The sequence below is a fragment of the Corvus moneduloides genome, chromosome 2 (genome assembly GCF_009650955.1).
Source record: "Corvus moneduloides isolate bCorMon1 chromosome 2, bCorMon1.pri, whole genome shotgun sequence".
NCBI classification, from domain to species: domain Eukaryota; kingdom Metazoa; phylum Chordata; class Aves; order Passeriformes; family Corvidae; genus Corvus; species Corvus moneduloides.
This window is the reverse complement of record NC_045477.1, coordinates 117,211,439-117,355,617: the sequence shown is the minus strand read 5'-3', so window position 1 is coordinate 117,355,617 and position 144,179 is coordinate 117,211,439. Positions and strand designations below refer to the sequence as shown.

At 42.1% G+C, this 144,179-nt stretch overlaps 3 protein-coding genes across 4 annotated transcripts; all 3 read left to right on the top strand.

Moving 5' to 3' along the window:
• The first annotated feature begins 875 nt into the window (after positions 1-875).
• Positions 876-46,945, top strand: FUNDC1 (FUN14 domain containing 1). Of its 2 annotated transcripts, none has more exons than XM_032100984.1 (5): positions 876-1,010; positions 36,580-36,736; positions 38,580-38,655; positions 44,641-44,769; positions 46,299-46,945. In XM_032100984.1, exons 1-5 carry the CDS (start codon positions 962-964, stop codon positions 46,374-46,376), a joined length of 489 nt encoding a protein of 162 aa, XP_031956875.1. In that variant the 5' UTR covers positions 876-961; the 3' UTR covers positions 46,377-46,945. The 2 variants fall into 2 exon arrangements, with proteins under 2 accessions (XP_031956875.1, XP_031956876.1); XM_032100985.1 differs by lacking the exon at positions 876-1,010 and adding an exon at positions 34,793-34,881.
• A 22,918-nt stretch (positions 46,946-69,863) lies between these two features.
• On the top strand, positions 69,864-72,792 carry LOC116439875 (spidroin-1-like). Its single transcript, XM_032099916.1, has 3 exons — positions 69,864-71,075; positions 71,558-72,145; positions 72,250-72,792. The coding sequence occupies exons 1-3, from the start codon at positions 69,864-69,866 to the stop codon at positions 72,790-72,792; spliced, it is 2,343 nt and encodes a 780-aa protein (XP_031955807.1).
• EFHC2 (EF-hand domain containing 2) lies at positions 72,752-131,397 on the top strand. The gene is made up of 15 exons (XM_032100973.1): positions 72,752-72,843; positions 80,546-80,731; positions 85,007-85,157; positions 92,282-92,505; positions 95,563-95,817; positions 97,358-97,468; positions 97,789-97,927; positions 106,303-106,468; positions 107,500-107,642; positions 111,741-111,937; positions 116,230-116,363; positions 120,563-120,760; positions 121,348-121,440; positions 128,213-128,318; positions 129,948-131,397. The coding sequence occupies exons 1-15, from the start codon at positions 72,802-72,804 to the stop codon at positions 130,041-130,043; spliced, it is 2,241 nt and encodes a 746-aa protein (XP_031956864.1). The 5' UTR covers positions 72,752-72,801; the 3' UTR covers positions 130,044-131,397.
• The last annotated feature ends 12,782 nt before the right edge of the window (positions 131,398-144,179 follow it).

Below are 144,179 nucleotides of genomic sequence, written 5' to 3'. Positions count from 1 at the left end.
CGGCTCGGGGTGTGTTTTGCCGCCCGTACAAACTTCCCCGGAGCCGCTGCCCAAAGTTGTTGTAATTGTGTCACACCGCGGACCCCGCGCGCCGCCACCGCGACCCCCCCGTCCCGCCCCGCCCGCCCGCGTCCGTGCAGCCAATCAGCGCCGCCGCCGCGCCCCACGTGACCTTTGTTGACTTACGTCAGTCATTGCGCTCCGCCGCCGCTGCGCTCCGGTTTGGTTGGCCCTCGCTGCCCGCCTCCCCCGCCGGCCTCACGCCATTGGTCGGTAGGTGAGCAAGGGGGTGGGGTTTCGGAGAGCCACCGTTTGTGATAGGTCAAGGGGGCCGTCAGTCACACAAGCTTTTCGATTAGCGAGCACCAGCAGGCTGGAATGCGCCTTTAAAACGGGACGGGGGGGGGGGGGGGGGGGGGGGGGAGATGTCGGGAGTGGCGGGCGCTGGGGTGGGAGGAGGAGGAACGAAGGAGGGCTGCGCTCACGGGTGGAGTTGCGTAACGGGGGCTCCGGGCTGGAGGAGTGGACGCCGCTGAGGAAGGTGCCATGTCCCACCGGCGGGAGGCAGTAGGCACCCTCATACCCCCCCCCACCCCCTCGCCCTGCCTCGGGCGTGGCGCTCTTGGCGCAAGCGGAAAATAAAGGCTTCCCCGAGCGGGGACAGGGCAGAATGGGGCTGCGAGGGGGGATGCCTGGACGGCGGGTAACGCTCATGCGGAAGGGCGGGGGCTACCCCCGCCGTTGGTTTCGCCCACGCGCCCCCGCCTCCCCCGGGAGCCCGTGACAGGTGGAGCGGCCCCCGCCGGCGCGCGCGCCCCCGCGGCTGTCACGTGGCGCGGGCCGCCGCGCGCGCTTCGCGTGAGACGCACGGGAAGTCTCGCGATGCCTCGGGGGCCTCAGGGCGTGAGGGTGGGGAAGGCCCGGCCCGGCCCCGGCTGGAGCGGTGGGAAAATCGCGAAGGATGGAAATGGCAACACCTGGGAATTTGCGCTTCTGGAGACGCCTCGTGTGTGAGTAAAGCTCTGAATTTCTTCAGGCGCGGAAAGGAAAGGGGGTTTGCTGCTTGTTTCCCCCGCTTCATATGGCTTAGCGCTGCTCCAGCCCGACTTGCAGATGAAGCGTTACCTGAGCATCATACAATGCCTTTAGGGACCTAAAAGATCGTCTCATTCCAATCCCCTGCCGTGGACAGGGACACTTTCCCCTAGACCAGGTTGCTCAGAGTCCCATCCAACCTGGTACTGAACACTTCCAGGGATGGGACATCCGCGCCTGTTCCTGTGCCTCCACCCCATCCTTGGGTTCCTTGATTCCTCCACTCTTCCCAACTCAACCTGGAGCCCGGGACCACGTTTCGCTTTAGAGTACTACACAGCCAGGAGGCTTTAGGGTTTTTTATGGAAGATGTTTGCAAATCATTCGATCTTGGCTCTGCTGTGGTGTGTACGGGGAGGTGAGTCCTGCTTCAGGTGTGTGAGGGCACAGCTCATCCCCATTTTGCTGGGAAATGGATTAGAACAGCCTTCTGTAACAGCACTGCATCACTTTTCTGGTGCCTGGCTGAAGCTTCATGTCTGGGTTGGCTTTTCCCATTTGAATTTCTTGTTTGATGATTGCCAGGTGCTCTAAAGCAAAAGTAAAGCCATTAGCTGCCTTTGGGAATCAGGTCAACAAGGTAAAAGAGCCGCCTATGCAGGGGCTGCTGCCGCTTGCTGGTTCTCCTTTAATTGCTACTCTCCAATCGTGTGCTTATGACACTGAAGCATATTTCTGCCTCTCTAAGTGTTAAACTAACACGTGTCAGTGATGTTTTTCAGGTGGATCCTCACATGTTTTTTGATCCTGATGGTGCAGAGACCTTGCCAGGATTGGAGACCTGGTCAAGACAAAGTCTTAAAATAATGCAAATGAAGACTCATAGTAGTGTGTCCATGCTCCTCTTAAAAGCAGACTTGTAGTGTAGCTCTCCTTTCTGATGCAAATCCCGAAAGAACAGAAAAAAAACCACCTGAGTTTGATGATGTTGCATTTCTTCATAAAACAGCAGCCAGTTTAAGAGTATTGGTGTAAGAGACAGGCATTTGTGTTTAAAGGACTTACAAGTTTGGAGTCCAGATAAAGACCAAGTTATTTTTGGTTCTGGGAATGGGCAATGGTCTGCTAATAGTGGAAAAAGAGCTATGATCAAACATCTGTGTTCGTCTCTATTCTCCATGGCTTCTCTGTCATGGATTTGCTCAGCAGAGTTTCCTCAGGTGCCCAAATCAGTGCCAAGAGCCTGACTGGTTGGGAATGTGCCATAAATACAGGATTTCAATGTAGATTGTTTTTGAGGATCTTGACTCCCAGGTGTAAAGTTTTCATTTTGCAGTATCCTGAGTATAAATCAGCAGAAAGGAAAGTAGGCAAAACCATTTCTCAGTGGAAGGAAGCATTTCTCTTGCTAAACTACTGGGCAAATCAGGAAGCTGTAGAAGCAGAGTCCTTGTCCAGCTGAAACTTGTGTGTACCTGAAGTCACAACAACTGAGTTACTTCCCAAGTACTGTCAGTGCCACTCTTAGTCCCATATACCCTGCCTAAATTGATACGATTGAATTTCCAGGTGCCTTTATTCATTCGTTTGTTTGTTTATTTCTTTGCTGTCACTTCCAAGTCAGGTTGCAAATTGGAAGGAGCAGTAGATCAGTCCCTGTTGGATACGATTGAAATCTCATAGTCTTCTGTAATCCAGACATACTTTGTAGTCCCCTGCAGCAAGCTTCATCCCTGGTAAAACAATGGTGCTTGAAGCTGGGTATATCAATTCAAACTGGGTTTTTATTCCTGCTTTTTGAAGTTCCGGGCAGCTGCAAGCCTTGACCTGTTAAGCAAGTGAGGGCAGTGGTCATCTCCTTACCCAAGAAGCTCAGGAGCCACATGTGATCTCTACTGACACTGCTGTTTAACAAAGGATTTTGAGGTGTGGAGTCAACGTTATGCTCCCAATAGCTCAGGAGACCTCTGACTATGAGGCAAATCCTTTTGCAGTAGAGCAGGCAAAATGTGATGAGACAATCTTTGATTCATGTGACAAGGTGCACATAGTGAAAAGACAGCAAAGAGAAAAGCAGGCTGACCTACAGAACCCACAGGATGCTATTTTGTGTCCTACAAACATAAATCTAACACTTGCATTGTTGCCATCTAGCCAAATTTTAGTTGACCTGCCTGAAATACATGGCTATTTGGCATGTAAGGGAAAGCGGCATAAACTAGTAAAGCCTGGCAATAGTTAGTCAGGGAGAAAGCAGTTTCATTAACCTTTTTATTTTTCTGCATTTGTTTTCCCTACTGTTGTTTTCTTCATTTACTCTGAGGTAAAAGAAGAAAAGCTTAAATTACTAAACTGTTTTCTTGATATTTGGAACAAAAATTCCTGTGGTGCTTCATTTTTGTACTTTAGCAGTGGCTTCTCTACTGTCCAGAGGTTCATAGTAAAATGACCTGCAATTTTCATGTTCCCTGTACTACCCACATTAAAGTTCTGATGAGTGTTGTGTGATGTTTTATGTTTTGACAGCATATGGTGGTCAAGAAAGTGGGGAAGCTGATCTAAACTCCAAGGTTTTGGGATGTTTTGTTTGGGGTTTTTTCCCCCCCCCACAAAAAAAAAGGCAAATGCTTTTGCTAGCAATAAGGAAAATCAATACACGGGTAGGAGAATTATTGAAAATAGGAAAAAAGTCATCCTGATACTGTTTCACTATGTTGATGAAAAAATTGCTCTTTAATCTCAGAAATACTTTACTAACTTTTGGTAGTAAGGGGAGTAAAAGTGAACTGGTCTAGGAAATGCCTTGTTATAAAAAAAAAAAATACTTGTTTTTTATAATGAAAGTTTTAAAAACAAGGCTAAATGCTTTGGGTATTGACCTTAATTATTATTGTACTGTCTTGCTTGAATCATGTAGGCATTTTTGTCTATTGCCCTCTGTGTCCTTGGTTAGCACGACTTTAAAACCTGGGTTGTCTTTGAAAGGCTTAATGCTGGAATTCATTTGGGATTTAATTCATGGTCATAAGAAGTCCATGCAGTCACCAGGTAAGCAGTAATGTCCATTCCTGTGCAGCAACATGTCAGCAATTCATTCTACTACATGGAAAAGCACGAATTTGTATCATGACCTTAACTGTATCCTGAGCTGTTTTCATGAAATTCAGAAAGCAGCGGGTTTTTGGGTTTTCTGTAGATTTGCTGTGTAGGAGACCAGTTCTCTGCATGCCAGCATGAACAGTGACTGTTTGCTGAAGCTCTACCAGTAGAAGAAACGACTGCTAGAAGAGCTCTATCCTATTTTTGCAGTATATAGATCTATGTTATACTGACAGTTTCTGCTGACGTGGAGAAATAAATAATGTGAAAAATTATACTTGTCCAGGAAGTCATTCCTTTACAGTGCTTCTGTTGGTAGATTCTTGGATCTTCTTTTCAATTGTGCCTGTGCCTCCCACCTCCAGCACTTTTGGTTGTGTCTTTGGTGTGTTTTCCAAAAGTGGAAATGTTTTCATTTGTGGTTGTAGTTTCAGCAAGTAAGTAGGTGAATGTCTGCCCTCCCTGTAGGTAGGAACTGGATGTGGCAGCTTATGACTTGCCACCTTCCAGAGAAATCACGTGTTTGACAGGAAATTATCCTGAAGGATCTCTGGATCTCTGCTCTTCCAAAACAGTCTAGAGAAACTGAGATTTCTTGCATTTGTTTCTATGCAGGAATTTGATTGTGTCTGTTGAGAAGATGATAAAAGACTGTGCTTGTATTTGTCTTCAGATTGACGGTTGTAACTTAATAGAATTTGCCAAATGCTGTAGAGAAGAGGTGGTTTTATGTGTATTGACTTAACATTAGTTGCTGAGCTGATACCTTTGTAGCCTACTGGTTTTCTGGCTTGGAAGTAAAAAAACAAGTAAATCACATTTCTAAACCAGCTCTGAGCAAAATTATGCAGGTTTTTGTGTAAACATTTGAAAAGATCCAATCCTGATGCTCGGCAAACCAGGTGAATGGATAACTTTTGTGAATCCTGGGACAGAATCCATTATTATCCAAAACACTTTATTATCTGGTATTTTTGTTTTTCTCCTAGAGCAGAGGATGTCACATGCTCTTACTGGATTTAATTTAGTGTTTCATATTCAAATCTTTTTGAGAAAGTATCTGGGAATTACTTACTTTAACAGCCTCAGCTGTTTAAATGCTGCTTTTTTAATACTTTTGTGGATGTCTAAAAGGACAAAATCTTCAATTACTAATCTAAAACACTATTTTGGTTGTAGTCTCTCTTTTGTGTCCATTTCCTATATCAGCCACTTTTTAAATCAGGTATTTTGCACAGGTGATGGTGGATACTAAATCTTGCACTGGTGCACAGATGAGAGTTTTAAGGGTGCAAACAGCAGAAGCAGCTTTGGGACATTGGGTGTGGCAGAGTCAAAGCCTTGGCTCAAGAAGCTCCATCTTGCACTTACTAAACACAAACCATGACAATTCTCCATCCTTGTCTAAGCACAGTTCAGGATTCCCTTGCAGCAATGGGTGAGTCAGGGCATTTCAAATGAAATAAAACATCATGCTTAAATCTGAAGACTTAGTTGCTATAGGACAACTCTCTTATATTTTTGAATGTTCCCAAAATGAGGTGGCATCCTGTTAACTCAATGTATAGGACACAACTGAGGACGAAGCAGGGTTGTACTCAAAGCATGAAAATGTGTTCATTGTATGTAACTGGGAAACACCAAACTGAAATTTGCTTTTTTTTTTTTGCTTTCTGTTTTTTATTTTTTTAAGTTTGTTACTATCAAGAGGCAGATTATGTTTAGAATTTCTCTAGGGGTTTGTGCTCCGCTGTGTGTTCTGTATGTCACTAAGAGTTGGATCAGGCCTCTCACAGAGCTAGACCACCAGGATGGTGTGAGGAAGATGAGTAGTTTCTACAATCAGCTTGACATTCATAAAACCAAAAGCTAACCCTGCCTTTAAGTACATTTTTTGTTGCTTCCCCCTTCAGCTGCACTTCAGTGAGACAGGAACTCCCTAGGAATGGCTGGGAGAATTTCCCATCTTACAGTTTCTCAAGATACGGTTTGGTTTCTGTTTGGAAGTTTGCAGCTGTGTATTTGTACAAATACACTCAGTGCTACTGAAGTTAGTTTGTGGGTTCTTCTCTAACGGTGTTTTGGTTTGGCTTCTTGTCTGTAAATGAGTCCTGTGGTGGTTTACTCCTGTGAGGAAAGTTAAAACAGTGTTTTTCTCCATGGATATATAATCCCAAACTGAAAGCTGAGTGAGAAGAAGGAAATTGCCATTGGTCTCAATGGGACAAAAGTTTCTTGGGAAATGGGGCAGCAAAGGGAAGCTTCACTGAGAATCTGCAATGTTTTCCAAAGCCTTGATATCCTTAACTTGATTCTTTTTCTGCCACTAATGGATACACAAAATTTCACTGTAAATTGTGAATTCTATTCTTCATATAACAAAATAGTTGTCCAGTGGCTTCTTAGTATCAGTGAGAAGAAAGTTTCTCTGATATTCCTTCCTCTCAGTCAAAAATATCCACATCCTTTGATGAATTCAGATACTTACATGTAGTTAATCGAAGTTACTGGAGTCTGGACTAGAGACCATGAAAGTAATGATGCAATTGGCACTATTTTTAAGACATAAAAGTTTGAAAGTGCATGGATGCATTTCTTCCCAAGGGTAATCTATATAAAAAAGGACCAGGATATAATCTTAAGAAATTTACATTGCTCCTGTTCAGGTTATAGTTGTTTCTTATACAAAAAAGAGGACAAATGTGTGATTTTTAAATACTTTTGTTGTCGATCATGTAATTGGGGTTTTTTTAGTAAGTGATTGGTTTTGTTTTTATTACATATTCCTTCAGTGCAGGCACATTTCTAGTGAATAATCCCACCATCCCAAGGACCTGAACCTGCAGGTTCTGGAATACCTTCTGAAGAGACTTTCTGCTCAGTCAAGAAAAAGTCCCACATCTAATGGGTCACTCCAGATAAGATTACAAAATTCAAATGCTTATCAGAGTTCCTTTATTCAGGAAATTGGGCAAGACACAGGATTTCTTGCAAATTCAGTGTTGTTCCTGGTTTCTGTTACATCAACGCATGCTAAACAAGACACCCTGCACTATTCATGCTTCTGTCTCTCTGAAAACATAACGGAATACAATATATATGATTAGTGAAGAACAACACAGCTACTGTTAAGCCACTTTTATGAATCAACTGAATTTTTTCATATCTCTGCAGGGTTATTAATTTAGCAATGTAAGTGCTTCTTGTCAGTGGTCTGCAAAAAACACATGGGAAATAGGAGGATCGCAGTTTCTATCCTCCCAGGTGGAGTGGTTTGGTTCCAAACCCTGCCAGGGGTGGGTCATTTGGTGCTGTACAAGAAGGGGAGATCCCAGCAGCAGCTGCTTAGTGCCCAGCAATGGGACAGGAGGAATGGGCAGAAACTGAGGCCCAGGAAGTTCCACCTGGACATGAGGAAGAATTTCTTTCCTGTGCAGTGACCGAGCACTGAACAGATTGCCCAGAGAGGGTGTGGAGTCTCCCTCACTCTGGACACAATCCTGTGCCGTGTGCTCCGATGCAGGATGACCCTGCTTGACCAGGGAGGTGGGACCAGGTGACCCATGGTGGTCCCCTCCAGCCTGACCCATCCTGTGATTCTGTGAATGAAGAGGAGAGGAGAGAGGAAAGTGTATAAGGTTTGACCACTGGTTGAACAGAGACCTTTTCTTTAGCCGACTTCTTGACCAGTCACTTATTCCAGCTCTTCTCTCTGTCCTTGCAGTTTTCTACTAAATGTGTAGAACATGAATGTTCTGTTAAAATGACAGTGTCTGGCAAAAAGCAGAAATGATCACATGGTTTGGGGTTGGTTTGGTTTTTTCCCCCAGTCTTGGCCAAACAAATGACTGTGTCAGCACTTTGTCAAAAATGAAACAGCTGGGTAACCAAAATGATGGTGCCTCAGAAGGGGTCACATGGCATCGATTTGGGAAAGGCAACCCCTGCTTCTGACAGAGTCCCCTCCCAGCCACTGTTACCAACCCTGTGCCATCCCTCAGCAATACTGATTTAACTGCTTGCAAACCATGCTGGAAACTGGGGCAAAGTCATTGTAACAACCTCGATTAAAAAAAGTTAAACAAACCAGCCTCCACCCCCACCCCCCCCCCCCCCCAAAAAAAAAAAAAAAACCAAACCAACCAACCAAAAAACCTCACAACACATAAAACCCTAGAAATTTCCAGAGGGGAGGTGGAAGCCACTTCCAGACAACTTTTATCGTCATTATTCCTGTGCAATATTGTGTGACACACTGAAAAATATTTAAGAATAACATCAATTTAATGTGAAATTAAATGCCAGAACGGATGATACAGTGGTTGCATTATTGAGTAGCATACTGAATTCAATTAAATCTTGTCTTGTTAATAAATCTTGCATCATTGCTGACAGCTGCTGTGAAGAATCCTGAGATTGTTTTGTAAGGACATTCAGCCTGTTCCTAGCAGTGCCTGAGGAGCTGGTGGACGACTGCCCAGCACAGTAAAATGATTGCATCTTGTGAGGTTGACTGCAGATTGCTATCACAGTAATAAAAACCAAGTTAAAAATTAAAAAAACCTGGTACCCTAGAAGCTTATGAGCCATAGAAATGACCTACTACTAACTCCTTACTACCTCTGAGTAATTCTTTATTAGGTTGCCAGTTAGATTTTAAGTTGGAAGAATTGGACAAATTACTGTTGGTTGGTATCACAATCTCTCTTTTTGTGCTGTTCTTGTACTGATGGAGCAGCTGTTGCTGGGAATCAAAGCCCTGGTGCACAGAGGAGGAGGAATAACTCATTTTTTCAGATAATGCTGTGTTACCTGTGTATACGTTTCTTTCCCAATGGAGCATGGACAAAAAGGAGCAAGTTCTACACAGCTGGCAAGGCTAAAAAAGAAACATAATCTACAACTGATGAAACTGGTAGATTATATAGGAAAATAATTCACACTCTTATTTTATGCTAAAGAAAATTCTTACCAATTTTTTTTTCATCTGATTAGTGTCCTTACACTTTTTTTTCATGTCACTATTTACAGAAACTTTTAGGAAAGAATTTGTCTTTTATATTAATTCTTAGGTTTAGAAGTATAAAGACTATCTTCCTGAACTAACCACTCCCTCTTAAGCCCAGCTTTGAAGTGTTTCCATTATGCTTATTGAGAAGTTTAGGAATTACAGGTGTCCATTCAGAAAAGTGCTTAAAGTAACAGTAAATAATAAAGACCATGAGGGTTAAGATTAAAAATTAAGCTTTTAACTACTGTCTCCTTTCTTTGCAGCCTTAATACGTGCACTGTGATTCTTCCTCTACATTAACATTCAGGAAGTTTTTCCCCATGAACATGTAATTGTTTGTATTAGAAGCTTAACTGTTGTACTCAAAATTAGAATCATGCCTGTGGGTATTTAAAATGGAAGAATAATACCAGCTAATGACTTCAGAGTAACTAGTAAAATTACATCAGGGAGAGTACTTCAGATTTTGCAGATTGGCCAAATTTATATTGATGAGAAATACATAAGATTTAACTCAGTAAAATTTAATGAAACCAAGCATATAGTGGGGAAAGGGAAGCGTACAGGCTTATTTGCTGCAATGTGTGGGAACTGGTTAACTTTTTATTTCAGAGATAAATTAAGTTCTGCTTTATGGAAATGTCTGGTTATTTTTCTAAAACATTTTTAGTCCTTTTGATATAAACACTTATATGGTCTTGCAGATAGGTTTCTTTAATAAATTAAATTGATTGGCAGTTGTTTCTTCACAAACAAATGTATTTCTTCACCAAGAGTCCACAGAGGCATATTCCTGTGCAGAAAGAACTGAGTTGGTGTGAAATTTGAAGGAAACCAGAAGAGTTGCCATTCAGAGTTCCAGGTGTTTTCTAGAAAATACATCACTTTTCAGGCTGTATTCAACTTTGTAACATCTTTTTCTGTTCAAAGATAGCACACACCTCCTCTAAAGAATGCACAGCTCTTACCTTGAGCTGTGTCAGGGGCTCCAGCATTCAGGTCATTTACAGCCATCATCTGGCTTGCCATGTGAGCTATGATTTGTAGCACAGGTTCTGTTTTAATTCCTCTAAGAAGTACAACTGCTTCTATCTTCTACAACTACTTCTACTAAGAAGTACAACTACATTCTCCAGTTTCAGCAGAGTTTTCTTAATCCAAACTGCTGGGTGCTATAAAGAACGACTTGCTCTGGCAGGTGCAAGAGACAGCAGTTTGGATCTTGATATTGCAAAGAGCCAAGAGGTTCAAGATTAAATTAGGATCTGTATTGTGAACTTCCTAGTGAAGATACAGAATCTGGAAAGATTAGAATGGAATTAGTTAATTAATTAACTTATTTATTTATTTATAATTAGTTGGAGAACTTCTGGTAAAATACTAGACACTTCAATAAAAGTGTTATAAAAAGAGGGAAATGCAAATTCAAATACATCCATACTTTAATGAACCAGATAAATCTTTTAGGCAATCAGTGGATGCACGAGCACTAAAATAGAATTATATGAATCTCATTTTTAAAGTTTGGCATTTTATTTAGAGATTGGATCAAATTAAGAGCATGTGTGTGATGTTCTACTAGCATAGAAATGCTATAGTGAATGAACAAAAAGGTAAGCCTAATAATGTTATCCACAGAACATCTGAAAGGAAGCAGAACAGAACAACATGTTTTAACCAACAGCTCACAAAGCAGGCCTCTGATGTATCGAAGCCAATTAGGACAGAGTCCAACAATTACAAAAGATATTCAGTCATAAAGAGACACCCAGCAATGTTTTGTCTTATCTCTGAAGCAGGTCATTAAAGGCTTCCTGTCGTATTTCTTCATGACTTCGTTTCAGGAAAATCTATTCCCCTCTCCTCAGGAGGAGATTGGGACCTACCAGAGCACCTCACTTGGCCCACTTCCAGCCACCCCATGGGCTGCGATCCAGGCAGGGAACAGCAATCAACCTGCAACAGCAGAACTCTGATAGCTGCCGTTCCTAATTGTGCTCATCATGCTACAAAACGTTGGGTCAAAATTCTAATCCCATCCAGTCTGTGGCACATGTGCAGAGAAGCTTCTGGATGTACCAGGAAGTCATTGCAGCATGAAGCTGCGCCAGGAGTTCTGCCACAGCAGCAAGTCTGGGTGCTGCTGGCAGGGCACAGTCTCAGATTCCTCAGGAAAAGATAGGAATTACCTGTAATGGTTAATGTAGGGAGAAGCAGGGCAGGCACCACGTGAGAAGTTTCTCTTCCTGTCAACACCATCTTTTGCTTTCATATGATTTTGTATGTAATAGTCTGGGGCACAATCCTTGAACAAAACAATAACAACAACTCTTTTTCCTTTGAAGAAAGTCTGGATGGAATAGTCCTCCAGCAGGTTATTGGGGAGACTTTCATTCCTGTATATATGAGAAATGGAGAGGGGAAATAGAGGGAATGAGCCAGCCTGTATCCCTGACTGATGCCTAAAGGTTCCATTGTTTATTTTTACATGGATAGCAGTATTTTAAAAATAACTTTTCAGATTAATGTATTTACGTGCTCTCAGTTGGCTCTTGTTCTTTTTGCCCTTTCTTGGCTGTGCTCCACAGCCTTGTAATGGAAATCACTGCACAGTTCTTCTCCACTCAGCCTTTGGGTTTTTAACTCAAATGTATCACTCTTCTAGGGGGAAATGTGTGTGCCCCACAAATACGTTTTTCCAGGCTTCCTCCTTGTCACACTAAAATCGATGCAAAGCATGTCCTGCTGTGTTTCTAAGCAGGGAGAGAAATTGTGTCATGCTCCACCACAGACACTTCATTGCCACTTGACCTGTCTGCAGTGCACTGTTAAGTCCTATCCATAGGTAATCTGACTTTCTAATGGGAACTGTTTTGGTTCAGAAAGAGGCAGATAGTGGTTTTCATGCAGGTTTTTGACCTTGCTTATTTCAATTTATCCTTCGATAACAAAACAACTGAATATAATACATAAATATCAGTTTATTTTCTGAAATTAAGTGAACTTCATCCAAACTCAAAATCCTGACACTTTTAGCATTTGCAAGTACACACTGAATAAAAATATTTTGACATCTAGACTGTCAGATAATCTGTCAGTAACAGTTACATCTTTCAATGAGAGAACTGTTAATTTCCAGACTAATTTATTGGGAAAACAATGCATTTACTACAGTGAAATACACTACTGGATGCTAGAAAAGCTGTGTAACATTTTTGCAAGTGAAGTAGTTGGTTTTAGAATGTGGAATATTCTCTTGTGACAAAAACACAGGAAGAGATCCTTGCCAGAAAACATTAGTGAAGAGAATGTACGTGCAGAGAGAGGATGGTCACAGACCTTCAGGAAGCTTTAGGATCCTCATGCAGAAGGAGGTAATGCATGGGGCAAAGAGGAGTGCTCAGGGTCATACTCCTTACAAAACAGGCTCGTGGGGCACAAGGGATCATGCACCAAATACTTGGAGTGATTTTTGAAAGCTGGAGAAGTTCTCAGCACTGTGGTGCTGTGCCCAGAACAAGGTGCTGTCTCTGGGCAGAGGTGTTGGCTGCACAACGCAGTCACGGCTCTGCAGAGTTCCACAGTGGTTGCTTTTACATCCTCCAGTTCTGCTTCACTGACATTTCTCAGTTGCCTTTGTTCAAAAGTAGTCTTGCTGCTGTAGGGAAATGTCAGAGCATTATGTGTGATGGTGGTGGTGATCATTCCCAGAGTGCCCAGAGGACTGAATTCCAGGTTTTGTGTGGTGCTGTTGGATGGTGTCAGGTCTGAGGCTACAGAGTGTGTGTGCCTTTCATCTGGCATAATTTGTGTTTCATATTGACGTACACATAAAATTTAAGTTATAATTGTGGTTTCTTGGAAAGAAAGCAAGGGATTTTTCATGTATTTTATTGTGTAATTATCAACTACTAAATTGTTACCCTGCTTGTTGCTGTTGTTGGCAGTGACAATAAAAGTCAGGATTTTTCAGGAATAAGGAAGACCATGTTATGGAGGAAAATTGGCAACTTTAAAGATTCTTCAGCACCTAAAGAAAGGTGTTTGCAATATGGGCAATCTCAGCTTTCAAGTTCTTCTTAACTCTGCCCCTGTCTCATTAGTGCACCAAGTCTCACTGGAACTTTCCTTCATGGTTGGTGCCACTTGTGGTGCTCCAAGTGCTGCTTCTTCCAGAGACTTTTCTCCTGTGCTTTCCCTGATGCAGGAGATGTTCTCCCTTTTCAGAGAGACTAAGCCGCGAGATTTAGGGAATGAAATAAATTCTGAGCTTCATGTGTTCTGAGTCACTTTTAGAAATTACAAAATAAAGTGTCTAAGACACCCTTTTAGATTGTTACATCTTACATCATCTATATCAACCTTTTATTCCATTGTCACTTCTAGTCGAAAGACAACAAATTATTGTGGAACTTCCTTCTTTTATAATTATCATTTATCTTCAGTGAAACTAAAAAAATTATAAACTCTTTCCATATTCATCTTTATTTATCTTTCTTATTTGTTCTTCTGCATTATATTTTCTGAGGCAAAACAAAAGAGGGGGAAAGAGAAGGCTGAGGGTAAAAGGAGGAAAGGAAAGAGTAAAAGAAAATCAAAACCAAGGAGAAAAAAAAAGCTTTGATCTTTTTTCATAGCAACTTTTAACTTGAGAAAATATACTATTTAAAGGGTTTACAGTTATCCCATACAGAATAACAATAGTTTTGTCTTTTAAAGAAAATTCTCTACCATTTCTAATGTAAATTAGCACAGCTCCACCCAGGTCAGTCAAGGACAAGCTACACAAACTTCAGCCACTATATTAGCCCATACTTAATATGTTTTAAAATACTTCATCCAAGATGTGCATATGGTGTCTGAGTTAGGGATTGAACGGCTGTAGCCTTTAGCCTTCCCCTCTGTCTCCTCACTGTCATATTTTACTCACAGTCTTAACTGCCTCAGACTTGAATTATCAGCCCTCTTTTGTCAATAAAGCATCCAGCCTATTAGAGCCTTTTGTATAAATTATAATCATAAGGAATTTGAGCCCAATTCAACTTAAAAAATACAGTATTTTTGCAAAATCATAGCCAATTTTAAAAAGAAGCAGTTGAAGCTTTTTGAAGTGCATTCTGGATGTTGTTGTGATTTATGTGCTGTCAATTATTTTTGTATGTATTGAAAAAACCTGTCAAGTTTCCATCTCACATTTCATAAATCAGGTTCTTCTGTATACAAAGCACGTGTCAAAAATCAGAATCTAAACAAGACGCCAGTTGGCTTCTCCATGTGGCAGCTTGTAAACAGAAATATTTGGGGACTGTGCATTTGTGACATGCCATGTAATGTCATGTATAAACAGCAGTTATTGGGAAATGTTCTGTTCCTCTACATTGCTAATAAGATGATAAATCATGCTTGCACTGCTGTATCACAGTTCAGCAGGTAGAACTTTCCAAATTAAGGTGGTGATGGTGTTTTTTCCAAATAGGTGTACTGAGAGATTAAATATTTTACTAGTGACCTACCTGTGCATCAGAGTAATATGTCAAAACTGATGTGGTGTTTTGTACATTTGTCTTTAAGTTATTTGGAATTTTTTTTCCCTATATTAACTGTGTTTTGGTCAGAGACAAATTCTGGTTGTACTGAAATCAGTGAAGCACCTTCCACTAATGCCAAAGGGATCAGGAATCTGCTGTCAGAGGACAGGGGAAGGATACAGTTGTCTGCTCAGGGTGATCTAAAACCTGGCCCTTGCCAAAGGGGAAGTCCTGGTGCTGCTTCCACCCATGGCCATATGTCTGGTCGCATCTTTCATGCAGCTTTAGTGATCCAGCTCTGGGGCCTCCAGCACAAGAAAGACGTGGACCCGTTGGAATGGGTCCGGAGGAGGGTCATGAAGTCGGTCAGAGAGCTGGAGCACCTCTGCTATGGAAGGGGCTGAGAGGGTTCAGCCTGGAGAAGAGAAGGCTCCAGGGAGACCTTGGAACCCTTCCAGTGCCTAAAGGAAGCCTACAAGAGAGCTGGATACAAGGGCCTGGAGGGGGAAATGGCTTCAAACTGAAAAAGAGTAGATTTAGGAAGAAATTCTTTACTGTGAGGGTGGTGAGGCCCTGGCACAGGTTGCCCAGAGAAGCTGTGGCTGCCCCATCTCTGGAAGTGTTCAAGGCCAGGTTGGACAGGGCTTGGAGCAACCTGGGGTAGTGGAAGGTGTCCCTGACTATGGCAGGGGGGTGGAACTGGATGGTCTTTAAGGCCCCTTCCAACCCAAAACACTCTATGGTTCTATGATCACAGATCTGTGCAGAAAGCAAGAGCAGTTTGCTGATCCACCTGAAGTGTATCACAGGAAAGAAACAACTATTGTGATAATTACTAGGACAAACAGTGTCAGTTCACACAGTGCAGGTTCCGACGTGTTCATCAGCATCTGTGGGATTTAAATTCAATACGATGAGAACCCAAAAGGCACTACTGCTACGGTATTTTATTCCATGAAAACCAAAACAAACGGGATAAGTCTTATGGAGAAAATGTAAAGGCACATTATTACATCTTCCCAATAGAAATGCAGCTGGAAAAGGCTAGAGCAAATCAAGTTTAAAGCATAAAAGGTTGAGCAGGATTAGGAGGAAGACTAGGATGAACTCTAAGTAGTTGTTACCTGAGTGGCTGCTGTTTAAATGAGCATTGCAGCACAGAAGGTTTCAGGCAGGGCTGGGGATCATCAACAGGCCCCACATATCACTGCAGGACCTGGAAATACCCAAAACCCTCAAGCATTTTTATTGTTACTTAGTCAATGATGCGGATTCTTTTAACGTTTTGTCCATTTTTGATTGTTGTCAGGCCTGCAAATAAACATAGGATCCTCTATGAAATGATTTGTTGTTCCTTTGCTACTGTGTCTAGTAAAATAGTCTGGTGTTTCTGTTCACGTCTTGTTATTTTTTGTGCCACGTCCAAATTTGTGAAATCAAATACCAAACAGTAAAAAAACAATTAATGAACTGTGCAAAGGTAAGTAGCTTCCTACTATTGTGACCAGGGGGTGAAAATTATGGTTTTATCCCCATAAATCAAAGTAATCACGCAAATATATGAACCTTATGTCCTTAATTTGTTTTCATAGGTTTCAAAATCTCACTGTTACTTTCAGCCAAACATATATTAATAATGGTTCTAACTGCCTGTAGATTGTTTAATTAAAACAGAGTAAATTCATTCTTCATTCTCAGCTAAGTAATGCAAAACAGACTTTGTAGGGTGAAGGCCAGAATTTGGGTTCTGACTCTGAAATCTCAAAATTTTTTTAAAATTCCTTATTGTTTCTTTCCTTTTATATTAACACGCTCTGTGGTATTTTCTCTTTATAGTAGAAGTCTGTAATTCCAAATTATAATTCCATCCAAAGTTTGTGGAGGAGATTTGGCAGTTGAAATGTGCTTTTGCTGCTTTATTAAGTTTGACTGCCTGCCTGCAGACTTTCTGTGGACTTCTGTAGTTCAGACTTATTTGTTTACTTGATAAATAGTTTTGCACAGAATTTGTATTCCCTGCCATGCACCCTTTGCCCAGCTACTTCTGTAATTATTTCAAAAGGAGGAAACTGATCAGTCATTTAGGAAATAAGGAAGGAAGCTGATTATTATCATGAATTACCAGAATTAACATGAATTCTGACATGCAAACGCCAGAGGAATGCAGTAATGCAAAAGCAGACTGAAAGCAAGAAATTGGCAGCACTCTTGGCCAGGTGTGACTGGGTCCTGCTAAAGTGATGTGATTGAGGACAGAGCTGCTCCAGGGGAGGGACCAGCCTGGATGACAGAAATGCTAGATGAAACGTGGAAGCACCATCAGGCAAGTGTATCCAAAAAAACCCCCAAAACAATGCAGTTCTGAGCAGCAGAGATGACACAGGAGGCCAGCCTGTATTGCCTCGTTTTCACTTTTATGATCACATTTGAAATACCAATTTCAGTTTCATCTCATTAGCAGAAAAATAACTAGGGGATTTACAAAAGATCAGAAAACTGGCAGGGAGGTAAAAAGTCATGATTTAATCAGAAAGATGTCAAAAAAACCACCCAAACATGAAATTGTTACTGATTATCCTAATTAGCAATCTCTGGAGGAGTGAGATGGAGTTAGTAAGCTCCCTAAGGTTTGGATCCCAAGGTCTGACATTATGTGTTTACAGTTTCAGAGACTAAAATTATTAGCAAAAGAACGGAATATTGATCATGTTTATTGTGCTTCCTGGTTATCCCATTCCCAAAATTTGCCACATGCTTCTGTGTACTTCTAAAACAGGTTTAAATATTCCAGACTGATGTACAGTTGAAATATATAAGCTAAGGAAGCCCTACTGCATCAGGAAGGGATCTAGAGGGCAACTCATTAAATAAAATTAAAGGAAATAGATGAAATTTAAAAGTGGAAGATTCAGGCTAATTATTAGCAAACATTTAGTTTCTGATGTCTACATGGCAGCATAAATAATTCCTTTGAACATTTAAACTAGATAGGAAAAGACATGGAAAAATCTGTAATTCATTTTGTATTGGTTGGGTGTACTAGGATGACTAATAAAATGGGGTTTTAATATGTAAAATCTGTACTTCATCCTTCTGAAACTGCATATACAGGCATGCAAGGGATAGAGGAATTTGACCCTGTAATTGGTAAAATCCAATGACTTCAATTTGTCAAGACAACCCCAAAGCACTCTCTGCTGCATGAGAATGAAGACTATAAATAAGTAATGTATTTATTTTTAAATAAATGGGAATGAGTAAATTTTCCCGTATACCTAAATGCTCATAAATCATTGTGATTTACTGTGTCAGTCTTATTTTTCAGTTCTGCCATCTATTTCAGTTCACTTTAAAGGCTGTACATATTGGGAGATTGACTACAAGATTTTCAATCTCTGGAAATCCAAATCTGCCAGAAAAAAGAATGTCTGGAGGCTGAGCTTACCCCTTTACCTATGGGAGGAAGTGGCAGCACTTCTAATTAGTCACTGTTCCCAATCAGAGGTGCATTCTGTTTGTTACCCTGGGGCCTGTGGGATACAGCTCTGCCTTTGTATAAAGCTGTGTGTTGAGGATTTACTGGAAGGAAAGTGAACAACAGGGCTTGCAAGTGAACAACACTTGGTGGTTTTGATGCTGTGCAGGTGGTAGCTCAGTTGGAGGTGGTGTAAGAAGGGCCCCAGCAGGCCATCAGTCAGTGCTCCTGCTGACCAGAGAGCTGGGAGTAACCAGGGACACCAGAGCAGAACTTCTGCCCGCTGTGCCCAGGTGGCTAAGGAGGCCAATGGCACCTGGCCCGTATCAGCAATAGTGTGGCCAGCAGGACCAGGGCAGTGATTGCCCCCTGCACAGGGCACTGGTGAGGCCACACCTCAAATCCTGTGTCCAGTTCTGGGCCTCTCAATTCAGGAAGGACATTGAGGTACTGGAGCATGTCCAGAGAAGGGAGCTGGAGCTGGAAAAGGAGGAGCACAAGAAAAGGAGGCTCAGGGGGGACCTTATTCCTCTCTCCAACTCCCTGACAGGGGAGTAGGTGTAGCCAGGTGGGATTTGGTCTCTTCTTCCGGGCAAACAGCAACCGGACAAGAGGACACAGTCTAGGGGAGGTTTAGGCTGGACATTAGGAAGGATTTCTTCACAGAAAGGCTGATAAGATATTGGAAGGGGCTGCTGGGGAGGTGGTGGAGTCCCCGTCCCTGGAGGTGTTTAAGGAAAGACGGGACGTGGCGCTCAGTGCCGTGGTCTGGTTGACGAGGTGGTGATCGGTCACAGGTTGGACTCGGTGATCTCAGAGGTCTTTTCTAACCTAATTGATTCTGTGATTCTGATTCAGCTTTACAGAGTGTTTTCTATAAAAAGCTCCTTTTGATGTCTCAGTTTCATTCTGCTCATTTTTCATATCAAAGCCAAAACTTACTTTCTTGGCAATTCTTTCATTTCACATCAGTTTGAAGCACAGTGAATTAACTCTTCCAAACCAAGAGTCGATAACATTTTGCTTCAGGAGGTGCCTAATCACTGTGATGAATTATCCTAAAAAAATGAGAGACCTTTACAGATGACATTTTCATTTGCAGTGAGTTGAAGATGGATTTAGCAAACAGCTGCTTTCCACAACAGCTAGGATTTGTCATCTTACTATTACATCAAGCATAAAGTAGTTATTTTATATAGGGAATTATGAAAGAGCCAAATAATTCTGGATTATTGATCTATTCGTCTGCTGGGAGCTTATGAGTGAAAAATGTTCTGCTCTGTTGTTCTTAATTCAGATGTCATTAGTACAGAGCTTGCTCTAGGTTCACTATGAAATATGAAATTGATGTAATGCCCACAGTGCTGCAAAATATGTTTCTTTCCCAAATAAAAATAAATGGAAGTTAAAAAAAACCAAACAAAAAAACCCCCACCAAAACACCAACACAAAACCAAAACCACCACCACCAACAAAAAGTGTTTGGTAGCTTAGAAACCAGAATGTTTTACAGTAGCAAGATCAATCAAAAGCTGGCTTTAGACATTGAATAATTATACTTAAAACTTTACACATAAACAGCCTAACTACAGTGTAAATATTAATTATTACCCCTGCCTTCCAAAGGATCTATTTGCACTTATTTTATTTGAATATCACCATAAAAAAGCTCAATTTTATGTGTAGTATAAAGATACTTTTTCTGATTTCACAATAATTGCCTGTGGCCATTTAATATTTGGCTGTGATTGAGACCTTTCCTCATTTACACTTCCAAAGTCCTATTGACTCGATGGAACAGTAACGTGTTGTGTAACTGGGAAAATTAGCTCAGGGTGTGATGCTGTAAATAGCATTTGAACTAAAAAGTGGAACATGACTTGCTTTATTTATACCCAAGTAATCGAGAGTGCTTTGTAGTAATTTCTACTGTGTGTTTTTCTGTACTTAGAAAAACAGCTCGGTGTCTTTTATAATAATGAGTAAGAAACTGCAGAAACCCTCCAGCTCAGAGCAGGTGTTTGCAAGTTTTTGCCTCCCTGCTGATTTACACGGTGCCAGTGTGCACAGTGACCAAGTCCCCTTCCAGCCTACACCATCCTGAGGTGCCCAGCTGAAGCCCTTGGATGTTGCTGCCTCCCTGGATCACATCACGCTCCCCTTCCCTCCCCTTTCCTGCTCCTCTCCTGGACTTTGCTGCCTGGTTTAATTCCTTTCACAAGAGCAGAAACATTTTGGCTTTCTAATTTTACTACTTTCTTAAATAATTCCTTCTTTTCCTCTTTATGGTTGAGTTGTTCTAAACGTCCATTCGAACACAGGCCAGAAGATGTTTTGGCCTGGTCATAGGAATTGGATGTAGGGTCAAGTCCAGTGGAGCATTCCTATTCCTTCTTTCAGTATTGTTATTGCTTGAGCAACTTTAACCACAGCCAAGTGCTAGACACAGACACTGTCCAGGAATGTCAGTGTGAGTAAAGAATTTAAGGAAGTTTTATGAAATGTTATTCTGATTCTTCTGATATTCTTCAGCACAAATTACTATGCAGAAGTGAAAATGGTGATATTACATGTTAAACAGAGTTTGTACAAGGAGGCCCTTTAGTGAACACAGCTACTCAGAGCAGACTGTGGATGCTCTGTGTGTAAGGTAAGGCACCAGGGGACTTATTTGTGGACTTAACTGGAAAGAAATAAAAATCCATATATAATTATTTCTTTACTCAGTGGAAGATGTAATTTATTTTGTAAACAGAAAACAGCTTTTTGCAGCACTAGACATTGAACTAGGAACCCTGTTTGTTAACTAAGAGTGTTTAATAAATTCACAATATGAGTGCTAATGAATGAGTTGATTTTAATACATATCATATTTCACTGTAGAAAACTCCTTATGTTTTATCTACCCACAGTTTAATTTTATCCTCACTTGACATTCCCAGTAGGTAAGACCAAAAGCAAACTGAGCTATCCAGTAGTACTGATACAAATGCATTAAAAAAAGGAAAGAGAACCCTGGGATAAATCTGAACTAGCTGAAAGGACAGAGAGGTACCTGAACCCAAAGCAGGACTCCCTAGCATGTGAGGATGAAACACAGGATCCCCCACCCCACTCCAAAAGCGTGACGGAGTGACGATGGCAGGGACACACTGGAAACAAGCAGAGTGAATTTCAGGCTGAAAAAGGGAGATGGGAGAGTGAAAAACAAGAAGGGAGAATAAGGATCAGTTTTTCATCAGATTGTCTGGCCTCTTGCATTTGCCAGTCCTCGTCCTTGCCAAGACGGGAAGTCCCCTGTTCCCTGCTTCTTTGTGCTCATTCCCACCCTGGCTTTGTGTGGCGAGGCAGTGACGTTGTTCACTGAGAGACAAATTTGAATTCTTTGATCTTACTATGCTAACTTCACATTTTCTGGGTAATTAAAAACAGACCAACATGCGTGCACATGTTAAAATACAGCAATGTATTTGTAAGTATAATTGAGCTGTGATTAATTCCTCACATTTCATTACAAACCAATAAAATCCCATTACAGGGCAATGAATGAATCCTGCCAGGAGCAGGCCCGTATTCCTTCTTTTCTGCGTAATCTGTAGCCACACATAGTTTTGCAAAGCATGGGCAGACACTAACAGGACAATGTGGCAATATTTCATATTTGTGTTGCACATCTGAAAATGACGGTGCAAACTGTGAGGACATCGAGCATCACAACACCAGCAGACCTTTCAAATTGTGTGTGCACCCCTGCCTCCATGGAGGATAATGGCATTTCTTCCGTTCCTGAGACAAAGAGGAACTTGATTTTCTCTCCTTTCCTTTGTAACAGGCACTACAGGGACAGAGGGACATTATCTCCCTGCTAGTGGCACAAAGGCAGCATCTCAGATATGGATTAGCTCTGAATTATCCCTCTTGACAAATAGGTTGTGAAACCATCACTTGGTCTCTTGGCAGTCCCAGCCCTGCCTTCACCCAGGGAACCCATAGCAGCTGCTGCCTTCTCGCTGCCAGTGGCCACAGGGACACATTTCCCTTTATCACCCCATGCATTTGAGGGCTTTAATCCACCTGGGGCACGGACTGTACCTGCACGGAGCAGGCACAATCAGAGGGCTCTCTCTGCCACATGTTCAGTGAGCTCAGTTAAACTCAGGAGCACCTGTCAGCTTTTCCACCCCAGCCCCAAGCCATCTGCAAGGAGCTCTAGCTAAGAAGTTCTTCAGAAATACCCCTCCTGTGCTAAATATACTGATTCTCTGATGGCATCTTGCACCATTTGCTCCTGCCCCCAAATTCATGCAATAGTAGCATCCAGTTTTGCTCCTCTAACATTTGGGGAGGCAGGGAAAGGCACAAGGAAGGAAAAAAAAATGTAATTTGAGTTCCTTTTATTGCCTTTCAGCATGATCGCTTTCTGGTTTCAGCGGACATGTAACTGAAACCCAATGTGGTTTTGGAGTAAGGAAAATGTTAGATAAAAATTAGCATTTTAAATCAGGGAAATGATTTGTAAATTAAAATTCTTGCTTCTTGTGGCTTTGCAGAATCACCTTCCCTTTGCCTTCAGGGTAGCCAGAACAATTTTCGGGCCAAAGCAATATTTGAATTCCTGTTCTTCCCAAAGAAAACTGGTGGGTGGGTTTCTGTCTAGGAGCTAAACCAGAAGTTTGCCCTAGGGTTTGGCTGCAGTTCAGCTTTGGGGAAGCCACCATTTCATCCATCCTGTCGGCTTCCACCCAAAATCGGGATGTGGAGCCAGGCAGCAGACTTGGGTAGGGTTATACCAAAGTTGTTGCAATACTGCTTTCCCACTGGTCGTGGTACAAACACAGTCTACAGCAAGTAGAAAACAGTATTTGCCTTTAGGAAAACACTCCCATTTTCATAAAGAGTGATGCACTGCTTTAGATTAACAACACTCATCAGTATCCCCAGTTGGCTGATCTGGCTACTACAGTCCCAAAGGAAACACAAGGAATAGCCAACAAGAAAATATTCTGCAATGAGCTCAACTTTATGGGTTTTCTGCCTTTTTAAAGTTGCTTGTCTTTGTGCTATGACACAGCCAGCTAAGGGAGAGCTTTCTGCTCTTCGGTTTGTTTAACAAATATGAGTAACACCGTTAGAGCTGGCAGCTGGAGCTAGAAATGCCAGTGTACCATACCAAGCTGAGCAAGGAAGGGCTTTAAGATATGCCTGGTGAAAAAAAAAAAGAGAAAAACCTGCTTCTCAGTCCTCCCCTCAAGCACATTGCTCTGCCTGTCCCTGTTTTTGTAACCTACAGCCTCCATAAGGTAGGGAACAATGGCATTTGTTCCCATAAATTCAGGGTAAGGTTGAGAGAATCCATTATTCATTGAACTCTAAAAAAGGGAATTATTTTTAGCGTAATTTCCAAAGCAAAATAATAATTTGGGATGGTTTTGAATTGTGAACCAGGGAAAATATGTCGGAAGACTCCAGGCTGTGAGCATGTTGGTTGGCTGCAGCCCATGTGCAGAGGCAGTATTGGGCTGTCCTTGTTCATGCCACCGGCAGAGAGGCCTGAAAGATCCCAGTAACTGCAAGTCTAAGGCACAGGAATGGGGCTGTGTCTTTTCCTGATGTGTTTGCCTGCACTACACCTGGTTTGGGGGCAGAATGGCTTTTGGCTGGCAGAGTGGCAACGCAAGAGATGGCTCTGGCATGCGGAAAGGCCAGGAAGTTCCAGAGAAGTGTGGGAAGCAAGCGGCTGCTCCAGAGGTTCAGGCACCACACAGGGCAGGCACCTTTGCGAGGTTGAATCCCATCCCCCTGGCAGCACCCAGACCTGTGGCTCTGGTGCTCTGGAGACAGACATATCCCATCAGGTGTCTGCAGTGCCCTGTGTGGAGGCAGTGTGAGAATACCCCACCTGGCCTGACTCATTTTTTAAAGGCTACTGCACTTCACCACAATGAACCTGGATCAAAACCAAAGAAAAGCCAGGAACACAACCTCCTGTTCCTCAGTCAAGAGCTGTGACAGAGTTTTCATTCACATCACCTTCCAGACCCCCAGGATCTCCTGATCATGATATCCTAAAAGTCAATGATCAGCTTAAGATATTTCTGGAGGCCAGGAAACATGGAGCAGGAATTTCCAATAAATGAATCCTTCAGAAAAAAATTACCTATTACTATTTTCATAAAACTATAGATTGATCTGGGTCAAAAGGGACCTTAAAAACCATCTAGTTCTAACCCCCTGCCATTTAGTCCATCTAAGGTATCCAGCTAGCCCTGATCACTATGGATTTGAGTTTATAAATTATTTCTCCTCTAAAACCATTGGTCTCTAAGCAGGTAAGGCATAGAGACCCCACCTAACACAATATAGGAGGTCTGAGACAAAAGTACACCTGAACAGCTTTGACCACTGGGCCAACTTCCTCTGGAATTTTGCTGGATTATGGAGAAAAACAAACAGTTCATTTCATCAATAATCTAATAATACAGATTTCTACATTATATATATATGTACATACATACACACAGACAGATACACAAAACATACAAGTACATGCATATTTATCTCAGGTAATACTTATAATCTAATGGCATTTATGTAACACATGCATGGTTTATGTAACATTTAAATTTTATATACACAGCTATGTTTTCAAAGTGCATTAGTGCGTTAGTATGACACTTAGCATGGCATGTTGTCCTTCATTGCAGAGAAGTATTTTCTACTTTTCCCCCCGTTCATTTTTTATTGCAAACCACAAGAAATCAGCTTCATCAGTAACTGATTTTGGCTGCCGTGCACCTATAAATGTGTAGCATTTATTTGCCACATTGCTGCTCTCAAAACATGGCCACACAATTGTGCTCCTTTGTTTAAAGTTCTCCTCTAAAAGAACTCTCTGCAAGGGCTGTGTAGGAGGCTTTGCAGCAGGGAGGTTTGAAATTGTTTTTCTGAAAACTGTTTTGAAGAGTCTGTCATCTTCAAGGTCTTGGCCAGCTGCACAGCTATTTTCCTCTTTTCATTTTCTTTACTCCTGCAGCACTGAATAATAGTCGTTATTTAATATTTTAGGTATAAAATATCCAGGTGAATCTCTACCATATACAGCAGCCTATACTGGGCACTGAGGCACTTCCAGAGATTCTCCTTTTGCCAGGATAGTATTGAGTCCCTTACAGACCAGCCAATTTAGGGATCATTTTTACTGCAATTACACTCACGGTGCTTTCCTTGTACTTCCTGTAGTCCCCCAGGTGTCAGTGGGAATCTCATATTTACAGAGAAGATTGACACCACCCATGTCAGAACTTTGTCTCCTGCTCATCAGTGACACCAAACAGCCTCACAAGGTGTTTCCAGGAACACTGGCCAGCTGGCAACAGCACAAGCACCAGTCTCCCAGCAGAAAATTCCCTCCAGTTTTCATCACACCCATGAAAATGACAACCAAACCCCCAGCACTGGTTAGGCTGGGGCACAATAAATTTCACATCAAGACGGGCAGCCTTAAAGTTTTTGCATACACTGAGATGTACATGAAAAATTGGATACTTTCCCTTGCTCCAAGGGACTATGAACCAGAGAACTTCCAGAAATATAACTTTCTTAGTATGTGAAAAGTCCAGACTGTGGAAAGAAGACATTTCTGAGAAACAGATTTTAGTCTTTGAAATAATTAGACTGAGCTGAACAGATTTTTGGCATTATTTGTAAGCCAGTCATTGTTCAGCCTTTGTACTTAGAAGAGCAATTATGACTCCTTTGGAAACATCCTTAGTTGAACTCTTAAAATAATAAAAACACTCCTCCATAAGACCACATCAACATATGGTTTTTGTAATGACAGCACAAACAAATCACCCACTCATCAAACATTTAGGAAGAAGACAGGAACAAATAGAACAAACAAATTTTCTAAAGATTACTTACTGGTCCTGATCAATCAGAAGGGAAAAAAACCTGAACTGAATGCAGAAATTGCCTATGGGATATAGAATGCACATAAAATATGCAAAATATAAATAAGCAAAAACATAAACCAAACACTGCAAAGCAAAGTTTGTAGACAATGTGCTGTGAAGTTGTATTTCACAAATATTGAGCTGCTGATGCCCAGCTTTATGATCTCCTCACTAGTTTACTTTTTAACGTCAGTGACATGTCATGAGTAAGCAAGAAGGAGATAAAGTACATCTACACTAGTGGTCCTTATCAAAAGGTCCTTCCTGGTTTCACCACCTTCCTGGTAACTCTAGGGTGAGGTCCCTGTGGATCACAGAATCAGTTAGATTGGAAAAGACCTCTGAGATCATCGAGTCCAACCCTTAACTGATCACCACTTTGTCACCCAGCCCAGAGCACTGAGTGCCACATCCACTTGTTTCTTGCAAGGAAACAGGGATGGGGACTCCACCACCTCCCTGGGCAGCCCATTCTAACCCTTTCAGTGAAGAAATTCCTCCTGATCGCCTGATGTGCATACCTGCTGCAGTTCCCCACTGGAGGACGCTGTAAGTGATGACTACATGGGTGTGAACGATTTTGAGATTTACAGACCATTGTTCCCTTTTTTGTCACAGCTCTGTGATCACGCTGACAAGTTAGCACCACCTCAGAGAGGCAGAATCCCAAAGCACACCTGTCTAGGCCCCTGGAGCTTAACACTGACATAGAAAAGACCCTGACAACAAAAGCATCCATATTTTCCAGGAGCCTCGTCTTGGGACAGCCCTGAAGGTATCCATGTCTTTAGAAATGGTGAAGTAAATGGACATGGAAAGGTTTAAAACTATGCCAGTCCTGATCTTGGCTCACATAACATAGAAATGTACATGCACACACACACAGAAGGTCAATACCTCTTCATACCTTTGCTCTTCTCACCACTTTTGAGCACCTTTTAGGTACTGGTCAGGTTTTTATTGAGCTTGGAAGGACTTCCCTTCTCCTTTGGATGGGAATGTCTGTCTCTCTGCTTCCTGCATCTTTTTATGCAGATGCTGGAACCTGTGTCCAACAACTACTTCCCCATAACCTCCTCTTCTGCCAAGTGACCGGCCACAGGTCAGTCCTCCTGCATGACCTGTGCCTGTGCAGCTCATGTGTGGCTTCCTGTGGCTGAGCACTGGAAAATACCTTGGCTGTCAGCAGCTGCCAGTGTAGCCTCCACACAATTGCCTGGAAACCTTCAGCCAAACCTTGCTGTACAATAAAAAGGGTGCAAACAAGCTCCATGTTCAAAAAGGGGCTTGCCATAGAATCATTGAATGGTTTAGGTTGGAAGAGACCTTAAAGATCACCCAGTTCCAACCCCCTGCCATGAGCAAGGACACCTTCCTCTAGACCAGGCTGCTCAGAGCTCCATCTAACCTGGCCTTGAACACTTCAGGGATGAGGCATCCACAGCTTCTCTGGGTAACCTGTGCCAGTGCCTCATCAGCCTCACAGTAAAGAATTTCTTCTACGTATCTAACCTAAATTTCCTCTCTTTCAATTTGAACCCATTACTCCTTGTCCTATCACTCCAGTTCCTGATGTTCCATCTGACAAATACCAAGAAAGAGGCCTCAGTATGAAACTGAATTTAAAAAATGAACATGGGGAGATTCCTCTGAGAAATCATCCTAGCTGCACTTAGGTATGTTGGTTTTGCTTGCTCTCTTCTGAGTGAGTATGAGGTTTGTGACTACAAGAGCAGACTAAAGAACTCTACATGCTAGTTTGGATTCCAGTTGGACAAGCAAATATCCCACACTTCTCCTCCTCCTCTGCGAAATTCTGGATGAGACTTAATGAGAACAGCATTCAAACACCAATGGCTGGACTGGAGCCACTGCTACCTCTGTGTCACTGTTGCTGCAGCCTGTGGGACTCGGCAGATGGTGTCAGTGCCAGGAAATGTATGGCACAAAAGATTCTGTAGATACAGCCTGAATGTCTTGCTCATTGAATTAATGATGGGAAGAGAAACTAGATTTCCTCCTCTAATCCCTACCCACATCATTTGCAGGTTCAATCAGAATCAGTATTGCTGATGCTACAGATGTTTAGCTCACCGTCATGTCCCGAACAGCTTCAGTAAATGGCCCTGCCTCTGTCTTGCCAAGTGCTGAAAGCTCTGCAGTGTAGCACTTGGTCTTCTTTAGGGGAGTGCAGCTCTCACTCTGCAAAAATCATTATCAAGTCCTTGTAGAGACCATAAGTGCTGAAGGTGGTCAATGGGGATAAGTCACGGTGGCTACAATACTTCCACAGAAAAAATATTGGAGAAAACCAGGATGAAAAGGTGAACATTATCTATCCTTGAAAAGTTTTATCAGAGGCAATGGCTGCTTTCAATTTTTGTCAAACTGCATTAGTATTTTATGAGAAATCAAGATTTGAGTATTTAAAAGCTGGAAAAATTAACAGTGCTACTGGAAGCAATGCTGGGATATAGTTATTTCACTATTATTGAGCTTCGAAAGGTAACTGAATGAGAGTCTGATCCTTTGGGCAATCTTTCAAGACAAATTTTGCTATAAAGAAATTATTTAAATTTTATTTGGCATTGCCTTTGTAAAGTTAGGGAAGGTCTTGGTGATGAAGTACAATTACTGTGCACAAGTACAGTAAGGAATGCCTTCTAGCTTGTGAGGCTGTCTCCCCAGTTGCCAGGGGCCTCAATCTTTGCAGAAAAATTACCCTTGGAAAACAAATCCAGTTCCCCTGATCTCAGGGTCGCTAAAGCAAGCTAGTCCTTTGGGCAGAGAAATGTTATTTTGAGATCTCCATCTAGGAAGGGGATACAGCCATGGGGAATGGGGCAGTTGGAGGCAGCCCTGTACTCCAGGAGTCTCATGTTTGACTGTGTTGGCACATTTTCAGCCTTCTGGGGGAACTGTGTTTAGTTTTATTCCAGCCAAAACCAGGCAGCACGGAAGGAGAAGCGGTAGGAGAGCTCTTCATAAGCTTGAGGTGACCTGAGAGCAGCCAGGTGTTTCAGGGAATGCTACCTGTGACCGGCACAGCAGTCTCTGATCAAAGGTTTTCCTTGCCAGCAGTGATGACTCACATGAATTATCTTTTCTCTTTGTGTACTGTCTAGAGTTTACTCATTACAGTTCTGTATTGGCTTTTGTTTCTTGCTAGAAAATGAAAAACATTATTACTGTGTTTCCCTTCATTTTAGGATTTTTAACCTTTTCTTTGTGCAAGGCTTCACAAACAGAAAAATCTGAAATTCTTTGGGCTCTTAGATGGTATTTCTGGAGGGTCCTCAATTTTTTCACTGTGGATTTTTTCTAAATCTGCCCTGTCCAGTTATTATCCTGTTACCCTTAACTTTGTAAAAAGCCATGCAAATAAGTTTTATTTTTCTCTTCATTGTTTATGAGCACTAATGCTACAGAAAATAGGAACATCTGTTAGCTGTGGAAGTGGTGTGTATGATTGATTCATCGTCGCAGCTCCTCTAAAAAGTAATTCCTTACATTTGCTTGGCAAGACAGACTGCCAGACTGTCAGTCTGTTCTCACTCTCTCCATTGGTTTGTCCGAGTACTTGAGTGACAGTAGCAGGGAACTCCAGAATACCTACAGGATTTACCAAGGGAATTGGATATTTATCTCTGAAGGACAACTTAAAACCAAAATGTATCATTACATTCATGATCACAGCTAAATGCTGTTTAAAGAACTTCTCTAAAATAATGTAGTACTGGAGTCAGCATGCTTTTCTGAAATTCTATAATATGGACATACAGTAAACAAAAGGTTACCTCCAGATAATTAAAAATCTTTGAGTTTTTACTCACAAGAAAACAGCAAATTAGGAACACAAACTTGGCAGAACACTTTCATTTAAAAAAATTTGTATATGAGAAAAGTTTTAAACAAGAATTTAACAACAGAGAGACACCTATATCAAATTGAAGACAACCTTCCAGTGCCTTGCAAGACTTTCTGCTTTTCTAAGATTCAGTTCCCCTCGCTGCCCTTTATTTGCCTGGGCAATCACACAAAGCCTCAAATTTAGCTGAACACTCCAGTTTTTATTAAGCATTTTGACTGTGCAAGATGAACCTCCATGAGTCACTGCAGTGATCTCCTGCATTCTGCTCCCACCGCTTAAGCACTGGCTGCCTCCAGGGGAGATCCTAAAGGAATGATGAGCTCAGCTGTGCCAGATGAGCGCTCTGCCCCAAGCCTGGCTCCCCTGGCTCCCCTCTGGCCGCTATCCCGGCGTTTTTCACAGGCATGGCACACAGACCATCCCAGCGCAGGGATGGGGTTCATACAATAGTGGGAGGTCTCAGTGAGAGTTCCATGCTGCAGTCCAAGTCTGGTAATGCATCAGAGGGGAGATCAAAAGATTAATGGATAATCAGCTTGCATTATTTACAATATAGTTAACAAACTGAACACGAAACACCAATCTCCCCCTTAACTTTTTATTTCCTTACTTTTCCAGGCTAGGGTCGTGGGAATGTGTCCTGCTGCAGCCCAACCCAACACTAACCATCAGTTTTGTTTAATGCAGGTGCTGTAGATCCAGTGCATCTTACCTGGGTGATGTCTTTGGTTGTTACCTGTTTAAACACCTTTCACAGCACACTAAACTTGTTTTTTCTTTTTGTATCAGTTGAATTCTTCACCAAGAGACAATTTAAACTTCCGTTAGTTAATGAAGACAACAGACATCTCTTTCTCTGCCCCTTTTCCTCCACTCACACATGGATTGTGGTGGGAATTTATAACTGAAATTTCATTAGGATAAATGAATTAAGATTTATGGCTGGACTCAATCTTATTACAGGTCTTTTCCAATCAAAATTATTCTGCGATTCTAAGATAAAAGAGGCTGTTATTGAGTTGAGAGTAGTACAAAACTGAAAAGCAGAATTTAATGATGTTCACAAACAAGAAAAAAATTATCGTAATTAAATTTAGTTAAACCTTGTAACAAACATTTTACAAAGAAAAGTGACAAAGGAAGGCTGAAGACAAGCAATACAAGCAAGCCATCCAAAATCTCACGTAGAGATGTCATAAGACACAAGGATGTGTATCTGTTAACATCATAATTACAGGGAGGAGTTATCTTCATTTTAACATCACAGAATCATACAATATCCTGAGTTGGAAGGAACCCACAAGGATCATCAAAGTCCAACTCCTGGCCCATCCACAAGAATCCCACCATGTGCCTGAGAGCGTTGTCCAAATGCTCTTGAGCTCTGTCAGGCTTGGAGCCATGACCACTGCCCTGGGGAGCCTGTTCCACTGCCCAACCACACTCTGGTGGAAAAACCTTTTCTTGATATCCAACCTAAAGCTCCCCTGACACAACGTTAGGCCACTCCCTCGGGTCGGGTCCCTGGTCACCAGAGAGAAGAGATCAGTGTCTGCCCCTGTACTGCTCTTCATCAGGAAGTCATGGAACTTCCTACTGCATTAACAGTTCAGGTCATGGCCCCTCTCTGCCAGGCAAGCAAGAAAGAGCTGGAAAAAGTCCTAGTGCAAGCTTTCACTCCTCATCCAAAAACTACATAGAGGCTGTTGCAGAAAGGTCACAACCTCCAAGAGTCAGAGTCTGGTGCCTTCCCACAACAGCTGTTGCCCAGGATCCTGATTGACTTAAAATCTAAATCCATTCCCATATCTGAGAAGACATTTCTCTGCCATTTTCCAGCCAACTGAACATTGAATAACAGCATGTCCAGTCTGGTTTTGAAAAAGGAATCATCCATTCGGTCAAATACCTTTATTGCCAGGTTATTCTGACCGCATTTACTAGGCTAAACCCGCTGAGAACCTAAGTTTCACTCACAAGTAAGGCCTAGCGGAGATGGCCGGCAGCGTGTGTTGCCTTTAGGTTTTGTAATTAATCATGCAAGATGGTAAGAAATTCAAGGACGTGTGTCCCAGTTTGGAAATCTGGTCAGCAGCACAGAGAAGCTGCTAGATTAGTCACACAGGCATTTTAAGGTTGGGGGGCTCTCTTCTGCTTTTTAGGGTTTTTGGGTTGCTTATTGTGGAGGTTTTTAGTATTTGTAAGATACGTGTGTGCCATGTATGTTCCCTCGCAAGCTGTGATAGCGAACCTGCTTGTCACAGGTACAAGGACAGAGGGTGGCTGTACAGCCTGAACTTGTAGCCAGGGCTTATAGAGCAAAGAGTGCAATTTTTCTGTGCAGTCCTTCTGATGCTACGGGAAAACATTTTGTTCCTGAAGAGCCTTTAAGGGTGAAGCCAAAATGTGGCCTGAGTTTAAACTGTCTACCTTTCCTTGGAAAATCTGTCAGAATCTGCCATGAATAGCTTGAAGAAAGCACCAGTGTGCACGAGATTTGAATGGGCTTGGGGAATTTTATACATCACAATGGGGATGGTAAAAGCTCTCCCAGTTACTCTTGGTCTCTGGAGCCACAAGGTTTGCTGTCTCTGCACAGGTTATGGATTTTGCTGGAAGCAAGAACAATCCTGTTGGCATTTTCTGTGTGGGCATCGAGCCAATCCCCCAGGCAGTGCCCGCAGATCCTGGGCAGACATTTGGTTGATTCACAGCACCCAGGAGCAGGCTGGGCTGAGCACCATGGCTGGGAGCACCACTGCATCCTACACAGCTGGAACCCACGGGGAAATGTCTTGTGTTGGGCAAGGGGTGCATCCTGATCTTAGAACAGAGATACCACAAGCCCAAAACCTGCCAAAAGGGCTTTCCCTGGCTCTTTCCTAAACTCCTTCCTTGCCACTTGTCACACCACCCTGACTTGGCAAGAGGGTTGCAAAAGGGGGCAAACAGAAGTCGCATGTAGAACACAATGCAGCTTCTAATGTTAATCTTTTAAAAGTGCTAATTATATAAACCTCCCTGTTCTGAAAGAAAATTAATATAATTGTTTGTACAGACATGGGGAAAGTCATCTGAGAAGCGCTGCTATTTTTAACTGATCATAGTTAAAAATAGGGAAGCCAAATATTAAGAATTCGAGCAACAAAAGGTACAAAAATAGCCAGGCTCACACAACCTGAGCAAAACTTGCTGGTCACCTCCCTTACCTTACTGGCATCTGACTGGGAAAAGTCAACAAGCATTTTGTTACTGATGGGGAAGTGAATACCAAACCCACCAATTTTATGCTTAAACAAGGAAACTCTGAAGATGCGCAGTGTTTGTCAAAATAAATCGTGAGACAAATCTGTGTTCCATACAGAAACATATCTATTGAAAATCTTAAAGAAAGCAATATTCTACTAGTTCTGTCTGGCATGCTGTCACCTGCTTATCACAATGGCAAATCTTTGTAATAAAAATCATTTAATAAGCAAACGACCACTTTATACACTAACTTCAAGTTTTATCTGCTACCTTCAGTTTCAGAGCTGACTAAAGGACCTTAATATGTTTTTCCCCTTTTTTCCTATGTCTGTTAAGGCTGGCGTAATTAAGGGGTTTAATTAAAATCCTAAATGCTTACTCCATAAAAACAGCTTTATGACATGGGGAAAAGTGGATTTTTTTCCATTGTAATTGTCTGTCTTCTGTATTGGCAGGGTAAGAGTCCAAGTGAGCAGCTGTAAACACTTTTAAATAATGTGTTTTCAATTTTATTATTTATAAGTGATGTTCTTTGATGCTTTCTTGATTCATATTGCGACAACACTCCTGAAGCTGCACTTACTGTGTCAGCCACCTCCATGTTATGGCTGCACACAATAAAAAAAAAAGTAATAAAATACAATTATGTGGCTTTTAGCCCGTTGAAACCCCACCAACGCATTGAAGGAAGGAGCACACCAGGGGTCAAATTTAACTTTTTCAAATGTTTCACAGCTCACATTGGCTTTAACCTTTGTACTTTGAGGGGCCTTGTGTTTTGTTTTCTTTTCTGGTTATTAATTTTTATGGGGCTTATGGCATGTAGCTGCTGTCCAGCCATGCTTGCAGCCACTGCTCTGCTCCTCGCACACAGATGGAGATACTGGGAAGGTTTCAGGGTTCCTATCCCCATCACTGGGGTCAATGGGCCCCTCATGGCACAGGCTTGAATATTGTGTGCGGGCTTGGGCACCACAAGGTAAGAAACACATCGAACTACTGGAGAGCGCCCAAAGGAGGGCAACGAAGATGGTGAAGCGCCTTGAGGAGAAGCCGTGTGAGGAGCAGCTGAGGGCACTTGGTCTGTTCAGCCTGGAGGAGACTGAGGGGAGACCTCAGTGCAGTCACAAGTTCCTCATGAGGGGCAGAGGAGGGGCAGGCACTGATCTCTGCTCTGTGGTGACAGTGACAGGACCCAAGGGAATGGCCTGAGGTTGTGTCAGTGGAGGTTTAGGTTGGATATCAGGAAAAGGTTCTTCCCCCAGAGTGTGGTTGGGCACTGAACAGGCTCCCCAAGGCGGTAGTCACAGCACCAGCCTGACGGAGCTCAAAAAGCGTTTGGACAACGCTCTCAGGCACATGGCGGGATTCTTGCGGAGTCCTGCGCCGCGTAGGAAGCTGGACCCGATGACACTTGCGGGTCCTTCCCACTTCACGATATTCCACGTCTCCCAAAGCCCAATCCCCCGCCCCAGCCCCTCAGCTCTCCCCTCAGGGACACCCCCCGGGGGGGCGGGAGGCGCATGCGCGGAGCGGCCGCGAGGGGGCGGCACCGCGGCGGGGCGGGGCGCGAGCGGCCGCTGGGGGCGCAGCGCGGAGGCCGCGCGCCGCCTCAGCACCGGCCAACATGGCGGCGCGGCGGCCCCGCTCCGCTTCAGGTCAGTGCTGGCCCCTTCCTGACGGGAGCGGGGAGGAGGCGGCGCGGCGGGCGCTCTTCCTTCCTCTCGGGGGCGGTGGGCAGCCCCCTCCCGCTGCCCGCGCTGCGACCCGGAGGCGGGCAGGGATGGCCCGGGTTCTGCGGCCCCCCCAATCCGTGCGTGTCCCCCCTCCACCGCGCGGCCCGGCGCATCGGCGCCGGCACCCTCGGCATCACCCGGGATAAAGGTCCTTCCCGGGATTTAACCACTGAAACCCCTTCTAGCCAGGCGCGCAGACATAATGAGTGCTGGCCGAGCCCTCACGGACCACGGGGCCGCGCACCTGCAGGTGCCGGGGGGATGCGGGACGGGAACGAGGAGCCTCCAGTCCCCATGGCCGCCGCATCCTTCATGGTGCGGGGATTTAAGGGCATTGCTGTGGCCTCGTCGTGTGGCGCCTTTTGGCACTGGCACAGTTCGATGTGTTTGGGGAATGTCCAGAACATCATATGCCGCATGCAGGGAATATTTTTCATCAGTAGAAAATGCTCTGGCAGTGTTACTTGCCACAGAATGTGTTATACACTTGTGTACACGAGTTTTGGTTTAAATAATAATGATTTAAGGGCAGAATTAATATAACTGTTTATGACAGTGTTTTAATATTGTTCTCCATCTGAAGAACTTAAACAGATTGTCCTCAATACCTCAAAGAAAGACTATTCAATAGCAACTTTTTAGCATTATGGATCTTGCTATTTATTTTTTAGTACTCAAGAGCACTTAGGTGCTAATAAAGGGAAATAATCCACAACTCCATGTGTACTTCTTGCAGTCTTTGAAGTTTTTACCCATATTGGTAGTAAAAGTTAAAAAGCTGTCAAAATTCCTAATAAAATGTTTATATCTACAGTCTTACTTTATAATTCTAGGTAATAATTTAACTGCTCTTCTTTTCTGGAATGTCCCACCAGGATTGCTGATTTGAGATTTAACCTTAAATATATTTAGCCAAAGTGGGCTTCAGTTCATGTGTATATCCACAGAATGTGATACACTTCTAAAATATTTGTCTTTAAAAATCTAGACCCATCTCCTTCCTCTGTTGTTCAAGTAGACATGGTGGTGAGGATCTCTAATTTGAAGTTGTAGGATACTTGTTTTGAAAACACTGACAGAATTGCCCTGCAAGCATGGAGCTTAATTGAAGTCCCAGCATCATCTGTTTCACTTGTGGAAAAGGAACAGAAGTGGCTTCTTGGCTTAGTGGCATATGCTGATGTCTGGTCCTCTGAGGAGAGCAATGGGCCAGGAGTTTTTAATCTTTTGAAGTGTTGGTTTATCCCTTTGGGTTTTGTTTTTGTTGGGTTTTTTTTTTTTTTTTTTTTTTGTGTTGAATGAACTAACTGGTAGTTTCATCCGATGCCTCTTGGTTCCTGTGCTTGAACAGGTAGGGGATTCTTCACATTTGTAGTGCCAGTCATGGATTTTATAGGTTATACACCCCTATAGCCTTCTACATCTTACCTTGATGATTGCATATTAGCCCCAAAATCCTTTGTCCTGGAGCTGCTGGACCACAGGTAGCTTGTACGCTACAATTTAAACCATTGCATTACCCAGTTAATGCCCAAACTGGATCTGGGGTTTTTACAGACATTGTTAATGTACTGTATAACTGAGAAAATAACTTTAAAATTTTTTTTTTTTCTTTTTAAGACCACGACAGTGACGATGATTCCTACGAAGTGCTGGATTTAACAGAATATGCGCGGCGTCACCATTGGTGGAATCGTGTGTTTGGCCGCAATTCAGGACCAATTGTAGAAAAATACTCTGTAGCCACGCAGATTGTGATGGGAGGTGTGACTGGCTGGTGAGGGAGCTTCCCTTTCCATAACTGACCTAGACCTTTTACTCTGTTAGAAGATCCATTTTCCAAGGGTATTTGAAGCAGATAAATGTATCTTTAATGGGATTTCCTTTAGCATTGAACAAGATAATTCATGTGTGAACAATTTTAGCTTGTTACTCTGACTCATCATTATGAAGGTTTTTTTAATATTGGTGAAGCACCAGTTATCCAAGGGAACTCGTACTAGCTACTGTGGAAGGGATTTGGAAAAATGTCAGAGCTCTAAAATTAGAAGAATAATGGAAAATTACTGCATATAGCTTTTATTTGTATGGAAAAGTTGATTACCTTACTAGACTATAGACTTAGAAAGTTATATTATGGCTGAGGCATATTTTACAGGTAAAACACATGAAGGGAAAAAAAAAGATGGCAAAATATACTTTTACTTAAGAGCCCCATTTAATGGAGACTGTTTTTTCCTCTAAATGGAGCTGGAGCTATGTTGAGCAAATTCACAGTCTGCTCTGATGTTAACTGGAGAGAGATACCATAGCCTAGTTATACCAGAATAATTCATGGTGCAAGCTAGACAGTAAAGATGAGAACTTAAACTGGACGATGTGGCTACAGCCTGAACAGCAGTGTCAAGGTATTTGTTATTTGTCAGAGCTATTTGAATGGTATTTGTCTATTCCAGTACTCAGAAAAATGGTAAATTCAGTGGAAAACATCATTATGGCAGCACAGTGACTTTTAAAGAGGGATTATGCAAGAACTGGAAGATGAGATAGACTAAAAATGAAATTGTTGTACCCAGGCTCAGTACAGCTTTGAGGTAGTGGAGGTTTAGCTTTTAGTCCGAGTTTTTTATTTGCTTCTGTAGCCTTAAAATTATTTTTAAAACTTAGATGTGTACATGTAAACTCAGAAGTTTCTAGGGAATAGTTCATCTGGCATCCATAAAAACTGTCTTATTGAATGATCTGGAAAGTGCATATTTCAGTATCTGTAGATGCACATATCTGTGTGTGCCTACTGATGAATATAAATACGAATTCACTGTTCATATGCAGGGGGAAAAATTCCCCTCTGTGTGTGGGCCAGTGTTTAGACACATTGGAATTGCCCAGGGAAGTTGCGGAGCCATCAGCTCTGGAAATTCTTGTCTGAGTCAGGGTTCTTGGCAGCCTGACCAAGCTTCGGGATTGGATTGGGCTCTGCAGCAGTTTTGGGAAGGTGACTGGCCCAGGTGACCTTCAGAGGCCCCTTCCTGCCTTATCCCTACTCTGTAATATCAATATCTGTGCTGTTCTCCATTTAGTGTGGGAGGGTTTGGAGACTGAGAACAAGGTAATTTTCTGGTTGCCTTGATGCATTAAGAATAGACTAATGCCATGTCCCAGTAGAGTGGCCTTGCTGAGTTTAACTCTTGTGTAGGGATGTGCTTCTTTTTACTGAGATCTTTCATTTAGGAGTTGTGTAGTTAATATAAATTATGGTATAATGTATTTACCTTCCATTTGGGAGCAGTTATAGTAGCACTCTTATATAATTATGTTGTGCTTTATTAACGTGCTACATTTAATAACAGTAAGATCTGGAAATCTCAAGCTTACTTTAAAGGGGCCATCAGACAGCCAGGAACAGGCAACCATTACTCACATTGTCTTGTTTTAGACATCGTTAATTTAATATTGCTTGCATTAAATAGCCTTGATTTTTAAATTTGTAAATATGAAATTATACGTTTGCTTTTTTTTAAATGAGATAATGGTAATAGTTGCAGTCAGGAATTGTAGTGTGGCATTGTTCAGCAGAAAACTTCATTGGATTGGGTTTTTTTTTGTTTTGTTCCCCTAAGGTGTGCGGGATTTTTGTTCCAGAAAGTCGGAAAGCTTGCAGCAACTGCAGTAGGTGGTGGCTTTCTTCTGCTTCAAGTATGTAGCATTTCATGCTTTATAAGTTGGCAAATGTTATTTACTAAACAATAGGAATAACACAGCTGTTGGGTAACATTTAATTAGGAAGGCTTCTTACCTACTTCATCTTTTTAGTCTTATCAGTCAAAACCTTACATTTCAACTGGAGTATTGTGTACAAATGTATCGAAGAGACATTGCAAAAATCAGAGGTAAATCAGAATCTACTCTGTCCTGTAAAATAGTTTGTAGTAAGATGAGAACCTTCTGGGCAGAAGCTGAGGTACTGCATGTGATTCAGTGCTGCCAGATGAGAGGAATTGCCTGTAAACCTATGGTTAGGGAGAATTTAAAATGTGTTTATTTTAAATTGGTTTGAGAATTTTATCAGAGCTTTAGAAGAAGTAGGCTGCTTTGGCAGTTGCCTGGAAGGCTTGTTCTGGTCCCAGTATGACCCATGTTCTTCTCTTTTCTCCCCTTGCTATGTTATATTTGTTGAACCTCTAAAGCCTGCCTGAATCTTGACAGCTTCATTGCATTCCTCTCTTTGCTGGCTTTCGGGTTCGGAAGTTTTTAATTATGTTCCCTGGCATGATCATTTTTATTTTTCATCAGATACTGTGATTAGGGGAGGATATATTCCCAAAAAGCCTTTGAATTAGATGACAAACTTTAAGTGAAGGACAATTTCATGTGCTCTTCTTTAAGATGCCAGATTTTTTACTGGCGTTTTTCATGTCTTAATACCTGTGAGCTTCTCATTTTTCCTCAGGTTGTTCTAGGGGATATAGATTGATGCCTACTTAGGCTCAATGATACACAATTTCTTGAGAGGGGAGGTTAAAGATGTGTTTATTCTTTCCAGCATCACCCTGGATGGCTTCTGAAAGGCATATCCTGCATTTATTTCTTCTTTGATTATAATAGCTGGTGCAGTCAAGCATTGATCAGGAAGGGTGGGGTAGTAACTGCTGCTGTGTGATACATTGAAATGTCACTATTGTGTTGAGTACACACGCTTCCTTCATGATCATGGTCCCTACTGGTTTGGGGGCTAGTTTGGTTCTTTTCACATGTTTTGTATGCTACTGGTATTAATTATTTTAATAATAATTCTTTTTATCAATATGACTGAAGAGCTGCCAGGACAGAGGCACCTGGGGTGGAGGCAGCACATTGCTGCAGGTGCCTTCCTCAGTGCTCCTGACTACAGGAAGCTGAAAAGTTAAAGCTGAGACCTGTAAACAAAGGAGAATGGAAATTGAATAAAACATCCCCTCTGCAGGATTTTTGCTTGTTGAACTGTGAGGTTTGGGGAGCTTTCCTGTATATGCAATAGGTTTGCCCTGTGGTTGAGTGTCTGATTTCTTGGTTGATCTCATTTACACTGAATCCAGAAAGGAGTATTATCCAAGAGGAAATATGAGCTAAGTATTTTGATTGGATTGTCTATATCTTAAGTAAGATCAGATTCTCTTGGAAGGAAATGAAGTAAATGCCTTGGTCTCTCCTTTAATTCAAAACATTTTGCATTTTAAGGCTGAGTCATAAATTCTATGGTGTAATTACATTTTTGTAGTCTTTAATTTTTTCATTTAAAGATCACACATCCTGATTCTATGAATACATGTTCAGTGCTTCCCCTGAGTGGGCAGAGTGTTTCAGCACATTACTAGAAAGTTCCTTTTTATCTGTAAATTTCTCTGAAGTTGCAGATTTCATTTCAACTGCTGATTGCAACATTGACATTATAATTACATGCTAGAACAGGAATAATAACTACAGAAGGCAAGATTCTTGGCTGAAGCCCATTCAGTGAAACGTTTCAGTCTTAAAATTTAAAAAATACTTTTTTTTCTGCAGTGGGTGATGACTTCATCTTGAGAAATGTAATGGGAAACTGAAAGCAGTACATTTTTTGACTGTCAGTTTGTACAGGAAGCAAAAAAGATTTTTCGTATTTTTGTAAGTGATCTAGAACTTCAGTCTTCGTTTTGATTATATGAAAAGTAGTTGGAGGAAAAAGATAAAACTGACATTAAATTTGCACAGCTTTTCAAAATCAAGATCAGTTATCACATCTTTGCAGTGGATATTTCCACAGCTTAGTTTAATGAATTAACTATCTTTTTTATTTAGTGAAATAGATGTAGTTCTTCAAATATGCTGGTGTAAGATCAATATCCATGCACTATGTTAAGGAAAATGCAATGCATTTCTCATAACAAGTAAGGGATTTTTCTTGTAACTTCTCATTTATACAGCACAATTTAATGAAATCCTGAAGAGGATGAACTCGTGTACTCTTGGTTCTGCTATAATGAATTGGTTGAAAACAATTGTTCTTAATGAGCACCTAATATTTATTAATTTTTAAAATCCTATCTCCTCAATAGCAGTTTCATTGTTTTTTGCTCTGCAATGAGCATACAAATTACAGGTTTTTCTGAACTGTATTGTCTATTATTTAATAAGGAAATTGGATTTTTATTCAGTTATTTGTGCTTTCATTAATATACTGCTCCTCAGCCCATTAATACACCATTGATGAATTAAATTCAATTCTTCATTAAGTTATGTTCTAATTTAGGAAAAGTAAATACATGAAAACAACACAAGAAACAAAATAAACTCCGAGATATCCTTGGCTTTATCTTGTACAGGGATTTTTGATACTGCACCATGATGATGATCATGGAATCATAGCATGGATTGGGTTGGAAGGGACCTTAAGGACCATGTAGTTCCAGCCCAGTGTGGCATCCTAGTCACACTCCCAGAGTGGGACCAACTTGCTTCTGGAGCTGGGGACTTAGTGAGGAAGAGTTGGATTCAATTTTATGTTGAGTATCCCACTTGACAATGAATGTGTGCAGACTCAGAGGGAGTATTCAATGGAACAGCCAAAGCAAGTGGGAGTTGGAAGTTGGACTGATAAAGAAGTGCCAAGTTCCTGGCGGGTTCTGACATGAAGTAGAGGGACAGAGTGTCTACGCTTCTGTAACCTGCATTGCTGGCTGTGGGGATAGCAGAGCTGTGCCTGCAGATGGTGGCTGAGGGTACAACCTCTGCAGTTCAGCTCTTACAGAAAGTGGTGTGTCGCTTCTCAGTCCCTGCTTGTCTTTGTGCGTTGAGCTTAGAGATTTGTCAGATCTGTTCTGGAAATTGGCGGAGTGTGATGGGGGTTGTTTCCTTCCTAGATAGCAGAAAATACCTCAAAGTGCCCATGGCTTCTGTGCACTGCACAGGCAGCTGAGCACAGGGGAGCTCACCTCTGCCTTCTGGCCTTGCTTGGGCTCTTCTTGAGAGATTTTGCCTTGAGGAAATTAAAACTCTTTTGTCCCATCTTACTATATAAATTTTTGCTCATTACTCCTATCAGTGTTTCATAATAGCAAAGTTCCTGTGTGCCTCTCCAGTATCACCCCCAAAATGAGGTCTGCCCTTGAAAATTCTCAGTTTTCCTTGATTAATGTAAAGAAAGGTACACATATTCTTAGTGTTCCTGCACTGATGTATTTCTTCAATTTTTTGAAAAAATTCTGTTATTTTTTCAACACTTTTGGAAGGTCTTGAACAAATAATGAGCTATGAGATATATAGATAAGTATATAATATATTATTCCATTATCATATATAGAGAGATTCCTGTATAACCAGAAATCCACCCCCCATTGGCCTCTTTAGTAATATATGCAATTAAGATGTATAGACCTATATGACTACTTTATATATCCATGGATATGATAATGGGATACTGTTATTTTACTTTGTTATTGTATGGCCTGAGTTTAAAAATACTAGTAAATTTTGAGAATTCGCATTTATGTAAATTTACTGTTATAAGCAAGTAGTTTTTTTATGATGAATTAGAGTCTAAAAATTGAAGTATATTTTTCCAGCATTTGAGTTCAGGGGTATTATTTCTGCACGTATATATGAAATTATGTAATTAGTGGGGTTGCAGCCAAAGTAGATACGACACAGGCTCTATCACTGCCAAAGTACAGGGTCTTTTTCTTCTCAGTTAAAAATTGTATATTCAAACCGTTACCCTCTGTTGCTTATTTTATAGACTTGTATAAACACTCAAAAGTAGAATTTGGAATCTCTAATTTCAGGGCTACTAAGTTCAGGGAGAAAAGATGTCTGGTTTTGATGCAAGTGTAAGCTCTGCAGTAGTTACAAACAGAACTTAATTAAAAACTTCTACCTCATCTTTGTGCTGTCAGGGTAACTGAGCTAATTAAAGTTGTCTTAATGAAATGTTTCTTCTAAGATCCATTTGCATTTTACAAGCAAGCAAATACATTAGCATTTCTTACATTGTGTTGGACTGGGTAGATCAGTCACATTTAATTTTCAGTTGTATGGGTGAGAAGGCACCAATTCGATGCTTGGGCCTTCTTGAAATTCTTGTGGTTATGTTAAATTCATAAAATAACAATTGCCCCAATGTACAACTATTTTTCTTTTCTTGGTATGTCATCCAGTGACTGGATGTGCAACCAGTACAGCTTTCAAACTGGTTTCCTGCTTTCATACTGTACAGACAGCCCTTAATGAGCTGTCCCTGCCTGGCACTAGTGCCCCTGTGAATAAATGGTTTTACAATAGACAGGCAAAGTCAATTAATTTGTTACATTCTGTGGTATGAAGTAAAAGAGAGTTTAAAGTATAATAAGTTCATTTTGCATTTGTCCAGTGAATTGGTTTTTTGAATTACGCAAAGATGGAAACCGAAATTTACTTTCTTGCATAGGTGGTCTTTTAGAAGCTTTGTTTTAAATTCAAACAAAATCTGTCTGACACTTGTTTAATTTTAGGTTTTTTTTCTGGATTATGAAATCCTCAGTTTGTGGTGAAATAGGTTGCTTAGTTACTGTAGCAGTTGTAATGCAAGCTAGATGGTCTAATTTCAGTTATTTGTTGGAAAGAACCATGTGAAAGTCAAACTTCAGAGCCCGTAAGTGATGTGAAACATTTCTTTTTAGGCTAAACCGAATAAATTGTATATTTAAATACCTGTTCCACAAAAGTTCATTATCTGTGACTTACGTTTACCAGTTGAACAGTTTGCATGGCAGGCTGTTAGGTAAATTGAGTTGATTTCACACCCACATGTGACCTTAAGAAGGACCTGAGAAATGTCACTCTTTACAAAGAGTTTTTATATAACAATCATTTACATGTAAATTTAGTGGTTTATATCTGTTTGTCCTAACAGTTAAAATAAGCAGTAATCCTTAGTTTTGATATTTTTCACTTCTTTTTTTCCCCAAATAAGGAGTTGTTTAGCTGTTTTCTAGAACATGCAACAATCGAATCTTAGAAATAAGGCAAAGATTTGGGATGATGGTTAGACATGCTAAAAAAATTGGGAGTTTGTGTGTAAATTTGTCATGAACCAATCTCCTCAAACTTAGCCGTTTTTCTCATTTTACAGAACTTGTGCTGTTCTCAGGCTGTGTTATTTTTCTACTTATTGGTTTTATTTTGTAAAAAGTGTGAGAATTCTCTTGTAATGAGTATTTTTATTGTTGGACAGTTTAAATTGTGTAGGTTAAAATATGAGTTTTCAGTATTTCTAATGATGATTTTGATTAGCCCCAGATATTCTGTCACAAATCAGAATTCTACAATTCTGAAAGAGGCTGAAATTAAACAGTTTTTCATTGTTGTCCTATGAATGTGTTTTTCTTACAAGCTACAGTAAATGCTGAAGGAAAAACATTTCAAAGCTTTTATAACTAAAGAACAGAGAACTGGTAAAATTAACAAGAGTCTACTGAACTTTGCCATTGCTTGTTCTAATTTGAACTGCTGTCACTGAGGAAAGTATCAGTGTTTGAAGCAGAGAACCTGCTGAAATTGGAACAATGTCTTTTCCTGTATCTGTAATTAAAAAAAAAATAAGAAAAGTGACTTTGTAGGCACCAAGACAATGTATTTTGACTCATGAAATGTGAATTGCAGCTGTACTAACTGCCTTTATTTTCCTAGATTGCTAGTCATAGTGGATATGTACAAGTTGACTGGAAGAGAGTTGAAAAAGATGTAAACAAAGCAAAAAAACAGTTAAAAAAGCGGGCAAATAAGGCAGCTCCCGAAATCAACACTCTAATTGAAGAGGTGAGTCTAAGGTGATACACTGTTTTCTACCAGCCAGGTTTCCTTGCCTTCCACTGCAGGTGATGATGAGTTGAAAACGCAAGTGCTAAATTGGAGGGCATCAGAAATAGTCTGGCTTTAAAAGTTTTAAAAGTTACCAGATTGTGTTGTCTTTATTAATTCAGTTTTCTGGTTTGGTCACTGTTAAAGATGACACACAGACTTGTTCTTGTTGAGTGACAAAGCCAGTAAGGTCATGACATGGTAAAAAAGTTCAGGGTGGTGTGGTTAAAACATGGTAACTACAAAGACAAAAGCCAGATCTTCTCAGACTGCTGATAATAAAATTACTTGTCTGGACAATAATGACTTTACTGCAGAAAAGCTATAGCTACTTTGTAACAGTAGTTGTGATTTTATCTCATTTTTACACATTTTGGAGAATATCTGTCTGCAGAATCTGCCAGGTGCCTGCTATGTTGAGAAGAGGTAGTAGCTGTGATACTGATCAGTGTCACTGGGACTGTTGCACCCTGTCAGTTGAAGACTTCCATTTAATCAATTTTGTGGTTGTTTGGGTTTTTTTAAAGCCTGCTTCTACATTTTTGCACGTTCGGTGCATGCAATCTAAGTTTCATTCTGAATAACTGAGAATCCTGACAGGGAACGTGCTGTAGACAGTGAAACAGCAGCCACACTAGAGCTCTGTAATTAATGAGTTTAGACATCTCAGGTTTAACCTGTGTGGAGTTGCACATCGGTTAATCAAAATTACCTTAAATTTTAATTTGAATATGAACTGAAAATTCAAGAGTGAGGGTTTTCTTGCTTCTTCTGTACCTCAAATAGCTTAACCTCTTCTTCTCCACTGCCCTTAGAAATGGGTGGGACAGGATGGGGTTTTTGGTTTTCCTTTGGTTTTTTTTCCTCTCAGATTGTATGACTCTCTTGTAACTGTGTGTTAGTTGCCAGTCTGAAGTGTTTGAAGGAGAGGATTTATGAAATGGCACATTTGATAAAAGGTGCTATACTCTGTGCTGCTACTTCATGAAATACTCCGTACCCATGTCATCATACATAAGGTTTTTTTTCCAGGATTAAGTTGTTAAGAAACTGGCTCATAATGGAGTCAAGTGTATTTCTTTTCCAATGATCTTCTCTTCCAAAAACCAGTATTTTTTAAAACCTTTTATGATGTGATTGCAATTGAAGTCACGGTGGTGCTCATGGTTTTTTTTGTCAAGGTAGTTTGTAAAACATCTGTCTTGTTTTAATCAAAACTAGAGTGGTATTGGCATGAAATTGCTCTAACAATTCCTCTGTATTTTGACTTTTAAAAGGTTCACTGTATTTTAAATATATTGTTAAAGACATCTGAGAGTCAGTTTGCAGTCCATTGGTGCCACCTGTTTTTATATGGTTTTAGACACATTGCTTCCGCCTGCACCCTTCTCCACAATCTTAGTGTTCTTGTTCCCAGGAAATTGTGATAAGTATTAAATAATAAAGTCAGACACAATTAACTTTATGAATATTATTTTTCTTCTCAGTCAACAGAATTTATCAAACAGAACATCGTGGTGTCCAGTGGGTTTGTTGGAGGCTTTTTGTTGGGGCTGGCATCGTAAGGACCCGAATGTCTCTCTGCCTGATGGGATCCGTGTTGGTGAAGAACAGTTGTGGTGACACGCTGTCTGCAAGCAGTGTGGGTCACTGGGCCTGCTAGAGCAAGACAAGTGGACTAGCTAGAGAACTTGAGAGCTTTTACATTTCAGGCTTTTGCCTCTTGAAGCTTGGCAAAACTAGGATTTGCTGAAAAACTGTGCAGTGTGCTCATTATAGCATTTCTGGGCAAAACTGGTTCATCCTCATCATGACTCTTTTTATCTATGGCCTTTCAAGATCTAGCATTTTTTAAAATGTTATTCTTGGAATATAGCTATGTAACCATACTGTAAGGATGAAAGCTCCATTTCTATGTTTTCAGTTAAATATTGTTTATTTAAAAAGTATTTTTCTTCATGCTGTAGTTGGTAGTATCTATGACTACATACTGTATATGATACTGTAGTTTCAGCCTCCTGGCTGTCCATCTTCTTTAGAAGTCACTGCAATAATAATCAATCTGTAATACCTTTTTACAGAGTATTAAATAACAAAAAACCATGAGCTTATTAAAGGTGAAAATTAACTTTGACTCTTGCCTTTGTGTACATAGAAAATAAGAAAGTGTCTCAATTATAGCCTGCAGGGACCTGGTGCCAGTGTTTGCCCAGACAGGTTTTTAAGGTGGTTTTAGTGATTTGTTACTGTTATTCTAAAGAAGTTGAGAATCCAAACAAACACTCAGTGCATTTTTCTACATTTCAAACTTGTGCACCTTTCAGAAATTTCTACCCAAGGAGGAGTTTGCTCTGCCCTGATTCCTCTGGTTTTTACTGTAGCAGCAGATGAATGTGAACTGGAATCTCTCCCACCAGGGTTGTGTTGGGCTCCTGTTCCCTTGGCTGAACAGCAATAGTGGTTCATTGGCATCGGATGGATGGATGGGTGTGAGCTTGGGATGCACAGGACATGGGATGTTGGATGTATTAACCTTCTAAATATTTAGATTAGCGCGTCCCTTGGCTCCAGAGGTTTGTATTACATGTTGACCTCGTGTTTGTGGTGTGCTTGTGGCCAAGGTGAGTAAGGTATGAAGCATGTCCTGCATACCTCTCAGCTTTAAGGGTTTCATCAAGCCTGCTTAAGGCTTTGGAAAATAAATCTTAACACACACGCCTCACAAACTAAACCCAAGGTACATGAATGGCCATGAATCCTAAATATTTAGTTTTATAGTGAATATCTGAAGTTACATAAGCACAGTTGCAGTTTACTGGAAATGGGAAGCCTGTGGAGGAGTGTGCCTGCTGGGCTGAGATTTAGAGAAAAACAAAGAAAGATGAAAATGTTAAAATGTGAAAGCCTTTGCCGTAGTGTTCAGCCCAAAGAATAATGGGAAGGTAACCAACAGTCAGCTCTTTTTTGCTGATGAAGCTCATGGGGTTTTGGCATGTCCAAAGAGTACTGAAGCCAACTGCTGTGAGTCACCCTGACTGGAATGAACTGGGTGTCCTGAAGGGCTTTGGAGATGAAGTGACCAGTACCAAGAACCTGTAAATGTGCATTTTTGGTGTACTTTGTGAAAGGATTTAAAAGGAGCATATTTTAGTGAGCTTGCTAAAAAGGCAGCTCATGTGACTAAGGAATACACTTCATTGTTAGCATTTAAACCAAAAATACTTTGCAAGACTGATTTCTACAGAGGAAAGTTGTTCTGCTACTCTGTTGCCATCATCTGAGATTTTCAGTCAATGAATCAAGAATTTACTGAAATATGTTTGAGGGTTCTATAGTTTTATTTTTTGAATTAGATTTATTTGGTGATAGATTTTTTTAAGCCTTTGGAATGAGAGACATAATGTTGCACATGTAAAATTGAGGGACTAAGAAGGCAAGGAGAAATGGTGTTATTGAAAAGGTGAACACTGGTGGTTTGTACTGGGATTGGCTTCATGTCCTGGACTCATGACTGGAAAAGGAGAATGGCTACTGGAACAGCAGCACTTGCTGATGCAGTTCCTTGGGCTGGTGAGGCAGAGGGGATGCTGCCGGCAGCTCCAGGTACAGCTGGCAGGGTGAGGAGGTGATGGAGTGGCAGCTTTGGTAAAGGACCACGACATGTAAGTGCAGCTTTTCTTGCAGCTACCTGAGATTTTTTATGTGCCAGCTCAGATCGGTCTCACCTGTCACTGTGTGAGGGAATGCTCTGTAAAGGTACAGTCAAAAAATGGATGTTGATGGCGTTGGGAACAGAATGGAGTGTAACAGGAATATTTAGTTTCTGGGGGTAAAATCTTCTCTGGGATGATTTCAAAGTTACTGTTGCCCTGTCTGACAAAAAAATAATCCAGGCTAAGAAGATTCAGAGGAGAAAGTGTGGTGAGGCCCTGGCACAGGGTGCCCAGAGAAGCTGTGGTTGCCCCATCCCTGGAAGTGTCCAAGGTCAGGTTGGACGGGGCTTCAAGGCTTGGAGCAACCTGGGATAGTGGAAGGTGCCCCTGTCCATGGCAGGGGGGGTGGAACTGGATGATATTTAAAGTCTCTTCCAACCTAAACCATTCTGTGACTATATGATTGTAAAAAAAACATGGAATAAAATTTTTTGAAGAGCATTTGGGAGGGGGAAGAAAAATCAGTTTTAGAAAGATGATTAAGAAGAAAGGTGTTCGAAATACTTCAATTAATGAAAGGCTGACCCAGCATTTCTATGGGTTTTAATGTATAGCTGAAGAACTTACCTGAAAGGTGAAAAACATGGACCTAGCAGTGGGAAACAGCTTTCCATACTGCCCAATGGGTCCATGGAATTAATTTCCACTGTGTGCTACTGGGACCAAGGAAGAGCCTCCATTCAGGGAAAGATGGGGCAGCATTGCAAAAGTCTGTTATATCTAATGGTGGGAAAAAAACCACTTCAGGTTTCTCTGGCCATAGTTAATATTGTTTGGTGCAGTTCATAAGAAAATTATTCCAGTGGGCAGCTGATCCTATCTTTTCCCTCTGCAAGCTTGTGTAATTTTTTCCCCTCAAATAGTTGTTAGCAGCCACTTTTCAAAGTTGAAGGCTAAGATAACGATTGAGGAAGGCATGGCATATATCCCTCTAGTGAACAGCTTTTGAAAGCTTATTAAATAGTGCATTTGGGGAGAGATTGCTAATAAATCATCTATTTGTTTTCTATTATCTTAATGGGATAATCAATTTCCTAAAATTATTTCTTTTTAGTTAAAGCAGCATTAGGCAGTTTTAACTTAAAGTGAGATGCCAGTGTGATCTTATTACTGAATTTTAAGAGGCCAGAATTTGGCTGAAACTTTGAAGGCTGTTTCTGCTTCAGCAGCCAGACTGAAAATTAAAATCTTGTAGTTAAAAGATAGAGCTGCCTCCGAGATTCAAGTGCATTTTTCATGAGGGCTTAAGAAGGGAGGATACAAACAGAGTAAAATGCAGGAGTCAGGACTGTAATTCAGTACTTCTGCCTGTGCAGATTCCCTAAATTATAGTGCATAGAGTAATGTGAAAAAGAATCTGTAATACCTCCCCCTAACCTTTTGAAAATTGTTGGAAATCTCGAAGAATTACTCACCCTAGGACTGTGCATGGGGTGGGTGAGTGGTGGAGGAGAACAAGAGTCAAATCTACCAGGGGAAGGAGGTGCCATCCTCCCTTGCTGGACTGGGAAGCAGGTCTGATGCAGCGTGGTGATGTCCCAGTACTGGGACACATGGAAGAGCTGGTGTTTCTTATTTTGGGGCAGTTTGGGAAGTGAGTCAGCTGACATTCATCAGGACCTGTAAGACTGGAAACCAATTTTAATTAAGATAATTGTGGGGTGAGTGCGCACAAAACATCTGGTGCTGATACAGCACAGCCTGAACCCTTGATTGTGTTTGGTCCCACATTCAAGCTCAGAGGCATCTAAATCTTGGAGTGCTGCAGGACGTGGCACAGAGGTGCAATACAGGATTTTGTGCTCACAGCCTGGGCTGGACACAGCACAGCCAACTCCAGCACAACTGGTGCCAGGCTTGGACTAGGAAATTTTGCTGGACCCAGGCTGGCTCAAATTTATAGTTTGGGTTAACCAGTGCAGTGGTACAAATTTGCCTAGTTCATGGATTCCACACTCAGAGGTTTTCTGCCTCCCTTTTCCCAGTTCCTCAGAGCACTCCATGTTCCTTCCTCCCTGCTTTAGTTTTGCCTGCCTTGTGTTTTTTTTCACAGCTCCTGGAACAGAGCACCACAGCATACACTGAGCTGTGAAACAGAGGAAAGGCAGTGCTTCAAAATGAGGTGAAGTTGGGAATAAATATCACAAATCAGCTCAGCTGTGGGACTTCCTGACAGCTAATGCCTCTGGCTTAGCTCAGGCAAGCTGGAGACCACATTCCATTACCTTTTCCTGGGAAACCTCTCCTGCTTCCTAGACCAGTACCTTACCTTCCAAACCATAAGGTGTTTTGACATGAGATGTCCTTGGTCTCTGCTGCTGGCACATTTGGGTGTGGATGTTATCTCAGTGTTCATGGAGCATGGACAGGAACTTGGGTCTGATCACCTCAAAGTTTACCTGAAGTCACTGGTAAGCAATTGAATGTGCTGCTTGAGGTGGAAATGCTCCAGCAGGAGGGAAGGAAGACAGGTTACACCCAGGATATTTTGCTGCCCGTTTGATAGGATGTTTACCTGAGAACTGGAATATATTGTTATACATTCAGTCCTTGATAAGGGTTTTTCAGTTTCACCATCAAACCCCTCATATCCGTAAACTGTAAAAAACCCCATTTCTGCACATGTGGACTGTATATTTAAAAAAAAAAAACTTAATAGAAGATGTTAATCCACAAAGAGAATTGAGTATTGAGCTATATGATTCCCATTTAATATAGATCATTTGAACTTTGATCTCAACAAGAGGCTTTTAAACACTTGCCACACACACTTACGGGACCTGGAGAATTAAGGACCAATATCTACTATCATTTGTAATTGAACATCTTACTTTCTTTAAGTATTAATGGGGAAGTAAAGGTTATTTTGTTTTCTTGTGTGCTTAACAGACACCAAACTCACACTGCAGCCAAATTACAAATCTTTATTACAGATTTCAAATCCTCTCCAGTGAGATAATCAAAATGCCTTGATAGCCTACATGTTGCTGAGACAGAAATCTAAGCCAAAATACATCTGAATGAATCCCTAAATGTAAGAAAACCCTACAGATGTGTGAAAGGAATGTTTGAAAATCAAGTGTTGCCAAATATTTCAAAATCCACCTGGGCCAATAAAGAGGAGGAAGGAAAATTAACAGCAATCAGGGAGCCTATATTCTTAGTGCTCTTATAACAGTGTATGATAGTTAAAAAACATTGAGAAAATGCCTTTCTACAACATTAATAATATTTTTTCTATTTATGTGGAATATAAATATGTCATATGATGTATGATATCTAGTCTCCAAACTTTAAAGCTGAATTGCATGCTGGCTTCTTTAGGAGATTTGTTTTGAGGCTGCCTGTGCAAGTACAGCCAAGCACGTGCTTCAGCAACTCACCAGTTTGTATGTGAAAGCAAAGGTAGAAAAAACCGAGGAAGGGATGCACACATATTTCCTCCTTTTATGTTATTACAGGAGTCTCTGGTTAGGCTTTGAGACCCTCGGGTAGTCTGCACAGAATCAGGAAGCCAAGCACTGCTCACTCTGGGGGAGTTAGGGGTAAGGCACAAGAAGAGGAATTTGTCTGTCTGAACGTGGATGTCAAGCTGGGTGCCCTATATCCTGCTTATGTCAATGTTCTGCGGCAAATCTGCCTTACTGTAAATCAAAGACTCACTGAATGGTTTGGGGTTGCAGGGATCTTAAAGATCATCTCATTCCAAACCTCTGCCATGGTCAGGGACACGTGCCAGTATGCCAGGTTACTCAGGGCTGCATCCAGCCTGGCCTTGAACAGGTCCTGGGACAGGGCAGCCACAGTTTCTCTGGGCAACCTGTGCCAGGGCCTCACCATCCTCACAATAAAGAATCCTCCTAATATCTGATCTAAACCTGCTCTCTGACAGTTTGAAGCCATTCTCCCTTGTCCTGTCACTCCCTGCCCTTGTAAGCAGTCTCTCTCAAACTTTTTCATAGGCCTCCTTCAGGTGCTGGAAGGCCACAATTAGGTCAAAGCCTTCTCTTTTCAAAGCTGAACAATCCCAGTTTCCTTGGCCTTTTGAACCCCATAGGCAGAGATTGCAGGAGTAGCAGCTCTGCTGGGGAAGGTGTGGAGGTTGTGGTAAACCTCAAACTGAATTTGAAGGAACCCTGCAGTCACTGCACATGACAGAAAACACAGGCTGAGGTGCCTTAGGAGCAGCATGGTCAGCAATTATGGAAATTCATTATCTGCCTGTCTGTACTCAGCCCTGGTGGGACCTCACCTGGAATACCATGACTGCTTTTGAGCCCCCCAGTTCAAGAGGGGTGTCAAGAAATAAGAAAGGGTCCAGAGAAAAACACCTAAGATGATGAAGGGTCTAAAGCATCAGGGCTACAGGGGGAGCTGAGCTTGTTCAGCCTGGGGAAGCAAAGGCTCAGGGTGAATCTAAAACAGCTACAGCCACCTGAAGGGGAGTCACAAAGATGATGGAGCCAAACCCTTCTAAACAAGGGGCAGCAGCCACAAGTTGTGGCTTGGGAAGGTCACACGGGACATTAGGAAAAGATATTCCAGCAGGAGGGTGGTGCAGCAGTGGGACAGGTCGCCCAGGGTGGCTGTGGGTGCTCCCTCCTCAGGAATTTACAGGATTTAGCTGAACAAAGTTGACCTTACAGCGCTGGTTGATGCCCAACCATCCTGCTGTGAGCAGAAAACTCCAGTGCTCCCCTCCTGTGAACATCAGGTGTTATTATCCCACCCAGCTCCTCCATCCTTCTCCTGGATTTAGCCTTGTGCTCTTTCATGTCTGAATATGCAACAGAAATGCTCTCTGTGGCTGCTCTCTTCTTTCTGTTCACTCTGAGCAGGAAAAATAGATGCTGAGGGGGGGTGTGGCACTGCAATTAATACCAGGTTTTCACTTAAAAAAAAAAAAAGCTAATTTATTTATTATATCAGCATTGAAAAGGTTAGAGACCTGCCTTTTTTTTTTTTTTTTTTTTTTGGTGATATTAGATTTGCTTTTAGAAAATTAAGATCCTCTGGTAGCTGACACACAGGAATTTGTGTACGTGTGTGGTTTGCTTGGAGCTGTTGCAGCAAATTCTTAAATATGGAACAGCTGGAAAAATGCATTTCTGTCTTTTTTTTTCCAATAGGCACTCCTACACTAATTTAAAAATAGTAAACTGGGGCAAGGTAAGTATCACAGAGCTTGATGTAAAAAAAATACATCAATAGAAAATAAGGAATAGAATATGTGATGAAGATTGACACTGCAAGTAAAAAGGGAAGAGGAAAAAAAATAACACAGAATAACACAAGATGCAAAGTGATTAGGGAGCACCAAGAGAGATGGGAATGGAAAGTTGGTGACAGATGAGGCTGATAAGGCAAAGGGCCTAAAGGAATTCCTCGCCCCAGTAATCACAAAGGCAGCAGAAGGCAATATCCCAGGAACTGGGATTTGTTTTCCTCAGGGAAGGAAGGAAAATGTCAAAAGGTTTTACTCTCGCACTGGAGTGGATAATAAGGCAATTAGTACTATTAAAAAGTTCTCAGGGCACCCAGACTGGGGTAATAACTCACATCCTGGGATTGTAATGGGAGTGGGAGATGCTGGAAAGCTTTTGTGGGGGACAGTTGTGATAACTTACTGGAATGGGAATTACTGAGGACTGGTGAGTGTTTAGTGAAGTTTGGGCATTTACAGATCTCTAAGCTTGACTGCACTTGACCTCCGGAGAAACGAGACACTGGTGAGTCATGGCTGTGCAGATTTGTAAGTGGCAACATGGACATATCATTAAAAACACATAATTTTAACATACATACCACGGGAGAAGTATACAATACAAATGATTTGGAGTCTGCTGCACAAAAGATTTATGCAAATAATCTCTATTAATAGGATTTCTCAGTGCAAATCCTTTCTTGTCAGTAGGAGAAGAGCAATGGCATGCTTATGATTTACTTTTCCAAAGGGTTTCTTGATGTTTCTACAATTTCAAATGCTGTTTTTCCCTACATTAATATATATTAGAGAGGAAGCAACTGCTAACCTTTTGCAAAGCTCTGTAAATATGTGAACTATGCAGTTTCTCATCCACAGGTTGAATAAGAAAGGAAAGGAATACAAATCCTTCATATGCTGTACCTACATACACCTCCTCTTGGTCTCCACATCTTTGTATTGCTTGATGCATTTCAGAAAGAAATATGATTCCTTTATAATATAGTTTAACTGCTGCCAATAATATAAAAATGAAGTAAAAATAACAGGCAAACTTCTCTGCTTGGTATTGTGGGCTGGTTGAATCCTGTGCTGCCCAGAGGAGTGAGATCTTGTTACCCCCATCCAATGGGATTGGAGCTGTGGGGTCTGCCCATGGTAGGGGTGACAGGGTATGGACTGACAGCCCAGACTCATCCTACTCCTTCCTGGAGCAGCCTGAGATGAAAAAGGGCTGAAGGAATGAGACCAGGCAGAGGGAAGGTCACAAGCTGCAGAGGGTGTTTCATGTACCTTCTCCTACAGCTGCATTTAATTCCTTCCTTGGAGAGCACCACAGGGACCTCTGTTCAAAGGGAAAAAAAAGGAAATAAGGAAATGGGATGGAAAAATCTGAACCTTTTGATGGGAGCAGCCTCTGCAGAAAGCATTTGGGTAAACCAGTCCACCTCCAGCTGGCAGGAGGAATCAGCTGCCCGAAGATGCCAAAGAAAGGATGGAGAAGATGCTTCCCACAGTGCTTCCACAGTTCTCAGCACCAGCAGCACACCTCTGACTGGGCTGGCAGAAGGAAACCAGTGAGGCAGGAGCTGTGGGACCAACAGCCTGTGTGGAATAAACACCACTGGGAAAAGGAGAGGAGTGTTCAGGGGCACAAAGGGAAGGAAGTGGCCCCATCTACAGAGGCCACCCTGCCCAGGGCACTAACACAGCACCTGCCTGAGGGGCTTCTTCTCCAGGGCAGATGCAGGCCCAAATCCCAGACAGGTGTCAGTGGGACATGATCATCCCTGTGGGGTGGCCAACAGACCCTCACAGAGCCTGCAGTCCTCTTGTGGTTCCCAAGGCTGGGGGACCTGCTGGGACCAGAGAGCAGCTGCACTGCCACAGAGCAGCCACAGAGCTGCCAAGGGCAGCCCTGACAGGACTCCCAGAGCTGGGACCTTGGGCAGGCCCCTGTCCTGCTCCCATCTGAGGAGGAGCTCCCCTCCGACACCAGCTCGTCCTCCAACATGGCCTCTGCTCTGCTTGGCGCCTGCTGTGCCAGTTTGGATGTCCAAGCTCATCTTTGGTTGAATTTCAGCACTCAGGAAAAATAAAGCCATAGCGGAGTCCAGCTGGAATTATCCTGCAGAGAGCCAGAAAATCTGGTAGGGAGCCAGTGAGTGGCTGTGTGTGCCCATGTGTGTGCACAAGCAGGCACCATCCCCCAGGGTTTGTACACTGTGACCCCTTTGAGTCCTTGCTTCACCTCGAGGTGTCAAAGTTAATTCCTGCTTTTCCAGGAGAACATGGACAGGACACAGCCATACCTGTGTTTTGCAGCAGCTTCTCTCCATGTGTGGGACAGAACCCCTAAGGCTGGCAGGGACGTCAGGAGCTCAAAGCGATTTTACCGTAAGGGACAACAGGCATCCCAAAAAAGCTAATTATGCCTTTGCAGTGGGAGGTAACACCAAAACCACAACCTGATCATCCCTAAATTCTGACTGGTCCCCAAACATCCTCACCTTTTTTTTTGTTGTTGTTATTTTAAAGGATCCAATGTGTCTACCTGCAGGTGTTTTCTCTCTTGAATTCTTGAGCTCTACCCCAAGCCTGTCTCAGCTTTCCCACCTCTGGCTGTAATTTTACCTCTCTAATCCGTGCAGTGACTTTCTGGGGGTTTTCTCAGGGCCTGACTTGAGGTTACACAGCTGTGCTGTGCCACAGCTGTGCCTTGGGTCCTTGGCACAGAGGCACCTGAGCTCCCCAGGGAGGGAGGCTACAGAGACAGGGAGAAGAGCACTGCATTGCCTGTGTTATGGTGTGGGTGTTTTGGGAAAGACAACCAAACCTATAAAATCATGCTTTGCTCCTCAGGTCACACAGATGGGCATTGCTCCAATTCCTATTGACTTGGGGGTGACAAGGCAGTGCCTGCAGCCATCCCCCATCACTTTTGCTGCTCCTGAGGAGCTACAGGACCTGTAAAACTAGTGTGTGCTGAGTGAAATTTGAGCACAAGTATTTCTTCAAAGTGCTAAAAGGGATACAGTTCCTGTGCAACATGTATTATTCTCAGTTTTGGGGTGGGTTTCTTCCAACCTGCTCAGCACTGGGAGATGCACACATAGTCTTGTTTTCTCCTTGCTTCTTTCTTGAGCCCTTCAAGACAGTGGGCGGTGATGGACTTATCTCCCTAGACCTGTTATCTAAACTGGAATGGTGGTGTGAGGTATCCACAGGTATTGCATGGATTTTCAAAGGCTGTCAGCACTTCTCATGGATGAGTAGCAGTGCTGTCTGATCCTGGATTTCAGAGAGGGCTTCTGTTCCTTGAAAAACAGGCTCCATTTTTCACAGAAGGCAAATGGAGTTTTGTGCAATTTTCTTTCTGAAGACACACCCAGAGCAAACACACACAGCTGAAGGGGCAGCATCAGTCCTACCCCAATGAGTAAATGCTCCTGAGTGACTTCCAAAATCAGTGTATTTTGGTTTTGTTGATTATCTGCACCACTTTTCCTAATCTCCAGCATTGTTAGAAGTAGGAAGTGTTATTATGCAGATTACCTAATGTAGCTTTCCTTGGCTCAGCAATCAGTGATTTAGGCCACTGCAAGTTCAACAGGGGATTGGAGGCACCAGTCAGTTAAAGTCTCCAAACATTTTTGTTGGAACAAAATTGCAAACCTTTATCTCATTAAAAGAATTTACAGATTGCACACGACACTGATAAATAAGAGTATCAATTTAATGTCGGACAGGTCACCTCCCAAAGGAATAAAACCTGTGTTTGCAGAGGGATACAGATAGTTTTGAAATGGTCATTCCTGTCTCTTCCTTTTAAGAAAACTGCCTATTTTGTGGCCAAGTGGTACAAAAGCAAAATAATTTGGTAGAGTTATTTTAAAGCCAAAATCAGGTTCTCAGAAAATCTGTCTCCCAGTCTTCCAGTAGTTACAAGGTTGTTATAAAGAGGATTATCATCAACTGCTCATCATATCCATCAAAACAAGGACAAGAACAAATCAGCTTTGAAGCAAAGAAGATTTAGGACAGGAGATACAGAAAACTTCCTAATGATGGGAATCATGCAGCCCTGGAAGGCATAACCCAGGAATGCCCCTATATACCCACGACAAAAATCTGTATTGTTGCACAGAGGGATTTAACTCACAATGACATAAGAACCTTTAATCCTGGCATCTGCTATATTTGTAACTGGAATGTTTTATCAGTCCTTTTTTTTTTTTTTTCAGATCCTGTATTAATATTAATATGCCAATGAGTTGTATAAAATGACAAGTGGTGTTTGCAGTATCTCACTGTGATCTAGAAAACAGGTGGGGGAGCAACATTAGAAGGTGACACGAAGTTATCTAGGTTAGGCTGAACCACTGGAGAGAAAAGAATTCCCAGAAGTTTTGTCCAGTCTGAGCATGAAGGCAGTGGGACAATAAAGCTGTGTTGATTCTCATCTATGCAAAATTGTGTCCAGCAGATGGACAGACCTGAAGTCCTCTGCACAGTGCTTGGTCCTAAATCACAGTCAGCAAAGTCAGAGAAAGGCTGGGAAATTCACCTGGAAGCTCAGCATACACCAGTGGTCAAATCACAAACAGGATGTTGGGGGACATTTGGAGTGGAATGGAAAATAGGTTCAATATTGTGACATTTCAGTGCCATTAGTGATTCCCCTGGAATACTGGATCTGGTCCTGGTCAGCCTAATACTCTGCAGAGACCTGCTCAGAAGAGCTGATTTAGCTTAAGGAGCTTACTCAGATCTCTCTGCAGAGAGGAATGAGCTTTGGCTTTCTCCTAAGAGATATTTTAAGGATCTCATGGTAGGTGACTGTTCCCCAACATCCTTCAGAATAACCAGGTTTTCTCCCTTAAAAGAGAGGTGGCCCTTTCTCTATCAAGACACAGAAATGTAAGGCATGATTAATGAAAATTGTGAGAGAAGCTGGGAAAAAACCCAGATGAAAACGGAGGAACCTGATTTACCCAGGAAGCAATCAGAACTGTACAAGCTAAAGAATCCAAGAGCAGGTTGGCTGGGCACTCCTGACTTTTTAATAGTAAGACAGCAAAACCCCCAGTGACACTGAGAGGCAGGGTATGAGAAGAGAGGAAGGCTGTTCCACACAATGAGGGGATGAAGCTTCACTCCCTTACAGCCTTACAGGATTAAAGAAAATGTCATCCTCTCCTCAACTGATGGGACAACCAGCATCTGTGCTGGAAGGGCTGAAACATAAGCAGCCCCAGGGCTTGGGTTGCTGCACTTCAGATTATGACTTTACTTAATGTAGAAGCTGGATTCTCTTATTTACTCTTCTTTCACCAACAAGCAGTTTAATCACCAGGTACCCGCTCATATGGCTTCTGTATTTCTCCCTGACAGCTCTGGCCTAGCTACCTCCAGAGACAAAATGTCCCACCCTCTGGATCATTACCTGTGATATCCTTAGTCATTTCTGAGTGAGGATACAGTTGCCAGCTGTGCAGAAGGAAAAGGGACCTCAGGAACAAGCCTGAATATGCACCTTGGAGCAAAAGGTGAGACAGATTGCCATGAGTGAAATGCCACCTGTCCCTTCCCTTTTCCAGTGAGGTTCCAGCCAGGCCATTACTGCAGAGACACACCAAAATATCCTGGGTGAGAAACAGTGCATACACTCATTTACAGCATCCCACTGACCCTGGGGTGGATCAGCTGTACCTGGCAGAAATCTCCCTAACCTGTTGCTACAAGCACTGGAAGATGAGGCTGCTCAGGGCCATGATGCTCTTCTTCACCATCGGAGCATTTTTCTGGTGCAACTGGATCACTTTTTGTCATGTCTTATCCACCACAGCCATTAAACACAGATAAAGAATCAGTTTTAGGTACTACATGCAAGAAAGCCCAAGGTTTAAAGTATCTTCCCCCACACTTGCTACTCTCCTCAAAGCATTGGCCCAACCATCCAGGATGCAGAACCACATCAAAATGCTGTCAGTGCTGGGGAGGTTGTCTCCCTCTTAACTGTAAAGCTTCTGGAATCTTCTCCTTGGCCACACCTTTTCCTGTTATTTGGCTTAGAAACACAGGCTGCTCACAGCCACCCAAAAAAAACAACCCCACCAACCCTCATCTTCCTCTACCTACTGCATCCTCTTTTAAAAAGGCCACAATTAGTCCCAGCTGTGAGAGCACACACCACTCACCTCTCTTCCTCCCCAGCTCCCTTCAATTCAGGTGGTCCCTGTATTTTACAGCTATTCCAGACCCCACAGTCTCCAGCATAGGCACCTGCATAAGCACTGGCAACAGAACCAGAGAGGATCTCACATTTTGTCTGTTTGAAAGCTCCCTCCAAACGTACTTGTCTGCCCAGTCCTCCCTTGGCCCCCAGCACACACCCACACATATCCTTGTGTGCGGCCCACATTGCTTCTCTTGTACCTACAACATCTGTTTTTCCTTGTCATAAAAGGAAACTTGGTGGATTTGGAAAAAAGGCAAATCATATCAAGCCTCATCTAATTTTTAAACTGCATGTAATTATAAATCACCTGATTGGTTTAGTTTTTTTTATCAGGAATCACAGGGGTGGTGATTGTTTCTAATTCCCTGGCTCCACAATTCCCTGCCCCGGCTTTTAACAGAAGCACTATATTTGTCCCCTTCTAGTCTTCTTTAAAATAGGCACTAAGCTTTCTGAGCTTCTCAGCATCTGCCAATTTTCCTACCCATGGAGTAATTCTTCCCTTGTTTTCCCTTTTTGTTACTATAAAAAAATACCCTTAAAATGCCTTATTAGTATAAGCAAAGAATAGGAAAAGTATTTTATTTTGTGCTTTAGACTTTCTGATTTTGTCTCTGTATGCTCATGCTGAGATTTTTTTTTTTACATTCATTTTTAGATATTTGACCTAGTTTCTGTGTTCTGTGCTTCCCTTCTTGCACTTGAGATCATAGAAGAGCTTGTGATTTCACAGATATCTCCTACTGCATTTTCTATCCTTTCTACACACTAGGATATTTCATGATTCTGCTGCTACAGTCTTCTGTTTATTTATTTATTTTTATTTTTAATGAACCATCAACTCATTCTGGAACTCTTTTCTTCCATGGATTTGATTCCCAAAGGAATTTATCCTCTGTATTAAGTCTGCTGCCTTCAAGTCCTTTGCCTTGAGGTTGACGTTCTCTTCCCCGCATTCCCTGAGGCTTACAAATCCTGCAACTCTCTCACCAACATCGTCCTCCACTTGCACACTCCCGAGTTGTTCCTCTCCCGTGGTAGGAACTCCAGGACTCCAGGGTCCCCACCTGGGAAGCTGCTTTCTGTATTGCTGCCTGGCAAAATGCTGGTGACACTCACCAAGGGCTGTCCCCTACTTTTTCATGTCCCTCAGAACTTTGAGGGTGGTAAAAGACCCCCTCAAACCAATTAGCTCTTTGTTGAGTTATTTTTTTTAAATGACTCTGCTATCTGCTCAAAAGTGAGTCTCCTCTCTCTGAATTTCTTAGTTAGGGGAAGAGGCAGAATGTAACAGATGTGATTTTTTGCCGCATCATTTCCTGCTACCGTTCAGAGATCAGGTTTATCGCACTCCACACTCTTTGTCTGAGAAGGGATGTGTGTATCCACTTTTCCCTCGCCAGTTCCTATTTCTCCAGTTCAGTTCACTGCTTTCCATTTCTCCCTGCTGCCCACAGCCTCGCACAGACCCTGCAGAGCATCCTGGTGGGAGGGGAGGGCAGAGCCCTGGCAGTCCCTGAGCCTTCCCTGCTGTGAGACACCAGAGTTGCACAGAGCAGTAAGTGCCCTTTCACAGGCAAGACCTCTAAGGGAGATTACTTCACCCTTCCAAAAAATCACATAAATTTTGCAGTAAAATTTTGCCCAAACCAGCAGCCACGGCTTGACTATCAGGACCACTTTATTTCCCATTTCTTTAATAGGCAGCTTTTCTTCTTGATCATAAACCACTTAAAATTTGATGCTGAGATCACACTGGATCACTCAGTTCAGTCTGATTCGATCTTGTCATCTTCACTATGAACTGTCCCTACAATTTGAAACAGAAACATCACAGCTACATTAAATACCAATAAAATTATGTGCAAATACAAAGATTAACTCATTTTAACTTGATTTTTCACAGCATGATCCTATCCTCCTCATCCACATAAAAATCATTCAGCCGCAAAAGGCCCTTGAGCATAGCATGACATTTACAGCATCTCTGACTGTTTCTTGTTTGTTTCTCATAAATTTCCTTTGGTAATAACTTAGTCACTCAGCAACACTCTACAGCACACACATACATTACATGATTATTTCATATTTTATACAACACACGTTAAAGTAATTAATTTTCCCTGGCAAATGTCATACCAGTTAGTTCATCGTTAGGAGCCAAATATTTGTGCAACCATTTGTTACAAATATATGCACAACCACACAACACTTCAGCTCCCTGGTATTTATTAAGTGTAATTTAAAGGGACACTGTTGATGTTGTTACAGTCTCAACTTTCGTGGTAGTTTTTGTTCCAGTTGAAATTTCCTTAATTATTGAACATCAACTCATTTATTTAGTTATGAACTTACCTTGCGGCACCGTTTATCACACAAAAATAAATATGGTCTTGCTGTGGTGTGGAACATGCTAGTGACCAGCAAATGTCTGGCATGGCAGAAGGCTTTCTTCTCTCATTTCATCTTTATCCTTTCATTGACAAGATCTGGAGTTTGCCCCATCTTTAAGGTAGAAATACAGCAAAATAGGTACCTCGTTCATAGAAAGAACTGATTTTAATCACAAGCTCAAAATGAACTCCAGGTGAAGAGATTTCTTTCTATGCTATCACAGGTTGCCTCCAAACAAAGAGACAAAACCCCGCCAGGACAGCGGCTCAGATTTCAATGGATGGAAGGCAAGTTAGCCATGAAACATCAGGATCAGTTGCCTTGAAAAATACATTTTAAGGGCATGAAACCACCTCTGATAGACAGTGAAGTCTGCTTCTCCCATCCTGAAATTAGGTCTTACCCATACTCCTCACACACTGATACAAAAGCAAAGTCCTTCAAAGTGCATTTAGAGAGCCGAAGAACAGCAGTGGAGCCGTGCAGAGAGAAATTGTGCTCAGAGAGTCGGCAGGCTGAGCCAGACGTCTCCATTCAAGCTAACAGCCCAATAAATCCTATTCCCTGAAGATCACTTATTCTTCAGCATGTTCAATCAACAGGTTTGGAAAGGAGGACCCGACACTTTTCTCACTTATTTTGGCCTTCTATGACAAAAGCGGCAGTGAAGAAAAGGAGCAGAACAAGTGGGAATGAGAAGGGGCAGGAGGAAGCACAAACGAAAGAAAGCAGAAAGGCAGGGGAAAGAAATATTGAGAAGAAATATTGAGAAGACATAGAGGAAAGCAGAGATGAGAGTGACTGGAACAGTGCAGCACATTGGTGAGAGAGAGTTCTTTTAAGTTATTGTGCATTGCTACTTTTTATTGAAGGGAGACGCACTCAGACTGGAACAGAGAGAAAAGCAGAGCTGGGAGTTCAGGAGAAACATGAACTATCAGAAAGGCAGAGTGCCAAAAAGTCTGGTTCACTAAACTCGGCCAAAAGCTGAAGGGAGATGTGATTGCTATCTGCCATTATGTAAGGAGAAGACATTGGACAGCAAAAAAAAAAAATTACATTATTCAAAGGACAATGCCAAAACAAGGATCAAAAGGATCTGTTTCCCAAGAATGCCCTTAGGCTGGAAGTTAGAATAAAGTCCTAATCAGTAAAGGAATTAGGTTTGGGGTAAACCTCAATTCCTAACCTATTCATAACTGACCAATTTCAGCTGGTTTTGAGAAGCTGGTATTGACCAAGACTTTTGATCCATACAGATGACCCAGCTATCATTAAGACAGAGCTTGATTAAAAAAACAATTTCTGGTGTAGTGCCTGCAATTGCCAATGTCTTGGTCTCTGTGACAAAGAGGATTACAGTCACTCCTGTTCTGCTATTATCCTGGCAGGCTTCACCAGTTTTGAGACCACTGCTTGGAAACCCAAAGTGCACTTGCTGCTTTGATAACTTATACTACCTTAATTTTTTTCCTATGGACAATGAGCTATCATATTTGAAGCAGAATGGATGAATTCTCAAAGCAGCTTTGATCTGTCCTAGATCCTCAAAGCAGCCTGCAAGAATAGCTTGAAAGCTTTTTATTTAAAATAAGTGGCATTTCCTCCCCTCTCATTTCGAAATAGATGCTGAATGCAGGGCAAATTCTACTGTCAGCTTGATCATGAAAGCAAGTAGAATTCTAAACCGGCCTTGATCAATAGCAGTTTCTGGTAATTGACTGTAATCTATCTATCTAGTTATTGCCATGGGAATTTTAAATATTGTTGGTGGGTTTTTTTGTTGTTGTTGTTGCATCCATCAGCTGCAGAGATGAAGCTTGAAAATGGAGGATGGGAGAAGAGGGACGGATTGATCAGTCATGCAGCCTCAGCTGATGGCGTGTCCTCAAGGCAACTTGCAAGACTTGGGGAAACGCTGACAGAATTTTCCTGGGCAGAAGGGAGCAGACTGGTAGGTCTGGCTGAACAGAGCCCGGGCTGGGGTTTCTTAGCGGCTTGCAGTGCCTCATTGGCTGGATGAGAGAGCTTTGGTAGTGGGCATGGAGAGTCAGGCTACTGGCAAATTACACCCCTGGTGGAAAGCAGGAAAGGTGTATTGACACTTCTGCTGAGCCAAACCCCTGTTTTTTTGTCAGAAAGGCAGCATGAGAGGAAAGCCAGGAAATGTTTGTGACCTGCATGAGTTCAGTCCCATCGACATCCCAAAGAGGTCAGGAGTGAAGGAAGGAGAGTAAGTACAGTCAGGAGGGTAATAGCCACCTCCCTCTTTTATTGTGCCCACAGGTGCAGCTCCCCATTTGTTCTGCAGTGTCTGACAGAGGTTTGGGTGCTGCACTTGACTGACAGCAGCATTTCCCTGACTTTCATGGGACTGCCTGGGGGTGGTTGCCCTGTCGGGCTGTGAGAGTCACTGTGCCTCCCTGCCTCGGGGGCTTTGTGTTCCCAAGTGATTTATCTTCACCCTAAAAGCGATGTTATCTGGAGGGAGGAAGGCATGCTTGGCTCTTGCAGAGGTGACACACAACTGGGAGGCCTCAGCTGCACTTTGACGTGTGGTTACGTTACTGCCAAGCTCCATGTTCATACTTCGTTCCCATCGGTGTTAGGAGTGTTACTTAAAAGTTTTTCCAACTCTTCCCAGCAACTGCTGCATGCTGTATTAAATGCATGTCTATAGCTTAATTGAGAAAAAAAATCTGCATTCCTCTCTGAATTAAATTAGAGGCTTTTCTGTCGGGTTCATTTTACCAGTGTGCCTGCATCTAAATCAGCCCACATAAGGAGGGTGAAGAGGAGCTGAACAGCTACTCCCTGCTGCAGATCTCACTGAATATATGCAGCGGGGGCAGCTCAGAGGTATCTACCAGGCCCAGAATATTTCTCTTTTCATGTACTTTCAGAGGTGTGGGGGACAGAGGAAAGCAGCCCCTCATAGTCCCCCTGACTTCCATGACACGGAAGTCAGGCTGATTGCAAATATCCCCTGAGAAGCTCACACCTTATGTAAAAGAGCTGGGTATCAGATGAGCAGGAACTTCAAAACACTTCAAACAGGCACAGCAAAGTGAAACTTGCCCACCGAGCTTGTTCTGTGAGACAGAGCACTTCTTCTATCCAGTTTCCAGAGGCTGAGGAGGTTGTGAGATGGGATGGTGGGGTGGAGACACAAGGACAGGAAAACCAGCCTGTTGCAGGGCCCCTCACCCACAGGGAGTGTGCCAGGGAGGCAGCACCTGTGGGGATACTGTGCCTCCATCCCTCATCCCTGCCCAATACCTCTGTCCCCAAAGGGCATGGCCCATCTCACTGAGGGGGCTCATGGTGGAGCAGGCTCAATTGGAGCAGTTGGCCATGGAAAGGTCATTCCAGCTAAGGAAACCTCTCAGTGAGACCCAAATGGCTCTAACTGTTTTTCTGTTCTCCTCTCCCCTATGGCATCATCAGGAGGAAAAGGTTACAGGCCATGAGATGTGGAAATTCACACTTTGCCTTCCTGAGCCAGTAGGCAGCTGCAGGAATAATGCACCAAGTATCCATGTGGTACATGGCCAGCACAGATCTGTGGGCACAAAGCTGCCAGATTTTCCCCATGTGGGTTGTCTGGAGCACTCCACAGCTGCAGCCCAATGCTGTGGTCTCACCATTGTTTCCTGGCCACTGAAGAAGTATGTTCATGGGCTACGTGTTCATTGACTGGTGAAAACAAAATGAATGAGGTAATAAAAGACACGGGAAAACATAAGGAATCGATATTTCTAGGACTGTTCATTGATGGTAGCAGCTGACCCACAGAGTACCACAGTGCACAGCCACATTGGGGTTTGCCCTCCTTCCCCCACCGTGGGCTGGCCAGGCAGGGCTGTGTTTGATTCCCCTAATCCAATCCCCTATGTGACTTCTGCAATGCCTCCCACAGCATTCAGTGTTTTTCTAAGACAGGCCTAAGGAAGAGGATATTAATAGGTAGTAATTTTCTGTTCTTAATTTCTGGTACCTAATTAAGTGTATGCCACAGTTCAGCTCTGATTCAGGTTTCAGTGTGCGGTATGACGATCCACATAGGGTCATAATTCACTTTAAACTGGGAAGCCTGGGAACAATCTGATTTTGGGCAGCCCAGCCTTACCATGGCCTGTAAAACCAGTCCCAGGAAGAGGAAGAAGTCACAGATACGACAGAAGCAGAGATATGTCTTCACAGAGAAGCAACACTAAATTATGCTGATTTTAGTCAAACCTTCCTGGTCTCCTCTTCTTTCTAAATTTTCCTATTTTAAACTGACAAAACTTTATCAGACCTGGCCTTCCACTCAGACAAATGGTCTAAGCCTGGAGCCAGAAGCATTTGGTCAGAGTGAAAGCCAGTATTTTTTTTTAAATTAAGCCTCTTTGGAAAGTTTTGCCTGGCTCAGTTTACAATTTGTACTCCCCTACTCATTTAAATTTTGCCAGTAAAACTCAATCCCAACACAAAGAGAGTAGAATAGCTGTCTTTTTATCACAAAAGCAGAGTTTTCCATGTTTTCCCCAGCTTTAGCTTCCCTCCTGCTTTCTCCCTCCTTTGAACTGTACAACTAATGCAGTCCTGTGTACATCCACCACTATCATCTGCACAGTACTCAGAACACACAGTTAATTTTCTACTGCCAACTGCTTACTGTTGTTGTCATTAACAATCTTCATTTAATAAAAAGCTTTTATCAAAATTGGTTTTCCTGGAGTACTTTCATTTTTCCCAGAAAAAGCATTAAAATTAATTTGTTTTCACTCAGTCTGTGCTACTGAGTGAATACAGCAAGGAACAAAAAAGATAAACATGTGAGAGAAACCCCAAAGAGAAGGTAATGTTGAAAGAAGCAATTGTGTTCTAAAGTAGATTATACTCTTTTTTTTTTTTTTCATTTGAAAGAAAACAAAATTATTGAAGACTGGGAGAAAACATCAAATTGCAGTGGTGGTTTGGTGCACAAGGAGGTTGCTCCCCTTCTCTACAGTTCCCTGTGGCTTCTTCACTTGGGGAGGCAGAGGTGCAGAAAGATTTGACCTTAGGATTTAGGGACAATTCACAGGATTTTCTGCTGGAAATGCACTGGACTCTACTGATACTCTGCATTTCACTGACCTTCCTCCAGCAGGGCTGCTGTTTCCTTTGCATGTTTTTCACATGCAGCCTCTGCCCATACTGCCTGAAACCTTTGAGCAACAACAGTTTATTATTGATATCAGAGGGGATATTCAGACATTTCAACCACCCAGTTATGCAATGAGCCACAAAAACAAAACAGGAGATAATAATTCCTTCCTTCCTTCCTTCCTTCCTTCCTTCCTTCCTTCCTTCCTTCCTTCCTTCCTTCCTTCCTTCCTTCCTTCCGAATTCCTTCCTTCTGAATTCCTTCCTTCCGAATTCCTTCCGAATTCCTTCCTTCCTTCCGAATTCCTTCCTTCCGAATTCCTTCCTTCCTTCCTTCCGAATTCCTTCCGAATTCCTCCCGAATTCCTTCCGAATTCCTTCCGAATTCCTTCCTTCCGAATTCCTTCCTTCCGAATTCCTTCCTTCCTTCCGAATTCCTTCCTTCCGAATTCCTTCCTTCCTTCCTCCCTCCCTCCCTCCCTCCCTCCTGAATGTCTAGCAAAAAAACAAAACCAAAAACAACAAAACAACAAATCAACCCCAAAATAATTTTCCCTGAACTGACAGTTTCAGAAACTGGAACATTTTTGGCTAAATTCCAATTCAGAGAGCAAATTCTGCACAAGTGCTCCCAGGGGCCTGGACAGGGAGTCCCTCCCAGGCTCGCTCAGACTGAACACATCATCCATGCTGTTCCACGAGCCTCTGTTTGAGGGAGGAGGGATGACATGTTATGAGAATTTCATGGTCTGATGCATCATAGAGTATGAAATATGGCAGGGGAGATCCACTCCATCCATGAGAATAAGGACATTCAGCAGCTGAAGTAGAGCTCCTCTGAGACAGGGTGATGGCAGATCAGAATTGGAGTATTTCAGTTTAAGCAATTTCATCCATAAACTAATTTTTCTGTAAAAAGCCGTTCTAATTAAAAAAACCCATATTAATGAACAGCTTTACGTAAAATGGAGGAACATAACATAGCACACTTGCTGTTCTCTGGAATTGGCTTTGGAAGTGATCTGGAATGCATCTTCCCTTATTAACAAGGAAAATGTTACTTCCATTAAAGAAAGAAACAACCCTTCCCCCTGCCAGCCATCCGTGAGAAACTCTCACTGTATTTTGTGTTTGAAATTTAAATTTCTGCATAATACCACCCACTGTACAAAATGAATGTGATTAAAATGATGCTTCCTCTAATTTTCAATTAAAATATATTTTAAATATTTACCTTTCCACACTAAATGCAAATGCAGATGCATAGTACAGCTCTGGGAAACCAGAAGGTGGAAACCCACTGACCCAGTTTTGCCATCCCGGTGGACTAAAATGCAAAAAAACCAATAAAAAGCTGTAAAAGCATCCCACCTCCCCCTCCCCCAAGCCTGACAGGGCCCCAGAGTAAAATGTGCTGTGTAAAAGTCACAAAACGGAAAACATTAAAAATTAATTGGTGCAGAAAATGGCAAATGGGGTGAGATTTGCCCCATCTGTGACCCTGGTTCCAGAGGTATTGGGGGGCACCATGTCCAGTGAGGTCACTGCTCCTCACCAGGTGGGAGAGAGCAAGGGAACAAGGCAAAGATTTGGGCCTGAGGTAAATTTTCACAGAATCCTTTAGGATGGAAAAGACCTCTGAGATCATCGAGTCCAACCCATGAGCAATCACCACCGTGTCACCCAGACCACGGCTCTGAGTGCCACGTCCACTCTTTCCCTAAACACCTCCAGGGACGGTCATTCTGATGTCTTATCAGCCTTTGTGAAAAAATTCCTCCTAATGTCCGGCCTAAACCTCCCCTGGCACAGCTGTTGACTCTGTTCTCTCCTCCGGTCACTTGTTCCCTGGGAGAAGAGCCTGATCCCCACCTGCCTACAGCACCCTTTCAGGGAGCTGTAGGGAGCAGTAAGGTCACCCCAGAGCTCCCTTTTCTCCAACTATTGAGAGATGTGTGATGAAAAAGGCCACACATTTTGAAAAATTAAATAAATGGACATAGTATGTGCTAGTGTTGGATTTAATATGTATTTAGTATTCAGTAAATAATGATGTATAATAAATACTATATAAATATATGTTTCATAGACGTATTTTAGATTTCATATATTTATGTATTTTAATACATATTTATATATTGTAGTATCTTTATGTAATACATATAATATGTAATATATAATATTTAGATATATTTCTATATTTATACACATTAATTAAAGGAATCTATAAAAATAAAAATGAATTTATTTCTACTTCACTACCGCGGACTCCAGGCCCGCCCCCCTGCACCCCCCGCACTTGGTGGGGCCGGGGCTCCTGCGGAGAAAAGCCGGGACCTGCTTGCATCCCCCCGGGCCCTATCCCGGGATGGAACGGGTCGGGATGGAGCGGTTCGGGATGGAGCGGTCCGGGATGGAGAGGTCCGGGATGGAGCGGGTCGGGATGGAGCGGGTCGGGATGGAGAGGTCCGGGATGGAGCGGTCCGGGATGGAGAGGTCCGGGATGGAGCGGGTCGGGATGGAGCGGGTCGGGATGGAGCGGGTCGGGATGGAGCGGGTCGGGATGGAGCGGTCCGGGATGGAGCGGTCCGGGATGGAGCGGGTCGGGATGGAGCGGGTCGGGATGGAGCGGCCCGGGATGGCGCGGTCCGGGATGGAGCGGGTCGGGATGGAGCGGCCCGGGATGGAGCGGGTCGGGATGAAGCGGATCGGGATGGAGCGGGTCGGGATGGAGCGGTCCGGGATGGAGCGGGTCGGGATGGAGCGGATCGGGATGGAGCGGTTCGGGATGGAGCGGGTCCGGGATGGAGCGGGTCGGGATGGAGCGGCCCGGGATGGAGCGGGTCGGGATGGAGCGGCCCGGGATGGAGCGGTCCGGGATGGAGAGGGTCGGGATGGAGCGGGTCGGGATGGAGAGGTCCGGGATGGAGCGGTCCGGGATGGAGCGGCCCGGGATGGAGCGGTCCGGGATGGAGAGGGTCGGGATGGAGCGGGTCGGGATGGAGCGGGTCGGGATGGAGCGGGTCGGGATGGAGCGGGTCGGGATGGAGCGGTCCGGGATGGAGCGGGTCCGGGATGGAGCGGGTCGGGATGGAGCGGCCCGGGATGGAGCGGGTCGGGATGGAGCGGGTCGGGATGGAGCGATCCGGGATGGAGCGGGTCGGGGTGGAGCGATCCGGGATGGAGCGGGTCGGGATGGAGCGGGCCGGGATGGAGCGGGTCGGGATGGAGCGATCCGGGATGGAGCGGTCCGGGATGGAGCGGGTCCGGGATGGAGCGGGTCGGGATGGAGCGGCCCGGGATGGAGCGGGTCGGGATGGAGCGGGTCGGGATGGAGCGATCCGGGATGGAGCGGGTCGGGGTGGAGCGATCCGGGATGGAGCGGGTCGGGATGGAGCGGGCCGGGATGGAGCGGGTCGGGATGGAGCGGGTCCGGGATGGAGAGGTCCAGGATGGAGCTGTCCGGGATGGAGCGGGTCGGGATGGAGCGATTTGGGATGGAGAGGTCCGGGATGGAGCGGTCCGGGATGGAGCGGTCCGGGATGGAGCGGTCCGGGATGGAGCGGGTCGGGATGGAGCGGTCCGGGATGGAGCGGGTCGGGATGGAGCGGGTCGGGATGGAGCGGGTCGGGATGGAGCGGGGCGGGATGGAGCGGTCCGGGATGGAGCGGTCCGGGATGGAGCGGGTTGGGATGGAGCGGGTCCGGGATGGAGCGGGTCGGGATGGAGCGGTTTGGGATGGAGCGGTCCGGGATGGAGCGGGTCCGGGATGGAGCGGGTCGGGATGGAGCGGGTCGGGATGGAGCGGTCCGGGATGGAGCGGTCCGGGATGGAGCGGGTTGGGATGGAGCGGGTCCGGGATGGAGCGGGTCGGGATGGAGCGGTTTGGGATGGAGCGGTCCGGGATGGAGCGGGTCCGGGATGGAGCGGGTCGGGATGGAGCGGGTCGGGATGGAGCGGTCCGGGATGGAGCGGGCCGGGATGGAGCGGGCCGGGATGGAGCGGGTCGGGATGGAGCGGGTCGGGATGGAGCGGGTCGGGATGGAGCGGGCCGGGATGGAGCGGGCCGGGATGGAGCGGGTCGGGATGGAGCGGGTCGGGATGGAGCGGGTCGGGATGGAGCGGCCCGGGATGGAGCGGGCCGGGATGGAGCGGGTCGGGATGGAGCGGGTCGGGATGGAGCGATCCGGGATGGAGCGGGTCGGGATGGAGCGGTCCGGGATGGAGCGGGTCGGGATGGAGCGGCCCGGGATGGAGCGGGCCGGGATGGAGCGGGCCGGGATGGAGCGGGCCGGGATGGAGCGGGTCGGGATGGAGCGGGTCGGGATGGAGCGATCCGGGATGGAGCGTGTCGGGATGGAACGATCCGGGATGGAGCGGCCCGGGATGGAGCGGCCCGGGATGGAGCGGCCCGGGATGGAGCGGGTCGGGATGGAGCGGGTCGGGATGGAGCGGCCCGGGATGGAGCGGCCCGGGATGGAGCGGCCCGGGATGGAGCGGCCCGGGATGGAGCGCGCCGGGATGGAGCGGTTCGGGATGGAGCGGTCCGGGATGGAGCGGGTCCGGGATGGAGCGGTCCGGGATGGAGCGGGTCGGGATGGAGCGGTCCGGGATGGAGAGGTCCGGGATGGAGCGGTCCGGGATGGAGCGGTTTGGGATGGAGCGGGCCGGGATGGAGCGGGTCGGGATGGAGCGGGTCGGGATGGAGCGGGTCCGGGATGGAGCGGTCCGGGATGGAGCGGTCCGGGATGGAGCGGGTCGGGATGGAGCGGGTCGGGATGGAGCGGGTCGGGATGGAGCGGCCCGGGATGGAGCGGCCCGGGATGGAGCGGGTCGGGATGGAGCGGGCCGAGATGGAGCGGGCCGGGATGGAGCGGGCCGGGATGGAGCGGTCCGGGATGGAGCGGGTCGGGATGGAGCGGGTCGGGATGGAGCGGGCCGGGATGGAGCGGGCCGAGATGGAGCGGGCCGGGATGGAGCGGTCCGGGATGGAGCGGGTCGGGATGGAGCGGTCCGGGATGGAGCGGGTCGGGATGGAGCGGTTTGGGATGGAGAGGGCCGGGATGGAGCGGTCCGGGATGGAGCGGGTCGGGATGGAGCGGGCCGGGATGGAGCGGGCCGGGATGGAGCGGGCCGGGATGGAGCGATCCGGGATGGAGCGGGCCGGGATGGAGCGGGCCGGGATGGAGCGGGCCGAGATGAGCGCCCGCGCCCGCCCGCGCGTCTCCCGCCCCGTGACGTCACGGCCGCATGACGTCAGCGGCGCGCGGTCTCCGGGCGGCGGCGGCGGCGGTTGAGGGGCGGCCATGGCGCTGCCGCTGCTGCCCGGCTTCTCCCGCCGCCGCAACGTGAGTGACCGCCCGGGCAGCCTCCTGCCCGCCCTCCTGCCCGCCCTCCTGCCCTGCCCCGGAGCCGCGGGGGCTGTGGGGGCCGTGCCGAGGCGTTTCCCGGGGGTGGCGGGGCCGTTCCTGCCGCCCCCGGCCCCCGTGGGTGCGCTGAGCTCCCCCGGCCTTAGCGGCGGGGTGAGGGTGCTGTGCGGCCGGACGGGAGGAGCTGCGGCTAAAGCTGCGCCGGGGGAGGTTTAGGCAGGACATCAGGAGGAGTTTCTTCACCGAAAGGCTGATTAGACATCGGAATGGGCTGCCCAGGGAGGCGGTGGAGTCACTGTTCAGGGAAAGCCTGGACGTGGCACTCAGAGCCATGGCCTGGGTGACACGGTGGTGGTTGGTCATGGGTTGGACTCGATGATCTCAGAGGTCTTTTCCAACCTCATTGACTCTGTGATTCTGGATCTGACAGCTGCTGTGGGGCAATTTGAGCTCTTGTTGCAGCTCTAACAGAGCAAAACAAGGAGAGACAGATACCCTCTACATAAACCAAAAAAGGCCTTGCAGAGGGGGCAGTGCCAGGGATGCTCATGTGCTGTTTCAGGGCTGCCAATACCATTAATGCAGGCTAAATAGACATGATGCTATTTTTATCTTAGCAAAAACAAGAGAAGGCTGCCATCACTTCTTTAAAGTTTTTTGTCAGGGATAGGTAGGAATTCACTGAACACACTATTGTAAAGCGGAGCAGGTGGTAAGGCAGGATTTGTGCACAGCACTCTAGCTGGTGCCTTCAGGAGGCAAACAAAACAGTGTATTTTAACATTTTTGATAATGTTGAAATATCTGGAAGAGAATCTGCCATTTTCACACTATAAACATGTTGTGGCCAAGGTTGCCCAGAGAAGCTGTTGATGCCCCATCCCTGGATGTGTTCAGGCCAGGTTGGGTGGAACTCTGAGCAGCCTGGTCTAGGTGGAAGGTGTCCCTACCCATGAAAGGGTGTTGGGACTGAATGATCTTTAAGGTCCCTTCCAACCTAGGCCATTCTATGATTCTGTGATACATATGTAGACACAACCAAAGCTGCCCAGGTACAGGGAGCATGAAATTGTGTAGAAATACGTGGACTCCCAGCCTCACTCTGTGTGTCAGCACTGCACAGGTGTGTGCAAACACAGGACCTCTTGCAAGAGCAGCTCAGCCAAGAAACTAAGGATCTTTCAGGCAGCTTCTCCCCTGGAAACAGCTGGATGCTGTTGTTTTGGAAGGGGTTAAAAAAAAGGTCTGGTGATGAATACTCAGTCTCTTGCTGAATTGAGATTTGTGTTGTTAAGGGTTGGTTGTGTGTATAACACTTGAGGTGGCTGCTGAGTGGGCGTATCAGCAACGCTGGAATTGGTGTGTGCCATTGGTACCTGCTGGGTGGAAGCAGAATAGCTCAACTCAGGGATATCTGTGGCTTTATTGTTCTCCAAACTTCAATTTACCTGAATTGATTTAATTTAACTTCATACGCTTGGGAAGAGTTACTAACAGAGAGTGTTGAGCACCCCATGCTGAAGTGCATACAGTGAGTATGCTATGAGAACTAAAGGTGTGAAAGCTGTCACAAATTGCCATGAGACAGCATTGTAAACCCATGGTTAGACCCTTGTTTGGGCTCCAGATTGCTCTTTTTGTTAATCCTTGAGACAGTGGAGTTAATAATGCTAACTCACCTCCACAAATGAGAGCCTGAGAACAACATATTTAAAGAAAAAAAATGTCATTGCGATAGATAAAATGAAAAGGAAGAAAGGGTTTCCACCTGTTAGGACACTGAGCTTCACCATCAGCGCCTCTTATTGCGTGGAAACAACAGTGGCAGAGCATTCCCTGAGGAAGGATGCACAGCGGACAGGGAATTGCTCTTCCAGTCAGCCCTTGGTTTGTAATTATGGGTATTAATTCCACTCATCACTGTTCAGGCTCCTAGTGAAATCATCTTGTCTCTGCCCCTAATGCTTCCACCTGCCTCATCTGTAGGCCCACAAAAGGCAGTGGAGGAGGAGTACATATGTGTTTTGTCTCCCTTGGGTGTGTTTGATAAGGTGGCTGGGCTGCCTCCAGAAAATCAGAGCTTTAAGATAGTGTTCAAAATCAAAATTACAGTAGTTTGTGTACACGGAAGTCCATCCATCAAATAAACCCGCTTCACCTCTTTCAAAACAGAAATCCAAAGATCTGCTGCTCATCAGCAGTGCCTGTGTTTTTTTGTTTGTGGGTAATGAGGAGATCTAACAATACAGGTATTTTGAGCATGTGGTGGAAACACAGCATATAATAGGTTTGCTCCATTACTGCAAGAAGAAGTTTGTGCATTTGGAGCCTGGACTGTGTTAGGGATGGCACTGGTTACAAGTACTCATTTTATTAGTGTCCCTGGTCTGCCTCCCATTCTCAAAAGCAGCTGCTCCTTCTGATACTGGATTGATGTCCTTGCCTATGTCAACAGCTGAGGAGTAGGGTGAGAAACACATACTCACGTGGGTCAGATTTGCCAAGTGCTGGCTGACCAGTGTTTTTTCTTGCCTGAGGTAATGTGCCGGGATGACCGTTTGAAATCCCTCTCAGAGAGAAAATTCCGTGCAACAATTCTGCATGGCATTTCTTAGAGAAACGAACAATAAGTTTATAGATCTCAGGAGGAAAACACATCCTTGAAAAACTGCAAAAAATTCTGTTGAAAACTTTAGTGGCACAGCAGAAATTCCACATCTTCCTTGTTTATTGCAGAAGCTTGGAATAGCCCAACTGTGCTACTGTGGCTGTCTCTATGTTTCCTGCCCAAAATATTTTCTGCTGCTCTGTAACCCACAAAATAGGACATTAGTTTTTCTTGACCAAGAACATTTGCCAATCTCTTTATAAGTAACTGTGCCTGCTGTCCTTTCGTCTTTCCCTGGCCATCTTTCTTGAACCCTTCCACTACCCCTCAGCCCTGATCCTCCAGATTTCTGTCTCTGTTCACTACCCCCAAACCCAAATTTTCGTGTAGCTGCCCCTCATGGCTGCATTTTTATGCCTTTCCTTTATCCATCTGTTGTCTTCTCCCGGGCAGTAAGAGCAGGCCAGAATCACAGAATGGTTTGGGCTGGAAGAGACCTTTCAAGGTCATCCAGGCCAATGCCCAGAGCAGAATACCTTCTACTAGATCAGGTTACTTAGGGCAACCTGACTGTGAGTGTTTCCAGGAATGGGGCATCCACCACCTCTCTGGGCAACCTGTCCCAGTGTTTCACCACTCATTGTAAAAAATTTCTTCCTTATACCTAGCCCGCATCAGCTCTCTTCTAATTTAAAACTATAACCCCTTGTCCTACTGCAAGGCTCTGCTAAAAAGTCTGTCCCCATTATTCTTAAAGTCCCTCTTTAAGTACAGAAAGGCCACAATAAGGTCTCCCTGGAGTCTTCTCTTCTCTGGGCTGAACAACCCTAACTCTCTCTATTGTAGGAGAGGTGCTCCAGCCCTCTGCTAATTTTTGTGGCCCTCCTCTGGACCTGCTCCAATAGATTCATGCCTTTCCTGTGCTGATCCAGGCTATTGGTGTTGATGCACCTTGTTTTGTGATGTTTTTAGAGGGGCACCAGAGTTGCTGGGAACAATGTCTTAGGGTGTTCCTCCTTTGCCAGAACCACTTAACTCCTGAGCAATCCTGAGACCTCTGCAGCAAACTAGGGATGATAGAAGAGTTGAAAATCAGTCACATGAATTTGACTGGCGCTGTAGTGTGTGTACACTGTAATGTGACTGGAACAGTCAAAGTGTGTAGCATTTGCATTTATTTCCATCACTTAGTTGAAACAGCCAGGAGACTGTATCAGCAGCCTAGAATAGTTCAGAAATGCCACAGTTCATCCTGATAAAGGATTTGAGCAGGACATCCACAGTGCAGCTGCTGTTCTCAAGTTGGGAATTACAGATGGACACTGGGTACAGAGCTGGGCTGCCACTGCTGCCATAGCTCCCTCTGGGACTGAGTTAAAAATGTGGCTTCTGGGAGCCCACTGGGGGCTCTCCCATCACTCCAGCAGCTGTGCTGGGAGATTTCCAGCTGTGTTTAGTTCAGCTGGAATGTGCATCTCCCTGGGGAGTTTGCTGTGACTCTGTATTACAGAGCAAGATGGAGAGAGCACAATGCAGCTTCCCCCAAGGACTGTAGGGGCTGAGTTTGCAAAGCCAAGGGCTGCAGTCAGAGAACCCTGACCTTTGTGTTAGTCACTACTGAGTGGATCCTCAATATTTTTCAGGCGCATCGCACAGAAAATGTCCAGCTTTGTTCAGCAGATCCACAGCCTGCTCAGCTGAGCTGCATTAGCACAGCAGACACATTCAAGCTCTTTCTCTGCTCTCTAAAAGATTTCTTTTGGAAGTCATTTAATATCACTGTGGAGGTGGCATGATGTTCTGTCACTATGTTAGGCTGGATTTGGTCTGAGTTCATTAGCTGAATTTTCCCAAATGTAATTTTTCCCTTTTGTGATCCTCAATTATAACTAATCTTTTTGTTAAACTTTCTATTTTTGTTGTTGTTTTTGGGTTTTTTTTAAGAAATAACTGTACAGACTTTTAGAAGAGATTACTTTGTCTATGGATCTAGGTACTTTTTGGAAGAAGGGGATAAGTAATTCTGTGATTAGGAATCTAAAAGAATCTTTTTGTCAAACCCTAAAAAGTTACAAGAATGACCCAAAAGATTCTTAAGAGAATTGGAGCTGTTTCATTACATATTTTTCATATAAAACTTTAAGGATGTTGTGATTTTAGCCCTAAATTCTGGAAATTCCAGCAGGGTCAGACCTAGATTTCTTTGATGAACACCTTGCCATACCGTTGCTGCTAAAACCCAAAAACATATGAACAGCAAATGCTTCTAGAAGAAGCTTTGAGGACATGAAAAGCTTTCCTTTGCTCAGGAAAACTGCCACTCTCACTGTGCTGTGCTAACTGTGCCTTTCTCCCTAACTCATGCTTTGGTAATAGAGGGAAAATAATTAAATACTTGCTGTGCCAGAAAGTGGATCTGTTCTGTAGCACCTTCAGTATAAATCAGATGTTTCTGCCTAGAAAACCTCCTTTTAAAATTCAGCTTGGCTATAGTTATTGTACATTTGAACTGATAAATGCAGAAAGCTGCCTTCATTTCTGACTTCTCCCCAGCTCTTTCTCAGCTTACAGAGGAACAAAATTATTAAAAAAAGAAAGAGAAGAAGAAAGGGTAGTTCAGTAGCACCCGCAGGAGAGGGGAGAAACCATCCCAAGTGCAGATGTGTTACAAAGCAGGTGCCAGCCCCTATCAGTGCCTGGCTGTTCGAGATTCCAGGAGAGAGCCTGTGCTCGCTTCTTGTGGGAGAGGTGGGATGACCACATGAAGCCCTGCTCCTGATGCCAAAATGTCAGTGCTCACACTGAGGCATGACATTTTATATCACAGCTCACAAAGCTGTGCTGATGTGAAATATTTAATTTTGGGCATTATTCCTGCAAATGTGTCTGGTTTGAGCAACGCTCTGTGGTAGGGGGATCCATGAGCTACTAGTCTGCATACAAACATTTGCTTTTACTGATTTTCTCTTTTATTCAGTAACTCTTGTTCTTGAGTTATATCTTGAGGAGTTCTTTTCTGTGTCCTTTGTATTATTCTCTAAATTTTGGTACTTTCTGCATGCTCTTTTCTCTACCTTTGTTCAAAACACTGCTTACCTTTTAAGTATCTCCTTTGGGGATGTACTTCCATAGCTCTGTTGTTTCTGTCCCCACTATGTGAATCTTACCTCCTTTGCAGTGACTGTTTCAAAGGCTGCTGGCTAGCTCAGCTTTTTTTAACCTAAGCAAGGGTATAGCCATTGATTATCATGGTATTAAAAGGAATGATTTGTAAAAATAGTAAGTATTCCTTTTCATACTGCTGTCCTTGCAAAAGTGGTGTGCAAAAGGATTTTAAGCAAGGTTAAGCTAAAGCAGTGATTGAGCTGTTTGTGTCAGCAGCTCTCTGTCCTGTGCCATTGGATTTGGAGCACCTGGAGGCAGGTGAGCAGTTCAGAGGGTGACCCTCATTGTGCAGGAGTTCCTACAGACCAGTGTTGATTGTTCTGTGCCATGAGGCTGGTTCCCTGCCTTTCAGGCTCCTGACTCTTTCATACTGGCAGAATGAAATAACTGCTGGAGTACTTGTGGGTTTTGCAGCTTCACAGCTTGCACTTGTTCCCAGAACTGCTCTGCTGGATGTGTGTTACGTTATCTTGGAGCACTTGAATGTTGCCATCATGAAAAAGGATTATTTGTACCATTTTTTGTCTTATGGTATTAGCTTAGAACTGTCTACACCTTTTGGGGGAGTAGTGGTTTACACATATGCATGTGATAATCAGTGATGCCCAGTGTTCCAAATGGAGTGGGGAGGCAATTTTGTCCTCTGCTACTTTACTGACATCCTGCTCTGGTGCTGCTGTGAAAATTTTGCTGTCCAGCAAAAAATTTTTTTCCTCTACCCAGGACATTTACTGTGCTCACCCATTACATCAGTTCCTCCCACTTCAACCTCATCTTCCCTCATGTTCCCCCAGTCCCAGGCTGAGGGAGGGCACAGCTCTGATGGCCTCTCTCTCCCCTTAATGGGTGTGCCAGGGATGCAGTGGCCCCTCTCTGCTTTCCCAGATAAAGTATTTTGAGGATTTGAGAGGGCAAGAAAGGGAAGAATAGCAAAGTGAGAGGAGCTAACAAGTCAGGATTGCTGCTTACAGAAGGAAGTTGAGTTTTCCACTGGCTTTTCCTATTTCCCTGTCCTCTCCTATGAGACTGATATGTGGGGTTGTTAGGGGATTGCTCCCCAAGCCAAGCTCACACCAGCTAACTCTCTTGGAGAGAGCTGGCCAGAAAAGCAGGTGGCTCATTAGGAGGGACATTCCCAGAGACAGGAGTGATATTTATGTGAGCCCAGAAGCTTTTCTGTGTCACTTGAAGACTGGCTCCAGCCCCAGCCAAGAAATTCGAGTGGGAAAGATGGTTTTTTTTGCAGTTGGTTGTTCCTATATTTTTAAGCATTCCATCCTTAATTGCCTGAAAAATTAGTAATAGTATAGAGGAATCACCACAGAGACCTTCTTTTGATATACTCCCAGATGGAATTAATGTCTGTCTTTTGATTCAGGTCCAACCTCCCAAAATTCAAGTGTATTCACTAGTACTAGAGGAATTTATTTTGCACTTGGGGATGCAAGTGTAAATAAGATCTTTGACATGAATAACAAGAGCAGGCTGTTCTCAGTGCTGCTGAACTGTTGCCATTTGTCCTCTGGAGAGCTGTAGGAAAGGCCTTTCCCCTCTACCTTTTACAACAGTTCTTGGGAGTGACTTGATTCTTTCTGTACCATCTACCTCAATCCTTGTGGCAGGGAAGGAGTGTGGGGGGTAAACGTCTGGTACCATCCAGTGTCTCAGCCTAGGTAAATTACTGGAATATTATTCCATTTTTGTCTATAAGACTGGCAAATTGACCACTGAAAAATGTCACTTCACTTGCAGCATTCCAGTTGTTACAGCTTTTTAGAGTCTGTATTAAAAGTAAATACAGAGAAACTTTTGCATGATTAATCCTCCTTGCCTAGATGGTTAGCTATTATAGATTTAAAAACAAACACACAGACAATTTTGTCTCCTTTTCTTCTGAACTTTTGACAGATTGGGGGAGAAAAGTTCCACAGGTCACAGCACTGTGGTTACAGCAATAATGTTCCTGTGCTGTTTGAGGATAAACGTGGAATAGGAGGTGAACTGTTACCTGGTCAGACCCTGAAACCTACAAACAGTGTGTTTCCTGAAGCAACAGGAAGTGATGCTCCTGCTTGGATAGCATTTGATAAGCAGGTATGTAGAAATCCATATATATCTGTTTTTTTAATGAATAGCTACAATATGACAGAGTATAACAATGAAAATCCGTTAGTCAGATATTTCAGAAGATTATTTTGTGCATGGAGAAAAAGCTTCTAGATAGACAAAAAGAGTGGTAGCGGGTTTTTTTCATTATAATAATATGTTGGACAATTAATATAAACATGTATCATGCCATAAAGAAAGATATAAAACTATTTCTGTATTGGGATACATCTCCTACAGGATGTAATAAAAACAAGGGAGTGGGCAACATATTCCTTTTTTGGGAAAATGATGACAGTAAGGGAATTATTTGGTAACCTGGTAAGGATGAACATAAGGTAAACCCCAGTCCAGGAGAAAGTGTGCATGGGCAGTTGGGAATCAGTAAACTCAGTGGAGTGCTATATGCTTGGGATTCACTCATGCCATCATGCTTGCTCACACATCTGTGTGATTTGTTCATGTGTAATAGAGTATGTCTCATATTGACACAGGAATTTAAAATTAGGTTTTGGTTTTTTTCCTTTTTTTGCAAGAATGTAGTGACACCTTTAGAGAGTTACCAAATAACTACAACCTGTGATGACAGGAATTTTATAGCACATTGTTGTTGCTTTCCATGTTTAAGTTTCCATTAAATTCTACTTAGAGATGTTTTATTTCTAAAACAAAAAGCCTACAATCAGGGAAGGAAAATGATCCAGAAAAAGGAATCACTCAGCAGAGCGCAGAAATGTTGCATGACTAAATGATTACAGTATTTAAATATTGGGAAGAAAGGCAAATCTCATAATTTTTGCTTTAAAAGAGAAGCCATGCAGGTAATTGCAGTACAATTACACATTCATCTTTGGCAGACCAGAACTACAACAAGAAAATGTAAGCCTTGAACAGATCAAGTGCCTTTGGTTGGCTTCGCCTCTGAGATCCCTGGTATTGCTTGCACAGCAATGTGCTCGAGTATGAACTGGTCCAGTGTGCCCAGGTGTTAAGGCTTCAGCCAGACCTGGACTTGTTTTTCCTATTCCCTTCTTGGAACAAGGAGGGGTGTATTTGCTTCTCAGGGCCCTGTGTAAATTAGCAGGACTTGGATCCACGTTTATGGATTCAAGGGGTTCAGTAGGAGGCAGGGGGACCTTCCACTGAGCATCAGCCTTGGCTGGTGAGAGGAGCTTGCTGGCCTTTGGCCATTCCTGATCTAATCAATGTGTGCCTCTACAGGGCAGTCCAGGACAGGCGTTTGCAGAATTGGCCTCTGGAGGGCTCATGTGTTTGTATTAATGGCAGATTGTTACAGGGTACTTACTATCCAACTAATTTAGCTTCCCCAGTTAAGAGCCTGGAATGCAGCTCTGTCCTCCAGTGCTGCAGTTTGGAACTCAACAGAATGGACTTAATGAAAAATGGTTTGAGTAGGTATTTGTCTTTTGAAATGTAAGCTGCTTTCTTACCACTTTGGCTTCTAACTTCCAACAGTACCGTAAGTAATTGGAAGAAGGACAGGCATAAAACTTCATTTTTAAGTAGGCTGAGAAGTAGTTTTTGCCATTTTATTTGCCTAATAGGAAGCAGGTGTAAATTCAATTTCTTCTACTATTAAGTACACACACAAGGCCTCCTGGGCTTGAAATGATGTTTGTGATTTGACCACCACAGGTGCCAGGGAAACTTTGCAGCACTTTGCAAAGTGCCACTGAGTTTACTCAATACTTGTTAGTTTTGGTTTTCATAGGTAATATTTAATTTTTTAAGGAGTGGGGATACAAACTTTGTAGTTCTGTACTGCAGATGAGACTCAGGTTAGGAAGTGTCACATTTTGAGTATTTTTAAGACTAACTTTGCTTCAAAATGAAAAGTAATTAATGTGCATTTCTGTTCCTTCCCCTCCTCGTGCTTCCTGAATCATCTGCTTTGGTCTGCAAAATTGCAGTTGGTTGCTGCAAATATTTCAGTCACGCACTAACATGTTGATAAAGGTATAAAGAGAATAAAATGTGAGTGCAAAAGAACCCACACAAACTCCTCAAATGGAATAAACCAGGGCATAGGTGGATGCTCAGAGAAAGAAATAAATCCAGTGTATTAAGGATGTGATTGTGCTTGGAGTTCTGTGCAAACAGACTGCTTTGCCAGGCTGGTGTCTCATGAGATGACTGTTCTCAGAAGAGATCATTGACAAAATTAAGAACAATTAGTAATGAAACAGAGCTCTTGAACAGTATGTTCATCAAATGTCCCTATTTTAGTGGGACTGGCAGAGTAGGGACAAGAGGGCACAGAAGTTTCCATGTTTCCAGTGATTTCATGTCTCAGCAGCAGCTGGGTGAGGAATGAAATTCTGATCCTTGTCAGTTGAAGCCCAGGATGTTCAGACTGGGATACAGTGGTTCCACCATAGTACCTTTTGAGTCCCCTGGAGTGTTCAAGAGATTTATAAAGGGTTCCTGGTCATTCCAGAACAGTAGCTGGAGGCCAGGATTTGGTCACCAAAAATGGCACTCTACACCAGTGTTTAGACAAATGGAAAGAGGAAGAGATGTTGAAGGTCGATAGAGTTTGTGTTGCCTCTGTTGTGTGTCAGATGTTTTGTCCAGTGTTTTTGTGTTTGATGCATGAAACAGTGAAATCCACAGTTAAAACATATGGACAAGTATTAATTTTTAAATTTATTTTCAAGTCTGTACATTGTTCAGAAACTTGCATGTTGTACTAATTAAACAAACCATAACTGAGTTTTCTAGATTCCTTTGTGTGAAAATCTAATGCACCAGGTTTAACAGGTAATGGTTGTGTCATTTGATTCTGTAATTTAAATTTTATTTCTCTAGTGGCAGAGGATCACAGTGCAGGAGAGTTGATGCCAAAAATGTGTCTGTCATGCTGTTCAATGGTTGCTGAAAATCCGTGGGGTCTGAGCCTTTGAAATAATTTCTGGAAACAGAATTATTCTCATCTTGCGCTTAACCTGCCTGAGAGAAGGGAATGTGGCTGAGAAGTGTGAGCAGGACACAGGGTGGCTGTTTGTGTGTGCTCCTGGGCAAGCTGCTACTTCTCTCTCCCCAGATGTAGAAAAGGAAGTTGTTCTTGTCTATGAGGTGTTATAAAATCTCTGTCATCGGTACTCACGGAAGCACTTTGAGGTTCCCGAAGGCACGTGCAAAAGGAGTGCAGACTATTAACCAGTGTGTTCTGTCATGTAGGGAACTCAGCCAGCTTACTAGATTTCAAACATTTCCAACTCATGGTCTGTTAGATGATTGTTGAAACATAGGGAACAGCTAAATTGCCTTTTTTTCAATGCTTCATGTTGTCTGATGAATCAAGAGTGAAGGTAATTGAATTTATTAAATATAACCAGTGTGGAAAATAAAGTATAAATTAACACTGATTTGACCCAACTGAGTTAGGGGGGACAGGATAGAAACCTGTTTTAACTAATGCCTTCCTGCACATCCTTACCACAGCGAGCATCCTGCTAGATAATGCACGAGGAAGTAGATACATCTTTCATATTCCCTTAACATTGGTGTTGGTGGTTAAAAAATGATACCAAGAGGTGCAAAATTTGTGTAATGGTGCCTGAATTTGAGCTGGGATCTCCAGGTATGAGGGCCACTGAGCACCTCCCCTGTGAATGTGGAATTTTTTGCATTACTGCTATTACAAGAGACACTGAAGAGCAGTTGCTACGCTCTCTGAGATTTCCCTGCTCACTGAATTGCAGAACCAGGTATGTTTTGAAATGCCAATATTGCACAGTTGTAAATGCCTCCTGAAAAATGTCATTTCTATCTGATAGTCTTCAGTACCATTCATTTGAACGTTTGCAGGTTCTGCTTAAAAAGAACTCCTTCCACTTACCTTGATGGTAAAGCCACTGCTGTCATCATGCATTGTATTTTCTAGTAATTCATGGAATAGCAGTCTAAAATTTGCTTCAGTACCTAGGCAGCTCATTGTGTTATCAGAAATGCTTTGTTTGGAAGATTTTCCAAGCAACCTGCTGATAGTTTTGTATTTGATTTATTTCTTTGCTTTAGAGTTCCATCTCTGCTTAGATGTTGTGATAATAAAAATGCCAAGCAAAGAATTCTAAATTTATGTGCTTTAATGTGGATTTCTGTTCTTACATTTCTGAGAAATAAATCTACCTCCTGAAATCCATACATTTAGTTACTTACAACCTATACAAGTTTATTTGACGTATTTTGCAAAAGTGTTGGAGATTTTGCTGGTTTATATTTGTTTATTGTTTTTAATAGGCGTTGAATTTTGATGCCTATTTTGAAGAAGAAGTGACTGAAAAAAATCAAGAGCTGTATAGAATCAGACACTGTAAAATATATTTCTACCTTGAAGATGATACAATTCAAGTGACTGAGCCTGTAGTGAAAAATAGTGGCATAAATCAAGGTATCTGCTTTTATTGGCACCCTTTTTTCTCCCCTTTATACTTTCCTTCAGTACAGTCTTGGTCCCTTCCAAAGGATACGTAATGTGAATTCTTATTGCTAAAATAGGATGTAAATGCACAGCTGTAATTGTCTTTTCTTGTTACAGATCATGATGTGAACTTTTTTATTGTCTTAGTTTCTCAAGATACAGGTTTTGTAAGGCTGAATCCTCTCCCTCACTCAAACATACAATTTTTTCTCTAATACAGGAGTTTGAAATCATATGGTGGTAAGGACTTTGTCAGTGTTGTGTCAGTCCTGCAAAAGCAATTTGTGTTCTAGATCTCCATTCCTGAGCCTGGCTCCTCCCATCTTGGCACTGACAGGGAGTTCTGTAGCAGCAGCTCTGTAATTCTTCATGAGCTACTGCAGTGTCTCTGCCATTATTGAAGACAAGAGTCTTTTGTGCCTCTGGCTGTTGGTTCTTTTATGATTAAAGTGCCCATGGCACCGTGATTCTTCCTCCATGCCTTTTAAGTTAGGAAGCTGCCTTGCCTCAGTGTCACATCCATGCACTGGGAGCAGCCTGAGGACTTCAGGGGGAGGGTTTACTGAGCTGATTTACTGGGGTATTATTGGACTTGGTTTATGTTAAGAAAATGTGATCTAGCGGTCAACATCCTGTTGCAGAGGGGGAACACAGCTGCTGCTTCGTGGTGTTTATGGGTCGCTGCCAGAATTAAAAGTTTTCAAGGGATATAATCCAGAGAAGCAGGATGTCTTGGGATGACTACACCTCCCAGTCCCCAAAGACGTTTTGTACATTTTATACATTCTTAGCACAGCGATTTGCAAAAATAAGTTAACCATTTAACTACCCTATTTTTTTCCCAGATCAGCAGATGCTATCAATTTCTCCGTCTACAGAATAAGATAATATTTAAAGGTGTTACGTGCATCATAATTGTTAGGACTGGGATAAAATTGCTTGTGAATCTCTTCTTAAACCCGTACTTCAGCTGCTGCTGTCCTGGTGTTGAGTAGTTCTTGCCAGATTTTTTGTAGGTTCATCAGCAGGGACTGATTTTGAATGCAATGAACCCTTGTCCTACTCCTACCCGGGAAAGTGCTTTTTCATGTAAAAAAAGGCATGTTGGAGCTCTTTCCCTTACCCCCTCCCTGAACCCATATGTAAGAGGTGGGAGACATCATCAGGTTTAGGTTTCCCTTTGTGTCCCTCAAGAGTGGAAGCAGCTACTTCAGGGGTTTGTGTCTTAGAGCAAATGTCCACTGACAAAGGAAGTACAGAGTCAGAGGTGATGCCTTTGAGAGAGAAGGTGGAGGCCAGATTCTTTAGAGCAGGATAAAGCAAATTCAAAGCTGATTCCTTTGAAGAAGTTATTTTCATTATCTTTGTACTATGGGTTGTACAGGCTGCATCTTCAGCCCTGATGTTCCTGGCAGTTCTAGACCTGTTCCTTTGGTGACAGGAAGGCTACAATTTCCCCGTTTCCTTGGTTGCATCTTGTGTTAGTGATTGTTGGAATCACCTTTGATACTGGACCTAAAATCAACTGAATGGTATTAAAGAGAAACAAGAATTTTCTCAGTCTTCCATGCAAGGATGTTTTGAAAGCCTCTATGAGATTGTCTGAGTACTTCATATGGGATAAATTTATGTATGCAACATATTTAACTAATGGATTAAAAATAAATGTTCCAGGATCTCCAAAGTGCACTTAAATTATTTGTCTCTGGTGCTTGGGCTGGTAAGGAAGCTCTATGTATTGGTTGTGTTTAGGAAGAAAGAAAAACTGTAGATTGAAAGGTCCAAGGACTATTTGGAATGTGTTTGGGCTTCACAGTTGATGCATAGATATGGGGCCTATGCTTTATTGTAAACATCTATATAAATATTCTTGTGGTCCTAAAGGTTAGTATGATGTAGAGTGAAAGAGGTGATGGAGATGCCTATCAGAGGATTTTCTACTCACATGCACTTGGGGATTGGCTTCATGCTCCATAACTGAAGACCAATGACAAAGTTATTATGTTGAAGGCTCTAAATATTTGTTGCTGAATACATGCAAAAGAATGTTTCTTAAAGAAAATATATTAAATCATTGACTACTATATCTTCCCATTTTCAATAAAGAATTGTCCTATTTCCTCTTTTATTGTAATTCTATCTATCTGTCTATCTATCTTACATTGTTCAAATTTTTTATCCTGACTGGGAGTTTTTAAGCCCAAGAGCAACTGTCTGCATTGTGAAGCTGATAAACTGAAGCACAAAGGAACGAAAATCTTACCCATGATCATAGAGAAAAGGTCATAACAGGGTGAGGAGCTGAACTGAACCGAAGTTCAGGATCTTGACTGTTATGCTGCTCTCTGCATGTCTGCTGAAGTACAACTTTACAGTTAATTAAAATTCCAGAGAATTGTAGAGGAGAGGTCAGCTGTAGGAGAGCTTGGGGTGATAAAAGGCAAACTGCACTGAACAAAGAGCACAGGTGTGGGGATGTGCGTGAAGAAAAAGGTGTGGGGACATCAGGAGCAGGATGGGCTTGGTCTGTGTGAAGAATTGGAGAGTTGCAGTGGCAGGAAAGGGGTTGTGTAAAGGAGGAACAGCAAAATCCAGTGATGGATAAAGTAGAATTGAACTGTTGAAGGCAGAAGGTGGTGGTGACTTTAACTTGGATGTTTGCCCTGTCAAAAAAGATGTAAACCAGACAGCTGGGATGGCTATTTTCAGGAGGCTTCTTGGAGAGAAGGTAGAGCTGTGACAGGGTAGATCAAAGATAGATCTTGTCTTGGCTGGTTAATGCCTTGAGGCCATGGGTTTGCCAGTGCTTGTGCCATAACCCACAAATGAGACTTTGATGGTCTGAATGGGTGTCCCTGGGAGTGGTGGGATTGGAGAAATGCAGTAGTTTCCCATTGTACTCTTGTAGTGCTTTTGGCTTTGCAGAAAGAAATTTGGAGATGCTTACAGACTGCAAGAAGATCTGGTGAAGAACAGTGGTCAAAGAAGTTAAAGGAATTTCTAAGTTCAATTATGATTTTACAAAACTAATTGTCTTCAGAGAAAAAAAGCCAGAAAATGTGCTTTTACCATTGATCAAAATCTCAGAGCAACAAAATAAATGATCTGTGGGAAATGTTTCAGTGATTTTAAAAACTGCTTTATGAAATTGGCTGCTGTACTGGACATGAATTTGGTCTTACAAGGTTGCTACTAAATAATTGAAATTTAAACTTCATTTAATTCTGGATACTGCCTTGCTATTTGGAAAATATTAGAAACATTAGAAGAAATCTATACTGAGGAGGGAATGCAGAGACCTTGAACTTGAGAAACCAGAATCGGAGCAAGAAACAGCAGGACAATCACAGTGCACAAGGCCCAAGGAAAGATAAGGAGAGAAGGACGGTAAACTTAACCACATAAAAAACTGCAAATGCTTCTTCCCCAGCCAGAATGATAATTATTCTTTCAGTAAAAAAAAAAATTCTCCCATGGAGAGCCAGGCTAGATATGGCACTTGCGAGTGTTTTGTACATCTAATTCCCAGTTAACAGGACTGTGGCTGGCTGATACTGTCTTATCAAAAGGTCATTTCTGTTCCCATGGGGTTGACTGTAGCTTCCAGTGCAATCCAGACCCTGCAAGCCAGAGCAGAGTGGAGCAGCTGGCTGGTTTCCCCAAGGTCAGCCAGCTGAAAAAGAGAGTGGAGCTGCCTCCTGGCTGGGTTCCCAAGGCCGGCTGGCAGAAGAGGAAAGTACAAGTGGGAAAGTGAAGTTGCATCAGCTCCTCCAATACAACAGATTATCTAAGAGTTTAAGCCTCCCCCGAGGCCTTGAAATAATTGCGATTTTGCCATATTTGACGGTGGCCAAATCATGACCTTGCTATGTTCTGAGAAGGGTGAATAAGTGAACGTAAGAAGCCTCCTTGTTTATTGGGATGAACTGCAGGAATAATAGTGGTGGCTTCTCCTCCTTCCTGTGCAAACAAAGTGTGTACAAGCTCCAGGTATTACTCATTCCTCTCCTCTGTCTAATGCACTCTTGGGCTGTGCAGAGTCAGAGAGCTGTGCTGAGGAAACTCTGGATACCATTTAAGTTCTTCTGCAGAGCAGAGAAGCAGCAGAGACCAAATCATTTGCTGCCCAGCTTCATTGTCAAAAGGCCTTCACAGCTAGTGAGATCTCCTCAAGCATCTTCTGGGGTTGCCATATAATCTGAAGCCCCAAGAGAAAACAAGGAATGCTACAAATTATGGTGTGGGAACTCAGTGCCACCACCACTGTCAGAGAAAAGCAGTACCTCAACTCCCTTTCCAAGAGCAGGGTAGAGCAGAGCTTTAGTCTGACCAGATGCAAATATTTAAATCAATGCTTGGTGGTGCAGTAGAATGTCCTGCTCAATAAACTGACAATCAAAGAACCATTAGGAGTAGTAATCCATCCTGAGCAACCTGAAAACTGCATGTCCAGATGCTCCTTTAACAGTTTGCAACAAATTTCTAGATGAAATTTATTATTTTCCAGAAGGAAGAACAATTTAAAAAATGATGAGACCTAACCTCAGCTGATCAGGTTTTATTAAATTTAAAATTCAACATTATGAAATGTACCCTCTACAGGTGTACATCAAGCACAGTGATACCTAATAAAAGAGAAGGATTGCTAGAGATATTATCTTTACAAGACATTTTCCATTAGGAAAGAAATCTTTCTCCCTCAGAACAAAATGGGTATGTGTGTTTCACCCTTAAAAGTGATATGAAAAACAAACTGAGGCTTATTCACCAAATCTGAGGTCAATATACCCTCCAAAACCACCTCATATTAGAAAATTATCAACCGTTATATTTTAGTTGAAGTGATGATTCAACAGGATTTGCATACTCTGACTTAACCCATTATCTGTTGATTGACCTAAGGATTATCCAAAATCAGGTAAAATATTTTAAAGTATGTGGTTTTGTTAAAGCTAATGCAATGCAGTTTTGCATCATTTAAAATGTGCTACTTCCCACATTTTCTAACATCTTTAATGAGGATACATCCTAAATAGGTGTATAATATGCTTAAGCAGATAGAGGTTAATGTTTATTTTACAATGAAAGGTCAGTAACCAGAATGTTGGATTTGGTACATATGAAACATCAGGATGATGAATGGGTCTTAAATAATTATTTTAATGGGAACATAAAGTAAATCTGCTTTGTTGCTTTATTCCTCTGAAAAATTAAGGATATGTTTTCATTGTAAGAATTAGAATTTAACAAACAACTCTGATAATGTAGTAAAGAAAGGTATTTCATACAAATTATTCCATAATATTGAACAATGAAGAACAATAAAGAATTTCCATGGACTAACCTAGGAATAAGGCCCTTCAAACACCAAACAAAACATACAGTGGTATCCTTCTCCCTTCTGCTCTGCCTCTCTTTATCCCCTCTCTTCCCAGGCTCCCCTCCACTCTCACCTACTTCCAAAACAAGGTAGCAGTGCTGGAAAATCATCAAATGGGATTTAATGAGAAACCACAGCAGATACACAGCTGAGTGCACTGGAAAGAGATCCAGTGAGCAATAATGAGATAGACCTTTCAGCTAATTGTGCCTAATAATCTATTAGTGTAGGAGTAGGTTGGTGCTGGAACTATTTTTAGTTTGGGAATTTTTGCATCTTTACTGTATTTGTTTTTAAGTTGCAACACTTTTTATAATTCCTGTAATTTCAAAGTCATGGGGAACCTATGGTAGCAAGTAATTATTGTAATATTATGGGTTGGTGGTTCCTATCTGGTCTTAGCCAGCAGGCATACACATTGTAAAGCTGGTGTACAGAGGTGTCTGGTTTGGTAAACAGAGCAAAGAGCCTGAGGTGGAACACTGGACCATCTTTTTATTTTCTGCAGGGTATTTTTACACAACTATATTGAAGTATGCATGTGGCAAAAGTATTGTCCTTCTTGTTCTCTCAAAATGTTGGAAGAAAGATTTTAGTCCCATCTGTACTGATCTGCTATTCTTTGAAAACCCAGAACAAATCAGAGCTGGTCGTACATGAGCTGCATACCTGTCTTTAATGTATGTATTACAAATTTGGGTAACCTACTAGGGCTGCAGCTTTTAAGTTGATTCTAAAATTCTTGTAAGTTATTTCTAAAATATTTTTGGTATCCCTAAATCACTGAAGTTGGAAGGGATACCTCAAGATTCTCTAGTCCACGCCCCTGCCCCAAGCAGAATCAGCTGGAGCCAGATGCCCAGGGCCATGTCCTGTTGGGTTTCAAGTATCTCTGAGAATGGAGACTTTGCAACCCTTTTGGAGAGCCTGTTCCAGTGTTTGATCACCCTCACAGTAAAAAAGTGGGTTTGTGTGCTCAGGTGGAAATTTGTATCTTTTAATTTGCTCTCATCCTGTCAATGGGCACCATGGAGAAGAGCCTGGCTCCATCTTTTTCATTCCCTCCCATCAGGTATTTATGAACTTTGATAGATTTTCCCCACCTCGAGTCATCTCTGTTCCAGACTGAACAGTTCCAGCTCTCTCAACCTTTCCTCGTATGAAAGACTGAAAGATGTTCCAGTCTCTTGCTCACAGCTAATGAGTACTTTTGAAGCATCACCCAATTCATCAATGTAGTTGAGAGTTTTCAGCTGATTGGCCAATAGAAATTTATTTGTCTTTTAATGTCTTTTAATCTTTAAAATGTTATCAAATTCAATGCTGTCAGGATAACAGTTCTTTCATTTAAAGACAATAAGAAAATTTAAGTGTGTGATTACTTTATCAAAGTTAAAATATCTCTCTTTTTCTCCTCTCTTCTCTCTTTTTCTTTTGGACAATGTTCTTGTTAGACTGTGGGTTGCAAGGTCCTGGCTCTGTATTTTTGAGATGGAGTCTTTGCTTCAGACCAGCAATCAGCCCAGCTCACCTCTCATCTCTACTTTCCATGTGCTCCTTAAGGAAGCTCAGTTCAATGTCCCTGCCTCCGTGCTTGACAAGTCACACTTTCTTTCCTTGCTAGGGCAGTTTATTTTCTCTAAACTTAGTTCTATAAGGATCCTTAGAGCAAAAATATTATTTCCTCCATTAATTTATTCTAACTGTTTTACAGGAACTATTGTCCGACGGCATCAGATTCCACTTCCACCTCCTCATGAGGACCAGTCCTATACTATACATCATTTCAATATCAACACAGAAGTAACCTTTTATGGCCGAAAATATAAGATTATAGATTGTGATCTGTACACAAAAAACTTCCTGAGGAAGATAGGAATCCGAGTAAATCCTCCTGCAAGCCGTCCGGATGACCCATACACCACAGAGCGGCAAAAGGTCAGGGGAGGCAGCAGCAGCGAAAACTTGATTTGAATAAAACTTGATTTAAATGCATATTAGTAATATGCATCACATAAATTATTTCTTTAATATCAAATAGAAAGTAGCTATTTTAACATAGTAAATCCCAAGAGAAAACTTGGATTTAAAAATTTTGGTATGTGGCTCATTGTACTATATAAATAATTTTCTCCTGATGTGTTCACACTCCTTTTAAAACAGAACAAAATTAATTAGGAAAAATAATAGAAACCTTTCAGTATCACCCTGAAAAGAAAAAAAAAAAAAAAGAGTACCTCTTACATGTTTTACTGGAATTTACATATGCTACTTGATTTTGTTTGAGCTAATCTAATGATAATATACACTTTTAAAGTGTTTAAAAGAAGATCTAATTGGAATTGTGGTTGCAGCACACCCATGGCTTTCTGCAGACTCCTTTCTCCTGTTCATATGTTATCTTTCACCTCTACCCCTACATGTTTTTAACAGCTCTTTGCACATGTAAAGCAAATTGTTTTGCCATTCAGAACCCAATGCTCTGCAGTTTTAAGACTTGTGAGGTTTTATTTGGTTCCCTCTTTTGTAAGTGTATGGGAATGCATATACACAAACATACACACCTCCAAGACTCTCACTCAGGACTCCTACATTCTATGTGCATTCCCCTTTACAGGATTTGTTTGTTTGTTTGTTTGTTTTTTCTCTGGGAGTAGTAATGGGAGTGATGTTTTCTGTCGGGAATAATGACAGTTTCTTTCAGTTCTGTTTTTCTTGATTAATATGAGCACAGATGGTACTTGACCTGACTCTTAGGACTCTTGGCCCATGATGTGCAGCCTGTTTTGACAGATCCAACCTGGTCCTGTGAAAGCAGCAAATACTCCCTGTGTCTGCGGCATCCTTAGTGCTCCCAGTGAGAAAACTGCTGTAGGTTTCAGCAGCAGTAATGGAAGGTGACTGTGACTGAGATGTGTAGGACAATTTCCATGTCTCTGAGGCACTCTCAGGCCAACACTTTGGTTTCTCTTCGTTCATGCTGCCAGGCTTGTGCAGTCCCCCAGTGAAAAGCAGCATTTGTAATACATCTGGTTCTGTGTTGTGGTGACTCAGTCTGGCCATGGGTTTCTTACTCAGCCCCTGTAGGTAACAGCTGTGTATATAAACACATACTGAGTTGTCTTGATACCGTCAGACTGTGTCAACATTATGTGTGGTACTGCATAACCCACTTAGATTTTATTTTTTTTTTAAACAACATGCAAAACATTCAAGTATTGGGCATATTTGTGCCTAAAGAGAATGGAGAGGGGGAAAGTGTTTGAGAAATAAGAGCATCAGAAGTTAAAAAATGGCTAAAATCTATGTCTTCATGTTGTTGGGGAATTATTGAAAAGTTATTTAGCAGGTTCTGGCTGCCTTATGCTTTCACTTTTCTGTGCCTAATTTGTAGAAAGTAATTTTTTTTTTTGATTGCTCTGGACTACTTTGAGCAAAATTAAATTGGTTTTTACTGGACTCCTAATACATGGCCAGAAAACGAAGGTATGAAGGAAGGTAAGGAATGGGATGGGATAGAAAATGAGGCCAGTGAAAAGTGCAGCAAACCATTTAGACTCATATTTCACAGAATTACAGAATCATTTAGGTTAGAAAAGACCTCTGAGGTCATCAAGTCCAACCTGTGAATCCCCACCTTGTTAAGCAGACCAGAGCACTGAGTGCCACATCCCGGTGTTTCTTGAACACCTCCAGGGATGGTGACTCCACCACCTCCCTGGGCAGCCCCTTCCAATGCTTAACAATCCTTTCCATGCAGAAATTCCTCCTGTATTGTTGGAGATGGTATTCCATGGACGACAATAGTGTTACCTGGTTCAGTGTTCGTTTGCTTATTGCATCTTCAAGGGTCAGGAAGGAGGAAAGAGAGCTCTGGGAAGGTAAACAACTGAGTTGTAGCATATATGCCTGCAACAGAATGAGTGCTGCAAATCAGCAGGGACACTGGCAGGCAAAACTTGGTTCTTCTTTCCTTATTTTAAGATTTGATGCTCTGAAAGAATGGGACTTTTCCCTCTCAGATTTTTAAGGCCAGAAGATCTGTTAGTGGATTAAGAGAAATTTAGACAGTTATATGTACTGTCTATAGTCAACGTTTTTTTTTGTGTTCAGACAGTTCAGGTTACATTTTCTCATCAATGTCTGTCACCATTCATCTTTGGAAGCAATTTTGTAGATGAGAAGGATTATCTTGTCCCTTTTAATGCACTTTGGACATGTGGATTTTGACTTAGGAAAAACACTCTGTTCAGGTCACCATTTATATATGTGAGCTAACATTATGTAAATGCAGTGCTTGGATTGGACCATCATCCTGGGATCCAGTTCAACACACTGCCACTGGTTTTGCAGCAACCACGACTGCAGGAAGTGCCTTGTCCTAGGTCATGTCAGCTGGAAAGTATCTTTAGCTGAAGATCTGCTGTTCCTTGTCAGACCTATGGGTGTGTTTTGAGAGGAGAACAAACACATCCAGTACCTGCCAACTGTATAACATGAATCAAAAGTTAAAAATCTATGTTTTAAAGTCTTTAAAGAAAGATTGTCTTTAAAGAAAGACAGAAAATACCAAAGGGAAAAGAACAAATTAGTTCTTTACACCATATTATCTATAAGAAATAATTTTCAAGGAAGTTAATCGGAAGAGTGATGCTATTTGGCATTTTAGTCATCTGATTACCACGGGCAGTTTCTTGAAAATATGAGCTGTACTGTAAATAATTTAACAATTCTCTGATCTAGAGGACCTTGTTGCAAGAAAAACAAGGACTAAAACCAATCCAAAATTGTTTTCGTATTTTTTCTGAGGGCACAGCAACCCTGTAAATACTTCTTTGATAATGACATAAATAGTGTTTCATGTATTGTAATGGTGTGGTGTCATTTGAAAATCCTCAACCCATGTTCTAAGGTTAGACAGTACCATGCTGTCATGATCCTGTTTGTAAGAGCAAATAATTAAAAATATGTTTCTCTTAATTTCTCCTTTACCAGAGACATTTGGCGAGCACGAATCCTTTGCATCCTTATGAGCGCTTTGACACTTTGAAACAATTTCTGGAGTTTGATGGACAAGTTTTAGGGTTTTCCTGTGTGTGGCATGACCCAGAATCCCGGCTTTCTGGCCCACGGGAACTTGTTCTTCGTTATTATTTGGCTGATGATACCATTGATATAAGAGAAATTTTGCCAGTAAACTCAGGCCGGGATACAGTTCCATATTTCCTCAGAAGAGATAAGCTTCCAAAGGTGAGGAAAGAAAATTTCAAATTCTTCTACTAATTAAGAACTATTGAATGTTTTGTTTTGAAAATCCTGTATTAGGATTGTAATGATATTTAGAAAGTGTTTTCTGAGTATTAATGATAATTGCATGATTTAGGATTTGCACACATTCATATAGTAGCTTAATAAGTGATGGAAAAATATCTTTAGGCTTGTCATGCTTAAACTAAAAGGAGCATTTAGGCAGAGAGATGTCCTATGATTTTCTTTCTCCTGTATTAATGTATTAAGGTAACTGTATTAATAAAGCTCTGCCATAATGGGGACTAGAAAATGAATTAATATTGATAAGCTTATGTTAAACTGAGGTGAATTCAGATTTGATCAATGACTTACATTTGCAGCCATTGGAAAAGTCAGTTTTGTATTCTATAACATTACCTCTTTGTAGCAAATCTAGTGTGATTTCCTGAAACTGAGTTTCTGGGTTTGGGACCTTAAGCAAAATCAGTTAAAATCAATAGAATCCATCAATAAGCTTTGTTGGGCATTAATCATGAGAAAGGCTCCACTCAGAGAAATCTTCAAAGGGTTTGCGTCCTCCATAACCTGTTATGATTATAAAATTACTGATCTGGATACACTTCTGTATCACCCCAGACAGATCCTGATGATAGAATAACATCAGCCAACAGGTGGAATAAAATACTGGGAATCTCTTCCTCCTTTTCTTCTGACACTGATAATCTATTTGTGATGCCATAGATGTATGTGAGATTTTATAGTAAAAACCTACCAGCAAAATATTACATTTTTCTCACCCTGTGAGTCCTGTGTTCTGAGATGCTGATTTAGCAGTGGCTCTGTGATACCAGACCCCTTCTACAGCTGAGGTGCATGTTGCAATTTTAAGGACTGGTTTCTTGCTCTGGAAATTTTGAGAATGGCAGCAGAGGAATCAGTAGTTGTGGTGTCAGGGGAGGTGGTAAGACAAAATAACTCATTTTGATTACCCTGAATCAGGAGTTAGTTCATAATTTTAAAAAAAGTAACATAAATGTGTATTAAGCTTCATATTACTGGGATAAATTACTACTGTAATTTTAAAACTCACTATAGAAACAAAAATACATCTTTGCCAACAGAATCACGCTAACTTAAATCTGCTGTGTTTGTGCAGTGGATAGGGCCAGCCTTGGATGGTTCTCTGCATGTTTTTATAATTATTACCAATCAAAATAATAGCCTTTAGAGCAGATGTTGACAACGATGTGATACTTTGGGTGTGCTGACCTTTGCTTTCTGTTTGCTTCCAAGAGAAAGGAGATTTTATCCTTGGATAGAGATTAAGATTCTGAATGCTGCTTCTGGCATAAGTACTGGCATTGGGAATAAACACTGGCTTTTAGGTTTGGTGGTAGAATCTTAGAATTTACTAAAAATTCTCCCAGGAAAATACTACAGTAACAGTCCGTGTATAACAAACCTGCTGGTTCTAAGGTAACAGAATTCTCTTTCTTCACTGTCACCTGTATTTCTGAAGGGTTGGTCTCTTTCCTTGCAGAGTGCTCCCGCTCCTCTGTATCATCCAGGCACCATCACCAATCACACTCTGCTCAATGTGTTGGGAAGGTCAGAAAGAAACAAAGGCTGGTACCTGCGGGACATTCTGCAGGTCAGATATTGTTGAACGCTTCCAGCTGTTGAATATAGTAGTTTTTGTAATTTCTGTGGTTGTTATCCTCTGCAACAAAGAGAGTCATTTATAGAATTGTGCTGCCACTGGAAAATAGCTCAAATGAGAACTACTGAGATTCACTCTGTTAAATCCCACATTTGTAAAAGTGAAGGAGCTTAACGGGGTGAAATATACTTGCCAATAGACTTTTAAGGTTATGTGTTAAATCACACGCAATAAATGACCTGGGTTTTAAGAAAGGTTGTGTGATTCTGAGATTTATGGAACTGCTGTATAAATGTTCCTTCTTTTATTAGACAGGAGCAGTGCATCGGGAATTTTACAAAGACAATGACTTGAAAATAGGGGCAGTAATTAATGTTTGGGGAAGGCAGATATTAATCTGTGATTGTGATGAATTTACTAAAGAACATTACAGGAGAAAGTATGGAATTGGTAAGTAGTGATAATTATCCTTTCCTTATGAGCATTTTTATAGTTCTGAGTTTAACAGACCTGTCTTCAAATTTCCTTACTGACAAAACATGTTCATTAAAACCTTTAGCAATAACAATCTATTGTAGGCTGTTAGCAGCAAAGCAGTAATTTTGCAGGTAATCCAGAAGAGCTTTCTTATACATTGCTCCATTGAAAACTAACACATAACGTACGTGTTCTGCTCCTAATGCCTCTATTTGAAAACTACAGTGACAAAATAGTCATATGGATAGACTGCCATTTATTCTTCTCTCCTTCCCCCTCCCCTTCCAATAGCTGTGTGTGCAGTCAGAAAATAATAAAGAACATGTAGTAAGTGGGTAAGTAGAATGAGCTCAATTATTCCCCCTTATACTATGTTTCATTTTATATGAATGTCAAAATCCTCACATAATAAGATTTTCTGACATGACAGTTTTAGTATATGACTATTGGTTTTTACAATGCAGTTTTGAGTATTCTGGACCATTAGAGTGTATCCTGTGAAGTTTCAGCATTAAATTCTGGAAACATTTAGCAACTATGTCCATTATGGAAAAGCATTTCGGAGATGAATAACAATAGGGGCTTTCATTTATCTGTCTTTGAATGTCCCCAGTCAGACTTGCTAATGGTTCCATCATGGACATCTTCCTGCAAAAATGACTTAGTTATTTTCTGGCCGTTTATCCATTCAATAAATATAGCTGAGCATCTGACTATTCAGAGATGGTTGGAAGAATGCTACTATGGCCTTTCCCTGCCACTGTGAAATAAAACACCTGAGCAGACTATTTCTGTTACCTTGTGATCAGATAGAGTGTGTGTGTGCATCAGAGCTTGTCTGCTGCATTGGGGGAATTAAATGGTGTAGCATTGCCATTCAAACACTAAATTTCTTAATTGGCAAAATATTTCTCATTAGGAATTTTTCAATAATACCTTGGCATGTCTGTACCAAACTGAACCTGTTCTTGCCAGTGTGCGAGGAAGCTGTGTCCAATAACCATGGTATTATCTGTAATAGCAGCAAATTTAACTCTAGAGATGGAAAATAGGGGGTTCTGCTCTGAGAATTTCTTCAGCCAAGACCACTGCTGCTTTTTGGCAGCAATATCCTCTGTCTGAACAAATTATCCTGAACAGAGAAAGGGGTCTTCTTACTCAGGGCAGGCAATAAATGAAATGCAGCTGACCATCCTGGATCAAACAAGTAGTGCAACCAAGTAATACACAAATGCAAAGACCCTTCCCTTCCTCTAATGCTGGCTCGGTAATTACTGTTTATGTCTCTGGATGTTAAAGTTAGGTGGTTAGCGAGTTAGGGGAATTCAGAAGTTGCTGATGTGCAGAATTCTAGAAAACTGGGACTGTAGGTGGTCTAGTCTGCTCCTGTTCTGAAGTAAAGGAGATTTCTTTGCCTCCTGAGGTATCTTGTCCTAACCTCATAGTTAAAAATGCTGCTTAAAAGCTGCTCTGAAGCTGGTTTGTGTAAACTGAGAGAGTAAATTTTTTCTCTTATCTCTGTTGGACTTGGAAGAACAACTGCTCAGTATCCTCTTTTTATAATAACCTCTTACATATCTGAACACTATTCCAATACAAAACCTTATTCCCCTGCTCCCTTCCCAGGCCACTTACTGCTATGGGAAAACCTTTCAGTCTTTCTCCATAGTCCATTCTTTTCTATCTGTGATAATTTTTCTCAGTGCTCTCTCCAGTTTCTCTGCCTCCTTGACACCAAACACACAAAGATGTGTTCTAGCTGAGACCTTTGGGCCACTGGGAAGTGTCTTACACATACCTTTAAGGATATATGATGGCAGAGACTCTGACTAACATGGAAAACCATCCATCTTGATGCAACCTGTCTTGTTCACAGAAAATACTTTCTTAGAGCTAAGGGACTCACACTTTGCTGTAAAGTTCTTTTTTTGCTTTCCCCACAAGGATTAAAAAAACGTAGATATGGCTTTTTAACTGGAAGGGACCAGGAGTAGAATCAGGGTAGGTTTTGTCTTAGAAGCAGGTTTTTAGAGAGAACTAGTGAGTGTTCACCTTTTACTCTTAGTGATTTACACATTTTGTGTATGTCTGTGGATGTACAAGGTATTCTCAGTGGGCTCTGTCCCACAAAGCACTCGGAATTCCACTCCGATCCAATTAAACACTGGAACGGACTTAATTGCAATTCCAGTCCAGGGAGACCATTTACTTGAGCAAGAGTAAGCAAGTAGATAAATTAGTTCTTACATCAAGGCACAGTACTCAGCACCTCATGGCATCAATCCAGCTGTTTTGTTACTGTGTTTTTACATTACTCCCCTTCAATTTATACTTTTCTGCCAAAGCCATTAAAGAGGCTGACATTTATTTTTGAGTCTGCAGTTTCAGCACAAATTGCTTGCCCACAGAATTTGCCTTTCAGGAGAATGAAAAGTTTAGATTTCTCTTGAAGAACATGATGTATTTCTAATGTGGGGTTTGCCTGTTTTAATATGTTCGTTAAAAGCAGAGTTTTTCCATGCATAAACATGGCTAATGCTCTTCAGTAGGAAGCTGATGGCATTACTGTCACCCAGAAGTACTATGAATGCAAGAGAAAATGTATTTATGTGTGATATTACCTGTCCAGACTTGCTAGTGCAGGCTCAGAGGAGGAGAAAAAGACTCTGTAGCCGTAGAGGTGTTGTGGACACCCTGCTGAAATGGGAAATAGGCTGATGTACAGTGGGGGGAAGCTGGTGCTCGTCCACCTCACTTAATACAGAATCTTAGCACAGACTATTAAGTATTCGTTCTTAAATAACAGATTACTCAAGATGGAAAAAAAACAGTAAAATCTGGTTTCCTACTGCTTTTTTTTTCTCTGTCCCGGCACCTCCCAAGCCTGGCTGTTGAGCCTTTTCACAGCACCCTGCAATCCCTCTCCTGTCCTGGCTCTCCACCCCTCCCACCCCCTCATTTCTCAGGCTCTGTCCCTGACCCGCTGCCGGGGCAGAGCTGTGTGCTCTTGGCCAGGCAGCTGCTCCTGGATAACAGGGATAACAGCTGACTCCTTGCTTTCCCCTCAGCGAGGCATTAAAGCCTGCTGCCAATTTTCACAAAGCTCTTCAGAGGTCAGTGTCTCTGGTGTTTAACCTCTCCACTACACGTGGTAGAGACCAAGCAGCAGCTTCTAAATATACTTGGGCATATACAGATGCTTTTTTTACTCAGGTAACTGTAATAATCATGAAGTAAGACTGTAAATGGAGATTTTCTTTGAATCAGGATAAATGCTGTCATGTTTCAGCTGCATGGACAGTTCTGTGAGCACTAGGTTTTCTTTAATCCTGCATGTAGAAGTTGTGGACATGTATTTTTTGCCTTCTTATTTTAATTCTTACCTCAGTTGTGAAGCAGATGCTCACTAGAAGCAGTCTCAGCTGTACATCTCCTCTGACGTACAGAGAATACCATGCTAACTGCCATCTCCCCAGGTTATCACCACCTCTTTATATTGTCCAAGTCTAGTGGGATTTCTCTTTCCTGCTCCTGGCTTTAAAGTTCAGAGGTGCCTGTCTTCTTCCTCTGAAAGCAGAATTTCTTTCCTGCTTCTGTACACTGATGTTCAGTGTAGTTATCATTCTAATCCAAAATATATAGCACTTGGCTCTTCCTTGAAATATGGTCTTATCTAACACACTAGGGTTTTCCTGCAGTTCTTTGAAGAGGGCAGAAGGTAATCTCACACTATATACCAAAATCTCAGAATGTATATTGAAACTGAAAGCTGAGAAGTCCATTCAAACTGGTTTAATGCTGCCTTTCTGGCAACAAATTCTTCTTGAGGACTTTAGTTTTTCTTACTAAGAAGACTTTGGTATCTTCAGATTGTTTATATGCTAAAGATGTGGCTGGAGCTGTTTTGTTTCTTGCTGTTCCCAGCGCTTATTCCAATCTCACTCAGGTTTTGATGTCGTGAGAAAGCTAGAAGTATGTGGTCCATGTTTGCTAAACGAGGTGGAATAACCCCCCAAGTTACTGCAGTAACAAGGGATGAAACTATGGATGGCAAAAATACCTATGCTGCTCTTTCTGGAAGTAGCAATTTGTAATCTCGGTCTTTCGCTTTACTCTCTACCTACTCTAAATTCACACTGAAAATGTTACAGCCTGGAAGAAGTGAGAATTGATTCCTTTCCAGACTGGACAGAGGTAATTTTCTTAAACACCAGTGATCACCTTGAGAAGAGTGCGTTTTGTGTGTAAGTGCCAGCTGTCTGATTCTGCCGTAATACTGTGAGCAGAGCAAAGATGAAACGAGTTTTGAGCTCTGGTAGCTGGCTCTTCATAAGTAGCAGAAATGAGTTTTTGACTAGTTTTGTAGCCTGTATTTCTCCATGGCAATTTCCTTCTGAATTTCTTCATTCACAGGAGAGAATATGAATATATAATCCTTTAAAATCCTGGAAAATATAGGTGACACAAGGCTGGATGTTTGTAATTTTCTCTTTAGTGAGCCTAGTCAGGTGGGGGTCAGTCTCTTCTCCCAGGTAACAAGTGACAGGACAAGATGAAACAGCCTCAAGTTGCACCAGGGGACGTTTACATTGGATATTAGGAAAAATTTCTTGACTGAAAGGGTTGTCAAACTAGAACAGGCTGTCCAGGGAAGTAGTGGAGTCACTGTCTCTGGAAGCATTCAAAAAACGTGTTGATATAGTGCTTAGGGACATGCTTTAGTGGTGGACCTGACAGTGGTGGGTTAATGGCTGGACTTGGTGATCTCAGAGGTCTTTTCTAAAATAAGTGATTCTATGAGTCTATGAATAACACAAGATCATTTTACTTCAGGGATGAGATGGGAACCAAAGGGCTGAGCCTCCCTTTGGATTTCACTTACTCCAAGCTTCACTTGTGAGGGATTCAACACATCCCCCAGGGATAAAACATTATTCCTCTTAATATGTGGTATCCTTCTAGTTTATAAATCTAATTTCCATTCACATGTGCTCAAGTTTACAAAAGGGAAAATGCTTTAGTGTCTTTTAATGAAAGCCTTATGCGTGGGTGTGAATGTGCACACTGTGACCAGCGTGTAAACACAGGAGCTTCTTGTCCTCTGCGTCCAGGGGTCCCGCACAGGTGCCCTGATGCCCCGAGCGCTTTTGGCAGGATCTGTGACACCTGAGCAAAGAGGAGGGGCTTGTGTCTGCCAAAGTACGCTGTTCCATATTGCATAACTACAAAATCAGCGCTCGGGCCGATGAGCAGCACCAGCCCCCGCCGCCTCCGCCGCGCCGCCACCGGGTGGCGCTGTAGGAGCGCGGAGCCGCCGTTCCTGGTGCCGCTGCCGGCGCGGGAATGGGGAATCCAGCGGAGAATCCAGCCGGGAATCTCGCGGGAGGGACCCCGTGTGCTACCTGCGGTGCTCAGCATCTGAGGGCTTCGGGCTTTGCTTTCCGCCTCCGTCTATGCCGATTTATAGGCTCCGTGTTTTTATGGTATCAGGAATTGCCTGTATCAGGCAATTCACAGCTGCGGAGCTGTGAAAATGTGGTGTTTTGGTCGCAGTGTCTAGAAAATAGGGGTCTCATAAAGTTTGGTGGGAATCTCACGAGGTTTAATGAGAACAAGTGCAAGGTGCTGCACCTGGGCTGGGGCAACCCCCGGTATCAATCCAGGCTGTGGGATGAGCAGATCCAGAGCATCCAGGCTGAGAAGGACTTGGGGTTGCCGGTGGATGAGGGGCTGGACATACCCCGGCCATGTGCCCTCGCAGCCCAGAGGTCAAGGGTGTGCCGGGCTGTATCCAGAGCACCGTGAGCAGCAGGTGAGGGGGAGATTCTGCCTCTCCGCTCTGCTCTTCCGAGACCCCACCTGCAGTTCTGCATCCAGCCCTGGGGTGCCAGGACACGGACCCATTGGAGAGAGTCTAGAGAAGGCACCAAGATGATTAGAGGGAAGGAACACCTCTCCTACCCGGAATGCCCAAGAGAATTGGGGCTCTTCAGCCTGGAGAAGAGAAGGCTTTGGGGTGAACTAATTGTGGCCTTCCAGAACCTGAAGGGAACTGACAGAGAGAGACTTTACAAGGGCCTGGAGTGATAGGACAAGGGGGAATGGCTTCAAATTGAGATTAGATAGCAACCTATTAGAGATTAGATGATTAGATGTTAGGAGGAAGTTCTGTGCTGTGAGGTTGGTAAGGCACTGGAACAGATTGTCCAGAGAAGTTGCAGATGCCCTGTCCAGAGCAGGTCCAGAGAAGGGCAATGGAGCTGGGGAGAGGTCTGGACCCCAAGTACTGTGAGGAATGACTGAGGGAGCTGGAGGTGTTCAGCCTGGAGAAAAAGAGGCTCGGGGTGACCTTGTTACTCTCTGCTACTCCTTGAAAGGAGGTTGGAACCAGGTGGAGCTTGGGCTCTTCTCCCAAGAAACCAGCAACAGGACAAGAGGAAATAGTCTCAAGCTGCATCAGGAGAGGTTTGGGCTGGAAATTAGGAAGAAATTCATCACAGAAAGAGTGATTAGACTTCGGAATGGGCTGCTCAGGGAAGTGGTGGGGTCACCTGCAGGTGTTTAAGGAAGGACTGGACATTGCACTCAGTGCCATGGTCTGGTTGGACTCGATGACCTCAGATGGTCAAATTGATTCTGTGATCCCTGGAAGAGTTCAAAACCAGGCTGTATGGGGCTCTGAGCAACCTGGTCTAGCAGAAGCCGTCCCTGCTCATGACAGGGGGGGTTGGAACAAAATGATCTTTAAGGTACCTTCCAGCCCAAACCATTCTATGAGTCTCTGATTTTGGTGCATGTTTACACACACACTTACTCTTTCATGGTGCAAATGGCTTTGAAAATTTCTGAATGATCTTTCTTTGGGCTTAGCCTTTTTGCTTCTGAATCACAGAAAGGGCACATGTAGTTTTTATGGAGAAGAATGTTGGTGTGGTTTTGCAAAACTGCTTTTTGACTGATTCAGGTGAAAGTATCAGCTTTTTGAGGCAGACCCTATTCTTCTAAGAAGTAAGGGCTAAAGGAGAACTTGTGTTTTCAGGCTAAAGAAAAACTCTGACATCTGAATGCTTGCTTTATTTTTAAACTCACACTGCTGTTAGGCAAGTCAGATTTTAGGAGTGCTGTGCTTTGATCTTCTGATATAGCCGTGTTTAAAACATTTTAATCACAAACCAGTTCAGTATTCCAGGTGACAGTACTTTTGTCATCCTCCTCTATTTGCACTGAAACCCATGCAACAAGTTTAGGTTACCCATCTCTCTTCAGTTCTGGGTAGAAAAGTTAAGATTTTTTTTAAAAAAGCCTTTGTTTCATGTGATCCACTTTTATACACTGGTCTCATATAGCTCTTATATCCCTCTGACCTGAAGCTGACCCTGTGCTGAGCAGGAGACCTCCCAAGGTCCTGTCCAGCCTAAGTTATCCTGTGTTCCTATGGCTGATGTCTTCATGTCCCTCAGGTCTGCCCATTTGCTTTCTCCCATATGCAAGTTCTTTCCTCTCACCTTTTCAATTTTCCATTAACCTCATTTAAGCAGCAGACTGAGCTCCTCTGTTAAGTTTTATGTGAACGCACTGGAAGCTGTCCTGCAGCAGAAGGGCAGTGCAGGGGTGCAACAAGGGGCCAAATGGGACAAGATTTTCACCAAGAGAGGAGTAACGAGGGTCAGGGAAGCAGCATTTTGGGAGCTACCTCTGTGGGAGCTGAGTGCAGGTCCCTGACCAGATGTGCCTCTGCTGAGTCAGGACAGCTCCTGCTTTGTTCCTGGGATGGTCAGGACCACTGATCACTGTGAGACAAGACTTGAGTCTGGGGAAAATAAGGAAAAAAAAAACTTCTAAAACTCTGGATATAGTGTGGAGTTGTGGACTGAAGTTATTTGCTTTAGTGTACCAAAGACTTTTTATATATAGGTATGTTTTAAATAATGAATACAATTTTATTTATTTATGTATTTATTTTCCTCTGCCCAAAAGCACATGGCAGGAAACTCATAAACCAGTTATTTACTTAATCATGTTGTCTCAAAGGATAAAACTGAAAAATTAATTTAGAATTTTTAATTTACTATTTTATCCCATTTTGAAACTGTATTTGTCTTTCATTTTGCCTGTGTATCTTAATGATATTTTTCAAACATTTTAAGATTATAGATGAAATCCTGAAACCCTTGAAGAAATAATTTTGCTGTTGGCTCCATGGAGCCTTTTTCTACCAACAGTAGGAGGGATGCTGGTTTGACTTTGATCAGTGGTCTGTTACAGAAATAGGCTAATAAGTATTCATATTGGAAGTTTAAATCCTTCATAACAGCAGTAACAAATAAGTCTTGCTCTCTTTGCTGCAGTGGATTTCACCCCAGTTCAGTATAAGACTCCACCACCTCCAGAACCAGAAAGAACTCTTCCTCCTTACAATGGATTTGGTTCTGAAGAAGATTCTTTGAGCTCCTGTAGGGGTTTGGTTATCAAGCCTGCCCATAAGGATTACAGGAAATTCCTGGTGAAAGACAGGTATTTTCTGTGAAAAATAATTTCAATTTTTTAAATTATGTAATTTTGTGAAGGAGATACATGTTATGTAGGGATGTGATTTTTTTTCAGCAAAATAGACAGCTCATCAGACTTGTAAGGCACAGGTGCATGAGACCTGGGTTAGTGACATGGTACTCCAATTTTCTGCAAACTCTGCAAAATTTCTCTTTGGAGAAGGCAAATATTATGACCCTTCCATCCTCTACCTCCTTCCCTCTGCCGTCTTCAGTGGGAGTTTGACGGAAATCTTAGTCCAGGCATTAGTCAGGAATTTTGTATGATCCAGCAGACCAACACAGATTTGTTTTTCTGTTTGACTTTCTAATGCTTGTTTTTTTTTTCTGTCTGCTGGATTTCTTGCATTTTACTGTAGCACTACTAAAGTTTTAACCCTTTACTTCCCATTATGAAATGCTTTGTCAGGCAGCAGTTGTTGAAGCCAAAGCAAAAAAGCAGTCTCCTGCTAAAGATTCACCTGCAGAACCTCTGTAAAGGAGGAAAGCTGTTAGAAAAGGCTCAGGAATGTATTGATAGTTCACACATAGACACTGCCAATTATTTAAAACACAATCATTTAATAAATATCCAACTAAGAAGATCATCTGGTGGACCTCAATTTGTGGGAGATAATCCTAGTATTAATTGCTATTCAGAATTTAGTTTGAAAATATGCACACCTAAATGTGTTTTTCCTTTATAAATTTTCTGGAAAGAAACTTGGGGCTTGATCTGTAACTCAGCTTGAATAAAAATTAATTGCAGACCTGTGGCAGAGAAGCAATTTTCCCCTGAAAAGTATTCCTTTCTATCTGGCTGACTCTATCTGGTTCTGTTAATTTAAGCTGAAAATGGTTTTTGACGAAGTGGTGAATCTTATGCCATTTTCCTTCTTGGTGCAGTAATAACACAGTGAATGTATGTTACAAAACTCAGGAGAAGGCATCTCATAGGGGTGAGAACTTTTCTCGTACTCTGTTTTTGAGTTCTTACCTGTTCCTTTGGTTTTTCAGATATGGCATGGATAGTAACATACTGCGCTATGGGGCGAAACTCATCACGGACAGTCCTATTGACAAGGATCGGAAATTTATTATTTCCTACTTCCTGAGGGATGACAGCATTTTAGTATTTGAATATGCAGAGAGAAACTCAGGTAAGATGTAGCAATGTATCTAATCAGTCCCAGTTCCCCTGATCATTTGGTTGGACTTTACTGTAAACATTGTGGCCAGACTCAGCAGTAGCAGAAGCAGGGATGTGGATTTTTAAATGCAATGGGAATTACATCAGCAGGCCTGCTGCATTATCTTGCATAGCTGGATGTCATAGTAATTCATGATCTTCCTCACTCAGAATTACATTGTTCATTGCATGACAGCACTTCACAATATCCTTTGGGAACTGCAAGTGTAATGCACTAGAACTTTTATTGCATTTTAATTTGAAAATCTGACCCTTAAACATTTGTTTTTGTTGTGGATAACATACAGGAACAGTATTGTAACTGATGATAAATAGGGACAGGAAATATAAGACATCAAGAAAGAAAGACTAAATCCTTTGTTTTGCAAAACTGTGTTATGAAACCTATACAGCATCCATTGTATAGAAGCAGCTCATGAAAGCTACACAGCTATGACGCATTCTAACATACTTTACCATTAATCATGGAGTGCTGAGCATTTAAATAGGGAAGATTGCCCTGTGCTAGAGTCTGGATTTGTGTTTGTGTACAATACTGAACTGTATTCCAAGAGCCAGACTGTGTTTAAGTGACAAATAAATGCTTTGTTACTTCTCAGTTTCTTGAGCCCATTTATCCTATTGCTGGAGCATGGTCATCAAATGTTGTCATGTTTAAATTCTTTTTGGCCACTGTTGCTCATTTTAGGCTGCCTCCAGTTGAGGATATGAAAGGTTTTGTGATTTTCAAGCATCTTTTCATTTTTCTGAAGTGTCTTGTGCACAGATGGAAGGACAGAGCAGTGGGAAGGGTGTCAGAAGTCATTCTGTAATTCAGAGAGATGGGGGAGCTTTGGCTAAGCATGACCCTGTTGGAGAGATTAGTGTCTTTCTGTGAAGCCCACAAAACATCTTCAGCAGCAGTTTCAGAGCAGTTAACATCCAGAAGTGCCTTTTCAATCCAAAGAACCTCTGATGGCATCTCTGCTTGTATCCAACTATATTATGAGTGCATAAATAGGCACCTTACCCCCAAATAAAATACAATAAATTCTCTGAGAAGTGTTTGGAAGAGGTGTAGAGTACCTTCTTAGGACTTCAGTGAGCATTCCCAGTTAGTCCTGCTCCACTACAACATCAAGATTCGGCACTTTTATGGCAGCAGTGTCTTGTTATCAATATTTTAGTCACTTCCTGGCATCCAGTGGCCTGTAATTTATGGAACTTCTTCTGTTGCAGCTAACTACACACACACAGTTATGTATGTATTTAATATGTAATGCTGCTGTGAGGCTCAAGAGCAGCTCAGTTCTCCACCAGTGAATGACACATTTGATTGGCATTTTTTATGTCTGGAGACATAAAGGGTGCTAAAGGTACAGCTGCACTGTTAAATTGAAGAAGTCTAGGGAACAGTTTGAATTTTGGACTCCAAGCATGTGTACTGCCTGTTCAGTCACTTCTAGTTCTCCTTTGCACTATTTCAACTAGACAAGGCCCCAAAGTGCCTTGAATACACAGTAATAATAGCTGTAACCTGAGACCCCAGATTTATCCCACAGAGAAGAGTCAAAGCCACACACTGCAGTGCAGATGTGGTCAGCTGGTCAAGCCATCAGCAGCATGGGTGCAAGGCCAGAGATTGCTGCCTGCCTTCCTTTCAGTTTGGAATGAGAATTTGTGCTGGGATTTCATCTGGGAGCCCATTGAACACTGCTGGTCAAATAAAATGTGAAACAATAAATGGACAAATTTTCTCACTAATAGTAATAAATGCTTCAAGGCACACATGAAAGGCATGTGTCTGTAAGTGGACTTCTAACTTCCCTGGGCTGTTAAAATGGATGGAGTAGCTGATTTTTAGAGGTCATAGAAAGGTGAAATGGAAGGATGTGGCTAAGAACTGGCCATTGGAGAGTTTAGGGAGAACTGCATTGAAGAGGCAGGATGAAGAGTAGGGATGTGGTGGAGGAGGTAGAGCAGCAGTTGGAAAGAGGCCTGGGGCTGCAGAAGTTTCTTTGTTCTCACCTTCCTTTTCTTTCTACTTCTTTTCTCTAACTATCCCTCCCTCATTTTAGTCATGTCTGAAGGAAAAGTGTATAATTTTCTTCAATGTTAAGAATGAGAAGGCTTTGCAGAGGTCAGGTAAGAGTGGCTAAGGAGAAAGAGTAAAGCATCCAAAATAACAACCTGGCCATCGCTTTTGTGCACAGGTTCAGAGGGCTATTTTTGCCTTTTTATTTATATGAGCTGGTACAAAGTAATACTTCAGATCTCAGTCCTAAAATGGAAGTAATAAGTTGCTCTTAGTTTTCCCCATTCAGCAACCTGAAGTACTTCACTCTATGAAACTCTATGAAATTCACAGGGCTGGACATCTTGAAGCACTTCTTGAGATGGGGATCAAAGCATGAGAACTTTGGCTCCCCATGAAGAAGATCACAACCCCTTTTTTACTCAGTGTAAGACCCAGCCAACAGCTGTACAAACACCTGCAAACTCTGATCTGATCTTAATGGAAGAGGGTCTTTCGTGGTGGTGTTTATTTTGTGCTTTGAGCCTGGCTTTTGTAGATTTCCATCAAAACTCCTTATCAGGTTTCAGTGTAAAATCTCTAACTTAATGAGATATTTTCAGTCATTTTTCTTTATACCACTTGTAATGTATTAACCTGTAACATTTAAAAAACCATTATGGGATAGAAGTAGGTTTCCAGTATAAGTGCACAATTGCAGGGAAATAGAGAGGCAGGAGTGAATTTCCAATCTTACAAAGACATATTAAATATTAAAAACAGTTGCCAGGATTATATAACCTAAAATTTCTTATTTGTTTTTATAGCTGGGTGAAAAGGAATGTGTTAACATTAGAGTCACATTAATGATTTGAATTGTTTTTTCGTTCAAGCAAGGACTGATGATTACCATAGTGCAGGGGTTTTTGTCTTTTATGGTGCTAATAAAGCAATTAAGACGGACATCTGCTCCAAACTCTGGTTTAATAAGTAGTTTGGGTTTCACATTCTTTTATAATTTTGACTATAAAAGGCATTTGATTACACTGTTCAATAGCCTTTTATTGGACTTGCATCACTATCTGACATTAGGGCATCATTAAATATTACTAAAGTAAGATTTTGGCTTTTGACTTTTGGCTTGGAAGCTCAAGTATCAACAGGAAGCAAACCCCAGAGTTGTTGTAGGGCACATATCCCAGTGAAACTAAACATGGGACAGAAGGTTTTCCAGAAAGCTTGGTACATGCAGTGCAGTCCTGTGGTACACCAGAAGTTAATACAGGAAAGTGAAATGTTCCTTTTAGCATCTTACCTACCCTTGAGTACATCGTGCAGTTTCTAGTGACACAAATAAAATCATTAGACTGTGACAAGGAACCATGTGGCATACCCACCTCACAAAGCAATGAGCAGATCACAATTAAATTGCCTTGGCAGAACAATGTGTGGAAGACAGGGTCATGTCACTCCTATGTTTTTAAAAAATTTCAAAAGCCCTTTAAAAGAAATTAGAATTACAGTGCACCAGAATTCACCATCTTTGTAGGACAGCACTCTCGTAAGTTTTGATTTTTATTTTCCTTTTTCTGCTTTTAACTGCCTTTTAACTGCTTTTAACTATTTTCCTTTTTCTGCCTTTAGTTTAAGGATAATTGCCTACATCTTACTTTTTGGATCTTAGGTTTCTCAAGGGCCAGTTCCAAGGCTGGCAACAGAGTTATGGGAACGATTTGAAGAGGCACATTTCTGTCCCATTTTAAAGAAAAGAAAAGCAGGGAAGGTGTTTGGCAGGCATTCAAATGAGACATGTCAGAGAGTGTGCACAATGTAACAGTTGCTGTGGACACTGGCAGAGACAGTCCTTTTAGCAATGAGAGGGAGGGGAAGAGAATGTTCTGAGACAGGAAACTGGAGCACAAAACATGGTATTTAAATACAAATCATCTGATTTGGGGTGTCTTTTTGTTGATGGCTTGGAGGTTTTTGTGTGTGAGGGTTTTTTTTTTTTCCAAGTAAAGCCGTAATTAACTATTTTTAATTCTATTCCCATAGGGATACCTGGTGGGAAGTTCCTGGAAAGAGGTTGCATTAAGAAGCCTGGGCAGGAACTCTTTAAGAGTGAGCCATCTGAATACTACAAGGCTCGGGATCTGTTTGTTGGAGCCAGAGTTTGTTTCCATGGTCACAACTTTCTTTTGGTGGATGCTGATGAATACACGTTCAACTACATGGAGAAGAATGCAAATGAGGTGAAGTAGGCTCTTGTTAATTTGTTATCTCTCAGGACTGTGGTTTATCCATATATTGTTCAGAATTATTTGTTTCCTCACCCAAAGTCCGCAGCCCAGTGCTCTCTGTCGAGCAATGGATTTAGGAGATGCCAGCTGGGAGTGCATGCAAGTCTGGCCACTCTTTACTGTCCATTTCCTTTTCCTTTCTCAGAATCCACTCAGGCTGCATTAGGGGTTGTGACAAGGGATATCCCTGCCTATTCCTTCTTGAGGCTGTTTATGAACCTCTTGAGTTGATCTAACCCTTGCTGAACCTACAGATGCTGTCAGCTTTCACAATTTTCTGTGGCAGTAAGTTGAAAAGTTCACTGCTGCTATGAAAAACAAATATTTGATAAAAGAAGTATCTTTTATCTGTTTTAAACCAGCCTCCCACTAGTTTCAAGGCCAGTTCTAGTGTTCTGGGGTTTGGTGAAGATCCCCATTCACCTGATGCACCACCTTCATAATTTTGTAAATCTAGGACATTCTTCCCCTTCAGCCTAATCCTGTCCTAGTCTTTCAGAGTCTCACCTGTTTTATTCTGTCCTTGCAAAGTAACTGTGAGGTGTGGAGGCTGGAACAGTGTATGGTACTCCAGGTTTGGACACATCCAATTTAGTCTTACTGATGAGGCTATTTTGTCCTGATTTGATTTTTTGAGTTCATACCTATTTTTCTGTCAAAACGTTTCCCTTGTAATATTAGAAATTCATATCACAGTCAGGAATTCAAGTTTACAGTGTTCATTGTCTTTTTTGTTGCCTTCAGAGGGGAGAGCAACAATAAATTGTGAGCTGGGATGCATCTGCTGATTTATGCTTTAGCAGAATGGTGCAATTTTTTTTGTAAATTAATGTGGATTAGCACCATCTGCCTTCCCTGGAACAACGAGGAAGATCTGAAAAATGCTTTTGGATGTAAAATGCTAAGGCTGCTAAATGCTTTAAGCAGTAAAAGACAAAGCTGAAGCCTTAAAAATGCAATCCAGTGTGTTTCCTTCATGCTGGAGTGTTTCTCCTCCTGGTAGAATCAAAACCAAACCTATTCTCCAGAATGCAGAGCCCATCCTTAGATTGTAAATGTTCTTTGGAATGTTGTTTGCATTGATTGTCCTGGACAAATTGATGAGACTTTAGTTCTCCTGACTGAATGATTGTAGAGTATCAAAATAAAATCCGCAAAATGGGAAGAGGCAACATTGAAAATACGTCCTTAAAGTGAATTTTGAAAGGTTCTTTGCACAATTAACATTTTAATGCAGCTGGTAGAAAAAAAAGGTTGATTCTCCCAATTGGTAGGTGCTTCACTCACATCCTTTGACTAGAGCTCCAGAATTTTGCCTCAGTTCATCAGGGGATCACGTACTCAAATCAAAACAACTTCAGCAAATATTAGAGAAGATCAGAGATGGAAGATTGTTTGAGGAAGGAGAAAACTTAAAGATTACTATTTGTTAGTTGTTTCTAAAACTAGAAAATAAATAATTTTCATTCTGAATAGACAGAGGTTTCCTTTCAGCAGAACACATCAGTATGTTTTCTGAAAACTAGTGAAAGAAATCTGTATGGAATGTTTTTTTAATGGAAACTGCCATTTTGACCACAGTTCTATAGGCATATGGTGATTTAGATGAAATTTTGATTGGTAATCATAATGCAGGTGGATATTGAAAATCTGTTTGACGCCATCTAAGATAGTTGGAAAGTTTTAATTTTCTGTTTCAAAATTATACTTATTGTATTGTTTTTAAGTTACAGGGAGAGAAAAATCCCTGAGTCTTCTCATTTTGATTCCCACCTTTACTGAAAGTAACATCAAGGACTTAGTTCAAAACTTTTTAGCACTTTTTGTTTCTTTTTCAATTTGAGGGAAAAAAATTTATTTAGGAAGTGTAGATTTGTTTGCAAAACAGAAAATGTGTGTTGTACACAGTCCTACTGGTATTCAGGTTTGGGGAGGGCTGTTTCAAACAAGACATCACTGGAAGGGAACCCAACATCTCTGAGCAGCTTCAGTTGTTCTTACTTTGCTGTCTGCTGCAGAGCAAACATGGAAAAGGATTTTACTTCCATTGAATTCAGCATAATAACCTCTGACTTAAGCAAGACAATCAAACAAAACTAGACTGTGACTAGAAACATGTCAGCAATTACATGGGAAGGGGGAAAGCAGGTGAAATTATTGCAATGCTGCTCAGATACTCAGTGCCTATGTAGGTGTTTGGAAAATGTAGTTTAGAAAAAAAGAGGTGAAAATAGTTGTTTTGATAATGTAGAGAAGGCAGGCTCTTAAATATTCAGAATACTTTGTCCAGCCTGAAATACTCTGCTCTCTGAACCCTTCTGCTCAGTCTTTTCTCCCTGTTCCTTGCTTGGTCAGCAGAAGGCTGTGTGCTTATGGCTCAAACTCTAACATCTTGGAGAGGGGCCTGGAAAAGCTGCTGCCTCTAAAACTCTTTGATTGCTGCTCCAGCTGCTCCAAACCACTGCCTTGCAGGGCACTGCCTGCCAGGGCTGCACCTGGGGTTTTGGCGTAGAAATTGTCTTCTCTAATTCTGAGAAAAACCTGTAAGCACTGATGTATTGATTAAACTTGGATCAATTTGTACTGCTCTGCCAGTGCCACAGGGACTTTCAATACCCTTTTCTAGATCACTTTGAACTGATACAAACCTGTAGATACACTTCAGCATAGTTGGGACTGAGGCCCAATTTTTATGTCCTGGTCCTTAATACCAGTCATATCAAATTTCAGATAATTGCTATTGGAAGAAATGGGAGAAAAGTATTTTCAGGCAGTTCATTGTGCTTTTTAAGTTAGGTAGAGCATGACAGATGTAAGGACATAGCAGATAATCATACTGGGAGTCACCCTCAATTTAATTACTAAATACTTTTCTATGTTTTATATTAAAAATGAGTATAGCAAATAAATCTTTGGTAGAGCATTAACACAAAAACTGAATATAGATTGAAAGCCTTAGTATTTCAGTTCTGTTTAATCTGAGTTCAAATTTATTTTAATGGTCTAATTAGGAAGAAATAAACATTTAAGCATTTTGATATACAACAGGTAAAATTGGTTCCTAAAAATTTCCACTGTGCTATTTCTGAGTATGTAAGACAATGTAGTCCAAAATTAATGAGACTACCTGTTGAAACTTTTCACTGGAGCCAACAGTGAAAAATTAGCTTTAACTTGGTGAAATTTATGACTTGAGAATTCAGTGAGGTACACCAACATAAAATGAGGACCAAGTTATTAGAACTGTATTTTAAATGTTTCTACTTCTGCTTTAAAAATGCAACGTTTCAAGCAAAGGTGGATGTTCTTTTATGTAGCTGGACTAAACTTTCTGAGAATGCATGGTCTTAAGATTTTTAATTGTTTATATTCTTGATAGGAAGTAACTTTATTTTCCAGGAACAAGCTTCCCTGCAAACTTAACACAGTGATGATCTATGCATTTGAAGTGAGGAAAAGGAAAAACTAATAATATTCTGCAGTTCAATATTGCCCTACACCTTGATGACACACATAGTGGGTTGCAGAGTGCTTTTCATAGAATGGCTTGGATTGGAATGGCTTGGGAATGGAAGGGACCTTAAAGATCATCTCGTTCCATCCCCCCCTGCCATGGGCAGGAACACCTTCCACTATTCCGGGTTGCTCAGAGCCCCATCCAGCCTGGCCTTGGACACTTCCAGGGATGGGACAGCCACAGCTGCTCTGGGCAACCTGTGCCAGTGCTTCACCATCCTCACAAGAAAGAATTCCTCTTAATATCTAATCTAACCCTACTCTCAGTTTGAAGCCATTCCCTGTTGTTCTGTCACTCCAGGCCCTTGTACACAGTCTCTCTCCATCTTTCTTATCAGCTCCCTGCAAGTACTGAAAGGCCACAATGAGGTCACCCTGGAGCCTCCTCTTCTCCAGGCTGAACAATCCCAATTCTCTCAGCCTTTCCTCATAGCAGAGGTGCTTCAGCCCTCTGATCACCTTGATATCTCCTCTGGACTCCCTCCAGAACTGCACGCAGCCGAGGCAGGTCCAGCCCTCACCCACCAGCCCCCCAAGTCCTTCTCCCACAGCTGCTCTCCATCTGTTCATCCCCGGACCTGGATTGATACCAGGCATTGAGACCAGCACCTTGCACTTGGTCTTACTGAGATTCCCATGGGCCCATTTCTCCAGCCTAGACAGGTCCCTCTGGATGGCATCCTATCCTTGAGGCCTTTATAATCTATGTCTTACTTTCCTCTCTTAAGTTCCCCATGTCTGATATCAGTGTTGTCCTCAACAAACTGAAGAACATGACTGCATCTCATGCCAAAGAAATCAGAAAGACTTTTGCTACGACTGACCCTGAGCATACCAATGTGATTGGGTATGACACGTTCAGGTAAGACAGTGGGTTTGGGGTTTTAATATTTAATAAAGGCGCATGCCCCCAAAATGTATACAGCATGACTGGGTTTTGCTTTCTCCACGTTAGCTGACAAGTGGCATAGATTCGTTTTGCATTTACTTGGAGATTGTGTGTGAAAAAGAAAGTAAATCCATGATCCAGAAAAAAAAAGTGATCGTTTCAAGTAAGCTGAAAAACACAACAGAAATCTGTCTGCTTTTTATGGAGCTGACACAGAGTGTTGTGAAGAAGGGCACAAGTCAGCAGTAATATATATGCTGAAAGATAAAGAAAAGTCCATCCTGAGAGTCAAACAATAGTTTTGAAATTCAAGTAGGAATGTTCAGGTTGCCTCCCGAAAATGGTGTTTGGGTTTTGAATCATTGGTAAAGAAGACAGTCTTTACAGAACTAAAGTGTATTGAAATTATAGAAGTGGTAAGCGTGTTTAAAAAAGATTGGAAAGCAGTCGTGAGAACAATAATTAATACTTGGATAGTGATTTAAACATAGATAAAGGGAGCAGAAATCTGGATTCTGGCAATGATCCAGATATGGCAATCAGGAGATGTAGAAATACTTGAAAGAAGAAATCATGCTCAAATACAAGCTTATTTCAGTTTATTCCACAGCCAGAATACTTGAGCTTATGAACTGTGTTGGGCACAGTACTGGTGAGGTTAATCCTGTGAAACAGAGGAGAAAACTTCACTTAGCAGCATTTGGTTATCACAGAAGCAATACTCTGTGTGTTTAGGAACTGTCATAATAACTAAGGCATTTAAGTAGATGAATATTGCATGGAATGTCATCTCCATAGGAATGCTAACCAAGGCAGAAATTGCTTCTGAAATATCTCAGAAGAGAAATACATCAGCAGAAGGTTCTTTCAGCAATTCAAAGTGAAAGTAGTGAGAAATTAAAACAAGATGATACTCACAAATGGAAAACAAGTGGTTAAAGCTAGGATTTAAACTATGAGAGGCCACAGTTTTTGGCCGCTTTTGGTCAAAATATTTCTGAACTCAGGTATTTTACTCAGCAGAAGCAAGATTTTGAATTGCTGATTGCATTAAGAGGGAAGATGTTATTACTTGAGTAAGAAGGAAGAAAATTGAAAGTTAATGATTGTCAGGAGAAAGTTTCAAGCACTTGGAAAAGGGTTTTTAATTTATGTACAAGGTAAGTATATAAAATAAAAAATATGGTTTTAGTTCAAATTATGAAATAACCATCTGCAAAACTTTGTGCATGCACTAAGAGCAACTCAAAGGTTTGGAAGATTTGCATGACCAAATTAGAGAAGCAACCTTTTAGAAGGGATGATTGTGCTTTTAAATAGCAGGGAAAGGTTTTTATTTTATCCAGAAGAGGCTCAGTTGGGTGTAAATTTAATCACGGACATAATCTGTGCAGCTGTGAACAGCTCAACTGTTTAATTTAGGGCGGTGCTATTCTGTGACATGGAGAGAGCTATGTCTGATCATGTGGTATTGAGGGACTTGGCTTCAGCCACAAAAATTGCAGGAGCCCTCTCCATGAGCAGGAAAGCTGGGGGAAATCAAGGTTTTCTGGGCCTCAGTGCTCACCTGGGACAGTCTCAACACCCACCAATGGTCCCCGTCCCTCCTGTGGGGGGAAGGCCTGGGGTCTAATGGGGAATGTTCACACTGCCAGAGCAAGAATTTGCCTATTAGGAACATTGAACATTTGTGCTCTATAGTGATAGTAGGTTTTGTTTCTGTAGATTTGTATTACATCCAGTAATTTAAAGGCTCTCATTATTGTTATCCGTGCATCTCATTTTAGAATGAAAGAAGCATTTTTAATGACAAAAACGAGAGCACTTCTTTACATATATGAAAATTCCAAGATATTTTTATGTGAATAGAATATTTTTTTTCTTTCAGTTTCTTATTGTGTAGATCTCTGTTTATTTTTAATCTGCCATGACATTTGATGATTATAACTAACAACAAATGATTATTTTTAGTACAGGCAATTATCTGTATGACAGCTTCAATGATAATCCTCTTTCCTTATCTTAAATACAGCTGAGGCTTTACTGTGCTCTGAATTCGGCTGTTCAGATGTCTTCCTTTCTACCTATGTAATTTTATATGATCTGCATGTAAAAATACATCTATAAGTATGGTGTAGTGAACAGAATTGTAATTATACAATTTATTTTAACTGCTTTCAGAACCCAAATCTTCAGCATTTCATCTGGGAAATAAATATGTAATGTACACTGAAGCTATCCCCTAAGCTATCATTAAAACTACTGATATCTTTGTTAAAAAGAGAATTAAAAAAATAACTAAAACTTAGATGCCTGTGCATCACGCAGCTCTATCCAGTCTGTTTTTTCTCATAAGCTGCTGGCAAGATTGTTTGCTGTTAGAGACAAAGAACCATGTGGGTCTAACAAAGATGTCTATCTTCAATTCAGCTTAAGAAGCAGCTCTCTTGAGCAGTTAATTATGACTTCTTCTTTCTATAATAAATTCAGATTGCAATCTGTCTTATTCTTCTAGAACAAAAAAAAAAAGTAAAACAAGAGATAGCTAAGCTGTGGGAACAATTATTGCAGCTTGGGGTTTTTTGTCAGGGAGAGTTCAGATGTCATTCTGTTTGTGAGTCTTGGGTCTCACTCATTAGTCCCTCACAATCACTAAAATATTCCTTAATTCCCAAGTGAAATAATTTTATCTGCGGGTTTTTGTGATTTGATTGTCACTGACTGCATTGAGAAAATAAAAGACTTTTTAAATCCTGACACTGGAAAAATCTGTGCCGTGTATGGAAATCCAATCTGTGGCAATGTTCCAATGGCTGATGTTATCTACAGCCCCCAGCTCTGCCGGCCCAAGCATTGGCGTGCCAGGCTTATCAGGCTGCATTGTCCTCTTTGTGTGTGCAGTGGTGTTACTGCAGGCTGCAGGAAAGAGGCTCCAGCTTTGACTGGATCTCTGAATGCTGCTGCAGTATAAATAATAATATCCACTAAGTGGAAAAATAATACTGACAAGATAATGATAATATTAGTAGATGGACCAGGTCTTGGTCATGACGTTTGTGTAATCTCAAATAAGTTTTGCTGCTGTCAACAACTTGTCACTTCCTTGTATTTATTTCCTGCCACTGCAAATAAAGGATCATTCTGATTTATTTAATATGAAAAAAGAAGCAGTTGAATCAAAGTAGACACTCCACAGTATTTAACCTTTCTTTAGTAGCTGTGTAAGTGCAATCATATTACATGAAGTGGTACCTTCATTTGAACAGGACCACACAAGCCTCTGCGAGGATGCAAGTGAAGAACTATGTTTCTTGTTAGAAGTTTGCAAATTTGGAAGAGTCCTAAGTTTCTGTGCTTTCAGTTCACATGCGGACGTTAAAGAGACCCTTCATCAGATTAATTCAACAATTTAAGTATTCTTCAGGCAGCTGTTTGAGTCTTGTGTCAGAACTTTGTGCATCACTACTAATTTCTTCTATTTGTTTTTGAGGATTGGTGTTTAATCAGTATCCTCATGGGTATCACAAGGTACAGCACTAATTGCACCAGCAATTACAGTGAAGTTTATTCTTAGTGCAGTTTATCCAGAAGTATTATATATAATTGATCTAATTTTGACTGAGACACAGAAGCCTATGTTGATGCTTGCTGTTAAAAAGCCTGGTTGAATGTGAGTGCACCAGAGGGAGATGTTTGGGATCAGAGAGCCAATGTAGTTACACTAATCCAGATTTAACAAGAGGCCTTGTAACAGCTGAGGGAGCTGACACTGTCCCATCAGATGGATCTCAGGAACATTTCTTCTTCCTTGAGCTGGGCTGATTTGTTTGAGCAGCACACACAGGCTTGGGAGAGCACAACCCAGGCTCATCCCTGCATGGGATCTGATTCTCCACTTACAGCAGCCAAGTGTAAGCTGCTCTTGCTGCTGCCTTCTCTCTTACATTCTTGCCAGGGAAACTTGTGGTTGGGTGTAATTTTCTGTATGGTATCTCTGGTGAAACACTTCAGTCATGGTCAGGATGTATTTTTGTATGTATAGGCAGCTACTGAGGAAATTTGGACATCCTTCTCCCCGAAAGTTAGTGATTATTAACTGGTTTTAAGTTATTTACTTATTTACTTAGTTTTATTCACTTAAAACTAATGTAGGCTGTTGTTTTTGTGAACAGAAACTGGATAGTCAGTGTTGCTGGTAGAGCATTTTCAGAACATGAAATTATGACCCTTGGGCGTCATTATGGCATGAGAGATGACAGTCAAACAGACCTGCACCTCCTCCTTTCAGTGGCTCAAGAAAAACTAAAGAAAAACACCTTTGAAAATTTTGAACAACTGACTACAGTGTTTATGTACAACGACCGAGAAAAGTAAGTTTCCTCTCTTTATCCTAAGCTGTTATTTCAGAAGCTCTTCTTGTAAACCCACCTACTTTCTGTTTGTTGCTGAGCAAATGGTGTATTGTGGCCAAAGAATATTATTCACTATGTTAAGCCTCTCTCAGCACTTTACAGGAGACAAGAAAAGGACACCCTTTTTTGTCTACTTTAAATTTTGTGTGGACTTTTTATTATAGATGCTGTACTGAACATTCTGTGACATCAGATACCAGTTCATGGGCAAAACAGAAGATTTTAAATCGAAGAGGAGAAATAGTGATTTAAGGGGGAAAAAAAAGAAAGGATTTGGATTCTTTATATGACTCATTTGCCCTTTTTGTTCTCTGACATCACAGATAAAGAATCACAGAGAATCACTGAGGATCTCAGTATGAGAAAGGCTACAATGTGACCTTCAAGTTTCTCAGCTTCGTAATAGCAAAATTTCATAAAACTTTGTTTTCTTTACTTCTATCCTGATATTCCTCATGTGTTTTCCTATTCACAGAAACATTCACTTGAAGTAAACCTGGAAAATACCTAATGTATATTTCTACCTCTCTCTTTCTGATGTACAGGTGTGGATTGTTGCCTTATGAGACCTGCAGGACCATTTGCAAGTCCTTTAAGTTGCCACTTACTGATGATCTTCTAGAAACTTTATTGACCAGGTAACAAGGGCAGATAGCCTGATCTGCATGCACAGGTGCAAATCAATGCTAAATATTTACTGCAGACACAAATCTTCAGCATTTCAGGAGGAGGTGCAGTATCTAATATGAATCCTTTCATGATGCAGATTTTGTCCCTACACACATGCAGACTTTCCTATTTATAGAATATTTATAATCAACTGAGATGCATCCATCTTAGCAACTTCTCTTCATTTTGCCTGGCACGGTAAATCATCTGGGGTTTGGCAGAATTCTATGGAATTAATCTTTCCAGAGTCAGTTACTGATACTTGTCATTTTCAATGAGATTCACCTTTTTTGCTTTAGTTGTTCCTGTCTATAGATGTAAGGTAAAAACAATAATCTTATGAAAGCACATTGTGTGAGTTCCAAGGAACACACCAACATGAATACAATGAAATTTCTTTATCAAGTAGACAGCATCAGTAGTAAATAAAATGGCTTTGCTATTCCTATTAATCTCAGCTGAAACATATTCTTAAAAGGAAAGGAGTCTTGGCATGGCTTTGTACTTTTCCATAGCACATTTAGGTGTTTTGAGACAAATTGCTTTACTAGCTGTATTAATGGGAACAGAAGTGAAAAGAACTTGTGTTAAAGACTAGAGTTCAGAGTAAGCTGTGGTGCTCTGAACACTCATGTCTTGTTGAGTTTGGTTTTCCCAGGCAGATTTTCTGGTGATAGGTTTAAATGCATACTTAACTGGTTTATTCTTTCCCTTGTGGGAAATCCTTAAATGTTTTGTCTGTGCTTTCATACTGTGTTAAAAACAGGAACAGGTCTTGTCTTCTGTCATGTTAAGAATCTTTCAGGTAGATACAATTTTTGATTTCAGGAGGAGTTGCAAATTAAGTATCTGGGTTTAGTAAATAGTGAAAAGACCCTTGTCAGGCAGAAATGTGGAATCTGTTTTAATAAAGCGTCTTCATACTGCTGTTCATCACTTCTGACACTGAGTTATAAGCATTAGTATTCAGAAACATCTGAATTTTAACAGTAATCTACAACTCATGTTTTAGAACTCCCACCAAGCTGCCCAACACAATTGTTGAAAGACAATTGACATCCCATACTAGACAAGGGGTTCTAACAGATTCCACTTCTTAAGGGTTGAACTTGAATAGATGCACAACAAGGCACTGGAAGTTTTCCTTCATGTACTAACTCAGTTCTGATAAGAAGCAGACAAGCCTGACACATCCTGGGCTCCAGGGATGTGTTTATTGTTTGTGAATTTATACCAGGGAAAGCTTCTGTGCCCTGACCCTCTTCTCTCCTAAAGAATCTGAGTGTAGGCAGTTAAAAAGAAAAAGCCCAGTACACTATAATAAAAAATAGATATAAGCTTAGAACACAGGGAGAAGATCAAGGTCTGGATTTCACCCAATTTTAGCAAGGTACCCATGACAGCTAGGTGAGGTTTCAGCTGCTGTAGGTTCTTTCTGTAGGTGGTGGAGGAGAGAGTTATCTCCTCAGCCTGTATGAGAGCTGCATTTCTAAATTATCATTCATGTTCCTTAGTTTCTAAAGGGGCTGAGGCCAGCCTGTGTTACAGATTTCTGGATGAGAAAGGTAAATGAGAATGGTGTGAAGCTGGGCCTCAGAAATCCGTGTGGGAAGTGCTTCATTTGACAAAAAAGCCTTGCGTAAGGCACTTCTAAGTTACAGCATCAGCTGCTTCAAATGTGGCAGTTTAGGTGGTGTCACAGCACTGCAGGTAACGAGGAAGATTGTCACATTCTTCATAATGTGTGCACTTGGCACTGCTTGGGAAGTTTATTGTTTTATTGAACTCTATTTAATAGGACATAATTTCCAGTAGTCTGTAAATCGAAGAGTTGAGTTGGCTTAATGGGATTTAGACTTTTCCTTTCTTTCTGCTTCCTGTAGTTTTCTTCAACACTGAAGAATCATGAAACAGGCAGGTTTATTGTTAATGAAGGAACAGTCTCATTCCTGGGGAGCTTGCAATTCAGTGTGGGCCAAATTTGTCAACAGTATCCTTCCTTCCTTCCTTCCTTCCTTTCCTTCCTTTCCTTCCTTTCCTTCCTTTCCTTCCCTTCCTTTCTGGGAAGCATGTAGTTTTGTGTCCACTGATACTTCTAAAACAAGTGGTGGTGGTGGTGGTACTACTTTGTGGATCTGTGTTTATGAAGGAAGAAAGTGGTACAATAAAAGTTGCTGGACTGATTCCCACAAAATCAGTATATATAGCTAATGCACTAGCTGGACCCTATTCAGCTATAAAATGATGCTGGACAGTGTGATCAGATAATAGTTGAAGGCTGAAGCTCTGTGTTTATTCAGCTTTGCTATCTGAGATTAGGTGGCAAAGACTTTCTCCAGGACTTAATGACTCTATTTTTCCATTTTGAAAGGTAGTACTCTTAAAGTATTTATTATTTACATTTGTAAATTATACTGCAGTGATCTGTCACTTATTAAAAGCATGGGGTGGGACTAGAAATAACTGTCTAATTTTGTGGTCACCTCCAAATGACCCAAGACTATGTTTACTGTACCCAAAGACAACTCAGTTGCTATGGAGTGCAGGGACAGCACAAAAATTGGGGTTTGTTAAGACCTTTTCATATTGTCCATCTAGTATAAATTTATATTTTTAATTGTGAGATGTTGAAATAGTAAGATTTAGGTACCCAACAATGTGGACGTTTTTCCAATTTACTTGTGCTGGCATGTTAAAAAGTATTTCCTTTCTCCATAAGCATTTTCTCACTTACTTTTTTAATCACAGAACAATACAGAATTTAATCACGTTGTATTAAGCAATGCAGATGGTAAACAGTTGTTTCTGCCAGAAAACTACAGTAGTCATTATAAATATGTCTTTAAATTTATGCAGGCATAATGAACAATTACAGTTTGTTTAATAAATAAATTTTGCCGAAGTGCTTAAGTAATGAGTTTAGGGGTTTTTATCTGTTATTTTTATTTACTGCAATGCTAAATTGATGCTAACAAGGACTTAAAAAGAAACAGTCCTTCCCTGGAGGATTTATAAACAGCTGGTAGATAAGGAAGGAAAAAATTGAGAGAAGAAAGAAAGGATGACAAGTTTACAAGCATTACATGTTGATTATTCTGCATTAATTTAGTTGTTAATTGCAAGTCCCTATTTTTTAAGATGATGTTTTTAAATTTCTGTTAAAAGCATCTGTGTAGTTCTTCACCTCTCTACACTGCCAGGTGAGTCTGTTTGACTCTGCTTGTGGTTTTGAGAATCTCCAGTCCCTCAGGTAGCAGTGCCTGATGACAGAGGGCCTCCTACATGGTCATCCAAGTTCTCAAATCACTTACAGGCCAGGCCAGGCCACTCCTACTTGCTCAGTTTTTCCCAGGATTGTGGCTGGGTAAATAATTTTTTACCTATCTTCCTACCTGTAATGGGTTTTTTAGGGCTGCCCTTTCCCTTTTCAGGAAGCAAACCCTCTTTTCCTGCTACAGCAAGTGTGCAGTAGCAGAAGCAGCAGTGGAAATGATCACAAGATCTTTCTCCTGCACTCTGTCTTCTTGTTACCTTCGGTGCCTGAGACTCCCAGTGCCATTCGTGATTAAAAGGTTCCCTAGCATTCATATTTGGGTCTCTTAAGACAAATTATTCCTGTTATTCAGTTTGCTAAGGAGCTGGTGGTTCAATTCATGGTTGTTCAAGGCACGAAGAAGTGTATTATAAATATAAATTAATAAAAATGAGATGGTAGCCATTATTATTTAATACTGACTTGTGCTCGCTGGTTTGAATCCTTTCATATGAGCAGTTTATGACAATTTAGGTGTACACCTGTGACAATTTAGTCCCTGTAGAACTGTGTTGCACAGGGACCATCAAACAGATTGAAGAATCCCAACATTTTCTCTAAGATTAAAGAAGCAGATGCTTCTGCTCGATTATGATCAGATTAGCTTCTTAATAAATGTTGTTTGAAACCAAGGAATTAAAAAAAACTCTGCATGTACATTAAACTTTCATATAAATCTTTGGGGTACAGATTTCTTGATGGGGAAGGAAAAAATATTAGTAAGTAACCTTTACCCACCAAAGCATCCTCAGGAATGATAGTAATGTGATTTAACCAGATTTTTCATCTATCTGGAGTATTTAATTATGAATGTATTTTTAGAAGCAGAAATGTGTGATTATTTCTGTAATGATAAAGAAAATAAAAAGCTCTGCAAACTATGAGAGAGATGAAGGAGTGATTTTCATAGTCTAAAATCACATGCATTGGTGAAGTAACAGGGTAAAACTGAAGAGAAGGGTAGTTTAAAGCTATCTTTGTTGCATCTTCTTGATAAAACAAATCTAATTTCCTTTTCTGAAGAGCACTGTCTGTCTCAGCATTATTAACTCCAGCCACTGAAATGTATGACATCTCTGTCCTAATAATGCACAAATTGATAGCATCTCCTCAGTCCACCTGGATGCTCTGTGCCAAATCTCTAGTGTGTGCTTTTAGTAGATGGATTCAATAAGTCACAGCAGTAAAACATCTAAGGAGTAGATTTTTTTTTTTCTTTCTGGGTTACTCTAGATTAGCATTTTAAGATGCTTTCTATATTTATTTAATTATGGGATTTAGGAATCCCATTTCCTCTGACTATGTTAAAATTTTTGGTTATAGTTCATTTCAAGCCCATGTTGTCTTCTCAGCTCACTAGTGCTGTCCCATCAAAGGACTTTTCTCTTTGTAAATGTTTGTCAAAAGCAGAAGCAATGCTTTCCTCAACTTTGGTACCTCAACAGAAAGTTTAAGTAGTTACACACCTTCACTTGTCCTTTGTTTAAAAATCTTGCTTTTACAGCTCAGCATCTTGCTGGTGGAATTAATCTTTTGACTTTTCACAATGAGCAAAAGGTAACGACATAATAGTAGAAGGCAAAAGAATTTGTCCTGATAGATCTGAAATTCCAGTCTGTGTGCCATTGTTTTTCCAAGAGGTATAAGCTTTTTGACTGTCTTATTACATCTAATGCAAAACTCATTTCTTTTCCCTATTTCCATCTGCAAAAAAACCCCCTGAAACTAAGAACCCACTGGAAGTGGAAATGGTAATTTTCTTGTATATTGGACATATTCCCCAAAAGTAAGGCTTTATGGAAATGTTAACTTGCGTGTGAACTATGATAAAGAAGCAAGCTGTCAGAGGAGGGTTTCTCATGGCAGTGTTTCAGGCTCCATTTAATTCTGGTAGCAGTAGCATTCTTTTCTGACTTTGCTTTCATCTTCAGCATAACTCACTGTACTTAACATTCCAGTTTATCATTGCCATCTCTGTTTATGGCTCTCAGTATATTTTATTGTTATCTTTCCTGCTGACTATTAAATGAAAGGTGTGGGGGGAGGAGAAGGAAAGGATGAGTTGCAGTTTATTGCAGTTTATTTTTGTTACTGGATCTATTTCTCCTCTGGTATTGTTTTCCAAGTTTGTGCTGTAAATTCTCCCTTAAAGTGCATTCATGCTTAATTTTTGTTAGAGCCCTCTGCAGTGATTGAAGGGTTTTGAGGCCCATGTTTTGTGCACTGCTATTTCATTAAGGACAAGGCAAAATAATTTTCTGAAATACTTGTTTCCTGTTCAGTAGTTTTTGTCTCACCAGATAGCAGGGCAGAATTGTTTAACCTGGTGTCTCCCACCAGATAAGAGATATTGAGTCTTGCTGCGTGTCTGTATGTCTCCATGGACCCCAGTGAAGCACAGAACTTCCAGACTCTGCTTTTGTGCCCAAACTGGGTCCCTTTTGCAGGTGGGTGGTGTTGGTTGAGACAGGTGTCCTTCAGCAGCTGCCAGTGCTTTATTTATTGCAGAGCATTCCAGCTGTTCATTTCAAGCTTCAGCTTAAAGGTATTTTTCAACATTGGCTGGTGACACTGAAAGAGCAGTGGTTCCCAAGTGCCTGAGTCACCTCAGTGTTCTGCTGAATTGAGGACTTTTATTTCTGAAGCTCTTTCATCCAAATCAATGGCAGAAGGATGAAGTGCCTTATAAATCTGTTCCCATGGGGCTTATTAGTGCAGGGTAAGGATTTTAGAAATCTGAGGGAAGGAAATAGCATTTTTCACAGGTACCTGTAGACCTTAGCTGGCAGCATATATATCTTCATGCATTTAAGGGATAGCCACAACTGATATAAATGTATGTATTTATCAATAGAAATAATGAACAGTGCCATAAACCTGTTACAAAATGATTTTAAAATCTGGCTATTTTTTGATATGTTAGCAAGCTGCGTGTTTGTCAGTTGCAAATTGATCCCAAGGTGTGTGCAAACAGCATTATTGAAGGATTACTTATTTTCGGGAAATGATTGTAGAAGTCACAATAAAGCCAGTCAGTTGTATTACAGCACAGGTCTCTTGTTTCTGTTTCATTTCTACACAATGGAATCATACACTGATCATCCCAACTCTCTGTTTGTCAAAAGCTGTGAGACTGGTGTTGGAAAAGGTTGGACAATGCTTCAAAACTAAAGTGAAAATAGTTGAAATGAAATAAACCTTAAAAAAGTTGAATTCTATTATAAGAGATAATAATAAGGTGTAAGAATATGGAAAAGAATGTATAATATAGGAGTTCGTGACATTTTGTACTGTTTTTTTCACTCCTCCCAGTGTCTTGGAATAAAGTAGTATAGAAATTATTATGATTAGTGTACTGTAGATAACTTGACATAACTTTGTTAAAAATTCCCTTTAACCTTGAGTCATCTTATGGGTATTCTGCTTAGGTTTGAAGATAACCAAAAGCAAGTAGACTATAGAAAGTTTGTGCATGTGCTGAACTGGAGAGAGAATCAAGTCCGTGCTTTCAAGGAGGTAAAGGAGCCACCCAAGGTAAAACCAGTGTATCAATATAAATTCTCCAACTTTAACATGACTGTTTTAACCAACACACACTACAACATTTTTTTCATATTTGTGTATTCGTGCCTGTTTTCTTCACGTAATTACTTTTTAAATAGGTTTAATAGGGAGGTTTAGGATGAAGCAGAGAAGTCAAACAGGGACAAGGAGGTGCCTAGAAGGTATCACATCTCTGGGCCTTTTTATAGAAGAAAAAAGAAAAAGAGAAGGGAAAGCAGGTGTATTTATCCATGGACAATGGACATAAATACTGCTTCCCCCACAAATGTCATTGTCACATGTCAAATGATCTGCCCACTTGCTGAGGTAGTCAGAAAATACTTTCAGCTCCACTGACACGTATGCAGAAAATAGCTCTGCATTTTGTATAACTGCACAGAAACCTGTACATAACACACCACATCTCTGGTAGGCGTGCACAGTGAGAAGAACTGATGGATCAGCTTTGTATATCTCCAGCCTGTTACTTAGGGTAAATAAAAATGCAGTATCAACAAACTGCAGAGACTAATCTGATCTTGCCATCTTGTGCTGAGTGGAACATTTTAAAACAGAAGGTCCATAAGGCAATTATGCTGAATTTTATATACTTTGTAACAGATAAATCCAAAGGCCTTCTGCCAACACATCATTTTGCTGTTCTGGCCTGGCCAATGTATTGTACAGAATGTGTTTGATTGTACTCAGACCGTTTGGAAACACAGCATTCCTTTAAATTCAAGTTCAATCGTGGCATGGTTTAAACCAGTATTCCTCAGGCACTGTGCTCCTGACTCCTCTTACCAGGACTTTCCTCTGTAGCATCTCAGACTGTTGGTGGTGTCTAACAATGGCCCAGGGCTGCTGGTTTGCTCTGCGTTCCATGGTCGATTATTTTCGTTTTGTCATTGTGAAGAATTTTTCTGTCTTGTACAGATAAAATTAAAGCCCTTCCACATGTTTTATACAGCAGTCCTGAGGATCATTGTGTTTATTAGGCTTTGTTCAGGGGGCATTTTTGTTTTTACAGATGAATTCTGTGCTTAAGTTATAACTCAATATTTAATATTTAATATTTTAAGAGAGGTAACTACAAAATGGAAAAAATCAGAAACAGGAAAAGTTTTAAGTCTTGTTCAGCTTTAAAAATCAATTGTTATTCTGTGCATGACTTACATGAATTAATAGCATTATTTTGAGGCTACAGTACCTCTATTTGACAGATATATTTCAGCACCAGAATTGTGCTTGTTTATCTGGCTTTCTTTTTTACTCCTTCTTTTTATCTCATTATTTTGTACGATTTTTGTTGTTGAGACATGGATGACTTTCAAGAATTTGAAGTATAAGCATTTTAATGAAGAAAATATAGCATTATTTAATTTAAAAATATCTGCAAAAGGGCTAATGTTAGAAAATATTTTCATTAAAATATTTTGCAACATTGATAAGAATGTGCATGTAGTAATCTTTTAAGAAGATGTGCTATATAAAGACCCAGTTGTTCACAGATTCGTCTGTGGAATTGAAGCAGCTCATTCAATCTTATGTTGACCAGCTTTTAATGGTTCTTGTTTTTATTATTATACAGTAAGATATTCTCTGGGTTACTAATTTCAGAGGGAAGATATCTGGAACCAACTACCACGATCCCCTCCTGTGACTGGGATCAAATACCCTTGTCTTCTGGATGATCTGTTTGGCAAGGAAGAATAATCTCATCTGTGCAAGACACTGATTTAAGATTAATGCTTCAGCTCTGAAGATTACTTAGAGAGATACAGAAAACATTTCTTGTTAAATAAGAAAAAACCAGATACAGGTTTTATTGCATTTAATTTCTTGTTCCAACAGAGAGGTATACTTGTGTGTTTTTGGAACTCTTTCTAAATCAACAGCACTCTGTCATACTTACACAAGCATAATTAAAACTATATCCTCTAATCTCTGTGTCTGGTTGCATGAAGAATTTGCAAGTATTGAGAAATCTTTGAGTCAAACAGTGCAAAATCTGACTGACCCTGCTTTGTTCTGCAAACAAACGTTGGATGACCTCTTAAAATTGGGTCGGATTGCTTAGCACAATAATGCCATTCCATTCACATTTCCTCCCTTGCTCTTCAGCTTCTATCTGTGGTTTTGCTCTATCCCCGTGGTGATGCTCAAGTGCTGTTTGTGTCAAAGTTGGTTATTTTGTGGAGGAAACGCCAGCAAGGGTTTTGCACACTATAAAGCTGCTCTGGTATCAGAGATAATTATAGCCTTCTAAAGTGGAAGCAAATGTTTTGCAGGCACGGCACGGAAGCTGTCAGTTCTTGCTTTTTGTTTTAAATGTGAACTCAGGTTAGTCCCACCCAGCTTTAGTTGGGTGGGACATGTCTGAAGAGAAGGGGTTTCTGTGCAATTTCAGTCTGCAGCATTCTTGCAGCAGAACTATACTTGCCCTTTGAGAATTAATTGATGCCTTTCTCTTTCTCCATGGCTTAATGGGATTCCTGTTAGCGTTTTTGTATCTTTTTAAGATTATGCCAGCTCAAAGCCATGATTAGATCTGGGTTTACTTTGTTCTTTTGTGAGAGGAGTAATTACTCCAGTCTGAAGAATGGAAGAGCTGAGGTGAAGGTGGAGCTGACTCATCCATGAGAGGAAGGAGAAGAGGTGTGAGCCAGTGCACCACTGCTCGTGCCTGGGAAGACTAGGAACCCTGTATTTTCTTTAATCTGAAATTACAGTTTTGGGGAGGAATTGTTTGATTTAGAAAGATGAGAATTCAGTGTATCTGAATCCCCAAACTGAGGGAAAGACAATAGTAATTTTTTGGAAACTTGGAGATCCCTCTTACAATTATGATTCTATATAGAAATACCTTCCTACACTTTTTCTTGATAATGTAAATGAAATTCTTGTTCTTTTTGTACCATATGGCAAAATACGAAGCTTTTGAGAGCTCTTTGCCTTTTTTGCAGCGAAAAAGGTCTTGAGACAAGGCATAATTATGTAGTTGCTGCTGCTGAGGAGGGGCTAGCAATAAAATGGGCAAGGAAATGTCTGTGTCCAGAGGCTTAAAAAGGCGAAACACTAAAGTGCACTAAAGTGCTCCAAGTTGTAGACAAGACCAAGAATTGCTTTTTGAAACAAAAGAGGAAAATGGTTCCTTACATGACAAGAAATGTCTGAGCACAAGGACAGCATCCGAAGCAACAATTTGTGTTTGAAGCCAATTTGGTGAAAGCTGAATATAACATGTCACCAAGACTGAGATTGATCCTAAATGAATGGAGTTTTTCTTGTAAATTTTTAGTGTTCCCAGGGCTTCAGAAGGATTTGTTTCAGTTGTGGGCATCTTGTACAGCTTAGGGTTTCCAAGAAAATGGGACTCTGAACATCGAGAACCTCCCAAGTAGCTTTTAGAAAAGACAAATTCACTTTAGTTTGTTTCCCTTTGTGAGTATGATACAAGAGAAACCTTTTTAAAGAAAAATTTAGATCAAAAAATATAATCTTTTGTAATTTCATGTGGAACCATGTGCATGGGTCTATTCAATCATGGTCTGGTCTGGTCTGGTCAAGAAAGGGCACTGTAAACTTGAATCAGTGCAGAGAAGAGCTGGAAAGGTGACCAAGAGAATGGAGATAAGAAAGGTGACTGAATGAGCATGACTTATTTAGTGAAATAAAATGAAGGCTTAGATTGAATGAATATCCTTTCTCTCTGTAAATACATTGTTGCCAGGTGAGGGATATTTTCTGATTCAGGTACACTGCTGCTCTTAAGGAAAAAATGGGTATAATTTGCCATGAATAAGTTAAACCTGGACAACAAAGGTGGTTTCTCACTTCTAAAACAATGAGGGTCTCAAACAGCCTTCCAAGATTGATGTATTCAGTTTTAAGATTGAGATGGGTTCACCTGATGATGGTAATTTTAGGAGGTTTATTAATACTATTCTGAATTTTTAGTCTCACTTCTGGTTTTCCCTTTTTCCCATGCATCTTGCATAACCCTAACAAACACAAAACAATCTCCTAGGAGAGGGCAGACAGGGCCTGAAAAATATTTTCATTGCTTGTCACTGTGCTCACAGTGGGTGATACACTGTGGCCCGACATGTCATGAACACTTTTCACCAGGTTTTCTTTCTTACAAGCAGCAGTGCCTCCAGAATGGAAAGCCCTGGCCAATGAGCAGCCCAATAATCCTCTTTGTATAATATGACTTGCAGCATGTGCTGCCCAGGATATTTCAACCTCTCCTCTAATCCTGCCACCAGCTTCTTCTCTCTTTTCACATTGCTGATGAGGGGCCTGAATGAAGACAATACCACAGGGTTATGTTTCAAGATGGCAGGAAGCCACAGCTTTAAAGCACGCATGGCACAGAGGGGAAGGCAGCCCCCACAGTTGCCATTAATCTCAGCTCTGGATCTCTGCAGGGCAGCCAAGGGTATCTCCTTTCCACAAGTATCTGCGCTGTCCCGGCAGGAGCGGAGGGATTCACGTTACAGCACCAGCTCCCTGTCCCATTGCTGGGCTCTGCTGCGTGCTCAGTGTTAATGTTTGCTTCCTCAGTTTGGCATTTGGGAAGAAGAGGCTCCAAGTTCTCTAGAATAGCTGCTGCTGCAAGGAAATGGCTGCAAACAGGTTGGGTCTGAGTGCCTGGGCTGTCACCTGCAGCTGGGCCCCCTAGGACATGGGCAGCCACGGACATATGCTGTGGGCAAAACATGGATGTTCCTCACCAGGCAATATTTTCTTCATCATACAGGCAGCTACTGTATTTTTCCAGGCAGAGCCATTTGCACCTACATCAGGCAGATGTTCATCGGCATAAATGGAAGGATGAAAGTCCTCCTGCATTTGTTCCTCATGTGCTGATGTGAGTTCATCCTACTTCATGGAAAATGTTTGGGCTCAGTTGGCTCCTGTGTCCTTTTAGCCCAGGAGACATTGCTGCCTCCCAAAGGAAAACTTGCTGTGGGAAAACTGCAGGGATCCTAATTTTGCAATAACCAAAATACTGGATGTTTTCAGTTACTTGACTACACTCAGAGAACTGCGGTCTGTGTAGCATTAGCAGTAATTCACCAGGCGTGTGCTTGCTGGGCTCTTCTAAGTGTTCCTGTGGTTTGAGACATGGAACTGATAGAAGAATTTTCCAGTTTTTAACATTTTCTAGTTCAGTGACATGGAGGGAAACATTAGTTCTTGAAGCTATAATGTCCTGTACTCTCAGTAATTTAACTATGTGTATTTACTTGCAGAATTTCTTCCTCTTCAAGGTGGTTTAAGCATCAAGCTGCAGTACAATGAGAAAGATAGAACAGCGGCTTGTTTGTGAAGAATTTCCAATATCAGGAGGAAAAAAGTACCACAACCTCAGCTCAGCCAGATTTTTAAAATTATTTTTAGGTTTTAGAGGACAGTATAGATAACATCTGAGAGAAAACTATCTGGAAAAAAGACTTTTTAAAGTTAGTGTTTGCTCTAAATCAATTTCTTCTTGTACTTAAGGGAGTGACTCAGACCCAGTCAGAAGCAGCACTCCTGGTTTAGGCAATGGTCAAACAAGCCAGAGGGAGGTGTGTGGGAATGTCCATGTCCCTGCCAGTTTCCAATGTAAAGTTAAAACTAGGAAGCATAACCAAGATGAGGAAGTTGATATAGCTATAATATATTAAGTTTATGGATTGATTAAATGACCTCTTCCTCTGAACATTTCCGTGGTCATTTCTGAATCATCTGGAAATTTCTTCTGGTATGTATTACACACAAAAGAACGAGCTATCCTCATCTGCCCTTCACCCCAGCCATCTGTCCTCTCTGCTCTCCTCTTTCGTCGGGATAGTTTCATATTTAGAACTACGAACAAAGAGAAGTAAAGGAGCTGATTCACAAACTTACTCGAAATCTGATGCAGATCCCTGGCAAGCAGCATGGTGGGATGATCTGTAACAGCACAAAATTCACTGTATCACCTGACAGTACTTGACAGAGTTCCCACTTCCAAAACAAATCTGTCAGGATGGCATTGGCTTGGAAGACAAGAGGAAGACCCTTTGCAGAGCTGCAAGTGGGACAAGGCCACCTCCAAATTAGAATGTCTCTGGGTGATACTCATGTCCCCTGCTCTCAGATGTCAGCAGTGCAGGTGTCTACACCTGCACTTGCTCTCTGGATCCCTTACTGCTGATAGAAGGGCTATCAGTACCTCTAGGGAGTGATCAGCCTACAAGAATATTTAGAGGCCTGTTATCCCTGCCCATCCCTCTGCGCTGACTGAAGGGATTGGGAACAACCAGCTGAGTGTAGATGTTTGCATTGCTGCTGGGGGAGAGGAATCCCACCCTTGGTGTCCACCAGCATTGCGAGAGGAGCTCTGAGGCCAAGCACGGTGACCTCGGCTGCTCCCCTCCTGCGAGCAGGTTGTGGCTGGTGTGGGAAGGGCTCAGCTGCAGCCAGCTTTGGGTAGTCTGGGTTGAGCTGGGTAGACTGGGCAGAGTCCATGAGACCACGAGACCATGAGTTCACACTGAACGTGCACAGGGTCCCTCTCATGGGATATTCTGGAGCTCAGGATGAGCAGATTCAGTGCCGCGCTTATCAGGTGGACCTGGCTGTGTTTGAGCTTGACTCTGCCTGGTGGGTCTTGCTCAAACTTCACTCCAGCTGGGTAAACAGGAATATCTGGGTTGACTTAAATGGAACTACGATTTCTTTTGTTAGAGCTCTGTGAGAATCTAATTTAGCAAAGTATTTAAGCATGTGCATAAGGCTGTCTTGTTTGTTCAAAGCCACCCGAGTGTGTGCGGGCAGCTCGCTAAAATCTGTCAAACAAAGCACTGCTGGAAATGCTTTCCTAACAAAGAGGAATCCCTGATTTGAGGCATTTAGGAATTAAATCATTGTGATAACCCCCTCCCTAATCCATATAAGAAGGTAGCAGTGAAAGGAGGTGATACAGAATTGCCTGGACATGTTTATAGGCTATATATTGTGTGCCGTTATTGCAGTTCTTCTACAATATAAGCTAGCAATTAGCAATTAAATTCCCATTATGGGATCATGTTGGTAATTGAGACAAACTGTAAGTGTGTAACTGTTTTAAACCTTTCTTTTAACTAACCCAAATACTATAGTACTTTTATAATTTAGAGATAATATCCCCATTAGTAGAGTTTATGACTCAATAAACAGCTCCTACAAGTTCATAAAAGCCAAAACTGTAAACACCAGGACTATTAATGCAATAGAAATTCTGTGCCTCCCTCTTTTCTTGGTGGTCTGGATAGAGCAAAGGGAAATGCTATCGCAGAAAAAAACCCCAACATTTATTTTGGCTATATAAATATAAATATAAATGAATTGTCTTAAAACCCATCTGGAAATTTCCTCTCCTCCCCATGTCCCAGGTGGTCTGGCAACAGTGATGCATTCTGCTTTTGTCTGCAAGCAAGGGCAGGAGCTCCCGTTGGAAATCATTTACATGAAGGAATTGCATGTGAAAGCCTGGTGGTATCCTCACCCTGCCTCTCCCTCGGGAGAAATAGGAACAAAATCTTCTCTAGAGTTGGGTTTCAGTGTACTTTTCTATTATTATTATTACTACATTTATTATTATTCTAAAGGAAAATCCTCATTGAAGTGCCTGGAGTCCACAGTTTTTGAACTTCTCTGCTGCTGGCATTTTTTTTGACAGCTAAATGAATTTTAGGGAAGTGCATCTGCTTGCCTGGACATTAATTCAAGCAGAGCTTTCGTAGCTCAAGCCTCTTTCCATTTGGGACTTGGGGTAGTGATTAATTTAACTACTTTCAACAAAAAATGAACACTTTTCTTTGTTCAAAAGAACTTCATTTTGCAGAGTGGTAATGCGCTGATCTGCTTAGCAAATCCTTGTGCAAGGAACCACCACTATCTGGTGTCTTGCTTTGCTGCTGAAGGACATTTCTTCCTGTGTTGTTAAAATCTTATTGCTCAAGTTCATCAAAATGCTGGAAGCTTTTTTTCCTCACTCGCCATCTGGGTTCAAGTGGTTGTAAAAAGCTGGAGGAACACACAGAGCCACTGCTCCCACACTCCCTCTCCCAGGAGGTAACTCACCCTGGGATGGAACACACGGTTTTCATCTGCTTTGCCATTGCATCAGGTCTCCTGTTCTTGCCACTTTTGTTGTGAGTTTGTTTCCAGAGTAAGCATCTCCAGTGACTGCTGGGATTCACGTCTGCTGGATTCCTGACCTTTACACCTACGAGGGAGTTTAGCTCTCAGGATGCCGGGAGAGATCACACAAGGCAGAAACTCAGACATTTTGCCCTGCAGAAGCCTGGTAAGGAGGGAGCAAATTGTCTCTCTTAGGCTTCCTGACATTTCCATTCCACTGGCCTTCCTGAAGTTTCAAGTTTCCATAACAATGGTATCAAACAGGGAGGGCACTCCATCGGGAATGTGCCTGCCCACTCCCTCTCACCCCGCACATAACCCTCTCCAGTAGAGTTTCATGGCCTCGCAGCAGGTTCAGAGATGCCCCTTTTGATTCCCTGTTGGCCCCTTTTGATTCCCTGTTGTCAGGCACGTAATGAAGACAACTCAAGACCCGAAGCAAATCAAATATGCGAATTAGAAAGACTCAGCATCCTAATGAAGCAAAATTCCTTTTTGAAGGCAAACAATCATGAAGGACCTGAGCTGTCACTCCTGAGGCCCCAACAGTTTCTCCATTGATTTCTGTGAAACGGGGAAACAAGGTTTCCTGTGGGAACAGGGTTTGGCTTTGCTTTCCGAGAAAGGGTGATTGCTTTGCTGCATTCCTACCCTTGCACACAAAATCTCTGATTTGTCTCAGGGTAGCCCATGTGCTTCTGCTGCAACAGCCAGGTCCCAGGACTGGGTCAGTTCCTGGCAGATCCCACCTCAAAATTCAGTATTGCAGATATTCAGGTATGGGGTCTGTGACAGATGCACTCGTCCCCTTAACCAAACTAGTGGTGGTTTGGTGCAGACTCCAAAGGGGACAAAGCCCTAAGCCACAACTGGGCCAAGAACTTATCTAGTTCCAACCTGTCCTCTGAAAACCCATGAAGGAGCAGAGTTAGAAGCTTATCCTTTGAAGTCTGCAGGTGACTGTGGGTGTTGTGGGTTGCTCAGGTGCCTGTGTGCAGCTCAGGAGCCGATGGGGGACTGTTTTCCCAAAGCAAGCCCAGCAACTGTAGGATTGCCTCCTCACCAAGGAGAGGCTTCAGCTTTTTGATCATTCTTTGGCCTTCTGGATTGCTCCTCTCAGTGGCACAAACCTACCCTTTACCCTGGGTAAGAAGCAACACTCCCTTTCTTGGGGGTAAGGGCAAGTGCACAGTCTTCCTCCTGCTTCATCAGCTGAGGGTTTCAGATACTCTGGGCCTGTTGAGCCCCACCCTGCAAAGCCCCTGGCTGAGCTTTTCCTGGCACATGGCACTGGTGGCACATGGAGAGCTATGGAGAGCACGAATGGCATGAGCATTAACACCCAGCAAGCAGGAGGAAGAGCTGCACCACTGATGTGTGGATGTTGATGAACACTTTCCTCCCCTCATAACCTTTTTATAAAATTGTGCCACTGGTGGCATTTGAGGCATGTCTGGCTCAGTGTGCCAAAGGCCTCTCCTCTTGCAGGAGGTAAGCTATAAATCATGGTGCAAGATACATTTTTTGGATTTAATATCACTAATTTAATACATGTTAGTGATGCTGAGCATGCATCAACTAAAGAAAGCAATCAGTTGGCCATCTCTAGGGAGCATTTTCAGAATGTTTAAGGTCCAAAAGCTGGACCCCAATTTGATGGAACAGGAGGTTTTCAGCACAGATGAGTAAAAATAATTTTCAGGATAATACAGTATAATGTTGCATTTATCTCAGGAGTAAAACTAATAAATACCATTTTAAGTATTAAGTACCATTGCCAATAGATTTTAAAGTATGATGTCATAGCAGCCTTTCATCTGTGCACCTAAATATTCAAACCATCCTTGAGTGAAATGGTCACTGTCTATCTGAAGTGTAATAATGCAGGATTTAGCATTGAAAGTTTGCCTTGTTCTGGACTACATCACTTAAAATGATGGTGGTAAACAAAAGAGAGGTGGGTTTATTAGGATGGTAATGGGATTGTTGCCTCTTTCCTCCTCCTGTTTGCATTACTCACTGTATCTGCTATGGGTGATGCAGAGGAGGGAAAATGGGGACCTCTGAGTCTGCCAGGAAAGCAAGGGTGGGTTGCACCAGGACATGTTGTTTCCAAGAGTCAGTTTTAGGAATGATGAGCAAGAAGGACTGGGAAAGACTGGCTGCACAGAAATGATTACAGTTGGGTGAGTAAGCTTTGGATCACCCTCTGGGAACTCACGGCCACTGCTTCAAGAAAATCAGATGGCCAAAGGTGACTCATTAGACAGCATGTGCTGGAATTGCACTGATGTAGTGGTGAGAAGGATCAGGAATGGAAAGAGAAAGAGAAAATCAACAGTTATTTTAACAATACTGAAATTAAGTGGGTTTTTTTATTATTTTCATGAGGTTGGTATGCTCCCTGAACCCCTGTCCACAGCTGTTGCTGTTCCTTACCTAAAGTAGTTTTCAACATAAGGTGAAAGACAGTGTTACGAGCTGGGCACTGGCTGGTGTGACCAAGGAAGGCTCTGTCTCTGCCAGACTTCATTTGCCATTCAAGTGGTAAAGATTTCAGTCTGGTTTTTTTTCAGTTTGTGAGTGTGATGCTGTAATGTTGGCCTGGTGGCAACACTGCTGCACACAGTTGCTAGGGAAACATCTTCAGGTTCATTTTTCTTTGAGTTTTTTTCATTCAACTCACAGCACTGCTGTAATTATTCTTTTAAAAGTGGGACGTGTGAGCCATGAAGGGGTGCCAGTCACTGATGTAAGAGCTGGCATTGACCAAACACTCTGGCTTGAATCTCACCAAGGGTCTCAGGGTCAGCAGAGAGGTTTCTGCAGGTGCTGAAGGGGTGTGGGAAGCAAAACAGCTTCAACATGAATTTGAATAACGTGTTGAGAAACCCCTTCAATTATGCCTGCAGCAATGAGTCAAGTTCAAGCTTATAGGAGTGAGATGTTTGGCTAGACTTTGTATTTACATTTCAGTAGCCTTTTCTTCTGAAAGTGATGCCCCTTGTCTTGTTAATGAGTCTGCTAACAGTGTATTGGCGGGCTCTGTAATGAAAGGAAATGTGACAGGATTTATAGACACAATGCCCAAAACTGATCAGAAAATTCTCCTCTAAAGAGGAAAGGAAATGACAAGCCTTTTTCAATTATTCTACTTCGAGTGTTATTAAAATCACCCCTCATCAGATGCCACAGAGGTGGTGACGGAAGTTGTAAACACAAACCTTTGTGGAAGAAGAGGCCTCTCAAAATAGGTATATCTTCCAAACATTTGTATGTCTAAACTCTACCTCGAAGAGATTATCAGGCACAAAATCACTCACCCCTCTGCAGGGACTGAGCTGGGAACTGATTTTCTGATGGACAGTTCTAGGAATTGTTTTGTGAGTAGAGGCAAAGCAGAGATTTTGGAAAAACAGGTACACTTTTGTCATCATCCTTCTGTAATGTCTGTTTGTCAGCAAAGCTGCCCCCCAAGCCTCGCTGTCTGTGCACAGAGACAGCAGGATTCAGGTTGTGATCCACAGGTACTGTCCTGGAAGTACATCCAACAAAAGTCACGAAGGGGGCCTGAGCAGTGAGATGAAGTAGCACATCTGAGATGAGCATAGCAACCCAAGGCAAAATCCTGACCCTCTGAAGCCCTAAACAGCACCTTCTCCAGTGTCTTCATCTTTTCCTTTTTCCTTTTGGGTCTACAGCTCAGGTAATGTCTTCAGAGGCCATATGCTCTTCCCCAGGACTTGTCAGCTGAACCATCTGGGCTCTTCTGTGGGTTTTGTCTTCCCTGAAGGCCCAGTGTCCTGCACTGGGTGATGATTTGCAGAGAGGGGACACAAGGAAGGCCCCCACATCTCCCAGGGTCATGCCACAAGGTGCTCCTGGCAGGCTTGACCACTTCTCCTCCTCCTGTCCTTGGTATCCTGAACAGCTACAGGCTTCCAAGCCCAGGGAAGTTTTTTTGGAGTGAGATGGGATCCTGGGCTTAGGGAGAGAAGAAGAATGATCCCATACCAGCTCTCTCATCCCCCTCCCCCCCTTCGATGGAAAGTTGGGTCAGTGTTGTTTTTGTTTCTGCTTCTTTCTCCCTTGCCAAAGAAATCATTGTGACTAACTCCTCATCATACATGTTCAACAGCGTTCCTGGGATCGGGTCCTCCTCATGAAAACAAAAATAATCCCTCTTGTTTCTCCTCCCAGCTATCTCGTAACATACGTAAGTGTTCAAGGAGGCCAGGAAGGTATTTTAATTCAGATTATTATTAATAAGTTCAGGAGCTATGAGTTTTCCTCTCTTCATTCAAAATGAATTATGGATTGGAGAAAAATACATCCATCTTACAAAGTTTTAATCCAAAGGGACATCTCTTAATTAAATTAACCGGCAAAAAGGAAATACTTGTAATAAGGGTGCAAGATAAATATTTGTAACATGCACATTCTAATTTATCACAGCCTTGAAAGAGTCCATAAGGTTTGTTTTTCTTCACTGAAATGTGATGCATTCAGATATCATTCTCATTTATAAATTAGTGTGTGTCACATGGGACACCCCCCCCATGGGTTGGGATATTGGCCTACAAGTGATATATTGCAGCTGGGAGAGCTGAGAAGTGAAGACGAGTAGTGCTGAAACTCAGGCCCTAAATTTAACATTACCCAGAGACAAACACAGTCCTGAACTGACTCGGGGCTAGAGGCAAAGCTGCACAGCCCTGATGTGTTATCTTGTGGGATTGCACAGTGCAGTGGTGCTGCCAATTTTGAGGGGGGGGGGGGGGGGGAAGGGGAAAGCACCTACACTTCCTCCATTAATCTGCTTTTATTTACCTGGATGGTAGCATGGTGATACTCACTGAAGCCCTGAGTGGGCAAAACATTTAAGTGGGAGCCTGTTTTTAAGGTAGCTGATAGGTTGCATTAATTTCACAGGCAGTGCTCTCATATTTGTAGTTGTGTTGATGATTAAATACTTGATGCCTTCACTGCTGTAGGTAACTTCTACATATTTGGGCTTTATTTAGCAGTTTTCAGGAATAAAACCCCAAACCACAGCTCCTGTACATATGCATTTGTTTGTACATTTATCCTCTCCAATGTCTGCATGAATGCTCATGGAATATTTTGCACACTCACATATGCCTGGGTATACAGGACACACAGACAAGTCAAACAGACACTTTCATATTTTTACCCAATGTTATACCTGACTACATTTTAAAAGTATGCAAATTTCTGGTTTCCAAAACTGGGGAAAATCAGGCTGAAGGAAAATATGCTAAAATATCAATAAATACGCACAATTATTCCAGGAAATGAGTGTGCACAGGGAAAAGTCTGATTTAGACTAGATTAGACTAGACTAGGCTAGACTGAAATACAGTTGGAAGGGACCTACAGAGATCTGCTAGTCCAACTGGCTGACCACCTCAGGGCTGACCAAATGTTAAATCATGTTGTTAAGGGCATTGTCCAAATGTCCCTTGGACGCTGACAGGCTTGGGGCATCAACCACTATGCCAATATATCCAAAATTTTTAGAGGCAAGAAAACACTGGTGCATTTTCCAGTGTAGGAGGGCTCTAATTATGAACTCAGATCATGGCATTAATTGCAGATGCCAAATAATGTGATGATGTCTGGAAGTTCAGTTGATGTCTTGTGTTGTGTTTGACCCACAAGAGATTATAGGAGTGAAAATTGTCAACACAAAATTGGAGTTTACAGGGGAAAATTTTGCATGCATTTTGCAGTGGAAAAAATTAAATCCATGCTTTATTCAAAGAAAAAGGGCAACTTCCTAAATATTTTAATTGTAGATATACTTTGGCCCAGTTTGTGGAAGAAGTTGCACTTCTAACAGGGAAATTAGCACAGATAACTGACTTGTCTACAGGGAATATTTGTTGTCCTTTTAATTATTAATAAAACCTCACATCTGAGCATTTTGTTCCAGATGTATTAACTGTAACTAGAAATAATTCAAAAATGAACCTGAGAACTGCAAACAAATGTGCTGAACTTCTATACCAGTCAGGGTATCGAAAAATCTATCACAGATTAGAACTGGCAGACATGGATGGATCCTGTGTGCATGAGAGAGATGATAACAATAAAGAAATGTTGCTTTTATTGGGAAGAGTCAGGCTTTTCAAATCTGTTGGCAGGCTTTGCAGAGGTCAGTGAGGATGTCCCTCAGCAGGGCACCACTGATAAAGCACATCCAGCTTTCCAAAAACGGCACTTTGCCCCAGGCACATTGGGGAGCCAAACTGTGGATGAAAAGGGGCTCAAGTTCTCTCACAGAGCTTCTCCAGTCTAGAAAACAGTGTAGATGTATGTGGTATCCTCCAGTCTGTTAATCAAATGTCTGTAAGATGGGATAAGCAGCGAGTCAATTTTGTTTTTTAAGTTCAAGGAGATCCACATTTGTGGATGGTGCAGAACTCTTCAGAACAGCCAACAGCAAACAATTGCAGGAGGATCTCACTCACTCCCAGCTGAGTGACCAGGATCAAAGGCCAGTAGAAAGCCAGTGCTGGGAAGAGCAAAGTAGTGAAACAGAGGGGAAGAGACAAAATGACCACTGCTCAGCCAGCAGCTGGCAGTCAGCATGCTGTTGCCTTTCAGAAAGGAGTTTGGGATATTGATGGGAAATTCTCTGAAAGCACAGTTCTGATACTCAGCAATGGAAGGAAGAAATAGTTAAATTAAGTACTGGATACTACCAGGAGAGGAAGTTGTCATATGAATCATAAGCCCAAGCAATGCCACACTTGAACCACCCTAAAAAGGTATGGGAGAGCCAGAGGTAGAGAGAGAATTAAAACAAGAACAAGGAGGCTGTGACCAAGCTTGCACAAGAAGGGTGATGAAACAGCTTATAAAATGGCCTGTTCAGGGGAAAAAAGGCAATTCAGTGTTTCTCGTAATTTAAGAACAAAGAGTCTTCTAGGACATGACCAGGTTTAAAAAGAGGGTGAGGATGTGCTGATTTCACAGTGCAGCTGCCTCGTGCCGGTGCCCTCCCCACAAGATTCTGCAAAGGCCAAGAGGGAAGAGGGGCTCCAAATCAGGCAACTTCAGAGAGGACCAGACTGATGGTGACTGTCAAACACAGCATTCCAGCTCCAGCTCAGGAATCCCTGTGACTATGGAGTGGTGGGAGCACTGCAGGGACACCAGGAAAGGCCCGATGGCACTGGTCCTGTTTCTTCTCTGCTGCGCTCTGAGCATCTGCTACCAGGCATGGTCAGAAACAGGATCCAGGGTTGGATCAACCCTTGTACCGACCTCACAGGGCAGCTCTTGTGTCCCTCTGTCTCACCGAGAAGTACAGATGTGCTGTGCTGATAACAAAATAAAATAAAATAAAATAAAATAGTCTAACTCTTAATAAACAGCATGTTCTCCTTGAACTTAAAAAACAAAACAAAAAAAAAGCCCCAAAATAAAACCAAGACAATGTTTATACTGGGAAATGTGCATTTTTTTCTTCCTGGATAACTCAAAAACAGCTGTAGGGGTTTTATTCAGACTCCCCCTCTCCAAAGTTCAATTTTAGGTTGAGACAAATGTTTTCAGTGCCAAAGAAGACATTTGAAGAAGACCGTAAATGAGAGAAAACAGAGTTAAGATGCAAATGGAGTTTTGCTGCAACCAAAACCAGAAATCTCATGATTTACAGTCATT

Excerpts from the sequence above, each read along its gene's own strand:
- FUNDC1 (XM_032100984.1), top strand. The coding sequence starts at position 962 with ATGGAAATGGCAACACCTGGGAATTTGCGCTTCTGGAGACGCCTCGTG. Across the intron at positions 36,737-38,579 it reads ATGGGAGGTGTGACTGGCTG|GTGTGCGGGATTTTTGTTCC; the intron begins GTGAGGGAGCTT and ends TGTTCCCCTAAG. Across the intron at positions 44,770-46,298 it reads TCAACACTCTAATTGAAGAG|TCAACAGAATTTATCAAACA; the intron begins GTGAGTCTAAGG and ends TTTTCTTCTCAG.
- LOC116439875 (XM_032099916.1), top strand. The coding sequence starts at position 69,864 with ATGGAACGGGTCGGGATGGAGCGGTTCGGGATGGAGCGGTCCGGGATG. Across the intron at positions 71,076-71,557 it reads GAGCGGGTCGGGATGGAGCG|CGGGCCGGGATGGAGCGGGT; the intron begins GTCCGGGATGGA and ends GCCGGGATGGAG. Across the intron at positions 72,146-72,249 it reads GAGCGGTCCGGGATGGAGCG|CGGGTCGGGATGGAGCGGGT; the intron begins GTTTGGGATGGA and ends TCCGGGATGGAG.
- EFHC2 (XM_032100973.1), top strand. The coding sequence starts at position 72,802 with ATGGCGCTGCCGCTGCTGCCCGGCTTCTCCCGCCGCCGCAAC. Across the intron at positions 92,506-95,562 it reads ACACCACAGAGCGGCAAAAG|AGACATTTGGCGAGCACGAA; the intron begins GTCAGGGGAGGC and ends CTCCTTTACCAG. Across the intron at positions 106,469-107,499 it reads AAATTCCTGGTGAAAGACAG|ATATGGCATGGATAGTAACA; the intron begins GTATTTTCTGTG and ends TTGGTTTTTCAG.